This window comes from Mirounga angustirostris, unplaced genomic scaffold (assembly GCF_029215605.1).
Source record: "Mirounga angustirostris isolate CCGP_5_RB_7025 unplaced genomic scaffold, mMirAng1.0.hap1 SCAF_5, whole genome shotgun sequence".
Taxonomy (NCBI): Eukaryota; Metazoa; Chordata; class Mammalia; order Carnivora; family Phocidae; genus Mirounga; species Mirounga angustirostris.
Genome location: NW_026991713.1, coordinates 11,341,516 through 11,478,602, shown reverse-complemented (window position 1 = coordinate 11,478,602; position 137,087 = coordinate 11,341,516). Strand labels below are relative to the sequence as shown.

Sequence of the window (137,087 nt, the reverse complement as noted above, 5' to 3'; positions counted from 1 at the left end):
CCAACCACGGTTCTCAAGCTTTGTCGTACGACGACGATTTCTGGAGCGCTAATGTGTAGAATGGAGACTCCGGGTCTCACTTCCATTGACTGTTACTCAGCTACGCCTAAGCTGGAGGCCTGGAATCTGCGTGTTAGCGATTGTGATTCTGAAGTGGCGACTCGGGAACCACTTTGCTGCAAAGGACAACGGCGCTGTCCTTTCTGCAACTATTGGCCTCTGGGATTTGTCCTAGAATTATATTCGGGGATTTCAAAACATTGAAAGAGAATCTGAGGATGTGTTTTTATTCAAACTTCAGGTTCTTTTCTATCTGGTCTGCTAGGATTCCTTATCAGTCTCCCAGCGTGACTCCTTTATTGGAAAATAAATCTGTTAGATCTGATATCTGCTCGGCTCTGCCACTTGCTAACTGTGTAAGCTTCACATCTCTGGGCCTCAGTTTCCTAATCTGTAAATTGGAGACGATAAATAATTGAGCACTATGAGGGTAAAAATAAATTCATGTGAAAATAGTAATTCCACTTACAAGTTGTGTGAACTTGGACAGGTTTTTTGATCTCTCAAGCTGCTTACTCATCTGTGACATGAAAATATTAATGGGGGGGCACCCTAGGGGGTAGGGGGTGTTTCAGCGGTTAGGCGTCTGCCTTCAGCTCAGGGCATGATCTCGGGGGCCTGGGATGGAGCCTTGTGGGCTCCCTGATGCTCAGTGGGGAATCTGCTCACTCTCCCTCTGTAGCTGCCCCTGCTTGTGCTCTCTCTCTTTGTCAAATTCATAAATAAAATCTTTATTTAGAAAAAAAAAAAGTTAATAGGTGCATTTGTTTCCATAAATTTTCTCCCAACCTGTTCATGTTCCCAGTTTTCCTAATTTTTGCTGATGGCATCCAGTTAATGGTGCTTGGTGCAAAGCCTTGTAGTTAATCATCGATACTTCCTTTTCCCTTTCCCACCACATTCCCACATTCAATCATTTACCCAATGTTCCTTGCTCTACTTTCAAAATATGTCTTTTTTTTTAAAAAAAGATTTTATTTATCAGAGAGAGAGCCAAGCATGGGGAGCAGCAGGCAGAGCAAGAAGCAGATTCCATGAAAAGCACGGAGCCCGATGGGACTCGATCCCTCCGTGCTGGGATCATGACCTGAGCCGAAGGCAGGCGCTTAACCAACTGAGCCACCCAGGCATCCCAGCTTTCCAAAATACACCTTGAATGCTACCACTTTCCCCCACCATATCCAGCCTCTTGCTTGGACTCCCCAGTGTCCACTCTTGCTCCTCTATGGTTCCTTTTCCAATGGAACCCAAAGCAATCTGTTCACAGTCTTCTAGCAGCTTCCTATTACGTGCTTAGAGTGAAACATGAATGTCTTCCTGTGGCCTGTCTGGTCCCTGACTACCTTTCAACTTTATATCCTGCCTTTTTTTTTTTTTTTTAATTTGTTTCGAGAGAGAGTGAGCACAGCAGGGGTGGGGGTAGAGGGAGAGAGAATCTCAAGCAGACTCCCCACTGAGTGTGGAGCCCCACACGGGGCTAGATCTCACGACCACGAGATCACAACCTGAGCTGAAATCAAGAGTCAGATGCTTAACCATCTACACAACCCTGGCACCCCTGTATCCTGCCTTTCTCTACTCACTCTGCTGTAGCTACCATGATCTTTTTTCTATGCCTCAAGTACATCAACTTCATATCTAGCTCAGTAGGGCCTCTGCACTTGCTGTGCCTTCTGCATGGAACACTTTCCCAGATTTAACCATGGCTGGCTTGGTCTCATCATTTGCACCTCTGTTCCAAGAGTTATCTCCTCCATGAGATCTCTGACCACCATTCCTAAAAAGGCTGCTACTCCCTGCATCCCTCCTTGCCCCCTTACCCTGCTTCATATTCTTCATAGTTCTCATCATGCTCTGAAATATTTTTCTGTTTCCTTGTTTAGGTTCTGTCTCTGCCTCTAGAGTATAAACTCCATAAGAGTAGAGGCTTTGTCTGTCTCACCTAGAGCAGTGCCAGTAATACATATTTATTGAATTGTTGAATGAAGGCATAGGGGTTTTAAGAGAATTGAATGAGAAAATAAATTTAGCACATTACCCTGGGCACATAAATAAGCACTCGATTAACGTTAGTGTAATTAAGATCAATATCAATTGTAACGTGTTCCAAAATGTAAGGGGAGATGTATTTTTGCTCAATTGCTTAGATCATGTCTTTTTTCTTTTCTTCTTCTTCTTCTTCTTTTTTTTTTTTTTGCTGTGGGTTCACAGGCCATCTGCTGCTGTCTCTCCCTTGTGTCAGAGTTTAATCATCTTTCCCATATTTTGGCCCAGACATCTCCCCAGATGGAGAAGGATTTGGAGTGTCCTGTCTCATTCTCAGTAGTGAGTCTCTGGCCTTGGGTGGGAGATCTTGCCTTTGTTCCTCCCCTCAACCGACACCCCTGCTGCCTCTCTCTCTGTCTATCCCCCTGTCTACATGCAGCTGGGATGACCCTCCTTTACATTAAATCAGAGTGCGCCCGATCTCCCGTCCTCCCACCTCAAAACAGTTTAGCAGCTCACCTCCAGCCTGGGGATAAAATCCTGCACTCTGTTCTGTGGCCTGCAAATTTCGAAATGGCAGCTTCTCACTGGCAGGATTCTCTTTCTGGGTCCTACCCAGGTTCATTACTGCCCGGAGACCTCTTTACCCGCTGTCCTCTGGTGCCCCGAATGCATCTCCCCTAGATCTTCACGCACTCGTGTCTTCAGCAAACAAACATTTCCTGACCACCCCTCTGAAGAGCCTCACGCCCTTTACTTTCTCCCTACCAGGGGCCTGGCGCGCCTTTGGGGATTTACATGAACTCATTTAATTCTCACTACAGCTGTGTGAGGTCGAGCCTACTAGTCTTCCCATTTTCCAGATGGAGATATGGAGGAGTGCTCTAGGCTGAGCAGTGCAGAGAAGCTGGGGTCTCGAACTCAGGCTGCCACCCAGCTCCTGCTTCTTTTGCTTCTCTGTTGGTGTTTTACAGGATGACTAACATTTGTCTTGTAAAAAATGATTTGTTTGTTTTTTTTTATCTCCTTAGGGGAAATGGAAGCCTCAGGAGAGGTGGGATCTTACATAGCTTGTCCACTGTTGGATTGCCAGCACCTAGAATTAGCACACAGTTGGTGCTTGGAAAACGTTTGTTGGGCGCGTGAGGGTCTCTGCTGACAGGTCCTTTCTTCTGTGTGTCCGCAGCACTTGGTGGAGCCCTCCGTTGCTGTGTCTGTCTCTGGTACCAGTGTCCCCCACCTCTGGTACTCCAGACCCTGCGTTCCTCTACCATGTAGCTGCATTGTTTCATGAGGAGACCTCATGGCCCTGCACAGGACCTGGCGCCCAGAGCGTGCCCAGGAAATGCTTAATGAATCCAGGGCCTCTGGATCCTGCTTTCAGAGGCTGTAAAATAAAAACCTTAACATTCTTGCCAGAAAAATGCAGGTTTGAGGGCAGATCCCCATTTCTCAAAAGATTACACAGCATCTTCCCACTTGGGAGAGGCACAAACACTGCCTTTGGGTGATTGAGTGACTAATTTTTTCATTATTACCAACAATGGCTAACAGTAGCATCACAATTTAGAAGTGACAAGGTCCCTGATTTCATCTGAAGCTCATAGCGACCATATTTTAATACAAATTTTACAGTTGGCAGAATGAGGCTCAGAGAGGTACTGTCACTAACACGAGGTCACACAGCCAGTGAGAGGCAAAGCTGGGATTTTATTTCCTCATTCCACAGACACATTGTGGAGCACCTTCCATGTGCCTGGTATAGGCTAGGTGTGGGATGCAACAGGGAGCAGAGTGGGTGAGGGTCTTGCCCTCAAGGAGGGTACTTTTAAGTGGGGGAAGGTAGACACTGGGCAGGCGTATAGAGATGTGACAAGGAGGTAACGATGCTTCACCAGGGCTCTGTCTTAGAGAATGGTCTGGGTGCCGCACTTATAAGGGCAGGGTTCAAGGAGGCCCCTCTGGGGAGGTGACATTTGAGTAGAGACTGGAGGGTAAGAGGGAGCGAGCAGGGAAGAGCCTGGGAGCCGCTTACATCTGCTTGGATGTGCCCAGTCCTGGGGAGCTCATTCTCTGATGCCACTCTACCCTCTATGGATTTCTTTTTGGTCAACATTTCTGGTTCCTTTGTCTATTTCTTAGTGTCACCTCAAGTGCCACTTGGGCCTCATTTCCCCACGCCTTCCACTTTGTCAGAATTCTAACAAAATGGCCACTTCTGGAATTACTTTTCTCCCCTCCTCTGGGATCTCTGATTCCTGCTTAGTTTCTCCCCTCCTTTTTGGGGACTTCTTAACTTCCTTCTCTATACCCGCCCCTCCCCACATGAACACATTCTTTCTCCTCTAACCTCTCTGGCACCATCCAGGCACCATCATCTTCATGGAGCCTGCTCAGTGCCAGGGCGAATGAGCTCCTTTTCAGCTGCTGGCTTGGGCATCTTCATTGAGCTTGATTGGCCCACATTCTCTCCAGTGGCTGCATTCTGCCATTCCTTATTCCTCAGGGTCTCCCCAAAAGCTATTGTCTCTGCTTGGAAGGCACCTCTGTTCCTTGACGAGTTTTCAGCTCTTGGTCAAATGTCACTTCTTTGGGGACACCTTCCTTCCTGCTCCCTGTGCTTCCCCTTCTGAACGCTTGTGGCAATGGTAATTAAATGATTATGTGTGTACCTATTTGATCTGCGTGTCTGTTCCATCACATGGAGCACCCTGAGAGGGTGGGAATAGGGCTTGTATTCCCAGTTGCTAGAACAGTGCTTGACATAAAGTAGGTGCCCAATTAGTATTGGTTGACTAACTAAGTCAATGGATTAGAGGATCGAAATCATTCATTCAACGGGTGTCACTAAGAGCCACCCCTTTGCAGCAGGACCCTGTGTATATAATGATTGATAGTGAGATTCTTGTCTTCAAATAGCTCCCAGTCTAGCCGAGTCAGTGACTGCAAAGCAATTTCTAAACTGAAAAAGGGAGAGCCATAGGTGACTGCCGGGCCCTCCATATACATCCCCTCCTGTCGTGTCTAGAAATGAGAGGCACCATTATTCCTGTTTTCTGACCAGCCTCTTGTGCTATTCTGTCCTGGCCTGTCCCTGCCAGATAAGGCAAAGGCATTTTCTAATAGGAACCTCCAATACCTTCAACAGGGAAGTAGCATTTTTGAGTGCTTACTATATGCCAGACGATGTGTTCGTGCTTTATATCATTAATCATCTCTTTGATTCTTTCTGAGAGTTCTCTGAGACAGGCATCAACCCTCCCATTAAAGTGGGTGGGGAGAAGGCTCAGGCCAATTGGGTCCTTGGTCCAGTGAGTAACAGCTGAGCCAGGATTTGAGAGCAGTTTTGTGGAGTCAATATCTTCCATTCCTTACAGGGTGGTGGGGAAGGCCTTTCCTGAGACCTGGAAGGTTCTCTTTCTCACTCCCCTCCTCTGTCTCTTGCCTCTGCTGTCTCTAATTTACTCAGACCCTTCCTGTCCTGAATATCAGTGGCAGCTCCAGAATTTCCCCGTGGGAGGGGCTCAGTGACAGGAATCTGGTGAAAAGGGGAAGCCCTGGGCTTGTCTTGAAGCTGTGTTGCATGGCAGGTGCCCCGTTTTCCCTGAGGCCCATTCACTGGGGGAAGGCCCTCTGGACCTTTTGAGGGGGCTGCCCCTGAAGACATCCCTTGGTAAAACTGCTGAGCATCCAGACAGAACAACATGGGGAGACAGGGAAGGGACGAGAAGGCTGCCTACACATGAGGCATCTCGTGTATTTTGATTATTCTAGACTGTGAGGCAAAGAGTTGTCAGGATCTGTGGTGTCCTTGAAAACTTGACCATATAATTTGCCATCCACGTTGGGGCCCTTTTGGGAGACAAAGGGGTCACTATCCAAAATCATACCAGATGGAGCGCCTGGGTGGCTCAGTTGGTTAAGTGTCTGCCTTTGGCTCAGGTCATGATCCCAGGGTCCTGGCATCGTGCCCCGTTCTGGGCTCCCTGCTCAGTGGGGAGCCTGCTTCTCCCTCACCCTTTATTCCTGCTCCCCACCCACCCTCATGTTCTCTGTCTCTCAAATGAATAAATAAAATCTTTTAAAAAACGTGAAAAAAATCACACCAGACAAAAGGTATAAATTGGGATGGTTCCATGCAAACTGGGAGTTTGGTCACCCCAGGCAGGAGGGAAATAAAATTGCCCTCTGTTCTGGTTATCTACTGCTGTGTAACACATCCCTCCAAAATGTGGCAGCTAAAAACAATAATAATCCTTTTATCATCTCTGTTGGTTTCTGTGGGTCAGGAATTTGGGAAGGGTTGGCTGGTTCTAGCCTGGGGTCTCCCAGGCTATATTAGTTGGATGTGGGTGGAGCTGGAGTAGTTGGGGGCTGGCTAGCCCCTTCTCTTTCTCTCTGTCTCTGTGTAGTCTCGGAGTCTCACCATGTGGGGAGTCCACAGAGGGAGCTGGGCTTTCTCACAATGTGGCGGCCTCAGGGCAGTCAGACTACACACATGGGGGCTGAAGATTTCCAGAACAAGTATTCTGGCTAGGAAGCTGAAAGCTGTGTGGCCTTCTACAACCTAGTCTCAGAAGCCCACCCCTTCTGTTGGTTGCCAGCGAGCCACAGGCCTGCCTGTCAATAGGCACAGGTTCTGGAAGAGTCTGTGGAGTGAGAAGTGTTTTCATGACCATTTTAGGAACTTCAAATCTGCCACGGATGTAAACTGGCCTTTTTCTTTTTTCTTGTCTTGTCTTGTCTTTCCTTTCCTTTTCTTTCCTTTTCTTTTTGTGAGATTTATTTGTTTTGAGAGAGCGAGCGAGCAAGTGCTCAGTGAGGAGGGGCAGAGGGAGAGGGAGAGTCCCAAGCAGGCTTCACACTGAGCGCAGAGCCCAACATGGGGCACGACGATCCCATGACCCTGAGATCACAACCCAAGCCGAAACCAAGAGTCAGACCCTCAACCAACTGTACCACCCAGGCACCCCAAACTGGCCTTTTCTAAAAGTCATCAGTTGGTTGCCAGCAAACGTGTGACTTAAGAGTTTCCGAGGGAATCTGGCTGGGAGGAGGCCTGACGTGTGGTCATGGTTTATCAAGAGAAAGCTGCTCGGGGGGCGCCTGGGTGGCTCAGTTGGTTGAGCGACTGCCTTCGGCTCGGGTCATGATCCTGGAGTCCCGGGATCGAGTCCCACATCGGGCTCCCTGCTCGGCGGGGAGTCTGCTTCTCCCTCTGACCCTCCCCCCTCTCATGTGCTCTCTCTCTCTCTCTCTCTCATAATAAAGAAATAAAATGTTTAAAAAAAAAAAAAAAGAGAAAGCTGCTTGGAAGGAATGGAGGAGGGAGTGGAAACACAGAAAGGGAGAGTCACAGAGCCAGGGGCTGGCTTTGTCTGGGGAGCAGGTTCTTGACCACACTGACCGGAGTAGCACCCCCATTTCCTGGGCGAGGCTGTCCCCTCAAGCTACCTCTGCTGAGAAACGCTTCTTCAGAATAATGCCGTTCCTTGTTCTGTCTCCCTCCTACCCAGCGGCCCTGTGAGACCCTGAATCCTCACAGAGCTTTTACTGCAGGGCGGTAGATGCTGGTCAGGCTAACAAAAGTGTCCTGTCCTGCTGACGGTTGTATTTCTCGTGCTCTCCATTAATAGATGGATCATCTGTTTACACAGCTGCTTCATGACATTGGTTAAAGGGAGTTGTCTCCTACCTTGTGTGCAGATAGACCCCAAACTGTTCTGATGGATTCACCCAGGTCTCCTGGTGGTGATCCTTCAGCGTGGCTGGCGACCTGCACCTCCTTGTGTGCCCTCATGAACCTCCACAGGGATTATTGCCCCATTTTCTAGATGAGAAAATAGAGGTGCAGTGAGGAGACGTGTCTCGCCCAAGGTCAGCCAGTTGGGAGAGGTGCAATTGGAATGGTCATCCAGCTGTGCCTGAAACCAAAGCTGGCCCTCAGATACAATCCCCAAATCCAAAAAAGCTCTGAAAACCAAAAGCTTTCTCATGAGGTTGGGGCAAGAGCTTATTGGCCAACCTGATGTGAATTGGAGAGGATGTTATTTATAACCTTTATCTTATTCCATCTAGTATGACTATTTATACATTTTGTTGCATAAAAATTAAAGGGTTTATAGAATACCCTTAATACCCTTAATATGTCCCAGAGCTCACTGGGCATATTCCATAATATACAGCAGACTCTCCATATGCATTTTTGAATGAAAAGAGCTCTAGGTTAAACACATTGAGTCCCAAGGGTTTCAGATGAGGAACTGGGGATGTGCACTGACCCTTCTGTCTCAGTGACGACGCAGAGAGCACTGCCCCGTTTTACAGATGAGAAAGACTGAGGGTGGGGACCATGGTACCTCAGGCTGACTCCATAGAACCACAGCATTTTATCCTCTGTCGGAGGGGGTGCTGGGAGGAAGGGAAGCCTTTGAGTCACCAGCTCACCCCAGCCTCCGAAGAGCCTTGTTGCCCCAGCAAATTTTTAAAAATAGAAAACCTGGAGGGATTAAAGCCCCAAAGGACGCTTCAAGTCCTCTGGAAGAAAGGGAAGCTTGCTGTATGTTCTGATGGTCTGCATTCAAATTTATTTTTTTATCTCAGCTGGCTGTACACTCACCCATCACAGGATCCGCTCTCAGAATAGAGAGCTACCTGTTGAATCATCCACCCCACTTCCTGCCTCGTGCGGGCATCTCTCCAAGTGCTGAGCCATCCGCTTCTCTGCCGGGGCCTGAGATATATCAGGATTTGCAGCCCTGTTGACAGGAGACAAAATAGACTCCCATTTCCTTTGGAACCATTTAGCTGGTTTTGGGACTGCTTGATTGTTTCAATGGGATGAGCAATAACCAGGCCTCTCCTTGGCTCCTTCTCTCCGCCCCATACTTGCTCTTCTATTGGAAGCTGGGATGTGGGATCCTGGGGACAAAGGCAAACACTGATTTTGGCTCAGTCTGGCTGTTGAGCTAATAGGTGCCCCTCTCTGAACTGCAGGCCCACTTTCTGCAGCACAGATGTTGCTCTCTTTCTCTGTTCCTGCTACCCGCCCTGGCTCCCAGTGGCCTTAGGACTAGAAATTCAGACTGCCTGAATTTGAACCCAGGTTACCACTAGCTGCATGGTCTTGGGCAGGTCATGCAACCATCTGAGTCTCAGTTTCCTCATCTGTAAAGTGGGTGGAATTATAGTAAGTAGGTAGTGAGAATTAAGTCAGATAACAGGTAAAGTGCTTAAAGCAGTGTCTGGTGTGCAATAAACACTTAATCCACGCCAGTTGGATTAGCATGGGCACCAGAAGCCTGTGGGGGCTTTGACAGGGGCAAGATCTTGCAGCTTTCAAAAGCAATCGTTGGTCACTTATGGGGATCCAGGCCCCTAGTTGGCCACTCAGAGTTCAGAGAGAGAGAACCAGTTATGCTCTCGAGTAGCTCAAAGTCTAGTGGGAAAGCGGGTGTGGCTGATTCAGGGGCTGCAATACCTATAAAGTGCTTAATGAAAGATATTTTGAGTCTACATTTAAAAAGCAGATTTCACATAAACGTCCAGATTTTTGGCTTCTCTTATGATCTAGCAACACCAGCTTGGCTTTCGTGCATGATGGTAAGAAGCTGGAGCTGCATAGGTACTGCTGTCCAGGCCGGGGATCTCTCTACTTTGCCCCACTCTCCACTCTTCCCTATTGCATCCTATATGCCCATCTTTATGTTCATGTGTACCTGCTGCCTGGCCTTTTGGGAATTTGCAGGTAAATTACAGTGCAATGCTGTGAGTGCGCTGGAAGTACAACAAAGGGTAATAATTCAGCCGTGGGCAGCCAGGGAAAGCTTCCCAGGGGAGGACACGGCCCAGCTGCTTCTCTATAATACCTTCGAATGCTGCTGAACACCCTTGTCTTTATAGCTCAAGGATGTGCACAGAGGACACCAAGTCCTGTGAGCTGGCAGGGATCTCTGCCATAAAGCAACCAAGGCTCAGTGGCTTGTGTGATCACACAGCCAGCTGATGGCACACCCAGGCTAGAACCAGGACTGTCCACCAGAAACAGCCGTGGGCCTCGGGAGTCTGCAGTTTGTACTCTGGAATCTTGATCCTGTCTCTGCCACTTACCTGCATCATGACCATGGGTAACTCCTTTCATCTCCTTAAGCCTCGGTTTCCTTGCCTGTAGAGTAGGGCTAAGGATTCTGACCCCAAGGGAGTATTCTTGGGGACGAGATAATGAGAAAACGGATAGGGGGACACTCATAAGTTCAAAAGGACTCTAGACCGGTGAGGGGCATCATGACTATTGAGAAATAGCCACCTTCTTCCAACAGATTTGGCACATCTGTTTGGCAGACACCTTGAAGGGGACCTGTCCCCAGCCTGCCTTTGGCATTCCCACTCCTTTGCATGTGGGAGCATGCACGACCTTTTTCTGGGCATGGACCCGGGAAGGGAATGTTTTGGGATTCTCTGACCTTGACTGAACAGGACCCTGGGTGCAGAGCCCAAGGGCTCCCCTCTCTCAGGAGACTCCAAGGTCAAAGGAGATGCTGAGATTGGGATGAGAATGAAGCCAACTTCCCTGGAAAAAGAGGAGAAACATCAATAATTACTTTGTTTTCTTCAAGACATCTACCATAGCATATCAGGGGCTACCTTTAATTAATTAATTAATTAATTAATTAATTTGAGAGAGAGCAACCATGAGCTGGGGAGAGGGGCAGAGGGAGAGGGAGAGGGAGAGAATCTCAAGCAGACTCCCCGCTGAGCACGGAGCCTGACGTGGGGCTTGATCTCATGACCCTGAGATCATGACCTGAGCAGAAATCAAGAGTTGGACACTTAACTGACTGAGCCACTCAGGTGCCCCTCTTTATTTTTTTATCTTTTATTTTTTAAAGTAGGGTCAGTGCCCAATGTGGGGCTTGGACTCATGACCCTGAGATGGAGAGTCGCGTGCTCTACTGACTGAACCAGCCAGGCACCCCCCGGCACTATCTTTAAATCCCTGTTCAGTGACTTAAACTATTGAGACAACATAGCATTGTGGTTGACTACCTCGATCTGGGGGTTCCACTGTCCTGAGTTCGAATATTGTCTTTTCTCCTTATTCGTTGAGTGTGCCTTAGGGCACAATTTTAAACTTCTCCAAACCTCAATGCCTTCATCTGCAAAATGGGCTTCTTAAAAGTACCTATTTTGTAGGGCTTTGTGGGAATTAAGTGAAATTATATGGTGAAGGGCTTAGCATAGTGAGTAGCTCAATAAATACCAGCTATTACTGTTATTGGAAATAGTCATAAAAACCACACATCATGTTTGTACAGCATTTGACCATTTATAAACTGATCATGCTTTTCTTTTACCTTTTGACCTTCGCAACTGTTTGAGGTGACCAGTGCAGCGATTGTGACCTCATTACAGAGATGAGAGTACTGGAGCCCAGAGAGGGCAGCAGTCTGTTCAAGGTCACACAGCTCGTGAATGGTAGAGCCAGTTCAAGTCTTCTTGCACGAAGGATGCTCAGTGTCGTTCACAGGGCCAGGCCAGACCACCTGTGCATGTAGTTGGGCTGCTCCTTGGCCACTCTGGTTCTTCTAAAGACCCATTTGTGGAGAAATAATCCAGAGTGTTGCTTTAAACCCTTGTTGTACCCATTTATACTCTTGACACTATACCACCTCTGGGCGGGGCGGGGAAGAAATTTCTCCTTGTGCTGTGGTGTCAGTCTGACTTTTCCTCGCCTCTGTCCTAGAACCACCTCTGTGGGGTTCCCAGTAGCCCCCTCCCAGCCTGATCCGTTTACCAGAAGGTTCGTGTGTTCTGAGTTTCGGCCACAGGGTGGCGCTGCTCCCCAAGCCATGAAAAGTCCAGCCAGCCCCTCGCGAGGACTGCATTTCAATGGCTCAAATATCAATTAAACACCTACTATGTGCAAGTCACCATGGTCGCTGAGGAGAGGGCTTCAGTTAGTCACTATTGTTCTATTAAGATATATGAACAACAACAACAAAACCAATAACGCTGAAACATAGATTATCTGGTTCCATTTGCTAAATAATCCTGCTATATCAGATGAGGAGAACCTTTCCACCCACATCTGAGGAAACTGAGGCTCAGAGAGGTGCCAGGGCTTGCGTAAAGGCACAGAGTAGAGTGACACACGGTGGGCACTCAATGAATCATAGGTGGTAGATTGAATGGGGGCAACCAGGCACGTCCTCCATTGCCAGTGTCTGTGAGGACAGGGGCTGCCATGTTTGCCTTTCTGTCCCCTCCCCTCCCTGTCCCACTTGCCGAGGGCTTCGGCAGGCATCTGTAGCAGAGAGAGGAGAGGCAGGTGGGCTCCCTCAGGCCACTCGGCCTCCCCGAAGCTGCAGTGCCCAAGAGCACGCCAGCTGCAGCTTCCAGGCCAGGCCTGGAAGCTTCTCCGGACGCACTCAGGCTGAGAGGTGCAGCGTCTGGGTTGGAGCCTGTGAAGAGACTGCAAAGAGAGATCACTGCTTTCACCACGAGGCATGGGAAGCACGTGAGTGACTCACCATAATTTGGCCCCCGAAGGCTGCCAGGTGGCTGAGTGGTCGGGAATGATTCATTCATTCACTCATTTATTCATTCAACAAACCCTCCCTAAGAGCACGCTACGTGCTAAACACGGGGGACACAGAGATGAAAAACACAGCCCCTATCCTCCTGGGACTTTCAGAGCCGTGGGGAAGACAGAGGGCAAATAGTGAACAGTACAGCTTGGTAGGTGTTGCTTGGAGGTCTGTTCTAAGTTCATGGGGGTGAGTGAGTCTACCAGGGGCTAAGGAGCAAGCTACACAGAGGACGGAGCCTTTCTTGGGATCTTGAAGGATGAGACAAGTTTGCACATTAACCGGGCAAAAGGAGCCTGCAGGGGGAGGGAAGGGAGGGTCAGGGACGATGCTGTGTGTACAGAAGCAAAGCGCTGTCAAAGGTCATCGTGCATTTGGGGATGGGGAGGAGGCGCAGCGGGAAAGATAGCGGGGCAGCCACAGAGGGGCCTCAAAAGCCATGCCGAGGACAGTGAATTGTGTCTCATAGACGAAAGAAAGCATTTCAAGACTTTTCATCGTCATGCCAGGAGCGTGCTGAGCTCGAGATCCAGAGTTGAGCTCTGCGGTTCTTGCCATCAAAGAGCTCAGGAGAGCTGGAGAACATGGACAAAGAGGAGACCCTCACTCACCTTTACTGAGCGCTGCCGATTTGCCATGCGTGGTGCTAACCGCTTCCCGAGTCGGCTTGTTACCGACCTTACAAGGCGGGTGCTGTTAACAGCCCTATTTTTCAGATGAGCAACCTGAGGCTTGATGTGCTTCAGCAAGTTGTCCGAGGTCATAGAACTAGAAACGGTGGAGTCGGGACTTGCCTTTTTTGCTTTTTAACAGTCACCTTTACTAAAGCTAATTCATTAATTTTATATAGATTTTTCATGCATATGGTACAAAATTCAGAAGGTGCCCAGTGAAGGAGCTCTTGCTTACAACTCTGCTTCCAGCCCTCCCTCCCCAGAAGTGACCACTCTTAGTAGTTTCTGGTGCTTTCTTTTAGAGATGTTCTATCCAGACAGAAGCCCAAAAGGTAAGAAAAGACAAGTGGGTGCTAATCCCCCACCTGGGCTTTGGGAGCAGCCTGTCGGGGATTGAATCCTGACTTTTCCAGGTGATCTTGAAGGGTCTTACCACTAAATTATGGTTTGAGCAAGGGGCAGGAAGGCTTGGAGGGAGGGGGGACGTGGCAGGGGGTGTGTGTGTGAAGGCAGAGGGCTGGACTTGGGGCGGGGAGAGGACACGGTGACAGGAAGCAGGTGAGGGAATGAGGACCAGTGGGGCCCAGAGAGGGACTGGGTGGGGGCCAGGCTGCGCATGGGGGAGGGGAGGGGATTGTCACCATGACAGGCAGCTGGTTTTCAAGGATAGAGGTGCACTGAGAGGGAGACTGGTGGCCCATGGGGGGTTGGGACTGTCCCTCATGCTGACTCCTGGAGCAGTTCCAGCTCATCCAGTGTACATCAGAGCTGAGCCACGGGGCCTGGGCTGACGGCAAGGCCATGGACTCAGGGGTTCGGGAGGTCCAGCCTGAGTGACCAACAGGGAATTCTGGGTAAGCCGCCTCCCTCCCCGAGCTTCAGGGCCAGTTGGCGCTTCACGGAGGTTCATCACCCCGTCGCCCCAGGGTGGTGGGGAGCGGAAGGGCTCGAGAGAGGCCCGGGCTGGAATGGGCTGGGGGCATGGGCTCCTTCTCTGGACGTTTCCAGGCTGCATCTGAGCAAGCATTCACAGCTGCAGAACTCTCCTACGGAAGGTGGGAGCCTATACGTAGATACACTATTAGACGTTAGATCTAATATATGTATAACGCATGTAACAATATGTACTGTATACATTATTTTGTTTGACTGTCACATCTTTCTGTGTTGAAACCAGTTTTCAAAATAACAACACCAGGTCCTCTGGTGTCTTCCCCTTCTCCAGGCTGAGATGGTCTCATCTCTGGCCCCAGGGAGCCCCTTCATGTTGGACGCTGAGTCTTGTGACCCAGCCTGCGTCATTTTTGATAACTTCCTGGCTTTCCGGAAGAACAAAATGTTCTGGAGTCATCTTGTACTTTCCCTTCCCAAGTCCTGGAATCCGCCATTTCTCTGAGGAGCCCTGGGTCCCTTGCGTGAGAAACGCCATTCGGAGGCCACAGTCTGGGTTGGGGAGACAGAGAGAAGCAGCAAGCTCTGGGTGAGGAGCCCACAGTCTGGCAGCCCGCTCCACCTCCCTTGGTGGTGGGGGATTAGAGGTCTGGTTAAGTCCTTTCCAGACTCATCTGAGGCTGAGAACAAAGGCATGGGAAATATTCAGGCTATGTGCCCCTGGGCTGCAATGGACCCGGATTCAAGCCCCAGTTCTACTGCTGTGTGTCTGAGTGACTCTGGGCACGTGACCTACCCTCTCTGAGCCTCAGGATCCTCATCTGTGAGATGGGGGGTAACAGCACTCACCTCTTGTTAACATGAGGATGACGTGAGACAACATGCTTAGATTGCTGGCCTATCTCGCTCAGAGCAGGTGCTCAGTGAATGTGAATTTCCTTCTTATTCCTCCTTGACCGTGTGCTTTTAGCATCCCAGGAGGCCAGGATTGGATTACTGGATGGTTTGGGACAGGGGAAGGGAGGTGGCTAGGGAAGAGGAAGAAATTGGGAAATAGATGTTTGTGGACAAATACATGGAAGGCGGTGGGATTTAAAATAGAGAAGATGATTTTAATGGTCAGATCTGCCAACAAAAGAAGGTCCTGTTTGCTTGGGAAAGGTGGAGAGCCCCTTGTGGTTAGAAGTATGTAAGTAGAGGCAGAAGGACCATTGCCAAAGATAGGTTTTTGTGAGGACTCCTGCATTGGCCGGGTGGTTGATTCCTTCACTCAGCAAACTTTGGGAATCCTCCTGGTCCTTGCCTAGCCCTATGATGGGACAGGGGATGCCAAGGTGAATGGGATACCATTCCTGGCCCAGGGAGCACCCAGTCTGGGGAGTGAACTGATCTCCAAGGTCCCTTCCACTCTGCGGTTCTGTGCTTTAAAGTGTCCAAGCCTTGGAGGCAGTTGGCCGAGGATTTTCAGTGTGAGCTGTTTGGTATTGATCCACCGGAGCTGGAGCCGGCTGGGGAGTGGCAGGAGGAGGGCGCCGCAGCGTTATTAGTGCGGAGGACACGCTGTAATCTGTCAGTGTCACCCTGGTCGCAGCTGGTGGGGGAGCCATCCTGCTGTTAACTCCTCCCTTCCCAGTAGCCACTGAGCACATAACTCGTATCGCACCCTCCCCAGTATCTCCATCTGTCCCTATAGGAGGGAGAATTTCTTTGTCTATTTCTCCCTGGCATGAGCCCTCTCCCCTTGTCATACTGATTTATTCAGTGTTTCCCACCTCTGTACCTTTAGTTACCAGATTTCCCTACCAGCTACAGTCACTAAATCCACCCCCATCCATCCATCCATCCATCCATCCATCCATCCATCCATCATCCCAGCATCTAAAAATCCATCCATTTTTTCCATTTATCCAACCAACTATTCGTCTAAATATCCATCCAATCATCCATCTATCCACCCATCCGTCCAACTAACAACTGTCCACCTATCCGTTTATCCATCTGTCTGCCCCTTCACCCTCCATCCATTCAGCCTTACAATTCAGTTCAGGCCAATTCAGTTCAACCCAACTAAGTTCACTTCAATTGTGCTCACCTTTATTCACTTCGGAAGATTATGAGGCCTTGCCATGTGCCAAGCAGGTGATAAGTGAGCCATGTCTCTGTGGTCAAGGAGCCCATGAGAAGAATCCTCTTCATCTTTCACGGCCAGCTTTGAACCTTCCCTCTGTTAGCCCTTCGCCAGTCTGTTAGGCAGAAGCAATGGACCCTGAAGGACTGTCCTATGGAAAAAAAAGTTTAGCCTGGTTTTCAAAACCTCCATCGGGCAGAACTAAGACAAGGAGAGAGGCAGAGCATCTCTGGGAGACGAGAGGGAGGGAGGTGAGTGTGAGGTGAGCCAATGGGACAGGGATTTTGGTTCAATAGAGGGAGGCGCTTCTATTCAGGGGTGGGCAGTCTAGCAGGACTGAATGGGTATGCACTGGGGGATGAAGATAAAAAGGGGAACAAGTTAGAGACCACTGTTAGAGAAGCGGGGTAGAATGGGAGTTAGAATGGGAGAGCCAATACACTGCCTGGTTTACTGTCCCAGCTCCACCATATTCCTGTTGTGTGATTCTGGTCCTATAGCTCAACCTCTCCCATCCTCATTTCCTCATTTATAAAACAGGGCTAATAAATAGGATCTATCTCACAGTGCTGCTGTTAGCATTAAAATGTAAAGTGTTTAAATTAATGCCTGGCACAGAGGGAAAGCCGACTAGATTCTAGCCATGAATATTATGACTCTTCATTGAGCACCACATACTTCCAGGCACTGTGCTGGGAGCTTTCATGTTCAAGGTCTCCTGGGTGCATCCTGGCTGCTGATCCTATGTAGGGATTATCAAACCCGAATGCAGATGTGGATGTGAAGACTCTGGGAGGCTGTCTCTTGCTTGCATCACACAGCTGGTGAAGGCTGCAAATCCAGGCCTTTCTAACTCTCCTGCCCAAGCTCTCCCACCTGCCCTTTCCTGCTGTTTTCAGAGGATGGCTGCCTGGAGACGCAAGGATGCTGAGGCTTCCATCTTGGATGGTTCTGTCTGGGCTGCTCTTTTGGCCTTCTCTACTTTTAGCCTTGAGTTGTTAAATATCATTTCATGTGTGTTTTCTCTCTTCTTCAGAGAGCTTGAGGTCGAGAAACAATTTTTCTTCTCTGTAGCAACCGAAGTGTTGGCTTTGACAATGAAAGCTACAGAACTTGTGATGTTTCCCTTCTTGTCTTGCTTGCCAGGAAGCTTGTGCTTTTTGTCATATTGCTTCTTCTTCCTTTCCAGGGTGCCTGGATGTAGGAAAGGGACGTGCCTTACTCATATCTGTCCCCTTACAGTGTCTAGCCCTGGCTTGGTGAATTTTGCAGAGAAAGCTCAGTGGTGATTTTCCCTGTCATGTGTGGGTCAGGGGCTCTCCTTGCACTTAGAATAAAATCCAAAGTCCTGTCCCATGAGGACTGACCCCTGCCCACCTCTTCCTACTCATCCCATGTCACTTGTCCCTTGTTCATCAGGGGTAATCACCTCGGTCATCTTTTTTTTTTTTAATTATTTATTTATTTATTATTTTTTTAATTTTTTTTTAAAGATTTTATTTATTTATTTGAGAGAGAGAGAATGAGAGACAGAGAGCATGAGAGGGAGGAGGGTCAGAGGGAGAAGCAGACTCTCCGCCGAGCAGGGAGCCTGATGCGGGACTCAATCCCGGGACTCCAGGATCATGACCTGAGCCGAAGGCAGTCGCTTAACCAACTGAGCCACCCAGGCGCCCACCTCGGTCATCTTTTACGTCTACTCACAGGCCGAATTCTTTTCTGCCTCAGGAAAAGGAGCTTTGCATATGCTTTTCCCTCCTCCTAGAAACCTCCCTCCTCTCCCATCCCCTATTTTTGTCGGGCTCACCCTCCTTACCCTGAAAATTTCAGCTGAAATTATCAGTGAGAGCCTATACTGACAGCTCAATCTAAAGGGGTTGCAGTATCTAAGCTTCAAGGTGGTGTCTGATGTCTAGGCCCCTCTCGCTGCTCGCTGCTGATCCCAGCCGGAGGTGGACTTGGCTTCTACCCCCCCCCCCCCCCCGCCAACTGGCCTTGGGATTTGCTTTGACAGACAGAATGTAGCGGAGGGGACTTGTTGAGATTTCTGAGGCTAGGCCCTCGGATGATGAGCAGCCTCCAGTTTCTGCTGCTTGGAACCCAGCTGCCATGCTGTGATAGGCCCAAGACACATAGAGGGGCCGCAGGGGGCAGAAATGAGGGGTTCAGGTCTAGAACTTCCCTGAGCTCCCAGCCAACAGTCTGCATCGACTACAGCATGTGGGTGAGGCCCTGTGGTGGTTCCAGCCCAGTCAGGCCCTCGGATGACTGCAGCCCCCCCTCCGCCCCCATCATCATCCTGTGGCGCAGAAGAACCATGGGATTGTGAGGGATAAGAAAATGGTTATTGTGGTTTTAAGCCACGAAGTTTTAGATGACTGAAGGCGAGGTCAACCCCTGTTATTGTTTTTTTAAATCAGCACCCCAATGCATGTACTTTGTAGCACTCATGAAAATTTGTGATATGATTATTTGATTCTTTTTTTTTTATTTGACACAGAGTGAGTGAGGGAGCGAGTGAGAGAGAGCACGCAAGCACAAGCAGGGGGGAATGGCAGGCAGGGGAGAAGCAGGCCTCCTGCAGAGCAGGGAGCCCAATTCGGGACTCGATCCCAGGACCCCAGGATCATGACCTGAGCCGAAGGCAGACACTTAACCGACTGAGCCACCCAGGCGTCCCTGATTATTTGATTCTTTTTTTTTTTTTTTAAGATTTTATTTATTTATCTGAGACAGAGAGAATGAGAGAGACAGAGAGCACATGAGAGGGGGGAGGGTCAGAGGGAGAAGCAGACTCCCTGCCGAGCAGGGAGCCCGATGCGGGACTCGATCCAGGGACTCCAGGATCATGACCTGAGCCGAAGGCAGTCGCTTAACCAACTGAGCCACCCAGGCGCCCCTCTGATTATTTGATTCTTGCGAATTTTCCTGCTTCCCCTCTGGAACAGGACTTAGAGGAGGCTGGGACCGTGTTTGTCTTCATTGCCACTCCGCCCAGCACTGAGCACAGAACAGCACGTAATGGGAGCTGAATGAATGAATGAATGAATGAATGAATGAAAAGCATCAGAGTGGTCCTCTTCTGTCTCTGAGAATCAGGCAGGGGCAGCCCCAGGAAGCAGGTGCACAGATGAGCCTGTGGGTGCACAGATTATGTGTGCAGAGAAAGAGGCGCAGTGGGTGCGCACAGCCTTGCTGCTCTGGGCACCCCGCGCCCTGGATGAGTACCCACTCCTCTCCACGCCCTGGTGCGGCTTGATCCTATTTCTCAGCAATCCTCCGTTTCCCTGTTCATGGCCCTGCTTCCTGCAGGAAAGCTCATATGCTTGTCATGTCTGTACACTTGGGACCAGGATCAAGGACTGGGAAGAGGGGACGTGGTCAATGAAAGCTGACAGACTGAACGAGTATGTTTGTGTGAGTGGCTCTAACTCCAGAAGCGTGTGCGCGCGCACACGCATAACAATGTGTATGTGCACACACACCGTGGGGGGGGTAAGGATGTATCTTGAAGGTGTGCACAAGTGAACCTATATGCACACACCATATCTACGGATTTATGCACTGGTGTGCGGGTAAATGTTTGATAAGCAGCTCTTCATTTTTAAAAAAGTCCCTGGTTTATAGCATTTGCCCCTTTCTGTGGCGTAAACCCTCCCTCCGTGGCCGTTTTCGAGGTACCATGTGGCATCTTGGACACAGAGTTGGGGGGATGCGCAGGGTTGGCTCCCGCGGACCTACAGGAGGCGGCCCCAGCACCCCGCTGGATTGACGCCTGCGCCAGCCCGGGGCGGAGAAGGCAGCCGGTCAAGTTCCTCGGGCCTGGGAGAAGTCTCTCGGCAAGCTGGCCCAGAGACACTTCTTTCCAGAGCCTGTGCACCAGGGAAGCAGGCGGCTGTTGGCTACCGGCCAGCATTCTCAGCGATTGGCTTGGAAGCCAGTCCAAACTGATGCTCCTTGTTAGGCAGGTCTAGACACTCACCCAGACAGCCGCCTTCCCTCCCCGGGCCCCCACCCCTCCTGCAGATGCTCCCAGAGCCGTCGGAGTTTGGTGAGGTTAGCACTACTAAGAGGAAGGAACTCTAAGCCTAGAGCCTGAGTGGAGGAGGAAGGAGAAGGGATTCTTCAAACCTCTGTCCGAAGGGGTGGCTGGGGACTGCGGAGGTCGGGAGGCTGGGGCCTGGAGCCTGCTTGAAGCCGGTTCACTGTGCAGGTGTGGATGTGTTGCTTGTCTTCTCTGGACTCCAGCCGTGCATTTTTGCACGAAAGGATAGGTCTTCTGAGCTCAGTGGCCTCTTGCCCTCAGGGAGTCAGAACCCTTGGGCGGGAGAGGCTGTGCTAACCCCAGACTTGGACAAGAGGGACCCCTGCTTTGGGCACTGGGCTTTGGGGAACCTTGCTCGGGCCCTCCTTGGGCCACTGCCCCCCTCCATGGGGATGTGCTTACCCTGAGCTTCTCAGACTTCTCTCTGGTGCCTGCTACCCAAGAACTTCTGCCCAAAGGATCCTGAGCCAGCCTCCAGGGTTGGCTACGTTTCGTCTTGGGGTCGGGGTGGCCCGAGGTGTGGCCAAGGAGTTGTTTGGGTGGCTGGAGCTGGAATTGTGGATGTGCAGGCAGGGCTGGGCAGCCCCTTTGTGGGAGGGGCCCTGCTCGAGCTGAGTGGAGCTGGAGGTGGGAAGGGAAGGGGGCTGGGCTGGGGGCTAGGAGCCAGGGTGGGGTTGCCCCACGCTGCTTTTTGGGTACAGAATTCCGACGAGGTTGAGATTTCCAAATTCGCACCGAATCTTTTAGGTCATTATGAAGAAATGTTGGTCAGGAGAGAAGGATGGAACATATTTGAAAGTTTGTTCATTTGATTTGTAGCTGTTAAATATTCAGATTTATGCTATGTGGGCTTGATTTGTATCCCTACCCTGGGACCTGCAAATATTAGGGGTGAGCATGGAGGAAGAGATGCTCGAGACCGTAGCGGGGCTTGGCGGTGTGGCCCAAGGGGACTTGGGTGGAGCAGGGACTTCTGAATTGTTGGCCAATTCCAGAGTGGAGTTTTCTGGGGCCTCATGGTGTGCAGATGGTCTTCTCTCCGATCTGTGTCACTTGGGTCTCCTCCACATCTCTTGGGCCCCAAGGAGACGTGTACAATGACTAAGCTTCCTCCCCACATCATACACAGTGTCCCGCTTCCCCCAGAGGCCCCAATCTTCCAGAGCTCATGAAGAAGCCTGGGTCTGTGTCAGGACAGGGGTTGTGACATCTGGGATCCTCCCCCGTGCCCATCACTGTGTGTTATCATGGCTGTTTCTAAGCTCATGCGTGGGTCACTCTTCTGGCTTTCCAAATGAAAATATGAAAATAACCAGGCCAGTGAAGCCCAGCTATTGACATGAATGAGACCTTCATGGCGGTCTGTGATCATGGATGTCAGTAGATGGAATGAAGCTCTTTTCTCTTTTCAGAACAACGTGTTTTCGTTTTTAAACAAGCTTTGGTTAGCTTTCCATTTTCCTGTTTGTCATGCTTTCGTTCCGTTGCGAGTGCACCTGACCTTCCTAGTTAAGGATAATAAATTCAGGAAGGTGGTGATGGGAAGGTGGGCCCAGAGAAGCAATGGAAGAAGGAGGAAGGAAGCATTTTACAATTTGCCAACAGAGGAGTTCTTTTTTGTTTGCCTTTTAAATCTTGATTTGGTTTTGAAATACCTTCTTTCCTCCCCTCCTTTTCAGTGTGACGGGTTTTTTTTACAAGTTAAAAGGAACTGAATTAAATGTACTTAATGGATTTTGAGAGGTGTTTACAGCTCTCTTTCAAATCCCTGTTGCTGGCAGTTTGACCAGACCCGGGCTGCACATCGGCGGGCTGGCTCTTGAGCAGCCTGCAAGCGGGGCCTTTAGCCAATGTCAAGGGTCAAGTTCTCCTGTTGGCATCCTGTGATGGGCTGAAAGTTTGCGGCCCCCGGAAATACATATATTGAAGCCCTCGCCTCCAGTATGAGGATATTTGGAGGTGGGGGTCATTGGGAGATAATGGGTTAGATGAGGTCAGGAGGGCGGGGCTTCCACGAAGGGAGTAGTGACCTTAAATGAAGAGGAAGAGAGCCCAGAACTTCGTGCCCCGTGAGCACACGAGAGAAGGTGGCCATCTGCAAGCCAGGAAGAGAGTTCTTACCAGAAACCCAATCTGCTGGCACCTTAATCTTGGACCACCCAGCTTCCAGAACTGTGAGAAGTAAATGTCTGTCGTTTCAGCCGCCCAGACAAGGGCGTGTTTGTTGTTACAGCAGCCTGAGCCGATTAGGACACGTCCCATTTTGCCTTTCCTAGCTCTCCAAGTTAGGAGAGTCCCAGGGCTCCCTGCTAGCCCCTCTCCGTTTGTCTCCCAATCCACAGTCCCCTCCGAGGAGGGAGCCCTCCGAGTACCCCTGCAGGGTCACTTTCATTCTAGGCTGCACACTTGCATGGGAAAAACTGAAACCCTGGAGAGTCACTGGGATGTTGAGTGGAGCTGGTTTATTCTAAAACAGGAAACTCAAGGACATGTGTTGGAAAGGGAAGGCATTCATTCAGTGTTGCTGGATTCAAAGGAGGACATGGATTAAAATTCATCTTGTGGAGGAGACTCTGACCAATAAACACTGCTTATGGAGGGGGTGAGCTCCCTGTCACTGGAGGTGTGTGCAAGTATCCCTAAGGGATATTTAAGAGGAGACTTATGACCTCGGGAGTGGGGACACTCTCCTGCATGGCTTCTAAGCCTCCCATCCCCCAGCTCTGGGAATCTGCGGCTTTAGGATTGTGTTAAATGGGGATGCCGGGATGGGGAAAGCAATGAAAGAAATCCACTGACATGAGGACCAAGCTATAAAAAAAAATCTTTATTTCATGTACCAGGATTTTTTCTTTTTTTTTTTTTCTTTTTTAAGTTTTCTGCTTTTTAAAATTTTTTTTTTTTCTGTTAACAGTCTGAAAAAAAAAAAAGGACCCACCAAGAAAATAAAACAGAGGTTGGTTTCTTGAACTGGTTTGAGCTGGACATGAGCAACCGTCCACCCTGGAAGCAGCGCCCTTTGCAGTCCCGCTCCCCGCTCCTTCCCTCCAGGTCCCCTAGCCCTTTCTCAGCAGTGCTGGTTTCGCCCCCACCCAGATGGCCTTCTTCAAGCAGCCCCGGGACCCAGGCCTCAGCCTGGAAAGAGGCGCCGGTGCCATCCCAAACACTCTGCCACAACTGGGGCCAATTTTGTCCTTCGACCAGCACCTGCTTGTTTGCTCTGTTCTTGGGGCCTCTCCATCTCTCTAGTCCTTCATCTTTTCGGGTTTGGGTTTGGAAGCTGGTGGGGCGAGGGAGGGAGAGACTGTGATTTCTGCCCAGACCGAGAAGCGCTGGGTCGCCACGCACTGGCCTTGGCCGCCACGCACTGGCCTTGGCCGCCAAGCACTCTGTCCCTCTGTCCTGAGCCTGTGGCCTCTGTGCACTGGGGGGCTGGGCGGGCAGATGTTCTGCCTTGTGGCTCAGGCTGAGTTTAGGGTTCCCGCTGCAGCTGACTTGAAAACAGAGCTCTCCTTCCCCGGACAAAACACGGGAAGGGTGGCTGGGAGTGTGCAAGCACCCCCAAAGCCTCAAGAGCCACTCCCCACAACTCTCCAGAGCTCAGCTTTCGGAACTTCAGGCCAGGCTGGGGTCAAGAAAGAGGCAAAGCAAAACCTGCTGATGGGCCTAGCAGGGGCCCCCACCCTCAGCAGGGTGGCCAGCAGGCTGGGCTGAACTTCGCACTCGAGAAAGCTGTTGGGTCCCTCTCCGTCTGAACTGGGCCTTCTCCCCTCTGGGAAGAGCGGGGAGCAACACGGGACGCCCCAGGTTTTAGTCTGTGGCGTCAGCTTTATTTTGGGAGCTGGTCCTCAACCTGTGACCAAACTTTGTAAAGCCATCTCCTCCATCCCCTTGACCTGAACCCCTCCCAGCCAACCCCAGAGGATCCTCTTTTTCTCTGACCCCCAAAGATAGCGGGGAAGGCCTGGCAGCTGATCTCTTTTCTCAGAAGCCCCCTTCACTCTCTGTGACTGGGTTATGGCACTAAAGAAAGGGGACACGAAATGAAGAGTGACTTTGGGGACCTCTGGTGCCTTTCCCTCTCTCTGAATGGCAGGATACGTTTGTTCACATGTATGTATTTTTGCTCTGACATTGGATGTGGGGCCAGGGGTTGGGGAGCACAGTGAGGAGGCACGTGGGGTGTGTGTGTGTGTGTGTGTGTGTGTGTGTGTGTGTGGCTGAGAGGCTGACTGATGGTTTGGGAATGTTCTCAGTGTCTGGGGGCTGGATGGCTGCTATTTCGGTCATCCCTGGCATCTTCCTCTGGGCAGGTGGCAGATCTTAAAAGTCATCGACACCAAGAATAAGAATAGGCATTTGGAGCTGATCTAGGTCAATCCGTATGCTTACGTATGGGGGAAACTGAGGCCCAGAGAGGCAACCGCTGCAAGGGATTCCAGAATCCAGAGCTGGACTTTAGACTGGGGTCCTTTCCATGCATGCTAGTGGTGTGTGTGTGGGGGTGTGGGTGGGTGTGTGGGTGGTGGTGTTGTCAATGGCTTTGGAGGGCAGGAGTCAGTGTTCCCTGAACCCTGCCTCTGGCTGTGTATGGAGAGGGAAGGGTTTAGACCAAGTGTGTATCCCGGTGGATTGGAGCACGGGGCCTGGAGGACCGTGTCTGTGTGCATGTGAGTGTGTGGGAGTGGGTGTGCGATCTCCTTCGTGTAGACCTGGTTCTCCATCGTGATTCTCTCTCTTTTCTGCATTAGCAGCACCTTCCTGGTATAAGGAAGAGATCTCTGTCGTACAACCTCCCTGCCGCTCCCCTGCCCCGGGCCCTCCTCCTCTGCCTCCCCCTTGAGCCCAGCCCTGATCTCTCCCAGCAGGGTTTTTTTTTTTTAATGGATTTGTATTTTTGTTTTCTGTTTTCTCTTTACAAGTTCCCTGCTAAATTTTAAGTCCCCCACCCCACCCCATTGTTTTGTTTTCACAGTTTAAAGCTGGAAAAGAATTAAAAGAAAAATACTATCTGATTTTCTTGCAAGTAAATCCACTTATTATATATTTACATTTATTTATAGTCTGTGGTTTTTTTATTAAAAAAAAAATCACCACTTGTTTTTCCTTTTTCTTTTGTAAAAAGAAACCTTTTTGCAGTGTCGTTGTTGGACCCGCTGGGCCCCAGGGGGGCTTCAGTGAGTCCAAGGACCCCCAAAGGGTCAATAAGCCCCCTTCCCAGGGGGCTGGGGGGGGCCTATGAGTCTGGGGGTCCACCATCGCCCCAGGGTCATCAGGTGAGGTGGCCCTGAGGTGAGAGGTGAGGAGGGAGAACTGCTTTATATCCCCCCTGGGGGTGAGCCTCTCCTGCTCCCGAGGGCAGGAGCTTGGGGTGGTGACCCCAAGAAGCTCACCCTGAGGATTCCAGGGTTTTGGGCATCTCGCAAGCCAACGGCAGCCATCCCCTCTCCTTCCCCTCCCTCAAGGCCTAGGAAGTCATCACAGTGGGTTAAGGACCATTAAGGACTGGGAACTTGGGGGCTGGGCAAGCCCCAAGTGCACCCCCCTCCAGGCACCTTTCGGACAGGAGGGACCAAGGACTCTAGGGTCACCTGGAGGCCTACAATTGCCCCATCGATGCCGCGTGGAGCCGGCTCTCAAGCCTCGGAGCTTGCCCAGCGTTCCTGGGGCACCCATCCAGAGGCTCCAGGGACCTGGCAGTGACCGAGGGGCTCACCTGGCCCTGGGGCCCCTGAGTCTCCACCCCCCACTCGCCCAGGGAGGCAGAGCCCGCTTGGGGTTAAAAAGAACAGAAAAGTAACTCGCCCGCATTAAAACAAAAAGGAACATAAACCCCTGATAAATGCAGAGAACATTCCCCCTTCCTTTCTGCTCCTCATTTTTTGCTTTAATGTTATCTTGGTTCCCTTTTATTTTTTCATTTAGATTGGTTTTTATTAAATGTTAAAATAATGGTACATGGGAAATCATGCATTTTCTTTTAGATTTATTGTCTATTTTAAATTTTTTAACCTCGCTCGCTTTTTTTTTTTAAGTTTGTTTTTCTTTCCCTCGGTTAATATTTTTTTTGTCACATTTCCTGTCGTTTTGCTTCTTTGTTCCTCTTATATTTTGTTCTTTTTTTTTTAATTTGCTTGTTACGTTTTTCTCTTTTTTTGTTTTTTGTTTTGTTTTTTTGTTTTTTTTTTTTGCTTTTGGAAGGTCCCCCCCCCCAGTGGATGGTTGGGTTCCCGCCCCCTCCTCCCCCCCCACCTCGGGGGGGGGGCCCATGCGAGGGGGGGGCTGCGCGGCCCTCCTGCGGCGCCGCCAGGCCCCCCGCGGGCTTCATACGGGGGTGGTCCGGCGGTTGGCTGTGTTGGAGTGGAGAGAGTCTTTGTTCTCCTTCTGGATACAGTTGTGGACTTGGAGGAAGCTGTTATCCCTGTCGGAGTTGTAGGTGGCGGTGGGCGTGGTGGCGGCCTTCAGGGGGTCCCTGCTGAGGGTGTACATGGAGATCTCCGTGGACGGCAGGGTGTTGAAGCCCTTGATGCCCACGGGGGAGGCGTCCCTGGAGTGTGAGGGCTCGGTGGAGCGGGAGCTGGAGCGGCTGCGGCGCTGGTAACGGTAGCGATAGCTGGGGATGCGGGTGATGGCCGAGGCCTGGAGGTAGTCCGTGGCGCGGGCCGTGGCCCGCAGCTGTTTGTGCCGGTCGATAAACATGTGCACGGCCAGCACCCCGACCATCTCGGCGATGATGAAGGACAGGGCCCCGAAGTAGAAGGACCAGCCGTACGAGTAACTATTCTTTTTGGAGTCGCTCTTGGAGGGGTCTCCAGCATTGGCAGATATGTACACTATGATGCCAATGATGTTACTCAGACCTGCGGGGCACAGGGCGGGTGCGGGGTGGGGGTGGGGGGGATCAGAGAGAGGGGTGGTTAGTTCTCAGCGCCGTGTCAGGCCCTGGGCAGGACTAACGGACGGGGCAGCCGCGTGGGCCTTCGTGGCCGGTTCCGGAGAGGGCTAGTGGCAAGCATGGCCTAAATATTGGATCATGCCATTGGAGGGAGCGACAAAGGGGAGGGCTGATGGAAACAAAGCTAGGGGAGGAGAGGAGAGGAGAGGGAGGCATTCTACCACCATGCGTGGACTACTAATAAGAGGTACTGTTTATTGAGCGTTTGCTACCCGCCTTCGCTGTGCAGTGCTGTTCTGGGGGTTTGCAAAGGAGGAAATGGATTGCAGAGAGGTTAAGTAACTTGCTCAAGGCTGCACTGAGGTTTGAAGCTGGTATAGCAGGGGGTTGGCACTGGATCCTGGAGCCAGACTGCCTGGATTCAAAGCCTTTGGCAAGGTGACCTGAGTCAGAGTTTGCAGACCTGTAAAGTGTGTGTGTGTGTGTGTGTGTGTGTGTGTGTGGTCGGGCGGGGGGTGATAGGACTCCCTCTTGAGGGCTATGGAGAGGATTGAATGAATTAGCACATGTGGAGCTGTTGGGGGCCGGGGTGTGGTAAGTATGGCCATAGGTTTTTTCTGGCATCTGAAGCAATGTGACTTGTCCTGTAACAGGTTTTAAGTGCCTGTATGTGGTTTTAGGTGCCTGCCTGCTTGCTCCCCCCAGGGTGGGACAGTGAGGGGACAGGGCAGTGAGGATAGGCCCCGTATTCTGTGAGAGACCTGGGATTCGGACCCTTTTCTAAAAGGTGGGAGGGAGATGGGCCCTTGGGCTGAGAGACAGGGTTGGGGGATGTTCCTGGAGGACTCAGCCGGGGGCTTGGATATTACTATGGGGCAGGAGCCCCAGCACAACCTGCCCTCCCTATGACATGACCTGTTGCAAGTCCTGGAGATTTCCTCTTCTCCCTCCCTCCTGTCTTTGTCAGGTTCTCCCAGCCACTGAGCACCCAAATCTCGGCCTTCTCCCCACAGGCAGGCCCGGGTTCTGGCCTGCCCAGCTCAGAGGCCATTACCTGCAGACACGAAGAAGATGCCGGCACTCAGGATGATGTTGTGTCGAGTCTTGTAGAACTCGCTGGCTGCGATGCAGAGTCCACCCATGAAGAGCAGAATCACACTCAGGATCGGGAAAATGCTCGAGGCCCTCACGGCCCCTGAGGAACACGGTGGGGGGGGGGGGTCAGTGAGAGAGAAAATGGCACAGCTGTGAGCCAGAGGGACGCATGGGGGAGAGAGTGGCCCACGGGAGTGGGTGTTTCGTGGACATGGGGCCACAGTCAAGTTTGCTTAGCGGGGGAGAGAGGGGGAACAAGCCAGTGTCCACCTCGTAGCCCTCCAGGGGCTCCTGTCTGCCTACAGGACCAAACGCCAGTGCCTCATGAGGTCCACAGGGCCCCATGTGACTTGGTCTCAGCCCATCTCCAGCCTCATGCCTCCTGGTCCCCGCTCCTGGTCCCCATGTCCCCTCTGGTCTAGCCACAGCAAACTTCCCATGTCATGTCATTGCATGCTTCTGACTTTTGACATACTGACCTTTCTTACTAGAATGCTTTTCCTGCTCTTTCTGACTCAGCGAACTTCTATCCATCCATCAAAACTCAACTCAAACTCGCCTCCTCTGTCAAGCCTTCCCTGACTTGCTTAAGCAAAGCGATCCGTCCCTTCCTGTGTGCTGGGGCACCTGGGGCAGCGTGTTATCGTGGTGAAGGAGCCACTTGGCCTGGATCTGAATCTGGCTTTAGCATGTATTAGCTGCATAGGGTGGGGCGAATTGTCTCTCTGTGCCTCAATTTCCTCATCTGTAAAATGGGGATGGTCATAGTGCCTGCCTCCTCAGACTGCCATGAGGATGAAATGAGCTGATTCTGATAATGCACTTGGATAAGTCTCTGAGGACATGTAGTAAAGGCTGGATAAAGGATAGTTAGTATAGGAAAAACTTGTTTCTATATATGCTTCCACAAGCCGTGTGGTCCCATGAAGGCGAGAACTGTGGCTATTTGTTTTTTTTGGTTTTTGTTTTTGTTTTTTTTGTAGTTCTCTCTTTTTAATCTCTCTGTCCCCATCACCTCGGTGGGTGCTGGAGACACCGCAGGTCCCCAGTGCAGGCTCACTGAGTGAATAAACGTGGTGAGGCGGTCCAGACAGAGGAAGAAGCAGACATGTTGCCAAGAAAAGAACAAGTGAAAAACAAAAACCCAAAAAAATGCCTTCAGGATAAAGTGAGAAGGAAGGACCCACAAACAGGCACAAGAAAAGAACACCCTCAGGAACATTTTACTTCTGCATGTGGGAGGACGGGAGGGCAGAGGGACGCAGCTGGCCGGTGGTGGTGGTGCGGTGGGGGGGGCAGGCCAGACCAGCAGGGGGCGCATGTGGGGGGGGGCAGTGTCCGGATGGGGACCCAGAGGTGCCGGGTCCTCCACAAAGTGTCTCTGGAGAGTATAATAGTCTTTCTCTCCAGATTCAAATAAGGCGGTGGTGACCTCAGGGCTTGAGTCCCTGTCCTGGGAGCTGTGGGCCAGGCAGGAGGCAGAGCGTCTGGAGGCTCCTGGGAGGGAAAGGAGGATTTCTTTACATGTCTGGGTTGTTTAAGTGGCTTCTGAGGAAGTTTAGGGCCCCTTGGCTCAGCCAGGGGTGAGCCGGAGGGGTTGGTTGGCTGGGGATGTGCATTTTGGAGAGGAAGTCGCCAGGAGTAGAGTTTCCCCTCGCTCCCCATCCCTTCTAGTGGTAGTGTGGCCGCAGAAATCTGTGGAGAAGGGAGTTTTTCTGTATAGAACTTGAGGAATTTTTCCAAGAGGATTTTAGGCAGTTGGCTGTGATGTGTGATATAAAACTCCTCCTCTCTCTTCCCCCTGGATCTTCAGGAAGTCTACACGGCTTACTGAGGCTGTTGGGTGAATGGATTATTTTAGGGGGACTTGAAGAAGGGTGAACCTGAACTAGGAGCCAGAGGATGAGGCAAGCAGGGGGAGCAGCTGGGTTACTGGGCAATCGGGCTCTCCTCTCCCGTAAGCAGGGACAGACCGCCTCCCCCCAGATCTGAGTGGACATTCCCCCCGTGCAAGCCATTTTAAGATAACTGTTGTGTCCCCAGCCCAATCCCCCAGCCCCCATACCCCTACACATGCATACATGATGCCTGGACATGCACACTCAGTGCTGCCTGAATCCTCTTCTTTGTAAGCACCTGGGGATAGGAAAGCTTATTGAAGACTCAGGAGAGAAGAGAGAATCTTTGATAAGCACCTACTCTGTGTCGAGTCATGAATGAGTACCTAACATACATTCTCTAATGTAATCCTTATAACAGCCCAGGGGGCTGTGTTTTTTAGCTCCAGTTTATAGACAAGAAAACTGAAGTTCAGAGAGGCAAAGTAACTTGCCCAAGACAGCCCAGCTCATGAGTCAGGATTCAAGTTCAGATCAGCCCCACTTTTGGACCACCCTGTACTCTCCCTATGGGGCTTCCAAGGAGCCTGGAAGGGTGCTGCAGAGTACAGAGTTCTGGGTTTGGGGTCCCAGCTGTGCCACTCACGTGCTGTGTGGCTGAGACAGGTATCTCGCCCCCTCTGGTTTCCCCATGTGTAAAAGTCGGGGTGGACCGTTAGATGATTTCTCATGCTTCTGCCCTCTCCGTGTGGGGATGTGATGTCTGACCAGCTGGGAATGGAGGGTGACAGCAAAAAGGGGGAAAGACAGGTTGGTGTGACTTCCGAGAGGGGCAGCCGCTGTGGCTCAGAGGAGCAGAGCCAGGGAGGAAGCTCTGCAGTCTTTTCCCTCCAAGAAAGCGGTGCTTCCTGCCCACCGTATGCCCACATTTGGCAAACCCAGCCTGCACCCTCAGAGCAAATGCCTCCCAGGCAGCCGGGGCTTGATGGCGTCGGCTCAGCCTGCCGGCAGCGCCCGGATATCCCAACTTAGCCTTCCAGACAGCAGAGAGAGGGAGCACCAGCTGTGGAGGGAGCTGGGATGCTGTGTGCACAGTCGTGTGTGTGTGTGTGCGTGCGTGCGTGTGCACACGGACACGTGTGCAAAGACAAGATGGAAGGAGGCTGGAGAGAGAGGTCCGCTGTTGCAGCCCCAGAGAGTAATGGGACCACTTTAGACGGTCCCAAGCAGCTTATGATGTGCTCTAGAGCGGGGTAACCAGGGGCGGTACAAACAGTAGCCTCTCCGGCCCAGCAGAACCAACCCAAACACTAGCCTCTCTCAGAAGAGGTTTGCCCAGGACGGAGGTGACAGGGGCCAGCCAGTAAACAGCACCATGCCTAGGGAGGCTGAAGCAGGGGCTCCTACACTGGAGAAGTTTCTCGAAGGAGGTCGTTCTGGCTGGGTGGTGTCATAGGTAGAGTGGGGATTTGGGGGTGCCCCTGAGTTCTTACCCCGGCTTTGTCACTCCTTCACAGCATGGCCGAGGGCAAGGGTCTTTACCTCTCTGGGTCTGTTTCTGCATCCTGCAGAATGGGAAAAGGAACCCTACCATCCAGCTTACGGGAATGTAAGGCCCTGCTGCTCGGCAGGGGGGTGGGGGGGTGGGGGGGGCAGTCAGAGGGCCAGCAGCCCAGGAAGCATCATGGGAAGTTTGTTAGAACTGCAGGGTCTCAGGCCTCACTGCAGCTGTTAGAATCTACATTTTAAGAAAAGTGTGTAACCTAAGTCATATGCACACGAAAGTTTGAGAAGCGCTGTTGTCAAGATTAAATTGGATCCTATCTGTGCTGGTTCTACCCTGGAAAGTGTATAGTAAAAGGTACGATATTTATTACTTCTATTGTTTCCCCCCCTCCTTCATCCAGATACTACTCTTCCATGAATTGTCTTGATTCCCACCAAAGCTAGTGTGGTTTCAGTGCTAAAATCTGTCATGAGGAGCAGAAGGTATCTGATTTATTCAATGAATAAATATTTATTGATCTCCTACGAGTAAGCATATGGAACCACGCAGTACGTACCAACATTTATGGAGCTCTTCCTATGTGCCAGGCCCCATCCTGGCACATGGATAAACCCACTGAAACCTCAGACCAACACCACGAAGCCGTGGCCTTGGCTTCATGGAGATTACAGATACCTAAAGCTGGTTATTGGCAAACTTTTTCTGTCAAAAGACAGATAGTAGCTATTTCTGGCTTTGCGAGCCATATGTTCTCTTTTGCAACTACCCAACTTAGCTGTTGTAGCATGAAAACAGCCTTAGGCAATATGTAAACAAATGAGTGTGGTCCTTTTCCAATAAAACTTTATTTGCAAAAACAGTTGGTGGGCCAGATTTGGCCTATGAGCTGCAGTTTGGCCATTCCTGGCTGAGCATGTAATATGCTGTACCGGGGAAAGGCCGCAGGGTCCAGGGTGGGGAGATGCTTTGCTTTTGATTAGCTGTGAGTTCAGTGAGTAAATACGGACTGAGTGCCCGCCACGGTGACAGGTTCCAGGCTGGGCATGGGAGAGCTAGGGGTTCAAAAACAGGCCTGGTCCATGTTTTTATGGGGCTTAGGTTCTCATGAAGGAGATGTACGTCACCAGATAATAATACAGATAAACATATAATTATCAACGAGGATAAAGTGCTATGAGTTGGAAGGTATCCATATGGCACTATGAAGCCAAGTGACGGGCTAATGTCACATGTAGATGGCTAATGTTCATTGAGTGTTTAGTGTACGTTGGGACTGTTCTAAGCACTGTACGTATATTAACTCATCAGTTCTCCCTACAACTCTGCGAAGTAAGTATTGGAATTACCCCCTCAGACAGCAGCTAAAACTGAGGCACAGCTAAAAATGGTTGAGCCATTTCTCTGAGTCCACCCAGCAAGGAAGTGGAGAAGCTGGATTGTGAACCCAGGCGGTCTGCCTCTAGGGTCTGGGTGTCTGACCACTGCACTCCCTGGCTCTCAGGCCTGTGCCTCCTGCCCCCTGAGCTCATGTGGGGACCAAAGAGGGCTTCCCGGAGGGAATGATGTTGGAGCTAGCATCTGATGGATAAGGAGAAGCCAACAGGGCAGAAAAGAGACAGGGTGTGGAGTGTTCCAGGGAGAGGAAGCAGTGTGAGCTGGGCTGGAGAAAGAATCCTTGCTCAGGGAACTGGAAGACCTGTGCTGTCTGTCTCTGATGGTCCTGTGTGCCCCAGACCTCCCCTCAGGGGCCACTCAGCCAGGCCAGGGCACCGTCCTATCTATTCCCTGTGTCACTTGTGGCCTTCGATCAGAATGGTTGCTGTTACCAGGTGTATGGAGGATGGGCTCCCGATTTCCTGGGCGTGGTGCTCAACTCTTAATGTTTGCTATCCCACTTGGGATTTGGCCCATTCGTACAGGACAGGATCACCCAGGACAAGATCGCCCAGGAGTGGCTCAGGAGGAACTTCTAAGCTCTTGGGCATCTCTCCCTCGCTCCCTTCCACGCTGTGCTGGATGGGGTGGCCAGGACCACGGACGTCTGTGTGAGCATGCGTGTATGAGTGTGAGAGAGTGGGGGGAGAGGGGGAGGGAGCACAGAGGAAGGAGGAGGAGGGAGGAGGTGTTCCTGGAGGAGACCATCCTCAGGGAAGGAGGAAGAGGAATGGCAAGACGGTGGATGAGGGGAGAGAGAGGAGTCAAGAGTGGTGGTTAAGAGTCTGGGCTCCACACGTGGCCTCCTTGGGGCTCCAGCCCCCCCCCCACTGGAAGGGTAGCCTCTGTGCCTCCCCTTTCTCGTCTGTGTAATGGGGACACGGACAGGACCTACCTCCCAGGGTGTTGTGAAGGGGAACGCAGATAACACCTAAAGTAGTTAAGTGTGCTGTATAGAATGACGTAGGAAAAGATTTCTGGAAGCTCTGTGAGCTTCCTTGGGGAGTGCCATCTGCGCAGGCGCCAGAGGCTGTCCCATTCCCTGTTGTGCCCCGGGCTGCCGATCAGCGGCACCAAGTCGGGAGGGAGGTGGCCCTCCTGAGCCTCGGTTGTCCCCCTGCCATAGGGAGATCGTGAGCACACCCAGCTCACAGCCTGCGATGAGAGTCATGAGTCAAGACATTTTAAGCAATTACGACAGCGCCTGGTCTGCGCCGAGCGCCCGGAAATGTTAGTTCTCATCGTGGCCGAAGGGACTGGTGCAGTTTCTCAAGGGCCCGGGGTTCCCTAGGCTGGTGCTTATCCCAGGGCCGGTTGTGAGTCAGGACCAGGTGGTGAAGTCAGCCTGCTGGGTGCAACCAGCACTTAAAGAAATGAACCAGTTCCGAACTGGGAGTGTCACCGTGTGCAGCTTGCAGGGGGTTGGCCCTGTTTGCAGAAACGTTCGCTCTGGTTGCATGGATGTGAGTGAGAAAGGGCGGCAGCTTTGGATGTTTCCAAATCACACTGTGGCCCCTGGGAAATACCGACTCCCATCTCATGGACACACATACACACACACACACCCCCTGCAGGGACCCACAGACACAAGCAACCATGCACTTACATGTTCAGACAGACGCTCAGATGCATGGACACACAGGCACCAAACGACACAGAACACAGCAGACTCACCCCCTCGTGCATAAAGACAGACACACGGACGAACACTGGCAATCAAAGGAAGTCACACCCGGGTCACCACTGCCTCTGTCTTCACCTGCGCTCAAGCTTTGCTAAGGAGGGATAAGGATGGGGCAACACCAGAGCAGACACATCGGTGGCCCCCCAGAGCTTGCTGGGAAAACAGGTCTGGTCACCATTTGTTCCTGCGTAAGCTAGTGATGGGTGGGTGAGGGCCACACTGGCCACACCTTCGTGGGGCCGAGATGTCAGGAGGCCCAGGATTCTGTGGTTCCGGAGAAGCCGTGGAACTCCTCAAATACCTATGGGGGTGAGGGTGGGGTAAGAGCATTCATTCATTCAATCATTCATTCCATCAGATACTGATTGGGTGCCTGCCTTCTCCCCTCAAGAGGCTCTGGACGATGCCCAAAAATTGGCCTGATGGTATGAGAGCAAGTGAGTCCCACTTTCTTTGCCAGCCCAGGAGATGAGCTCTGCATTCCTGTCCAGCCATGTCCTTCTGGCATTCTCTCTCCTTCCTCTCAGCTCTAGATCCTCAGTCCAGCTGGTGGAATGAGGATGGTAGGGGTGACCTAGGCCACCTACTTGCCACCTTCCTCAGCCTCCTCTCCTGGACCCTTCTCATCTTCCTGGCCTCTAAGCCTTGGCATCCTGGGGCTCAGACCCTGCCCCTCTTCTCTGCACTGCTGCCTTGGTCCATTCATCAAGTCTCATGGCTTTAGATATCACCTGCCTGCTGACAACTGGCACACTCCTGTCTTGGGCCAGGACCTGTCCTGGGAGTCCCAGACTCCAGGGCATTTCCCCAGGGAGTCCCATAGGCCTCTCTGACTTAAGGTGGCTGAAACTGAGCTTCCCATTCTCCCTAACCCCTTTCTTCCCTGGGAAATCCACATGCAGACTTTCTGGAAATCCTATCTGCAGGTCCTTGGGAATATTTTCCAGCTCTGACCCCTTCCCATCTCCTTCACTGCTTCTACCTTGGTTCAGGACACCTTCTCTTGTCTAGATTATTGCCAGCAGACTCCTAACTGTTCTGCCTGCTTCTGCCCTTGCCCTATTTCAGTATCTTACGAATGTAGCAACCAGAGGGTCCTGTAGAATGTGAGACCCTCTGATGGCTTTCTGCAATACCCAAGCCCTTTCTATGACCCGCAGGGGCCTCTGGGCCTCTCTGCATTGGCTCTTCCTTGGCTGTCCCTTGCTCGCTCTACTCTTGTCTTTCTGGCCTCAGACCTGTTCCTCAAACATTCCAGGCATGCTCCCGTCTCAGGGCCTTTGTACTTGCTGTTCCCTCTGTCTGGAACATTCTCCTCTTGGCTTTCCACATGGCTCCCTCTCACCTCCTTCAGACCTTTACTCAAACTTCACAAGGAGGATTTTATTGACCCCCATCCCCACCCTGGAATTCCCTATCCCCCTTTCCTGCTGGATTTTTCTCCATATCACTCCTCATAGTTTAACAGACTATATAATTAACTTGTTCATTTCATTTATTGTAGATTGCAGGTGCTGGGAGGTCCAGGTCTTTATTTTGTCTGCAGCCAAAAAGGACCCATGGCCCCCGGGTGGCTCAGATCTTTTCTGGCCTCCTGAGTACCAGGACGCTCAGCCCCACAGAGCCGAGGAGAAGACACTCAGAGGGTTTTTTGAGAGCTATGGCTCCACCAGGTGAGGTCCACCGTCCCACACTTCCACATGGTCAGGCCTCTGTCCATTCCAGAACAGTGCTGTGTCAGGCTCTCAGCAGATCCTGCCCTTTGGTTGAGCAAGGTCTGGTAGACTATGTCCCTGACCTTGGTAAGAGCAGGAGCTCCAGCCGTCTTTCTGGGGCCCACCCTGCCTGTCCCACTGCCCCTCTGAGTCTGAGGCAGGCTGGGTGTGAACGGACAAAGCCAGAGTGTCTCTCTTTGCTGAGCCCCTTTCCACCCCCTTAGGTCACCTGCCCCCACCCTGTCCCTCCTCACAGTTCTCTGCTGTTCTTTGGAAACCCAGTAGGGTCCTGTCCGGGGGCCCACCCCCAATGGCCTGGCCACCCCACTCCTCTCAGCCCTGTCTCCCAAACAGCCCCTCACTTCTCGCCATCCCCACAGCTAACACTCTGGTCCAACGGCCATAGCCTTTCATCAGGATGTCCAGGATATCCGTGACAGCCCCGACTGGCCTCCCCGCCTCCCCAGCCAGCAGCCAGAACTGACCTTCCAAATCAGTGTCCCCTGCTCGTGGTTCCCATCACACTTAGAATGAGATCCGATTTCTTCCCGACGTGACTGGGCTCCTCAGCTACCTCTCTGACCTCATGCTGTGGGATGCCCTCCATTCGTGCCCTGTACTCAGCCAGTCCGGCCTCTCGGCTGACCCCCAAACACCCCTTCTCTGCCCTGCCTTCGTAAGGCCTTTGCCCTTGCCAGTCCCTTCTCAGGGATGTGTTCCCCCAAATCCTCTTAGCTCCTTCCTTTTCTTCATTTAGAGAAGCTGTCCTCCCTCATCTAGGTGACACCCCCCTGCCCTCCGCCCGCCCCCTCACAGCTCTGAAACCATCTGAGGGGCTTATTCCTGCTCCTGCTCCCCGCTTGCTCCCTTCCCTGGAATATCATGTTCACAGAGGGGCCAGCATGGTTTGTTCCACCCTTGGATCCCCGGTACTGAGACAACAGTGTCCTGCACGGAGTGAGAGCTTAGTGAATGTCTCGTTAGTAAATGAGTGAATGCTTCTAGAGGCCAAGTCTCATTCCTTCTGGAATGATCTCTGGTTTGGGTTAGGAGCCACGCACCCTGCACCACATGCTTTCTTCTAACCCTGCCTGTGTCATGGCATACGTGCTACGTTCCTGGGACTGTTTCTAGACAGTGATCCCCTCTCCTGCCCTCCCACGTGGCAGGCTCACAGTGAGGATGGGTGTAACAGACCCGAAATGGGAGCGGACTCAAGCCCCGCCCACCGGCGACAGCCCCGCCCACCTCTGGGAGAAGCTCCATCCACCTCCCTGGGCCTTAGCTCCACCCACTTTAGTGGGCCTCGGGATCCTTCTAGAAGAATGATCCTGGCCTTTCAGCTTCTCTAGCCAACCAGGTTAGGGCTTAATAAAAATGAGAGAATCTAATTAGGATTAGAATCTATTAGAGAATGATAGGAACTCACATCTTGCAACTTTCAAAAATTACCTTTGTTGTTTAGCCCAAGATTAGCATATTATAGATCAGGGGTCAGCAAACCATGCCAAATCCAGCCTGCTGCCTGTTTGTGTAAATGAAGTTAAGTTTTGGCCTTGGGTAGTTGGGAGAGAGGCTGTACGACCCACAAAGCCTAATATATTTACTGTCTGGCCCTTTATACAAAAAGTTTGCCAACTCTTGTTACAAATGATCAAAAAGATACTGCTGGATTAAGTAGGCTTAAATCAGAGCCTTGGAATCCTGCTCTGTTAACACCACCAGTTCGAGTCTTTTGTCCAGGGACACCAAAATAAACCAAACACTCTAAGCATTTCTCTCTTTAATAATGAGGAGATGGAGGTATAGAGTAGGTAGAAATAGCCACTGAAGAATCCTATATCTGTCCTTTAGTTAACAGACAACATTTATGGAGCACCTACTCTATTCCAGAAGCTGTTCGAGGCACAGCCATGAAGGAGACAAAGTTCCTACGCCCATCCCTTGGCGGCTAGCTGATTAAGTATTACATCCTCACTGTGCTCAACCAGTGGGGCTCCCGGTGTGAGGCTGAGCTTTGGTCCCCCACTTCTACCTCCACCAGCAGGCTGCATCTGTGCCATGCCCGTCTCCCAGGGCCAGCTGCCTGGGGCCACAGACAGCACGCCGTTCTTTCCCCTCGATTTTCTCAGCCTGCCCTTATGCCACCCCCACCCCCCGCTCCTTCAAGAGCCCCAACATGGTAAGTGGGGGAGGACGATCAAACTGTCTTTTAGGAATTCCATTTAAGAGCAGTGTCTTTCGGGAATTCATAAAAGGAAATGATGAGCATTGTAAGATACTTTTCTCCCTTTAAAAAGGAATCTGTAAATTACATCGTGTTCCCTTTCCCCTCCTCGCTGCCTGGCTGACTTCATGTTCCGTGCGCTTTTCAATGAAACCAGGTTGATTCCAGGCTGACCCGGGAGTTGGCTTTGATGTGAGGAGTAGTTATTGAAAGAGACAGGGTGATCCATGTGATGAAATGCCTCCTACACTTTCCATAAAAGTGAACGGAGGGTGATGCTAGCCATTCTGCTGTGGGGGATGGGAAGGGAGGCATTAGCGGCCTCTGAGCAGCTGGGAAGGGCACTGGGGGCAACAGGTGGGCATGCTCCTGGGAAGAGAGCAAACCTCTTCTGGAAGAGCCTCCTGAGAGCCCGGAGCAGAGCTTTCAACCACTTCTGCTCAGGTGGCTTTGCTGTCCCAGGCATCGAGGACCCTCAGCCCCTCTCCTGGAAATCCCTTTCTCAGGGAGCATTTTACCTTGTTAGTTTTTGCTGATTCTTGAGAAATTTTCTTTGGGACTCAAAATGCTTTCTCTGATAATATGCCTCAGGTGGATTTAAGGTCACAACTATTACTTCAGGATTTAACCTTGACTTGATCGTGGGGGAAGAAAAATAAATCTCACGTATTGTCTCAGGAGAAGTTCCAGTCTGACACTGCCTGATGAGTTTCTTCATTCAGTTATTCAAGAACTATTTACTGAGCACTTACTATGCGCAGGGCACTGGGCTGGGAAGTGGACAGGATAAGGGAGGGTCCCAAGACCGCCAGGGAGATGTTTACACAAATAGACAAGGACCCCACAGCATGATAAAGGTGCTGTGCCCTGGGAACCCATGCAGGGGCACAGAGGACTTCCTGTAGGAGGTGATGTTTCAGCCTGCGACCTGGAGGATGGGTAGTGGTTTATCAGACAAAGGGGAGGGAAGAGGGTTGTAGGCAGAGGGAACAGCATGCATGAAGGTTTGGCCTCCGGACAGGAGGGAAGGAGGGAGGCTCAGCTTCTTCCTGCCCTCTGCTGAGACAGGGATCTCTAGATAGTCCTGGCCTTTGGTGCTCCAGAGGTTGGATGGACAGGACCCACCCCCAGAAGGGAGAAAAAATTGCATGCACTCACGGAGGAAGTATTCTGCTGTGTCAGCTTCGTAATCTGCATCCTCTGGGAAGTGATCGATTTGCTTGCAGAGACCTTTGAAGTTCCCTGGAAAACAAGAGGAGAAAGGACACTTGAAACATCAGAGTTTCCAGGGGCTCAGCACCCACCGGCCTCTTGCTGATTTCTTGTTCTTCTGAAGCTGGCTCAGCCCTCTCCCTGGCCCCTGAAGGAAGGTATCGCTTTGTCTGTTTGGACATCTGCCTGGTGAATCAAAACACACACACCTGCGGTGCCGCCGAGAGGATCTAAGGCCTAAGACTTCAAAACCCAGCCTTCCATCCCTGCACTGAGGCTTCAGAAGATTAGCTGAAGCTTGGCGGGCAGCAGAGGTTTGGCTCGGGGCTGGGGACTGCCGCCCGAGGAGGAGGCTGATGAACGGGTCAGTCCGTCCGCCTCTGTGCCCCGGCTCGGCTGGGAGTCATCTCGCATTTTGCCTGGCAGAGAGCAGATGGCTCTGCAAAGAAGGCAGACCCCACGTGGATGCGGACAAACGTTCCCACGGCCCTTCAATGAGCTTGCAAAAGCGCCTACCCCTCTGCCGTGCCTGGAATGCACTGCGCCCAGCCCCCAGCTGTGCTGAAATGCTCCCGGGCTGGGGGCAGGGAAGAGGTTGAGCCCCCCCTGGGGCTTGGGCCCTCTGCCAGGCTCATGAATTTGGCTCTACCACAGGCCTGTGAGGGGGGTATTATCTCCTCCATTATACCGAGGAAGAAACTGGGGCTCAGGGAGGCTACTTGATCCGAGTAAGTACTCATGGCCAGGAAATGATGGAAGCAGGGCTTAAATGGAGGCCCGTTGACTCTAAATCTTTCCTGGGGCGATGGCTGAGAAGGTGAACAGCGGCTCAGGTGAAAACCCAACGTCACAGCCATCGCCCCCCCATCGCCCCCCCACCGCCCCCCACCGCCGCCCCGGCCAGCGACCACTAAGTGAATGAGCCAACTAGTGAATGTGATCTCCTTAAGGACCGATGCGTGGAATAGAGCTTGTGAGCGGCTCGGCTTCGTGACAGCAGAAACTTCCGTGTGTTTCACACACCGTTTACCCCCCGGCACCAGCCCAGCTATAGCCCATGTTGGTGAACTTTCTCTGAATGCGCAAATAACCCACCCCGAGCTGGGAGACGTGGCAGCTTCCGTGGCTGGGCTGCCCGTGGCTGGCACGTCGGGAAAAGTGCTTGGGGGCATCCTTGTGAGGGAGAATTAGACGCTGACTATATTCAGCCACTGACATTTGGGATTTTTCTGTGACAGGAGCTAATAACCTAATTAATACAGTCCTCAGTATGTGTTAGCAATTTATTTTCCTATAGAGTGTTGAGCCTCCAGTAGGTTTTCTTGTGTCCTATAGATATTATTTAGGAATTTTAAGGCATTCTTACATGTCGTATACACCTGGTTATATAGGATACAGGTGTACGTACATAAAGATAGGCGTTTTAGACATTTCTAGCTCTTACATGTTACAGAGAAGGTGGTTGACTCCCCATTCGCTGTCTCTGCACCAAATTCACCCCCTTTCCTGACTTCTGCAAGAAAAACCATTCTCCAGAGCTTGGTGGGGTCTCAGGAGCACAACGATTCACTGGAAATGCTCCCCTGGGGCTTGCTTCCTGTCTAAGTGTTCTGGGCGCTTCCTCTTCTTGCTCACCCACCCCACCTCTCCGCCCTGCCCTGGAGAATTCACAGGGGTCCCTCTAGGACTTCTCCCCTCGTCCCACCACATGCCCTTCTCTCCTGAGAAGTCTTCGTTTCCGCTGCTAAGAGGCTAAAATATCTTCCCTATTGTTCAAATGACAAATCAGTGTATTTGCGAAGCACTTTCATTTTCTCTCAATTCAATCTGACAAATACTTTGTCGGTGCCAACCCGGTGCTGGGCATCTTTATAAGGGCTCCGTGCGGGCGGTGAGGTGTAGAGCACGGTGTCGACGTGCCCCGAGGCTCCTCACAAATCCGGGACAGTGCGCAACCCCAGACCAAGGGCTCGTGAGTGGTGCCTCCACGTCTCTCTTCTAAGGGCCCCACGCTTCGTGCTGGCGGCCCGCACGCATACCTTGCAGCCTGACCTCTCCTCTGCACCAGCCGCGCCCAGTCCTTCTCAGACCCTGGGCTCCCAGTGCAGTGCCTGGCGCAGAGCAAGGGCTCAAGAGATGCTATGGGGAGGCTGTGTGAAGTCACCAGCGGCCCAGTCTCTCCTGTGAGGGCCAGACCTGGTATTCCCTGTCTATCTGGTATGTCCTGGTAGATGTGTTAAAGGCGCCGTATGTTCAGCAGGTCCAAACCTGAACTCGGGATCTTTCTCCCTCCAGCCTGTGGCCTTCTGGAGGCACTGACCAGCTCAGGGAATGTCTGTCCATCGCTGCCTGTGCAAGCCTGAGCCCACCTGTCACTGCCGACCTCTCCTCCTCCTCTCTGTAGGCTCCATCCCTCACGACATCCGTCCTGTCTGCACTAGCTCTTGGGAGCTCTCAAAACGGTCAGTTTCTCGCCATTGGCAGCAACACCCATGGCCAGGCAACCGTCCTGGCTTCCCTGCATGACTGCCGTGGCCTCCCCACTGGTCATTTTGCACCCCCCTTTATCCCTCCCTACAGAGTAATCATAGAGATCCTTTGAAAATGCCAATCTGGTCAAGCCGCCTCTAGCTGGAAACACTCAACAGCTTCCCAGGGCTCTAGGGAAAGCTCAGCATCTTTAAGAGGCCTGACCCTGACCTCTGCCTGGTCTTATTTCCCGTCTACCTCCCTATGTCCGCGCACAGGTCATCTCAGCCGTCCTTCATGCATGCTCCCTCCTACCACAGGACCTTTGCACGTGCTGGTCTGGCTGCCCGAGCCCCCACCACATCCTTCGTTGTCTCCTTCCCTCAGCCTCCCCCTGCCCCCCTGCACTGTAAGGCGAGTGATGGTGGTGCGACTGTTCCAGTAGAGAGGGAAGACGTGATGACCTGAGAGAGGAGGGAGCAGTGCAGGAGCAACGTGAGGGGGGATGAGGTCCAGGACACAAGTGCAAGCGTGGCTTCATATGGTGGTGTGTCTGCTGCAACAGGAGGGACGGTGTCCCTTGTGGGTGCAGGTGCAGGGGATGAGTAGACATGGTGGGAGCCCTGATACTTCTCTTCGGGTTGTTTCCATTGTTTTGATGAGATGGGAAGCAGGATCATGACCGGAGCATGAGGAAGGGGAAGCAGGGTTGGAGATTTGAGAATAGAGGAAGGGAGTGAGATTTTTCTCCATGAGATGGGGAGAGAGAATGGACCAGGCCGGAGACATGAAGCATGTGTGTCTGGGCCTTGAAGGTCCCTTTGAGATTCCGTGGTTTTCTCCGGCTACATTTAGGGTGTAGCTGAGTCTGGCTGGAGGGTTGCCTTTAACCAGGGTGGGGGTCTGTGTGATGAGCACGAGAGCAGGGGTAGGGGAGGCAGTGATTATGAAGATGGGTTAGACTCTAAGCTGGGGAAGGGGGCAGTGGAGAGGTGGTGGGGTCAATGCACTGGAAGCCTAGAGTGGGGAGTCAAGGAATGTCGGAGCGGGGGGCTCATGGGAGTGAGCTGGAAGGCTGGGGCATGGGAGTCAGAAAGCGGGTGCTAAGGATTGAGATTGTTGACGGGTGTGGTGATTGGTCATGTCAGGGTCAAGGATAAGACCATGAACTGGGTTGGCTCAGGTCGGATGGAGGTAGGGATGACATTCAAAGTATCTAGCAACCGGAAAGGTCGTCCCAATTAACACAGAAGACAAAAACTAAACGTTCACTTTTACTTTCTACATGCAATCAAGTATGTATTAGGAAGCCACTTACCAAGTTAAAGCTGATATGCAAAGGATTCGTCACATTATTCTGATAAACCCCAAATCATTGGTTGGTTTTTAGAAACTATTTGTGTGAGGCCCTTTCAAGCTGAATGATGGCCCTGTCTGGACCATGGTTTGACACAGGGAACCATACCAGAAGCTTGCAACACTTCTCTGTTAGAGTAAGACTTGTTTCATCTCAGTGAGTACAGAATTCTCTCCTACACTGTCTCGTGCCATACCCTTCTCCCAGAAGGTAGCCCTCCATCCTGGGCAACCCTGGAGGTGGGGAGGGATGCTCCTGGGGATGGTGGAGTGGGGGGTGGGGAGGAGAAAAGCGGGTACCTCAGAGGTAGTTCTGTCCTGGGTGGTGGTGTGCGCCCAGCCTGGCCCAGCCACTCTAGCTGTGTAAGGTTCTGTGCTTCTGGGGCCCTGGCCCACCCCCGCGGAGGCAGATGTGCCTGGGCTGGGCCCACAGCTCGGAGAGCTGCAGGGCCTGGGGCACAGAGGAGATGGGGCCTCAGTCCTGGCCCCTCCCTGCCCTGTCTGCCACAGCCAGGAGCCACCCCTGCCCAGCCCTCTTACTGCACTTTGTGTGGCTGATTGGTACGCGGGATTTCAGCAGTTAACACCGGCGAGGCAGGACTGATATGTGCTGGCTGAGCAAGGTGGGCAAGGCCAGGTACCGGAGGTGCTGTCTGCCCGATTGTGAAATCCAAGAGGGCTGCACGGTGGCCTTGGAGAATGAGGCAGGCCAATGCTTCTTCACTCCTCCAAGAATGAGGGGGATGCCCACGTTGAGAATGGGCAGGAAACAGTCAGGGAAGAGAAGGCTGGGTGAGTTTCAGAGAGGCAGGGCTTTAGGGAAGAGGCAGTGAGGAGCAGGGAGGGTCCTACTTCCTCAGGGGTGTGGGCGATAAAACACCCCCTGTGAAGGATCGCAAGGGGGTAGTGTCCTCAAGGGACAGCCAGGTTTCTATCAGAGCGAGCAGAAAAGAGGTTAGGAACATGGGGAGTTTGCTGACATCTGGACAAAATGCTGGGGAGCCCAGGCAAGGATTTGGAAGGCTGGGGGAGTTGGCGATTGGGTCAGATTGGGAGGTGAGCTGAGCCCTGAAGGACACATGACTGGTAGTGAGGTAAGCCAGGGTCATGATGGGATCGGTCCCATAGTCCCTGAGGCTGATGGTGGCAGTGAGGTGGTGAGGATGGGCTGGAGGCATAAGGGGTCTCCAGGAGCCCTTGGAGCTCTGTGGCCATGGACTCAGTCCGAATAAAGTGGTGCCAAGGTTCATGAAGGGGAGGTGGTACAGCAGCATTCAATCACTTTTGCCGGAGTTTAAATTTGGCAGAACATCTGTGGGACATCCCAACAGTCAGTGAAGAGTGTGTAATCTTGCTTTCCTGATGCCAGCCTAGAGTTCTGCTGTATTTCTTTCTGGTTGGTCGTCATCAAGCCCAGGGGCTGATATGGCTTCAGGCACAGGTGGATCTAGGTGCTCAAAAATCTGGTATCTCTCTCCATCTCTGGTTTTCCTCTCAGTTGGCTTCATCCTTAGGCAGGCTTTCTCTCCCCACGTAGGGACTAAGGGCTGCCCAAGTGCCTGGCATTGGGGTGGGTGGAGGGAAATCTAACCTGATCCCTGTCCTTCGAGGGCTCACAGTCCGGGGTGGAGGGGGGAAAGACAGACAGCACAGAATTTACTAGAATGTAATGATACTATCTTAGAGAATGCACAGGGCCTTATGGGAGCAGAGTTGTTCAGCTAACATTTGTGTGGCACTGACTATATGCCATGCTCTCTGCAACCTGCTGAGGACACAGGAAAAAATATACCTTCTGTCCCCAAGGAACTTGCAGTTTGTGGTGGGAGGTGGATGGCAGGTGCTGTGGTGTAGCGGGATATGTGCTGTGCCAAAGCAGAGCGTGTCGGGGAGCACACAGGAGGGGTGCATGTCCAGGTGTGTCCATGCGTGTCTCGGGGCATGATGAGGAAGTAGTTGGGGGTGAGAAGAGATTTCTAGGAAAGCGATCAGCAAAAGCGAAGGCAGGAAGTGCTGGGCACACAAGAGGGGACAAACTATCTCAGGGGCTCAGGGAAGGTCCCCCAGAGCAGAGTTGGGGTACAAGGAAGCCAGAAGGCCGAGGTGTGCTGGAGCAGGCTTGCACCAACTCCCGGGATCTGCTTGTGAGCGTCTCTTCCTAACTCACATAAGCAGCTGGACACCAGCCACGGTGGGAGGATGCACCGTGAGAATTGGCACATACTCTAAATCGAGGTCCCCTTTCCCTGCTCAGACAGCCAGTTGTTAAATATTTGCCAGCATACCAGGGCATGAAGGGCAACCCGCGTGAGGGGCTGGCTGGTGCAGATACGTGATTCCGAGTGGGACCGGAAATTTACAAGATGGGTCCCACGTAGAGGCTCCCTGGGCAAGGCTGAGGGTGGGAGATGGCTGGAGAGGGGCCAGGGGTCAGGTCCCCAGGGGCTTGTGGCCCAGGTTGAATGGAAGAGAGGGCTTCTCACCGCCCACTCCCCTGAAAGGCGTTGGCTTTGAGCTATTAGAGGATGAGGATGTAGGGGGGACTCTCCCACCATGAACTGTAAAGGATTATTCGGCCAAGGGGCCCAACAATCATGAAATCTCTACCGGACCCCCACCCCAAAGGGCAGCAGTGCCCCGCCGACCCCAAAGCCAAATGACTGCAGGGCAAGCCGAGACAGAAAGGCCAAGGGCTGTGCCTTGGGCTGCCGCAGGTCTGCCTCCAGGAATCTGCCCTCAGACTGGAAATTTCAGCTTGCAGGTATTAAGTAGTTTAAAGGAGGTTTCATCAGCTTTGTAAAAAGCACATTAATATCTCACAACACCAACTGCTGTCTCATTTCTTTGAGAAACAATAAGCTCTTCATAAACCTGGTCATTAGGGGCTGAACAGACGCTGTTTTATTTCCCACATATTCATGAGCTGAAGGAGCCGCGCGGAGCCGGGCGGGTGCACGGAGGGAGGGGACGGGGCAGCCGGAGGAGGCTGGCTAAGTAATTTTTTAAGTGAAGCAAATGAAGGGTTTGGTGGGAGCTGCTTTCTCTGTATTTTAAACCTTTTCTGCTCCTGGCTTTTTGCTTTGCTGGCAGGGCCCTCCCTGCCGGCGGGGATTCAGGAGACCTCAGGGCTGGTGGGCAGTGCGGGGCTCTTCCCTGGCTGGGACCCCAGGCCCCCAGCACAGCGCCGGCGACAGCTGGTGCTGGAGGGTTTGAAGCAGCCTGTGGGGTGGGCCGTGAGTTCATTCGTGCGTCCATGCATTTATTGGATTGTTTGGAAAGCCTACTGTGTGCTAGATCCCATGCAGGCACCAGGTGGGCTGAGAATGGGGTAAGGTGTCTGGCTGCCCGCCTTCCTTCCTCGACTCTGCCCTTTCTGTTTGGTCTTAGTGCTCACCTCCCAGAGGTGCTGAGCACAGCAGTGAGTACTTGCTCCTATAACCTCCAGGTGTTTCCTGTCCTGATGCTTGTCCCCACAGCTACTCTGTAAGTTCTTTCCATGTGATGCGGGAGAAGAGACTGGACTCCAGACTCAGAAGGATCTCCCTTCTAAGCCCGGTTCTGCTACTATTAGCTGTGTGGACTGGAGCTAATTATGTGACCTCTCTGTGCCTCTGTTTCCTTAGCTGCACAATAGAGCTATTCATCCCTGCCGCGTGGGGGTGATTCTAAGGACTCAATGAAATAGCAGAAGTGAAATTTCCTAGTGTGGTTCCTAACCCAGAGCAGGCACTCAATGAATGTAGGAGTTTTTGCTCTTCAAATGATGCGTCTTTCAGGAAGCCTTTCTTGATTGCCCTGGACTGGAAAGACTCATTCCCATCCAGATGGGCCTCTGCCTGCTTCTCAGATTTTAATGGGTATTGGAATCACCTGGGGTTCATGTTAAGCCAGATTCTAACTCAGTGGTTCTGGGGTGGGGCCTGAGACTCCTTTGCTCACAAGCTTCCAGGTGATGCTGAGGCTGCAGCATCCCCGTGGACCACACTTGGGGTTTGGTAGTGAGGCTTTCAAGCACTTTGTATCTGCTTTAATCACAGTTGGTGTTCTGGTATCATTGGGAACAAGTAGCTGCAAGTCTTGTAAGCTCCTAAGGGCAAAATTTCTTTCGAGAGCTCCCTGAATATACCCTATTTCCCTTGGTTCTAAGATGCTCACATGCACATTTGTGTTCGTGAAATTGGAATGTGTCTTATAATTGGTGGGTTCATTTACTGCAGAGTGTTTCCTTTCTCCTGAAGAATCATTATTACATTGATGGTGTGTCTTAGAACTAATGATAAGGGCTGCATGACAAATGTTTATTGAACAAATGGACACATAAATGAGTGTGTGTGTGTGTGTGTATGTGTGAACACACATGCCTGTGGGCAGGGAGTGTACTACACATTTCCATCCTGCTAAATGGGATGAACACTATCCCAACTATTAGAACCCCTGGGGCACCTGCATCTTTTGCACCTGTCTTATTAAAGGCCTATTTGAGGGCTCCTGGGTGGCTCAGTTGGTTAAGCGACTGCCTTTGGCTCAGGTCATGATCCTGGAGTCTCGGGATCGAGTCTCGGGATCGAGTCCTGCATCAGGCTCCCTGCTCGGTGGGGAGTCTGCTTCTCCCTCTGACCCTCCCCCCTCTCATGTGCTCTCTCTCTCTCTCTCACTCTAATAAATGAATAAAATCTTAAAAAAAAAAAGCCTATTTGACCACATGAAAATATGTGTATATCCCACGACCCAGCGATTTGTCTTAAAAATTTGCCTTGGAGAAACCCTTGCATGTAGGCACGGGGAGAGGGGTTATGAGAATGTTCCTAACGGCCCTGCTTTAACAGCAAAACGCCGACAACAACCCACATTTCTACTGTCGGAAGAATGATGACACCTCGGAGTATACTGATCAGACGGGGTATTATACAGCAGTGAAAACGAGTGGATCCGGCTATCCATGTCGACACCGGCGAATCCCACCCACCTAACACTTAACTGAAAATCAAGCTGCAGAAATGTATATAAAGGATGATTCTATTTTCACGAAGGCAAAAACTTCTACAAGCAGGCTGTAGATCGTTTAGGAATACACGTTCGGTAAAGCCTGGCCAGGCAAAGACAGACCCAATTCAAGAGGGTGTGGACCCGAGGTGGGGGTGTGGGGTGGCGGCAGGGAGGGCCCAGGATGCTCTAGCCCCTAACCTGGCGCTGAGTACACAGGGGCTCATTTTATAGTTATTCTCTACACCCGGCAGTGGCACAGCGGCCTGGCACCGCGTTTCCTATGTCTGGCCACGTTTCACCCGCGCAGAGGACTTCCGGGGACCGGCAGGGCTCGCACGCACCGCTACGGTGCCCACGTGACCGAGTTCTGACCAATGGGATGTGAGCGGAAGCGGTGGGCGGGACCTCCGGGAAAGGGCCTTGGGCGGGTAGGAAGCGCTCTTGGTGGGCGCGTGGCACCGGGAGACCACCTTGGGGACGCAGAGCTGCGCCACGGTAGAATGAGCGCAAGGCCCCTGGGCCACGCCGCCACGGAGCCGCACCAGCCCTGGGCACCGTACCTCCGGAGCTGAGTGACGAGGGAGAAGTAGTAGACCACCCTTTATACTTTTAGTTTAAAAAAGCCCTGGGAGCCAAGCCTACTCCTAATGAACATAATCATGCACGTTAAAATAGTCTTTTCTCAGTCTGAAAAATTCTTTAAAAAAAAAGTCTTTTCTATGGATTTGGTACTAGACACAGTTTTAGAAGGCAGCTCGCTGAACCCTCCGTGCTTGCATATAGCAAGTGCTCACTAAATATCTACAGAGTAATTGAACGAATGGATGAATGAAGAGGTGTCTCAGTGTTTCTCAGCACGTCCTTGTTCAGATGAACTTCGCTCCTGACGGGGCCAGCTGTGGCGGTGGGTGAGGGAAGGCAGGGCATTGCGGTAAGTCGGCCTTGGACAAAGGGAGCGGGGAAGGAGGGGCTAGTTGGTGGGTTTGACCTCAGGCAGGAAGAATGTAACAGATCCTGGTGAAGACCAGCAGGCCTTGTCCTTACAGACTGGGTTGGCGGGCGGGGTGCTGGAGGTGGTGGTCAGGGCCCTACACCGTGGACTGATTACGGGCCTGACTTCACTGAGACAGAGGATGGGGGAGGATCTGGGTCCTGAACTTCAAGCGCCCTCATCCCAACTTTGCCCCCCCCATCCATCTCTCCTTCCCCCAGGTTGACACTGGAGCAGGCCCCGGAGACAGGAAAACCTCCGAAATACTTCACAATGTGATGGAAAGCCTGCTCCAGAAGACGTTAAGGACCCTCCTCACAGGTAACGAAACAACCTAAAACGTACACCTGTGAAGTAGACCTGGGTGTTGTCATAGGCCATGAAGGAATCTTCCCGAAATACAGTTCAATTAGTTCATTTCCTACTATTAGGGAGGCAGGGAAGGTCAGTGGTTAGCCTCAGAGTCTGAAGACAGGCTGGGTATAACTATCCCAGTTATACCACTGGACCTCTCTGAACCTCAGTCTTATCTGTAAAATGGGGAGGCAGTGGGACCTGCCTGATAGCATTGTGAGAATTTCCTGAAGTACTGTGTTGAGAGGGCTTAGCGCAGTTGTGGTCCTAGTGGATGCTAGGTAAGTGGTAGGTCTATTGCCTTTGCTGGGCTCCATGCTGGGGGACACAGATGGATCACAGGACAGGCCCTGCTCTCAGGAAGCTCACAGACTAGTCACAGAGAGTGGTGATTACACTCCCAAGATGTCAAGAGAGCTCCGTGGTGGAGGCATGCCCAGGGAGTATGGGAACCTGATAGGCATAGATCCTATGAAACAGGATTGTTCAAATGATTCTATCAACCCCAGAGCCCCAGGAGCAGGTGGATAACGAATAAATACTGTCATGTGTCAACAGCTCTATGTTCATCTTCAGAGGCCTTGTGGTGTAGTGGAGAGGTGGTCTTGCCACTTAGAGCACTCGAGTTTGAGCTCCCTTTCTGTCATTTGTTAGCCATGTGAGCTTGGGCAAGCTGTACATTTTTTGACTCATTTGGTATGTCGGCTAGTCCTCGAACTTTTACTGAGTGCCTACTAGGTTTGGTGGTTGAACTGGGCACCATAACAGAGAGGGGATTGATATGGCAGGATTCCCTGTCCCCAAGAACTGAGTCCAGGAGGCACCGGGACAAATAAATAACTTGTATGACTTTGGGATGGTGATGGCTGGCCCCTTGGAGAAGCTGCAATGAACCGGGCACTGGGCTGAGCACTTTACATTTAATCCTCAAAAAACCCTTTTATTTCCAGTTTAAAGGTTATGTGCCAATTTAAAGGCACAGAGGTGAAGGAATGCATCTGAGGCTTCACTGCCAGTGTGAGTGAAGGAGCTGAGATTTGACTCCAGGCAGTGGGTTTCTAGGCGATTCCTGTGTGATATTGCTATAGCAGAGCATGGGACGCTGGAGGGTGGGCAGAAGGGTGCGTGGCTCAGTCAGGGTGGGTTGTCAGGAGGGCTTCCTGGAAGAAGCCCCATCTCAGATGAGCCGTGAGGGTAAGTAGAAATTGGCAGATGAAAGGCAGAGCAGGTAGATGCTAGGGAGAGGAGGAAGGGTTAACCAGAGACAGAGGACGGGATCCTGAGGCCAAGAGCCTTCGTCTGTCTGAAGGACAGATGGTTGTGCTGGATATAATCGTGTGTGTGCATGTGTGTGTGTGTGTGTGTGTAACCAGTTGGGAGAGAGAGTGGCTGCAGTCAGATTACTCAGGGCCTAATAAGCCATTCAAAGTATGAATTTAGGAGCCATGGGGAGCCACCAAAGGGTTTTAAGCAGGGGGTTCATGTGACCAGACTTGTGCGTTAGGATGTTGGTGCTGGTGGCCAAGTGGGGAACGGGCAGGAGGGGTGAGACTAGAAGCCACCAGCCCCGTCGGAGTCACCAGGGCCTCTTGCCTGGATCACTGTGGCAGGCGTCCAGGGGAAAGATGGAGGTGGCCCAGGCAGGGTGGGGGCAGTGGGGATGGGGAGAAGGGATGAAGTCAGCTGAGATCTGTGTATCTGTCAAATGGGGACATGGCCCAGTCCTGCTTCCCTGATGGTGTAAGTGAATAGATGAAGCGAGAACTAATAAACCCACTTGGTAAATTGCAAATCCCATGCAGAAGTGCAGCTGAACACAGGCATCCTGCAGTGAACGAGACTGGACTCAACACACGTCTCTCCCTCCTTACAGATGCTCCCACTCCCTGGACAAATCGCTGCTCTGAAGCTCACTAGTTGTGCGACCTTGGGCAACCCCCCCCCCCCCCCCCGCCGCAACCAAGCTTCTATCTCCTCCTATGAAACATGGGGTAAGGTTATTGTGAATATGAACAAGATCGGGCCAGAAAGTGCTGGACGTCATGCCTGCCACATAATAAATGCTAGAGAAATACAGATCCCCATAGGGATAGTGTCTCTTCCACTACCCCATGCACAGACTGGGGCCCTGCTGCCCGGACGAGTCCCACAGACATTTAGATAGCATTTCATGAAGGTCTCCAGTATGTTGCCCAGATTCCTCCATGGAGTGAGAAAATGCCAGAGTCCTTTCCTGCTTTGCTTAATCCACCTTAATTTTCTGACAACTGTTTTCCCCCAACCCCCTTTAGTTCATTTTCACTGCTTAGGCACATTCAGTTTCATGGCAGAGATCCAGGCCAAAGTGGTCAAACGCCATCTAAACCACTGACCCATGAGGATGGAAAAGTTTTATATGATGAGGATCCAAAGGACTGGGGATGCCCATCCAAGCACACTCTTATTTCTGAGCCAAAGACACTCCCCTGCTTGGAAATCTGTAAGACCTCAGGTGCCTGTTGCACAAAGGGCAGACATCTGTAGAACCAGACATTCCCTGCTATGTTCAGTGGGACCCAAAGCTTTTCACCTTCTTTGCTCTGACTCTCCTCTCCCAGCTACACCCATCTTGGAAACGCATTTGCCCTTGTCCCATTGTTCACCTTTGCTTACAACTTCCCTCCCAGGAGAATCAAGCTCTTTCCTCTTCAGCTAAAACAATACCTGCTTTACTGCAGAGGGACAGCTAGGAGCCGTGGGTGGGGATGCACAGGTGTCCAAATCTAAGAGGTGCTCACTTTTGGGGTTGTGGGGGTGCAGCAAGCACCTCCTTCAGTTTTGCACCTCAAGGTTGCCTGGTCCTGTGTAGGGCAGGAGATGTCAGGTCAGTACCTGGGTGAGTGTGGTGGTTTTCGAACTGCCTCCCAAGGTGGTGAGCTGCCTGTCACTGGAGGCATTCAAGCTGAAGGTGGTTGGCTGCCTCTTAGGGATGCTGAAGAGGGCATTTCTTTAATAGCTGGGAGGTGGAACAGATGATTCTGTGTGGGAGTCTTCCACCCCCTGGAAGCTAGGATTTAAGGAGCCTTCCCTGATGGCACATCTCAGAGCTGCCTCTTTCCTTCCAACTCTGCTTTTACCTCCAAGACTACTCCTCCGGCCGTCAGGCACAGGCTGCCTCGTGAGGCGCTTGTACAGCCGGCCTGTCTTGTTATTTCGGATTTCACGAGTTTATATGTCATTTTCCTAATAGCGCTCTGCATGCATCAAGCACGGGGATTGAACTTCACGCTTTTCGTTCTCCCGGTGGGTATGGGAGACTCTCCTATTCACTTAGAATCCTCTCTGTGCCCATACTGCACCTGATTCAGTGATATCAGCCGGTTGAGTAGGTTCTGTTAATGAGCCTATTCTACAGATGAGGAACTGGAGGCTCACAAAGCTTGATAAGTATGAGCTACTGGATAAATATTACCTAGTTTTATAGAAACTCAGGACTGATGCTGTCAGAATGGCTGGGTGTGTAGCCATGGGCAAGTTGCTTAACCACTTTGGGCCTCAGTCTCCTTTCTGGAAAATGGGATAATAAACATTACCTATTCCAGAGTTTCTTGCATGGGTTAAATACATTTGCTACACAGGTAAAGCTCTTAGAACAGTGCATGTTGTGAGCTGTAAGTACATATGATCTATTATTGTTGTTGTCAGAGGAGTGGGGGGTCTTGTCATGTCTAGAAAAGAGAATGATCAGAACTCAAACCTTAGTTTTGCAAGGTCACCCAGGTGGGAGCTTCTGATTCCTCAGAACTGTCTGCTCCCCGTGAGAGAGAATTCTGCCCAGGGGGCATTTGTAGAAAGGGAAAGGTGGGTCTCCCAGGAGTCTAACTGGCAGGGATCAGTCCCCTAGAACTTGATCGCCTTTGGGAAAAGTGCAAAGAGAGTTCTCAAAACTACAAAGCTGAGGACAAGACTTGGTCTTTAATTATTGAGCCATTCATCGATTAAACACATCGGCAGCCTTCTCTGTGCGAGGCAGGCACTCTGCTACGGGTGCAGGGTGGGATGAAAACACTAGAATCAGCTCCAAAGCCTTCAGAATCTGGGGGTGGGGGAGGACAGGGGGTGGACCCCGTGAGCCCCGGCCCCCCAAAGCCAGCCTGTGCTCAGAGCGGGGCAGCCGCGAGATGGTGGGGCCGCCTGCAGCCTGTCGACCGCAATCCCTGGGAGGAAAGCGTTCTGGGGAGGGTGAGGAAAATTACCGAGAGGAGTTGCAGCTGATCCAGACAGCTCAGTGAGGCCTCGGGAGATCAGGAGGAAGGCGGGTGTGTCCAAGAGCCCGGGGCAAGCTTGGGGCAGGGGACCACCGAGGGCCCCCCTCCCACCCCCTCCGGCCAAGGCAGAGGAAGAGCACATCGCTGGTTGGCTGCTAAGAGTAGGACTTTGGTTGCTGTGGGGGAGGCGCACACTGTTTGCATTTCTGTCACTTAAAACAATGTGGTGTTGTGACACTCCAGAATCTGAAGATAAATGTTTAATAAAAGGATTCAATTTGAGATGATGTCAAAACTTAATTAGATCCACAGCACGCAGAAGGCTATGCCGGCCCTTCAGGTAGGAGCTCCTTCAGGGCCTGGTGTGTGTGGCACGGGCGAGGGGCTGCGTGGGCCCCGTGGGCTGGTGCCTCCCAGCCTCCAGGCCTGCGCTCTGCAGGTCCCGGTGCAGAGGCACTGCTTTTGGCATCTCTGGGAGAGGTGCTGCAGGGGCCTGGCCCTTTTGGGCCAGGGAATCTGCATTTGCAGGATTGGGGCTGTGGCATGTGACTCTAGAAAGGGGCAAATGAACTTGACCTACCTCAGCCTCAAGGCCATGGCCCTAGGGCAGGGAAGGACCCCTCAGGGGAGGCCAGACTTGCACGGGGTATCTGTTCTTGGAGCGCACTTGGCCCTGAGTCCAGGGGCACCGAAGGTTAAGGCTGCTGGAAACTGGTAACCAGTCATGTCTTGGGTCCCAGGCAGCGCTCGCGGTCCGCAGGTATGGACTTACACCTCTGCACTGGCAGCCAGGTATCAGCTGGTCAAATGCTGTCCAGCCACCCCCAGATTCCCCTTCTCCCCTGTTCTGGCTATGCTGGCGCCTCCTGCAGGACCCCCTGGACACCCCCCCGCCCCAGCAAATCAAGGGCTGGAGTCTGATGCACGGGTGTCTCCAGGATGCTGTCCTCCCATCACAGCCAGTGTCCCTTCTGGCTGGTCAGGCTTCCAGGCCTCCGCAGATGCGAACCACGGGGACTAGCATCACCTCAACTCCAGCCTGCAAAAGTGACAGCAGTCTGGACAGCAAGACGTTATAGACCTAGGAGTGTGAGCTTTGGAATCAGACCCCGCTGAATTCAAGAGCCTCAGCGCTGCCTGCTAGGAGCTGGGTTAATACTCCAAGCCTCCTCTGTAAATGGAGTTTATCACACGTACGTCAAAGTGTTGTGAAGATCAAAGAACATAAACAATGTGGGTGGTTCCAGGGAGTAACGGTTGGCACTTCAGATTCAGGCTCCAGCGATCCAAGTTCAAGCATCAGTGGGATGTTTTTAAAGGGTGTAGAATGTAGAATTGAAAGAGTGAAGTATCTGGAGCGGACTACCTAGGTTCACATCTCTGCTCTAACACTGTTGGCCATGGACTTGGGCGAGGAGTGTCACCTCTGACCGTCTCCGTTGCTGTGTGGCACATGAGATAATAAATACCTCCTGGATTGTTGGGAGGATAAATAAGCCAGTAGACTTAGGAGAGTATCTGGTGCAGAGTAGGAATTCAATCAGTGGTAGCCGTTATTATGTCGTCATTATGTAGAGTGGCTGGTACATAGTAGGTGCTTAATAAATGGCAGCAGGTGCAACCACTTGGAGTCTAGACCTTATCAGGGTTCTTCCTGGCCTTTACCACCATGTTTTCCTGTCTTTAGTTCCCCAACGTCACAACTTCTTGGAGGAGAGAAAACCACCTCATGGTGGTGTTTCTTCCCTCATCCTGCTACACTGGTTGACATTTGCCTGGTTATTTGGCTGGCCGTATCCTCTACCAGGAACATGCATGTCCAAAGAACACCCTCCTCGTCCCTCCTCAATTTTCGTCTCCCCAAATGCGCCACATCTGCCACCCTCCAGGCTATGCCACCACCTAGTAGGCACCCAATACATTTTAAATCAATGCATGAATTGGGGGGGGACACACCCAGCCCAAGGACGCCTTCTGTCCCAAACTTGGGACAGGATGCTTTTCACCAGTGGTTTACCAGCTGCAGAAATTTCATCCGTTAGATGTGCCTTTTTCCATTAACGCTGCAGTTTTCAAAGTGCGTTTTGCAGATGCCCACCTAAGAGATGCTGGTAGGGGATACACCATACTGGGGTTCCATTGCCACATAAGTTTGGGAATTGCTGGATGAAACGAGGTTAAACAGGTTTCTTTACCGCTGGGCTTTTCAGAGCCTTCGCTCTGCTAATTGCATCCTTAAACCCTGATGTGAGAATACAGTGCGCGACCCCTCTAAACATGCGTTCACTACAGACTGCGAATGTGCGTGTGCGGCTTTCTGCTGGGTCCCTCCGACCGTCCTTTGGGAAACCCTGCACTAAATGAATCTTGGATTTTCTACCTGTTCTTTCATGGAGAACAGAGGGTCATGAAAAAGTAAGGTACAGACATTTCCAACACCTTTTTTCCGTTTGTGTGCTCGCATGGGAGATTTTGTACACGTTTTTGTGCCTCTGCCGCGCCCTGTGGACATCATTTGACCCAGCCCAGCACTCCGGCCTCCTGATCTGCCCTTTTCGCGCCCCCCCCCCCCCCCCCCGCACCTGGGACAGCCCTGTTGCTGTTCCCACCCCCACCCCCCGCCCCCCTCACGTCCAGACTCTTTGCAAACTCCGCTTCTTGTGATTATCTTGTAAATTGGTTTCCTTGGGACTCTCCCCTTGGCCTCTTCACAGTTCACTCTATAAAAAGTTCCTTAGAGCACCTCATCTTGTGGCTTCAGTTTCCCTCTGTGCAGTTGGACCCAAGAATCTTTCTCTCTCTCCCAGACCTGTCTCTTAGCCCTGACTTCATGGTGCACTGGTGTCCCCCCAACAAATACCCCACAGTTACATGAACCTCAGCCTGAACTAACAGTCTGCTTTTCCCACAGACCCTCTTCCCAGAGGCTCTCTCTTCATCCAGCTGGTTGCCCAAGCTGCAAACCTGGGAGTCGTCCTTGATATTGACCTCTCCATCCCCACTCTGGTATAATCGCCAATTTTTTTTTTTTAAGATTTTATTTATTTATTTGAGAGAGAGAATGAGATAGAGCACATGAGAGAGGGGAGGGTCAGAGGGAGAAGCAGACTCCTCGCTGATCAGGGAGCCCGATGCGGGACTCGATCCCGGGACTCCAGGATCATGACCCGAGCCGAAGGCAGTCGCCTAACCAACTGAGCCACCCAGGCGCCCCTATAATTGCCAATTCTTTCACGGGTTCCAGAATCACCCACGCCTTAGTCGAGCCCACTACTGACTTTCCCCGCATTACTAGAACAGCTCCAAGCCCCAGCTGACTTCCCTGCCTCCCTTTTGCCCACTTCCCACTCTAGAGCCACTGTGATTCGCAAGAGGCAAAAGCTAGGCTTCCTCTTCTCTGCTCGAGGACCCTCAATGCCTCCCCAGTCCTCCAGGATAGGATACGGACTCTAGCAAGGCCGGTGGGATCCAGTGCAATTTGCTACCGCTTAGCTCATGGCTCTTCAGAATCTACTCGCCAGCCATCCTGAGCGGCCCTGACCCCCACCACCCACCACCCACTCCTATCGCAGACTCCCTCATTAGCCTTCTGCCTGGACTCCCTTCCCCACTTCCCTATCTTTCCCTCCTCTCCATGCCTCCTATTCATGCTTCAGCTCTCAGGTGACACATCATTTCTTCTAGGAAGGCTTCCTTCAAGTCTGCTCTTCCCCTCATGTCCCCAAAGAGCTGCCGGCCCCTCTTCTGTTTCACCCAGCCCTGCGCTCCACGCTGGCCCATTCTTTAAAAGCCACACGTTGGCCTGTGTCCTCGCCAGTCCCTTCCACAGGAGTGCAGCCTCTTAAAGAGCTGTTGTGTTTTACCATCACATCCGGAGACAAAAGGTAGCCTGTCCACGTCCTGTGTCTCCAGACGCACATGCGCACCATGTCACCCTTGCCAGAGAGCGGGCAGGGTGGGAACAATGGGTGGTGGGGATGGATGTGCCACAGTCGGTTTTGCTGGGCAAGAGTAGCTCCTGAAAGCTGGCGGAGGGAAGAGATTGCAACTATTGACTCAGCGAGGTTTGGGGCTTTTCTGTGGTTTGCCCCTCACCAGGTGTGCTGGGAAGTGGGCACACTGACATATGGCCTCTGGACCTACGGCACAGGAGGGAGGGAGCTTTGGAGCCTGGAGGCAGAGCCTGTTTCTCCTTCTCCTGCTTCTCTTGTGCCCCCCCCCACCCCCCCGTGAGCAGTGCCAGACTGGCGGCAAGGGCTTTTGTCACCACCAGGCACCGTGATTCGGTTTGCTTCCCATCTCCCTCCCTAGAGGATGCCTGTTGTCGGTGCATCCCCGAGGTTTCCCTGCTGCCCAGCAAGGGCGTTGGCCTACACCAGGTGTTCAGTGACTGTCTGGGGAATGAATGAACAGAACGAATATGCTCACAACCCTGTGCCCACGACAGCACGTAAGTCCCCACCTGACTGTTTCGGAGGGAAAGCGTGTGTGCGAGGCTGGCCGTGATTGGCTGGAGTCTCACACAGAGAAGACCTGGTGAGCAAACTGCATAGATTGCTGCCCGGTGTATACGTTTTGTGCGTCCCGTCGGTACCATGCCCACAGGGCCCCAGCTGGCTAGGTGGGGATGGACTGCTGCCTTCCCATTCACTCGGCTCCAGCCACACTTTGCCTCCAGCCAGACTCCAGCCAGTTTATCCTTAAGCATACCAAGCAGGCTTCCGGCACAGGGCCTTTGCACTTGGGGCTCTCTGCCTGCAGTGCCCTTGCCGTGTGTCCACATGGCTGCCTCTCTTGCTTCATTCCGGTCTCTGAACAAAAACTGTCTGACCGTCATCCTCTACTCCTTTAGCGGGATTTCTTTCTTTCTTTTTTTTTTTTTTTAAAGATTTTATTTATTTATTTGCGAGAGAGAATGAGAGACAGAGAGCACGAGAGGGAGGAGGGTCAGAGGGAGAAGCAGACTCCTGGCTGAGCAGGGAGCCTGATGCGGGACTCGATCCTGGGACTCCAGGATCATGGCCTGAGCCGAAGGCAGTCGCTTAACCGACCGAGCCACCCAGGCGCCCCTTTAGCGGGATTTCTTTTGCTTCCTATTTAATCACTAGTTGATGTCTGATCGCATTTTTATTGCTTATGTGTTGGTTCTTTGTCTCCCTCTTTAGAATGGAAGATCCACGAGGGTAGGGCTTTACTTGGTTCATTTTGTAAAAGCTCCAGTATTTAAAACAGTGCCTGGCACATCGCAGGCACTCAGTAAATACTTGTGGATTATGTGAATAAATCGTTTGTGTGCTCTGATTTAGTCTTCTACTTTCTTTTTTTTTTTTAAGTTTTTTTTATTTACTTGAGAGAGAATGAGAGAGAAAGCATGAGAGTGGGGGAGGGTCAGAGGGAGAAGCAGACTCCCTGCTGAGCAGTGAGCCCGATGCGGGACTCGATCCAGGGACTCCAGGATCATGACCTGAGCCGAAGGCAGTTGCTTAACCAACTGAGCCACCCAGGCGCCCCTAGCCTTCTACTTTCTAAAGAAGTAATGCCACTGGAGAAATCAGTTAAAAAAAAAAAAAAGGCTTTCTTGGCGTACTGCATTTAAAGTAAGAAAATGTGTTTATGTTCATCCTCCCCCATTTATTCCTCACCACCACCTAGGTGGCTGGTAGACTTTTCATGTCCCATTGTCCTAACCCTGGGCTCAGAAAAATAGTCATCTGCCCAAAGACTCCAAATCTGCTATCTCTTGAATGACAATATCCTTGAATCACTTAAATTCTCGTTGCCTCCGTTTCCCCACCTCTGATACAGAGATAAGAAAAGTATGTGCCTCACAGTTTGCTGTGAAGGAGTTAATTTGGTCGAGTGCTCAGAGAAGAGCCTGACACATACTCAGAACTCTTTAAATGCAATTATTGTTGGGTTATTCTCCTACTGAGTTTTTATTGAAATTTCCCCATATTAGAATTCCATCCTTGAATTTCTGATGTATTTTTCATGCAGTTGCATTGGAAATTTATATTAAAATAGTTGTTTTTGTTCTTGAGCTTTATCCTGGTAAGGCTGTGCCATAGAAAGTAGGGCCTTATGATTCACTAGATTTTATTGTCTCCAGTTCGTGTTACTCTGTCTTCCCAGTGAATAATAAATCCCAGAAGGTGAGAGAGAGTATCGCTGCTAGAGGTCTGGATGAAGCATTATGCCTTCCTTTTCTCATTTAGAGCTGCAATCCATCAGAGATTGATTTTTTTCTGTATGGTGTGAGGTAGGGGTTACCATTCACGTTGTCCCTAAGTGGATATCCAGTTGGCACAGCGCCATGTGTCCTGGTAGTTTGGCTCATAAGGTTCTCCCTCTTTGGATGGTCACCTCCCCTCTCATGACCCATTTGAGTCTCCCATGTTCTTCAGGTCACAACTAAAATCCCTCCTCCTTCATGAAGTCTTTCCTGACTAATTCATTATTCAATTATTGCAGCACAACTTAATATATTTTCTATTTTTTATATATTTATTTGATACTCTTTTCAGGCATTGTGCCAGGCATTGGGGATGCTAAGCACTGGGGAGAGAGTGAATGAATCAGGGGCCATCCCTGCACTCAAGACATACATAGGCTGATGGGGGACACAGACATTGGGCAAGTTATGGTGCATGTGGAGGGTACTGGGAAGGAGAAGTTCTGAGAATCCTGGAGATTGGTAACTAGGACCTGAACCGAGGTGGGCTATCAGTGAATTCCTCCCTGAGGAAGCCACATTGAGGCGGGGAGCTGAAGGATGACCAGGAACTAGCTAGGCAGAGGACAGGGAAGTGGGGAGACTGATGTTTCCCCATTGTCTAGTCCTGTAGAACACCAGGATATTTACTATTCTCTCTTCGTGTTTCATGTCTTATCTAGCTGTCTGGAGGGGTGTTCCTTGGGGGCTAGGAGCAGAACCTGTTTTGTTTTGTTTTGTTTTGTTTTTAGTTATTACAGAGCCTAGCATAGGGCTGGAAGCAACATAGGTACTCAGTGTAAGTTCTTTGATGGTAGGTAGAGTTACTATACGAATCTAGTCACATTGAGAGTGCTGTAATCTGGACAGTTGCTCACAGGAAGGACTTGAGGGAGGGGCAGTGCAGGGGCTTTGGAAAGTAGACCGCATGTGAACCTTGGCTTTGTCAACCAGCTAGTTCATGTTGAGCTGCTTACCCCATCCATTTGAGTCTTGGTTTCCTCCTCCAAAAAAGATGTCTAATCATATCTACCTCATAGGCTTATTATGGAGATAAAAGGAAGAAATCTATGTAAAATCCCAACCCCTGGCACCAAGTAGGTGTTCAATAAAACACCAGTCTCTTTTCCCCTCTTAAATGCAAGTGGTAATATGGTGTGGTGGGAGGGATATGGGCTTGGGAATCGGGATGGTCCAAGGACTGAGCTGTGCCTTCATCACCCTTCTGCTCAACCTCTCTGAGCCTATTTGTTCACCTGTAGTTGGGATAATAGCTCCTGCTTTTGAGGATTTCTAAGGGGATGAGTTGAGATAATTTATGTTGAACACCTGCTGCATTCTAGGGTCTGGTAGCTCTGTTAACCATCAATCTAAATTTTAGAAGCCTATGTATTTCAGCAGCTTGCCGAGAGTATAAGCATGAGAGCCTCGCAGTGTGTCTCTGGCCACAGTAGCTGACCAATACATATGTGCTGAATGACAGTCCCTGATTTTTAGGTGGCTAGAAGCCATCCTCCAAGGAGGTGGAGGGCAGAGGGGAGGGACAGGTAGTGAATTCTGAGCTGTGTGCTGGTGACACCTGGTGGGCTTTGGATGGGTTCCAGGACTCTGGGCCCCAGGCCGCTGCTGGCCTCTCCTCTGTGACTTTGTTCCCTTGGGTTTTTGAAGGGCTGACCTCCCCTTTCTTCCCGAAGAAGAACCTGCTGCCATATGGCTGTGTCTTCAGCCGGGCTGGAACCTGGGTAGAACCCAGAGGAGAGCAGCCAAGTGGGCCTGCAGGGGCCCCTCCGAGGCAGCTGCTCTCCTCTGACACATCCCAGGCTGCAGAGGCTGCCCCGATTTGCTGCCAGGTCTGCTCCCTGCCCTCTTGCCAGTGACCGGCTTTCCCCTTCCTGGGGAGACAGGTGGCAGCTATCTGGGCTCCGTCTCCCTCCTCCTCTCTGCCTTCCTGATGGCCACCAGGGCTTGCCTGCCCCCCGTTCTGACCCACATTAAACAAGCGTGGTCACAGACAGTGGATGTGGTTGCTATCCCTGGCCTAGCCTCCAATTTTGAAAGAAGGAGAGGAACAACAGAATGGCATGCAGATGGGGAGAAAACTTAGAGAAAAGGGCCGGAAATTCACTCTTGGTATCTACTGCATGCCTGGCACTTTCCACCAAAGATCTTTTAAAATTCTCATGGCCAGCTTGGGTGGCCAATGTTATTATTCCCATTTGGATGGGGAAACTGAGTCCCAGAAAGGTTAATCAGGGATTGGCCAAGATCATGCAGTGGCTACGTGGCGCAGCCAGGATTTAAACTCCGTTTGGTGAGGCCCCCAGTTCTATGCTCATTCCACACTGCATTAGGGTTTCTCAAACTCGACTAGAGTAGGGGTGTATTAAATGCACAGAATTCTCATGGCTCTGCAGGATGACAGATTTTTTAAAAAGTCTGATGTTTAAAATGTAAAAGCATATTATTGCCAGGTTGCAAATTTCTTATGCTCACAGCCTAAGAGTTTACAGGTCTTTTTTTATTTTTTATTTTTTATTTTTTTAAGATTTTATTTATTTATTTGTCAGAGAGAGAGACAAAGAAAAAGAGCACAAGCTGGGGGAGCGGTAGGCAGTGGGAGAAGCAGGCTCCCCCTGAGCAGGGAGCCCGATGTGGAACTCGATCCCAGGACCCTGGGATCATGACCTGAGCTGAAGGCAGACACTTCACCGACTGAGCCACCCAGGTGTCCCGAGTTTACAGGTCTTACACAATTGTAAAATATAAAAAAAAAATTGCCAGGGAAACACAGATTTGCAGTGCTAATCGAATTCAAATCAAAAGCACTGATTTAATGTGATGGGATGATGTTGTTTTGCTGGAGCCTCTTTTGAGTTCATTATGCCTTGGCCAGGATGCACTGAGTGATTACTCTGGTTGTCGACCAATGTTTTTACAGTGAATTATCTCAAGACCCTCGTCCATAAAGGCCACCAGTTCATAGGTGCTCGTCATCCATGTTTTCTTCCGTTCCTTTCTCATTAGACTGTGACGATTAAGGCAGTACATTTCCTGCCCAACGATACTATTTTTGTGAGAGCAAAGTCTCAATTTATCAAATAATTTAAGTGAAAGCCATATTCTGTAAACAGAATATTTCCATTGAACAGAAGGCAAGAGAGAAGTTTTTAATGGAGAAGATTTCAAGCTGAGAGCCGATCGTGGCCACTTGAAAGTTGGACACACCTGCCACTGTAGGGCTGGACATGTTTGTCAGCGTGTTGCACGTTAAATGGTATCACTCGGGGTCCTTGCTCTACACAAAGGCAAGCTCCGGCACTGCAATGGTGTTCGGAGGGGCCTCTGCAGATCCACATAAGCCAGTTATGCATAAGTGGCTTTTAAAAGATTATCGTCAGCTAGAGAACACATACATGTGCCTGGACCGTGAGTCTAGGAAGGGAAATCCTCCCCTGCCTTCTGTGACTTTGCTCAGATTAGAGCAGCAAAAACAAGTAATTGGACACTCAGCTTTCAGCACAAACCTTTCAAATCTGTTTGCAGAGGGCAAGCAGCTCAGAGAAGCATTCTCTTACTGGCTTGATAACTTAAGGCAGGTGGTCCTCTGGGAGGCAATTGAATGACTCTCAACCAAGTGATAGCAAACCCTTGGTCCGGAGCGAGGCTGACAGTGTGGGGAGAAATGTGTTCCCATGGATACACTTGAAGAAAAAGGATTCTGTGTTTTCCCCCCTTTTCCTTGAATCAAACACTCCCACCTAGAAAACCTCTCTCGTCCCTTCTGCCAGTTCATTTGTTCTATAGTGTAGGATATTTAAGAGCAGAGACATATAAGTGAGGCTCCCAGGATCTGAGCGCCAGCCACACCACTTACTGGCTGTGTGACCTTGGGCAGGTTACTTAACCTCTGCGATATTGTGATTGATGAAAATTATCAATTTGTCACTCAAATGACCAAAATATAGTTCTCCTAGGTATTTGGTCTAGTCCAGGGTTCCAGGCTCACTCGTAAAACCCTTGGAATTGCCAGTGATAAGGGCCACGAAAGCATCTTGTGTTATGTTAATGAGGTGACCTTTGGAAAGCCCTTAGGAGAGGGTGGTGGCCTGGGGAACCAACTGTGTGATTACAGGGTTAGAACTTTCAGTCCCACCCGCTGACTACAGGGGAGGCAAGTAGGGCTGGAGGTTGAATCAGGGACTTAAGTCAATCTTGACTGTACAATGAAGCCTCCATAAAACCCAGAAGGACTAGGCGTAGGGGTTCCCTGGTTGGAGAACACGTGGAGAAGGCATGGAAGCTCCTCACCCTTTCCCCAGACCTCATCCTAGGCATCTCTTAATCTGGCTGTAGACCCATATCCTTTATCATATCTCTTAATAAACTAGTAAACCTAAGGGAGTGTTTCCCTGAGTTCTGTGAGCTGCCCTAGCAAATTAAAAGAACCCAAGGAGGAGGTGGTCGGAAACCCCAGTCTGTAGCGGGTGGGTCAGAAGCACAGGTCCCCGTGAGGGGCTTGGGATTGGCTCTGAGGTGGGGGGGGGGGGTGGGGGGGCGCTCCCCCGTGGGATCTGGGGCTGTCTCTGGGTAGACAGTGTGAGAATTGACTTGAAATCCTTAACACCCGGCTGGTGTCAGAGAGTTGCTGGGTGTTGTGGGTGTTCGGGGGGTGGGGACCCCCACCCCATGTTGGAAGTGGGTCTGGGAACCTAAAGAACTTCTCTGCCTTTTTTTTTTTTTTTTTTGGCAAATCTGTAAAATGGTGCTGGTGGTAATGTGTGGCCACCTACTGGGTTTGTTGGGAGAGGGAACTCACAAGAGGCATGCATATTAAATACTCTGCATGGGTCTTGCATCACTGAGAGCCAGTGCAAGATCACATTTGCATTATTCACCGGCTTCTCTAGCATCTGGCCAGAGGCCAGTAGGAGCTCCAAAAGGAAGGGATATTTAATGATTCAAGTCCTTATCGTTCAAGAAAGCCCACTCGGGTTGCACCTCTGGGAAGCCTCAGAGTGAGAGCTGCCTTCCCCAAGCCTGCTCCTGGCTGCTGGATTTGCCTCCCAGTCCAAGCCTGTCTGTTCTGGTCACATATTTTGTCTTTAAGAATTTTACATCTAGGGCGCCTGGGTGGCTCAGATGGTTAAGCGTCTGCCTTCGGCTCAGGTCATGATCCCAGGTCCTGGGATCGAGTCCCGCATCGGGCTCCCTGCTCCTTGGGAGCCTGCTTCTCCCTCTGCCTCTCTCTCTCTCTCTCTGTCTCTCATGAATAAATAAATAAAATCTTTAAAAAAAAAAAAGAATTTTACATCTAATGAGATGGGAGTAAATTGAGGACAAAGATGACTTTTGTTTTTGGATTACACTTGGTGCCTGGATGAATGACTAATAATGATATCGCATAGGTATTGAGCTCATCCCTGAAACTGATAAAGGAGAAGCCAGGAGAACAGAATGCATTCCATCCCTAATGCCCGTATGTGCTTTATATTAAAAAAAAAAAATCAGTGATTAAGTAGAGTCTGTGTGTGTGTGCGCACACATACACATTCTCCAGGAGCCTCCCCTTTCTACTCCGTGAACCCCTGGGTACTGTGATGCCTGCCTGTCCCCTGCCCCTCCCCACAGCGTCGTTGCACTTGGCTCCTGGGACAGTGTCTTACTCCTCCTGGCATCACATTGCAGTGGCAAGTAACAGACCCTCAGTGAATATTTCTTGAATAGCTGAGTTAAAAAGACAACTGGAGCTCCATCCATTTAAGGCAAACGTGGGTTTGCCACTGTGTTAAGTATGCACGTTGGTTCACGTACTTGCCTATGACAACAACAATTAAACAGCAGGTGACATTTACTGAGTATTCCCTATCTGCTGTTCACTCTGCTCAGCGCTTTACATCTGTGATCTCATTTAATCCTCCAGACATAATTACAAAGGGGCACTATTGTCGTTCTGTTTAGAAACCAGGAAACTGAGTCACAGAGAAGGTAAGTGACTTGCCCAGGGTTGCTTAGCTAGTCGGTGGAGGGGCAGGACTCAGATCTGGCCAGCTGGCTCAGCCTACTTTTCCTGAGTCCCCATTAGGCACTGAGCACCAACTAGGTGTGGCACAAAATCACTACGTCTATACTTCTCACTTGTCAGCATACCCCCAGAAAGTCTTGGAGGGCTTGTTGAAATACAGACTGTTGGACCCCAACCCCAGGATTTCTGATTAAGAAGAGTGTCGAGTGCAGATGAATGGATAAAGAAGATGTGGTATATATATACAATGGAATATTATGCAGCCATCAAAAGGAATGAGATCTTGCCATTTGCAACAACGTGGATGGAACTGGAGGGTATTATGTTGAGCGAAATAAGTCAAACAGAGAAGGACATGTATCATATGACCTCACTGATATGAGGAATTCTTAATCGCAGGAAACAAACTGAGGGTTGCTGGAGTGGGGGGTGGGGTGGGAGGGAGGGGGTGACTGGGTAATAGACACTGGGGAGGGTATGTGCTCTGGTAAGTGCTGTGAATTGTGCAAGACTGTTGAATCTCAGATCTGTACCTCTGAAACAAATAATGCAATATATGTTAAGAAAAAAAAAGAAGACGAAGAAGGTAGCAGGAGGGGAAGAATGAAGGGGGGGAAATTGGAGGGGTAGACGAACCATGAGAGACGATGGACTCTGAAAAACAAACTGAGGGTTCTAGAGGGGAGGGGGGTGGGAGGATGGGTTAGCCTGGTGATGGGTATTGAGGAGGGCACATTCTGCATGGAGCACTGGGTGTTATGCACAAACAATGAATCATGGAACACTACATCTAAAACTAATGATGTAATTTATGGGGATTAACATAAGAATAAAAAAAATTAAAAAAAAAAGTGTTGAGTGGAGCTAGAGTTCCTAGGTGCCAATGGGCTGGGGACACACCCTGAGAGCCGTTGGTCTAGGAAAAGCAAGTTCAGCAAGGTATGTAGACACAAGCCATCTGTGAGTGGGGCTGGGTGCCCAGGGAAAGCAGAAAATCAGCTCTGAAACTCCAGAGGGAAGAATGAACAGGTTTTAGGCTCCTACTCTCTGCCAGCCCTGCCCCGACACTAAATTACTTCAAAGGCAAGACATCTCCCTCAGTCTTTGGAATTTGGAGAAGGAACAGAGGCACACTCTGGAGAAGGTTTCTAAGTGGTGGGAGTATAGCATTTGGCATTCACATGCTGGGGCCAGATTGTCGGTAAAAGCCATAGCCTTACCCCTTCCTGGGGGTGTCATCTTTTTTATTCAGACATGTGACTTCGTTGTCTTGGGCTTAGTTTCCCAATTTGGGGATTGGGGTAACAGGAGTACCTACCTTATAATGCTCACCATGAGTGAGGGTCAAGTGAGTTAGAATAGCAGGGCCTGGCCCAGAGTTTGTCAGTGACTTCGTTAACAACACAGAAAGACTGAGTCCGAAAGAGTAAGGTTCAAGCCTTACTGGGCTGAGAGTCTGGGGAATTGCTTATAAACTGATGTTAATAATAATATTAATGATGATGATGGTCATAATAATAATAACTGCTATTAGTATTATTCATCGAGACATTTGTGGGCCAGTCATTGTGCAAAATTCTACCGAGTTCTCTTAGTAATCCCAACTGTTACCTCTGCTGTCGGGATGAAGAAACCGAGGGCCTATGGGGTTAATCCCTGTAAAGCTGTGTGACCTTGGGCAAGTTGCCTAACCTCTCTGGGCCTCCAAGATGGGATTGACGTTGATGTTCTCTAAGGGTTGTGCTGCTCCTGTGACTGCTCACCCTAGTCCTTAGGACATGTCAGTTCATAAAACCCTTGGCGAGCCCCAGGGTGGGGAGCTCCTTTCCCTCGAGTTGCAGGTGTCAAAGGACCAGGTTCCCTGGAATCTGTGATTTGGAATTCTAGACACCTCACGAGTCCTATCTGCCATACAGTACCTTCTCACACTGGGCGTCTGTGTGGGAGGGGGCGGGGTGGCCCAAAGCGAAGCTGTGAACTGGGAGGAGGCTTCTGGGCACCTTCCTGGCCCACCCTGTAGTGGGGGCAGCCACTGTCTTTGCAGCACTGCCTGCCTGCCAGGCACCACATGGCATCCCCCTGAGCTCCCTGAGCCCTGTAGCAAGCCATCCCTTTCACAGATGAGAAAACAGGCCCAGAGAGGCCAGGCTGCTCACCCAAGTCACCCAGCTCGGGCTTCAGAGCCAGGATTGGAATCTGGGCCTGTCTGCCTCCCAAGCTCATGCCTGTGACCACCACTCTAAACTGTTCCTCTGGTTTCTTTCTTCCTCTTTCCCCTGATTCCGAGTCACCCCTTCATCCTGCAGGTCTCCCTCTGAACCTGCGCCTTGTGTCCCAGTAGGGGTCTGATAAGCTCCTTCGAGGTACTAAGAAGCAGTAAAGACACCAACCCCCAGACCCTGATTTGGTAGCTCTGGGGTGATGTGCCCTCTTGATTATGAACCACAGGCCCAGATGATCCATGGGGTCCCTTCTGGATCCAACATTCTTTGAGGCTAGGATCCTGAATGTGTTCAGAATGGACCGCTAAAGCTCCAATAGCTTGGAGAAATCCCGGGCGTGGGACTACAGTGCATTTCACACCTTCAACTCAAATCTGTTCTTTATATAGAAGAAAGAGCATTGGATATGGGATCTGCAAACACATTCTGGCTCTCCCAAAAACTCACTGTGTGACCTTGGGCAAGTCCCTTCCTCTCTCTGGACCTCATGGATGAGAGGATCTTTCCGGGCTCTGCAATTCGGAGGTCACATTCTGCCTTCACACTGCCTGGAGGCAGGGTCCTTCAAGGAAGGGCACTGGCACCCCTCATTTGCCTTGGTCAGTGTCCCCAAGGTCTAGACAGCAAAAACTCGGTGTTCAGTAAATACTGTAGAGTGAATGAATGGTATCTAGTAGGCTGCTGCAGTCTGCAGACTGTCACATATTAGATCCAGATAATCACCAACAATAGTAGCTAATATGGGCTCCTAAAAGAAACCCTATTATGTTTTGTCTGATTTGATAGAATAGCTCAGCTTTGGAGAAATCTTGTTTATCTTTAACTATGGTTTAGAAAAAAATTTTTTTAGCACAACCTCATGAAGAAGATTTCACTATATGGGTTTTTCTACCTCTAGTCATATTCTTGGAGAAGAGCAAAAAATGAAAACAAGTGATAGGCAATGCTGTTCGGGAATGTAAAGGCACAGACATGAAAAATTTAGCAGAGTGAGGTAGCTGCCCCTGAAAACCTGGTTATAAATTGGCATTGACATCTTTACAATTGGTGTCAATTGCAGACCAACTGAGAGCTCCAAATTCTAATCCTCTTTCTAATCCTGACTTGTTTTAGTCTCTGAAATGAGTCACTTAAATGTCAGACCTAAGCTTGCTCCTCTGGCAAAGGATGACAGCGTTGACCTACTTCATTCTTGCCTCTTGTTTGTTTCTTTTTTATTTGTCTTTTTAAAGAATCATCTGATCCGTATCACTCTTGCCCATTTTTATCCTCTTGTTCCTTCCTCCTTCTGCATCTTTATCCCCTTTCCCTCTTTCTTCTTATTTTTTAATTAGATGAGATGTGGGATTAGACGATAGAAACTATCAGGATTTTGTTGGTCTGTTTCCCTTTTTATCAATGAGGACAATGTTTACAGAAGATCTTGTGGATTTCACTGCAAAGGCAAGCTAAGAATTGTAACCAATCAGGAGAGAGCTTTCTCAAGAGTCCAGTAATATTTTGGTTTTCGTCTACTCACTGTTTTGCTTTTGAAACCAGATTCCCAGCCCTTTGTGAGAGTCCCCGGCTTCAATTTTAAAAGGTACCTCTTTGTGCAAGCAGAAAAGTCCCTTTTCTGATTAAGAGTCTGCAGCTACAGCCAAGACATCTCGGCCTTGGCCTTGGCCAGAGAGAGGACTGGCATTTCTGGGGAAGACTAAGGCCCCAAAGATGGTCAGTGAGCACATGGGGAAGGCATTTATTTGGTGCAAGCTTTTGTCAGAGATGATGTCATTTGATCATGGTATCATCCTGCAGGCTGGTATCCTTATCTTCCTTTTACAGAAGGGGACACTGAAGTTTAGAGAGGTTAGGTGACTTGGCCAGGGCCACACAGACAGAAAATGATCCAGGCCTTCTGACGTCATAAGTCTATTGCCATCAGAGTTTGTCTCCTTTCTGCTGAACAGTGCTGCCTCTTGGCATCAGGCTTGAGAGGAGTGGATTGTAGCCCGACAGGAAGGGACTGGGGATCAGGTGAAAGCCCCTTCCTCCCACAGCTGCCTCCCCAGGACTGGGGTGGGAATGGAGGCTCCGTACCTGGAAAAGTGGGAGGGGCAATGGACTCAGGGTGGGGCTCCCTTGGCGGGGCGGGGGGGGGGTTGAGGGGCTGGGGGGGGATGTATAGACAGAAGGAGAGAGACAGAAACAGAGTGAGGGAGAATGATAGAACCACGGTAATATGTAATTAGGTGTTTGCTTCCAAAATGAAAATAGCATTATGATTTATTTCTGATTTTAAAAGCAAGGCATGCTCGTGGTAACAAATTTAGTCTGTACAGAAAAGAATAATAAAGGAAGTGAAAACAGCCCATAATTCCACAAACTAGAAAGAACCGTGACCCACAGCTGAGTTTTGAGTTCCATATTCTTGGGCTTAGCTACCTTAAATTCACCCCAGCCTTGCCTGTTGGCATGTTGCCATGGAGACCACCAAAAAGCAGTTAACATGAATAACTGATTTTCAAATTTTGGACTCACTTTGGGGTAGCTGGGTTGTTGTCACCTGGTAACTTCTTTAGGGTTTATTTTGTCTAAGATGGATTTTAAAGCTAGCAAAATATTAGCCCATTAAAAGTCATGCTTTCCAAAATTTAACAATATGAGAAAAATTTTGATACGATGTTTAGACAGAAGAGAACATAAAATTGTGTATCCAATATGATCTGAGCCTGGATTAAGATGTATATCTGTATTCACAGAAAAAAACACAAAGAACTTGCGGTAGTTCTTCTAAAACGTTATCAATGCATATTTCTGGGTGAATTATTTTAATTGTCTTCTTTATATTTTTCTGTATTATCAAAGTTTTTATAATGTGTGTGTTTTGCTTATACAGTCAAAGAATAATTGCTATTTTTAAAAAAGGATAGATGTTTGGGGACGAGATGTTTTTGCAATACACAGTGACTAGTATGTGCAGAGACAAAATAAAGCAGGGTATTAAGCAATTTCCTGTTGACCTTAATCAACATTCTAGCCTGGATGGATGTTGGAGAGAGAGGTGGGAGTACGAGTAAACTGAGGGAATGTGCATTTGAGTTTCTGAAATATTCATTTCTGGCACATCCTCTACTCTGTACCATCTCCTATGGAAACGCCAGTTAAAATGAGCAAGAGAAAGATTCTCTCTGTAGGAGCCCCAGAAGTTCTCATTTATAGTTAGGTTTCTGCTTTCCCAGCGGAAACTGGTGGTTTTACCCATGGACATCTGCCAGAAATCAAACAAAAGGGACAGGTAGGAGAAAATGGTCTGTAATTTTGGCTCTGTGGATATATGTCATATAGTAAATTTCCTCAGCTTGGTGTGTGTTTCTGGTATGAAACTGTCAGGCACTCCCGGGAAGCTCCCACTGTTTGGGGCACCGGCAAGGAGAGTATAATCCCTCCTGGGTGGACCTAATAAGCCTCTCCAACCTCCCATTGCTCTGTCCTTTCCAAATGAGTGGTAAAGACAGCAATAAAAACCAAGAATCCTTAAATCTCAGGGGAGAATGGAGAGGTGAAGGAAGGTCTGTTTTATGGCACACCTTCAATAAAAAAGATTTACAGGTAAGTCATTTTCTCTTCTTTCTAGGTGTTAGATTGAGAGGATCCAGTAAACTAAACCCCAGAGAGAGCTTGGTATAAATAAAAGAATCCGACAACTGTCAAAACAAATAGCAACCAATCAGAAATACAACGTGGAGGGAAGCTCCAGTTCCCAAATAATTTAGAGAAGTGTTAGCCTGTTACAGCAAGAGTAAAGACTTAAAGGGACCTTGGGAGGCAATTTAGGATGCCCCCAAGTCTCAAACTTGGAGATTTGATTGAGAGATATGGGTAATACAGCTCTAGTTTTATCTCTAAGGAATAATCAAAGCCCTAACTATTAGTGAAGAATACATTCCTTCATTCATTCACCAGGCAGTCACCGAGTGCCTTCTCTGGGCAGGCTGTGAGCTGGGTGATGGAGATGCAGAGTAGAAGGACGCAGACCTGTTCCCACAGAGCCTAGAACATGGGGGGAGGAGCCATAGCTATAGTGCAGGGTGTTCTAAACAGTGACAGAGCTAAATGCTGGCTGTTATTGTGGGAGATAGAGGAGAGGCAACTGTGTGTGTGTGTGTGTGTGTGTGTGTGTCGATCATCAGGTGCTGATGATCGGCAGAGCTGAATTTGAACTACAGGAAAAGTTAGGCAGGTAAAGGGGGCCAGGTGATAAGAAGCATATAAGCCAGAAGTGTGGAATGGTCATTTGTTCATTCATTCATTTGACACATATATTGAGCTCCTGCTGTGTTCCAGGCACTATCCCAAGAATCAAGTGAATAAGATAGACAATATCCTTGCCTTCAGAGAGCTTATATTTCTAGGGGACCTGGCAATGAACAAGTAAGCAAACAAATCCACAAAGAAGAGGCCAAATAGTGATGTGTTGTGGAGAATATAAGTGACCTGAGGATGTGGTGGGCCTGAAGGTGGCCAGGGACCAACTCAGAGAGATGACTTTCCACACTGTGCCCTGAGTCAGCATTCCAAAGCCCTAGGGAAGAACATTCAAGGAGGTGGGAACAGCAAGTGTAAGGGCTTTTAGGTGGGAATGAGCTTGGTGTCTTCAAGGATTAGAAGAGAAGGCAGTGAGTGAGGGGGACTGTGGAAGGGATTTGGTCAGAGAAGTAAGCAGGGGCCAGATCTTGTAGGGCTTGTGGGCCCTGGTGAGGACTTTGAGTTGTTTGTAAGGGGCAGGAGGGGGTAGGTAGACCAGTTAGTCAGCTATCGTGATAGACCTGGTAGGAAGCTGGGGTGGCCTGGGTGGAGGTGGTAGTTGTGAACATGGTCAGAAGATGACAGTTTGGGATCATGTTCTGGAGGGAGAAGCAGCAGCATCCATGGAAGGATTAGAAGTGATGGGAGAAGGAAAGAGGAATAAAGGATACATTCTGGGATGCTTTTGCCTGAGGAGCAGGTAGATGATGGCCTTTTATAGAGGTGGGAGAAAGAGGTTTTGTTTTGTCTTGAAGTGGGGGATAGCAAGCATGGCATAAACCCAAGTTTATAGACAGGGATAAGAGATGGCAGGAGGGGCGGTCAGAGGTCAGGAAGGACCCCATTGGCCCCATGAGAGTGCCAGACACAACACAGGCCTCAGATAGCCAATGACGACTTTTACAAAGGGGAGTAACACTGCCAGGTTTCATCTTTTGAGAGATGGACTTCCGGGGTAGGCATTTGCTTGGAAGGATGTGGCAGGAAGCAGAGAGATTAGTCAAGATGCTGTTGTAATAGCTCAGAGTTGGTAGTAGCTGAAGTAAGGGGGAATGGAGAGAAGTGGACAGGTTCTTGAGCTATTCAGTGGGTAGAAGATGCAGGACACAGTGCCTCACTAGACGTGCGAGATGAGGGAGATAGTGAACTCTCATTTTCTGGGTTCCATGAAGTTCAGGGGTGGCGTTTCCATTCACTGCAGCGCAGCGTAAAGCATGGGGAGGGTTGAGGAGGTCAGGAGTTAAGTTATAGACTCCAGTGTAGCAGATATGATGTGTCTCTTCCCTAGTAGCCATTGGCTCTTTCTTCCCTACAGAACACAGGTTTGTTCAACAGTCGCCTCCCTGCCTCTCCTTCCACGCAGTCCAGTCCTTCAAGGGAAGCTGACCCCACCCCCTGTTGCAGAGATGGTCCTCCGGTCTAGGCAGGTACCCCACCCCAGCCAATGATTAGTATGAGAATGGTCATGTGACTCGCTTGGGCCAATGGGATGGGAGGAGAGGTTTCCCACGGGCTTCTGGGAAAGCAGCTACGTTGCTTTACCCGAGAGTACGTGGGAGTGGCCGTCTCCGGGCCCCTGGGTGCTGTCGTGTGCGGATATGCAGCCCCAAGTCACTGCAGCTGTCTCGGCACCATCTGGGGTTAATGAGCCCCAGGCTCAGACTGGGGCTGCCCAGTTATGTGAGGAACCCGTTTCCATGTTGTGAAGCCAGTTTGCGTTTCTCTGACTCCCAGCTCAGAGCATCTGAACAGTTACAAGGGCCAGTGGGGAGTGGGGCATCAGGTGGAGATTTCCCTCGGATACACGGGCTTTCTGTGGGGGCCTGGAGCTCAGGTTAGAGTGCGAGGTGCAAAAAGAACTCTAGCTCACGCTCCTCAGAGGAGGAGGGTTGGTATTAATAGGATTGTTTTCCTGTTCAAATAAGACTTAAAAAAATTTTTTTTTTAAAGAGGAGAGAAGTGGAGTGGTGGAAGGAAGAACTTCCTTGAAGAGGATTCCGCGGTGTGGTAGTGTAGGGGTGGATTATGGAACCTCTTTAATTAAAAATCTAAAGGAGAGATGCTCATCATTGGAATGATTCAGACTCTGTTCAAAGGGAAGCTGAATGACCTATTTTCTGAGATTTTTTTAAAGTGGGAATTCATTTTGTGTTGGTTGCCCCAGACGACCTCTAAGAAAACGGGACTAGCCCAGAGGAAAGAAGATGGGAGCTTTGGGGTCTGGCACCCATGAAGGCCAAGTCCAGCTTTCATTCTTTTAGGAGCTGCCTTATCTCCCTGAGCCTCTTTGTGAAGTGCCCCCCCCCCCGCCCCCACTCCCTAAGGTGGTCTGTGAATTAAATTGGGAAACTTCTGTACTGTGCCTGGAAAATAATAGCGGGGCGGGGGGAGGGGGGCGGGGTATGGAGGGAGGGAGGGGGTAAGGGAGAGAGGGAAGAGGGGAGATCCCCCTTTACTCCCATTCTCTCTCCCATGAGACTTTGAACTCCAGCATCCTCCACTGACAGACATGGTTACCAGTGAGCTCTCCTTGTCAGATCTGATGGTTAGTTCTCTGTCCTCATCTTGCTTGACCAGTAAAAGTGGCATTTGAACTGGCCCATCACTCTCCTTGAATTTCCTCGTTTGCTTTTGGCATCCTCCACCCCAAGCATAGTTCTCTTCCCGCCCCTCTGGCTACTCCTTTCTGCTGTCTCCTCCTTATCTTGTAGACCCCAAGAGATGGGGTGCCCTGAGACTCGATCCTCAAGCCCCCTCCTCTAGCTACACTCACCCCTCAAGTGCCCCTCCTCTCAGCCCAAGCAGAAAGCCCAATGCCCTTACCATGGGCTGTCAGGGTCTGCCCAATCTGCTCCTCCCAGTCTCCTCTGTGGCCTCCTACCACCATCCCTGGGCTCACCTCATCTCCTTGCTGTTTCTGGAAAATGCCATGCATACTCTCCGTTCAAGCCTCTTCACTTGCTATCCCCTCTACCTAGCATCTCACTACCTCTCTTCTCTCAGGTCTTTGTTCCAATGTCACCATTTCAGAGAAACCCTCCCCAGCACTCTGGATAATCTACCATCAGGCTACATCCTCTCTCCTGAACCTGCTGTCACGGCGCTCTGCACCGCTCAATGCATTATGTATTTATTCATGCATTTTCCCCATTAGAATGTCACCTCCATGAGGTCAGGGATCTTGTTTTATGCACAGAATCTCCAGCTTCTATAACCGTGTTTGGCACAACATGGACTGTCAGTAAATTTTTGTTGAATGAATACATTTATTGAAGGTCATTGCTATTGTTATTACTGATGTCATTATTTTTCTCAACTTTAAGATTCTATGGTATATGTGTGCAAAGAGGGAGTGCCAATGACCTCCCGAGGTCCCTCTTGGTTTTCCAAGTCCAGTGGATGCTCTGTAAATTGCTTACATGGGAACAGATCCAAACAGAATTACTGATGTTCAGGGGCCTCAGGTCTACGCACTGCTGAGTGTCCTGCACTTCCTAAAAAGCCACCCTGAGCGATATGGTTAGACAACCATTTAGACATGTCTGTTTTGGAGGCAGTTTGACCTATGGTGAGAATGTCAAGTGAGACAGAAACATTCTGACATTTTAAGAGCTTTAATTTACTCATGATAAAAGCCATAGCATCTGAATATGTCAAGTTTATAAGGCCTAGACTTTAGAACAGGAATATGCCTACCTAATGTGAGGACATGTCAGCAAATTGATTGACTTCTTGAGGGAGGACACTGGGAGCATATTTGAAAGAAACAAGCTGCATCTGCAAAATACATCTCAAACTTGGTTTTAGGGTGAATCTGCCACTCTCAGCGCAGTTTGAAGTTAGGTCGTAAGTGAAATTAAACAATTGCCAAGGTGATTCAAGTAGGTGCATCTCAGAGGCCCCAGAAGGATAGCACCTCGATGACGGCTCTGTCAGTAGGGTGTAGTGGAAAAAGCACAGACTTGGGAGTTCTACAGAGTATGAATCCTAGCTCTGCTGTGTAACGTCAGGGAAGTTCCTTAACACCTCTGGGCTTTGGTTTCTCCTGTCACGGGGCCGAGACAACTATGGACCACCCAGTCTATTTTCTCTGCAGTCCGGTCAGCCCGAATGTCATTCTCAGCCTTCCTTGCACTTGGGTATGGCCACGTGACTGAGTTCTGGCCTGAGGAATGTGATGAATGTGATGTGGGCCACTTGCAAGTGAAGCCCACAGGCAGAGGACCCTGGTGCCTTCAGAAGCCACGTGCCAGGGACGGTGAAGCCACAAGATCAGAGGGCATAGGTCCCTGAATCAGTGCTTCTAGGAGAGCTGCCTGTTTGGGACTTCGAGTGTGTGAGAAACAAATGTCAGCAAGAAAGTTCTGGGTATTAAGCCCCTGGGACTTTGGGGTTCAGTTGTGATATCAGATATTACTACCCTCATACCTTTGTAAAAGGAGGATAAACCTTTTTTTGGAGAGCTGAAATATATTTTGCGTTTGAAGCTCCCAGAACAGGTCTCGGTGTGCAGCAAGGGATTAATAGATACTAGTTCTTACGATCCTCTTGCCTAGCTAGCTAATCTAGAATAGTCATTACATGTCAAGGGCGATCAAGAAGTATAAAACATTGTCCCAGCTCTCGAGTTCTTGGTACGGACAATGGGGAAAACTATGACCCTTCGTGTATATCTGTAATAGTCTCCCCTTAGACACGGTTTTGCCTTCTGTGGCTTCAGTGACCCTCCAGCAACTTTGGGCTGGAAGCACATGGTCCTCCTGACATACCGTCTGGAGGTCACGGATAGCCTCACATGGTGTCAAAACGCCTACATCCTTCACCGTACTGCATCTCATCATGTAGACTCTTTTTTTTTTTTTTTTTTAAGAGAGAGCATGTGAGTGAGCTAGGGGGAGGGGCAGAGGGAGGAGAGAGAGAGAATCTCAAGCAGACTCTGCGCTGAGCACAGAGCCTGATGCGGGGCTCTGCCTAACTTACTTATTTAATTCTTTAAAAAAAAAGATTTTATTTACTTATTTATTTTAAGCAATCTCTGTGCCCAATGTGGGGCTTGAACTCATGACCTCGAGATTGAGAGTTACATGCTCTTCTGACAGAGCCATCCAGGCACCCCTTACTGTTTATCATAGGTATGTAGGTCTAGGAAAAAACATAGTATATAGAGGGTTTGGTACTGTCTGTGGTTTTGGGGATACCCTGGGGGTCTTGGAATGTGTCTCCGCAGATAAGGGGGACTTCCGTAGATCCTAAAATATCAGACCTCTGAAGGACAAGAATGGAGTGTCTCTAGGATTAGCCATTAGAATTCAGAGGAAGAAGTTCCCTTTGGTTGGGCTAGTTAGGGAAGATTTAATAAATCAGCAGGTACCAGCAGAGATTATAATGTTACACAGGCCACCACAGATAGTGTTCAACTAGAAGATTTCTGTTTCATTTTGGACACATGATATATTTATACTCTTAATAGTTATGCATTGCCAACCACGTTAGCAAGATAGGCTATTAGAGAAGTAACCTAGAATATGGAAAAGCTGTAAATTAGGACAAGGATGCTCATTACTGGGACACTTAAAATGTCAAATGATCAGAAACGACCCAAATGTCCAATAGTGGGAGAAGGCTTAGGTAGATCAGGTACATCCTTTTGATGTACTCTGTCCTTGTGAGACTCCATCAGAGTACACGGTGTACGTTACCGCCTGCACGGATGGCCTCCTTCATCTGTGACTTTGGCCCTGACTACTCCAAACTCCACTCCCGAATCTCCAGCTCCCTACGGGGTGTCTCCAAGACATCGCAGGCTTGGTGTCCCCAACCAAAGCTTGAGTCACACCCTGTCCCCACCCCTCCACCAGACCCCTCCTTCGGCATCTCCTGCCTTGCAGCTCCAATTGTGAGAGTCAGTATTCTAGAAATCTCTTTTAAAGCCATCACCTTCTCTATCTCTGCCCCTGCCTCCTTGGGCTAAGCTCTCCTTCCCTTGTACCTGGACCATGGCTCAGTGTCCCACCCTGCCCCCCTGCAGGCAGTCTAGGCTCCTCTTCAGTCTGTTCCACATCATGTCTGAGCATTTCGCCCCTGCTGTTCCTCACCCTGCAACTCCTCAATGACTTCCCGATGCTTCTAGAACAAAGACCCAAATCCTTCCCCTGGCCTGCTGGTACCAACTTGTCTGAGCCTTGCCCATCTCTCCCCGCTCTTGTCCTGCTATTTCTTTTCTTTCTTTTTTTTTTTTTTAAAGATTTTATTTATTTATTTGAGAGAGGGGTGCCTGGGTGGCTCAGTTGTTAAGTGTCTGCCTTCGACTCAGGTCATGATCCCAGGGCCCTGGGATCGAGCCCCACATCCGGCTCCCTGCTCAGTGGGGAGCCTGCTTCTCCGTCTCCCACTCCCCCTGCTTGTGTTCCCTCTCTTGCTGTGTCTCTCTCTGTCAAATAAGTAAATAAAATCTTTATTTGAGAGAGAGAGAGAGAGAGCATGAGAGAAGAGAGGGTCAGAGGGAGAAGCAGACTCCCTGCTGAGCAGGGAGCCAGATGTGGGACTTGATCCAGGGACTCCGGGATCATGACCTGAGCCGAAGGCAGTCACTTAACCAACTGAGCCACGCAGGTGCCCCCTGCTATTCCTATCCACCTCCTTCTCCACCATCCAGCCACAGGTCACTGCTCAGCTGTTCTCCCTGCTCCAGATGCACTTTCCAAACCCGCTCCCCCACCTCCAAACACACCATTGCGAGGCTCACGTCTGCACAGCCTCCAGATCCCCTGGACTCAGTCACCTCAAGGAAGCCCTCCATGGTTCTAGGTCAGGTTCCTTTGGCACCTGCTTTGTAGCTTACACACAGACTGGACAAAAGCAAAGATGGCACAGGGGCCTTCTGGATGGTGAGGAGTCAGGTGTTAAAAAACATTTGTCCCTGCTAATGCAGAGTAGATATCCTACACAAATGAGGGTGAAACCTGGAGCATAGTTCTGATACTGAATTTGAATCTGGGTTAGTCATTCGTGCCCCAAATCTTTACCATGTGCCAGACACTGGGCTCTTTCCCCTGCTCTCTGGGAGCTTACCATTTATTTAACACATTCCAGAAATCTGGGGATCAGGAGAGCAAATCTGTGTTCAGGGAACTCCCGCGAATGTGTTTTATTTCCTTGAGGAAAACGTTTAATTTTCTGGGTCTCAGTTGCAATAACAGTCCTTGCTGACTGCCTTGTGGTGACTGGGGCTGGCATTCCCGCTGCTAAAATACTTGGGCATCTTCAGGCCTTGGATGTGACGCAGAGGAGAAGTCGGGCTTTGAATCTGAGCAGTTGAAAGTGCGACTTTCCCAAGACTCTTCCTTGATCCCCCCAGAGGACTTGTGCATTAAGCCAGAGAGCAGAGCAGGTCCTGGCTGGCAGGGGCCCAGGGATTAATGTCCGGGGCGTTAACATCATAATTGGCCCGGCTTTGAAGGCTCACATCTGCTGTGTGAGCCCCCAGTGCCAGAGCCCGCGTTGCACCTGCCGGCTGGCCAGGACCCCTGGCTAGGGAGGCAGCCTGGGTGGCCTTACGGCTGCACTTAGCACATACTCAGTGGCTACTGTCAGGTGTTGAAAAGCTCTCATTAGGGCCAAGGCATTGACTTGTATCCTGGCATCGCGGGAAAACAGTGGGGACCCACGGGAGCGGCTTTGTGCCGGAAGGTGCCCAGGGACTGGTAATTGAGTTACTGCTAAAGTGAGGAGCCACTGGGGCCATGACAACTGTTAGTGGCACGAGGTTGGCGGGCTGTTGCAAGGCCGTTCTGCACTTTCCCTTTAGCATGGAGTATATGGGGGATTCATTCTGTCTTTAAAACTGTTTCCCAAGACTAGTAGAGCCCAGTATCCAGGGGGGCAGTTGGGAAGTCAGGCCACGGGTCCCTGGAGGTGGCAAAGGGGGAAGGTCACCATGTTCCACACAGTTGCATGCATTGTCTCAGTGACAACTTTCCTGGGAGGCTGGAGGCTCTGGCAGGCTTCATGGCCCTCCTGAAACCACATAGCCATCGGACATTGAGTGTGGGTTAGAATCTTGTCTGTTTTCAAGCCCACTCTGCCCTTCCTCCATCCTGGGCGCATTTGTGGACATGGCCGAGTTAGGTTAGCCTTGTTTTCTTGGCTTCATTTCCTGTCTCCAAACGAGATCTAAAACGCATCCACTTCCCTACCACCCCTGGCCTGCGTGGCTCTTCTGTGCATGACTTCAGCCTCCCAGCCAGACTCTCTGCCCCTTTGCTCGATGCTCCCCATTGCCCCCAGAGCAGGAACGGATTTCAGGAGGGCACTTCTGTGCTTTGCACCCCTCACAGGGTTGCCTTTGCCACGAGGCTAGAATCCAAAATACTTAACGAGGCCTGCAAGGGCCTCCTGTGTCTTTTGCTCTGTCTCCTTCCATCTTCCAACTCTTGGCTCTACCTGCGTAGTCTTCCTGTACTTTCTGGAAGGCTCTACGCTCTTAGTCCTGCCTTGGGGCCCTCACATATGTCATTCCTTCTGCTGGAAATGCTTCCCCGACTTTTTCCTGGGTGACTTCTACTCAACCTTGAACGTTTCTTCCCCAGAAAACGTTCCTGTGACCAAAGCCCTCTCCTTAGTGTTCCTGCTCTCCCTTCACTGCTTGTTAATTATTTGCAACTGTTTTTTCTTCTGTAACATTGCTGGCTGTTTGCTTTGGTCTTGGTCTTTCTCGCCTCTATTTTATGAGCTTTTCGAGGTTAGGGACCAGGACTGTTGCCCACAACCTCCCTGCATCAAACACACAGCCTGGCACTCAGTGCATTTCCAGTGAGCATGTGTTTTATTTGTTGAATGAATAAACGGTTCTCTCCCCGCATCGGACTCCCTGTTCAGGGGGGAGCCTGCTTCTCCCTCTCCCTCTCCTGCTCCCCCTGCTTGTGCTCTCTCACTATTGCTTCCTCTCAAATAAATAAATAATATCTTAAAAAAACATGGTTCTCAAAAACTGTTGGCATTGTCTCTGACAACATGAATGCACGTGAGCATGTTTACAGAAGCCAGTTCATTCTAAGGCACTTCTCATCCGTTTATTCAGCCGTGTGTCCTTTCTATTAATTTTTACAAAGTACCAACTGGATGCTGAGGATGCAAAACTGAATGAGAAAAGTTGCCAGACCTCCAGTAACTCAGTAACTCGGGGGCAGGGTCGGGTGAAGGGGGAGACAAGGCCTGAGCTTCTGAGTCAGGTTTGGGTCACTGATCTTCCAGCTACTCAGTGTGTGACCTTGGGCAAGTCACTTCACTTCTCTGAGCCACTCCTCTGTGAAATGGAGATAAGCAGACTCATCTTGCAGGGCTATTCTGATGCTAAAATGAATGAGATGAAGTGTATAAAAGCAAAGCTCAACAAAGAGAAGATGTTATGTTTATTATTAGCTGGGTGGGGCATAAAAGGAGAGGTAGGTCCTCTACCTGGGTGGGGGAAGGGAAGTAGAGAGGCGTGAATACAGGATTAAGTGCCTTTGAGGCAGGGTGGATGGAGGGGGTGCTTTTTATGCGCTAGCAAAGAGGGACTTCTGGGGGGATCTGGATTACGGCGTTTTGAGAATCAGCATTTCCCCATTTCTCTCTCCTTGGGGGGCACACACCCCTTCTCAGAATAGTTCAGTTTGTCTTTGGAAACCCCACATGCACCCGCCTCCTCCACTCTCATCCCTGTTCCCATCCTGTTCCCCGCCCCCTGCTCTAAGCTTGTACCTCTCTTTCCCCTTTCCTCTCAAAACTGGGAAGAATGGAGGATTGGAGGCATCTTTGTCATCCATCAAATGGAATTAGGAGCTGGCAGCTGTGGTTCTATTAATCACTGCTCTCTTCTCCCAACATCTGGGAGACTTGTGCCCAGGATGGACAAGCCAGGGATATGAGGCTTAGCAACCACTTGGAGATGGGTGGGGACCCCGAGGCCACCTCATCTGCCTTCCATCCTGGGTGGGAAGCCCCTGGCAGCACCCTTGAGGAGGGGCCCTGCTGGAAACTCTCCACTATATCCAAGGTCATGTCATTGGGGGTCAGTTTCAACATGTATCAGTCGTGTGAACTTCGGTCTCCAAGCCCAAAATTCAGTAGAAAAGTACTAAAAAGTAAACATCTCTTCAAGGAAGAAATAGTGTGGTGCTGAAGGGTGGGGGCTCCGGGAACCCAGCTCTGTCACCTTGGACTGGTTAACACAGCTGAGCCTCTGTTTCCCGATCTGTCAAATGGGAACGATAATGGTAGCCCCTTTGTGGCAGCTGTTGTGGGGAATGGTTGCACCAACAAGTGGGAAGCCCTTAGAACGCTGCCATGTGCATAGTAACGGCTCAAGGCGTGTTGTCCCTTATCATTAGACCTTGGTGGAACCCTGACCAAGTAAGGGCCCAGAAAAATCCCCAGCCCCCCCCCCCAAGTCCCTCTTTCTGCTCTCTGAGGACTGCAATTCCTTCACCACTGCCTTTCATCGTGTGGCAACCGAGAAGCTCATGGCGGAGTGGAGAGAGCCAGGCCTCTGCGCTGGGCAGCCTTCAGGACTCCGTTTGGCTGTTACCTACCCACCTGGCCATGGGGGATTATCTACCCCTTCTCCTTCCTCACTTGCTGGATGGGGCATCCTCTCCACGGGAGAGGGCGGGGTCTGACCTTTCAGCATCACCCCCCTGGTTCACTCCTGTCCAGGTGGCCTCGGGCACTGGTTACGCAGCCGCCTCAGTGTTTATGTTGGTTCCCATATACGCTGCGCTCCACCCACCAACCAGAGCAAGCTTCTGAGAACCCAAGTCAAGGAATGTGGCCTGTTGCTCCTTTCCTTAGATCCTCTGATGGCTTCCAGTATCCCTGAGTCCCTAGAGTCCTGGCCTAGGAGCACTTCCTGTCTCCTCGTTGTCTCCCCTATTCACTCCGCTCCCTCCCATGTGCCTCTTTCTTGGAACACACAGGGCCTTTGCTCTTGCGGTTCCCCTGGCCCCTCAGCCTGGAATGCGTTTCCCCCAGATAGCGACATGGCTCATTCTCATTTGTTCTGCCCAACTGTCACCTGCTCTGAGGAGGAGTCCCTGCACACTGGCCAGACATGGCTCATTCTCATTTGTTCTGCCCAACTGTCACCTGCTCTGAGGAGGAGTCCCTGCACACTGGCCACCGTCTCTCTCACAGCATTCCCTTTGGGGTGCTCCCTCTCCCCTTACCCTGCTGGATCTTTCTGCACAGCACTTATCAGGGCCTGACAAACGTTTATGCATCTGTTCCTTTACTGCTTCCTTCCTCTCATCAGGCTGCCCAGAGGGGAGGATCTGACTCTTTGATCTCTGCTGGATCTCGGGCACCCCAACAGTGCCTGGCTCAGTGTAGATAGTCCTTTTTTTAAGTGAATAAGTGCAGAGTGTGCCCAAGGATTAACATTGTGAAAATGGGCCTGGCCCATTGTAGGCGTTTGATAAATGTGAGTTTTTAATCCCTTCATTATCAAACTAGAAAGGACATTTAAAAAGCAAATACCCTTGTGAGGGGCAACACATTGATTTCAATTCACAGGGGGTTCCCGCAAAGGGGAGGACTGGGCTGGGGAGGGACGTGAAGGAAGGCAAGCCAAGGGCCCTGTAGACATACTCCACTAAGCAGTTTTGCCTCTGGCCAGTTCTGTTTATGCCTGTGTTCCACGATTCTCCAGGCAATTGAATTGAATTACCCTTTTCATTCTAATAATATGAACAGAATTCAGATGTGGTATTTGATGATGTCTTGTCTATTGAACGACTTCAGGACTGCCTGGCACGTTGCCGCAAATTACTGTCAACTTGAGGGCCGCCGTGCCTCCACCAAAGTGCCAATATTTCCGTGGAAAATCCCGGTCATTTACAGTTTATGTCTCAGAAATGAATTTTTATTTCATTGGCTTAATCTTTAGAGTTATCAGAAACGTGTGTTTATTCCCAGGGAGACTTCAAATCCGTGATTCTTATAACAAGACCAGAGCTGGAAGATTTCCTGAAGTGGGAGAAAGAAAAGCGCTCCCTGCCTGCTTGGAATTGCTGTGTGCACGATGCCCTGCAGAGAGAGAGAAGAGAGCAGGCTGGATACCTTCCAAAAACCAGAAGGGAAGCTGATTCCTACTAGGGAGGGTGTTAAAATCTGAAGAGCAAGGCCGACAGACCGAGGGGAGAAAGTGGAGGAGAGAGGTAGACGTGCAAGCATCTTTTCCAATTTTTGCTGTTTTCTTACAGCCAAATGCCTGGAAATCTGCAGCATCCAGCAATTCCCTGGCCCTGGCACATAGTAAGCACTCAGGAAATGTACATTGAATTGGAGTTGAATTTGGCTGATGAGGGAGGTTGTGTTGGCTGCTGTGATCTGATTTGACCAAGTCGCGCCCCCCACTCCCACCCTCCCTGGTGCACTCATATCGCCTAATAATCTGTCACAAATGGCAGTAGCACGGAAGACTTTGGCTGTGTCACAGGGAAGAATCCAGCCCTTCCCAGGGGATCTCCCCAGCACAGGAGACGGCCCCACTCCGCCCACACTCTAGGTCTCTGAGTCAGAAGGGCATGTTTTTGCAACTAATTTTACTACTCTTGTTTCTATCCCATCGGTAAAACCTTGCTAGCGTTTTAGGGAAGGGCTCTGCACCAGCTGAGATCCCAAGAGTAGTTTATCCTGATAAAGAGGAATTTCCCTGACCAGCCTCCCATCCTGCTTCCTCATTATCTGTCCTTAGACAACTCAGGAAAGACAGACTGTGCTGTAAACAGCATCGTCACTGAAACAGCTCCTGCAGCTCGTCTGCCTGGCAAGGACTCTTGGAATTATAGATAATTAGTGAAGTTGTAGCAGCCAGCTAACTCAGCACCAGGGCAAAGCTACTGGGTTAGTGATTGTAGTATCTCCACGGAAAGGGATTATTCTAAGTGTCAGTTATGGGCAGATGTGATTGCCGTATACTGTCCCAGGCTTTTGTGGGTATAGCAACAAACAAACCAGACAAAACTCTTTGCTCACTTGGGGCTTATATTCTAATGATCCATCTGTCTATCCATCTTATGCAGTGACTTGAAATAACACAGACAATAAAATTACGTACACGTAAAAATCAGGATCAGAGAATATGTCAATGAGAAGGGAAGGTCAACACCAGAGGAGAAGAAAAGAAATACCACGAGGCAATCCATAGGGTCCTATAGAGCTGCCAATGCTGAGTGAGAACTTTGGCCCGGGGCTCCCTGACGGCCAAGGTAGGGAGGGAAAGTATATCAGTCACATGAGTCTCATTGTTCAGAAAGGGATATTACTGCTTTCCCTATTTCCTGTCATAACAAAATCTGTTATCTAATCATACAACCTTATTTAATAAGCCTTAGAACAATCTTATGACTCAGTGACCATTGTTAACCTACAGATGGAAAAACTGGGTCTTTAAAAAGGTTGTGTGCGTTTTCCAAGGTCACATCTGGGAAGTGGCAGAGCTGAAGTGAATTTTCAGGCAGTCTAAATACAAAGCCAGTGTTCTTACCCAGATACAGTTGACCCTTGAACTGCACAGTCAGAAATCCGAATATAACTTTTGACTCCCCCAAAACTCAATTACTAATAGTCTACTGTTTACTGGAAGCCTTACTGATAACATAAACAGCTGATTAACACAATTTGTAGGCTATATGTATTCTATACTGTATTCTTACAATAATGTAAGCTAGAGAAAAGAAAATGTTAAGAAAGTCCTAAGGAAGAGAAAATACATTTACAGTACTGTACTGTGTTGATATAAAAAAATCTTACATGTAAGTGGACACACACAGTTCAAACCGTGTTATTCAAGGGTCAGCTGCTTCAGTGTCTCTCCCCCAGGGCAAACTGAAAAAGTACATGAATAGTCCTCGGGCAAAAGCCTAATTGCCCTGGGAGATGGTCTCCTGCCAGAGATCTGGGAGGAAAATGGAGAGGCACATCTGCATGAAGTGGGAAAATGATATTAAGTACTTAATTCATCAGCTTCCAGACCCAAGACATCCCAAGAATGGGAAAACCAGAGCTGTTAGGTCTCAGGCTTCAGATGGCCCCGGGCTAAACTAGCCTGATAATCTTGTACCCATTTCTTGTTGTCATAAAGGCAGAAATAAGTAACCCCCCCCCCCCCAGGGGCGCCTGGGTGGATCAGTCGTTAAACGTCTGCCTTCGGCTCAGGTCATGATCCCATTGGGCTCCTTGCTCAGCGGGGAGTCTGCTTCTCCCTCTACCACTCCGCCCTGTTTGTGTTCCCTGTCTCTCTGTCTCTCTGTCAAATAAATAAAATCTTAAAAACAAAAACCGATCCCCCCTGTCGGCTTGGCTTTGCCTATTCTCAGGCTCCCTCCTTATAATGGAGCCTCGTAGTTCTGGAAGGGGTGCTGCAGTGCTGGAGAAAGCAGGTGGGAGGCGCCCTCCATGGTGCTGAAGCAAGTGGCTCTTTTCAGATTTTCAGATTGGCTGCTTGCCTTTGAGTCACTACTCCTGGTAACCACGTTGAGTGGAAAAAAAAAAAACCCACAACACAACCACTCCTCGAAATAGGAGACAAACTGCATGACCAAGTTGAGAAAATGTACCAGTCTGTACCCGTTCAAGTTTATTTAGAGGTGATACCAACCCTGAGAGGTAGCATAGGGTAAATAAAGCTTGTAGCATGGACTCTGGAGTCGGACTGTGTTGGCTCAGTAGCTCAGTAGCTGAGGGACCTTGGGCAAATTTCTTAATGCCTTCTATGCCTCATTTCCTCACCTGTAAAATGGTGGTAGTAGTAAAAATGAAAATAATATTAATAATAATAATCCCCAAAAGTTGCTGTGAGAGCCAAATGAGTTATAAGTTACTAAGCATATTCAAAAGTGCCTGGCAAATAAGTCCTATACATGTGTGTGTTAAGAAAGTCCGTTTCATCTCTTAAGAGCAAAATGGTTTGGTAATGGGGTCATTTCTGGGATGATGAAACCAGCAGAGTAACTTCGTGCCATGGGATAAATCCAGCCCCAGGGGATGCAGTGACGGCGGGTGATGTAGAAAATAATGTCTCACTCTCATCTCTATCACATTTACATGACAAGGCAAAAAGCCTGCACCAGACACAATTTTCTTTTGCATCTTGGACTTCTGAGTCCAGCAATTTTCTGAAATGTTGAATTCTGTTTGCTCTACAGTTTTTAAACAACAGCTGTTCATCCACCCCAGAGGTGGCAGCGAGTCTGTGTTGGGGACGTTCAGCACGTACCCACATCCCTGGGCTCCTCACGGGGATATTAGGGGGTCTAATTAATTACTGTTCGCAAAGCACTGAGAAATTCTCTAGCGAAAGTTGCTATAGAAATGCAAGTTGCTGTATTATTATTACATGTGCTTGTAATTGTTTTCAAAGTTTACTTATTGGGCCGGGAGAGAGGGAGAATATGGTTTTCTTTTCCTTGATGGCAGTGGAAAGTGCCTTGTAAATTGGCATTTATGGATGTCAAATCACTTTAGGGAGACTTATCTCTAGAGCTATAGGAATCTCATAATGGGAAACGTACATGGAACATTTCTTCTTTTGCCTTTGTACCTCCCCCCTCATTCAGTTCCTATCTCCACAGTGAAACTAATGTGAAAAGAAACATTGTAAAAAGCAGCCATGTGTATCCAAACTCAAAGAGCCCCAGTACATATTTCTACATAAAATTTCCCACATTGTCAGTTTTTTCTGTATAGAACACTCCTCCCATTAATTTATGCTAAAGGTTGAGCAACATGAGGTTGAAATAAAATTTTGAAGCAGAAACAAAGGAAGTTAGGGATAGATGTAAACTCCAACAATTGAAATTTTGTATGGGGCTCCTCCAAGTCTTGGCTTGGTTTGATTTTGCGTAAAAAAAAAAAAAAAAAATTGTGTGACATGACTAATAGCAAGCTCCCATCTGAGAAATATCTTTCCATGGTTATGAGTGCATTTGTTTTTTCTTCATTATCTACTTTCCCCTATTTTATGGGGAAATACCTATTTTCTGGGTATGGTTGACCAATGAAGCCTACTGTATGTATCTTTTAACTAACTCAAGTTTGAGATAGTGATACCGATCTTGGTGTACTAAAAAAAAAAAAGTTGACTAGAATGAAAATTTAGCAGGACACAGAGGAAGCACGCAAGACCTTGTTTGTGAGCCGTGTAAATGGTGATGAAGTCTGAATCAGATAAGAAGGCTATCATTGCTGCCATTAAGCTGCTCCTTTGCCAGGTTTTATCTGCAGCCTCACGAAATTGATTTGCAATCAGTTATATTGGTTTTTAAAAATCCCATAAAATCTAAGAAGCCTATGTTAGTGTGTAAAATGGAGCAAGTAATTACCTCTTTTATATGAATAAAGTGTAAAACCCATACCCGGACTAATGTCCATTTTCTTAATTCCTGAAGCAGGCACTTTGAGCTCCAGCCCCACCACACACCTTCCAGATGTTCTACTTTTATGCTCTTTTATTCGGTTTGGAATTCTCATCAGCTCTCCCCTCCCCTTTCTTCCCCCTGCCCCCACCCTTATCAGCAGCAGGCATTGATGGTCGCTGCTCTGGGGTCCCCGAATATTTTGTATGTCATGAGATTTCTCACACACTAATCAATAAAGAAAAGAATGAATAAATGAGCTGGGGCTTACTTCATGAGGGTGGGGACCCTTATTTTATAGTTGCTGATAGCCCTTGGTATGGTGGTTGGACAGCAGGAGGCAGGTAATGATACTACTTTATTCAAACCATCCAGTGCCTGTCAGCTCACAACAGCTCTGGATGGCTTTTGTTCCTAGTGGATTAGCCATATTGTAAATGATCAATAAGTCAGATAATCCTGGCAGCTCTTCATTTAAAATTCTTAGGGATGCTGTCACTTACTTAACTGCATTCAGTCCCATTGATTTTCTTCTCACATCCTTCCACTTTTCTCTCTCTCTACTGACCATCCTAGTCCTGACCACCACCATTGCTCACTTGGGACAGCTGCAGAGGCCTCACAGGTCTGCCCTCAATCATTCCTGCTCCTTCTTATCTCTTCATCTGCATTGTCGCCAGCGGGCTCATTTAAATGCGAATCTTATCACCTTGATTATGAGTTTCTTAAGACCCTTCAGTGGCTCTCCTGGCTTTAAGGATAAAAATAAACATCTGCCTTTGTTTCTCCTTCCACAAGTCTTGCTTCACTGTCTCTGCTGCAGCCACTCTGCCTTCCTTCCTGGTTCTTAACTATCTCAATTTGCTTCCGTGCCTCCGGACCTTTGCACATGCTGTTGCCTCTGCCTGGAACACTTTTCTTCCTCACCTTCCACCTAATTACCATGTCATCCCTTAAAGCCCAGCCTCCCCAGGCAGGTTAAACCTTTGCTGGCACACTCTTCTGACTCCCAGTGCTTTTTCCTTCACAACACTTAGGATAGTTTGTAGGTGTGTGTGTTGTGGGGGTGGGGGGGTAGGGGGGGTGTATGTCTAAGCTCCATGGGAGCAGGACCTGGCTCTGCTGTTTGCTCCCCACTCTATTCTGAAAGCTTAGAATCCCCTGGGACAAAGTAAGGATTTAGAAAAAAAATTGTTGAATGAATAACTCTGGGATAAATTTAAGATCTTTGTCTAATAAAGCAGGAGCCAGAGGAGAAGTTTATATGCTCTAACATCTGTTTTCCAACTGCCGAGAAGGTGTGCATCATCCAGGTAACAGCATCACCCCCCGCTCTACTATCAGCAAGTCCTCGGTATCAACCTGAGAAATGATGCTATTTTTTTCCCAGTGTAAGTTCAGCCCTTTATAAAAGAATTCCAGCACAACATGGCAAGTGTCTGAGAGGCCCATAATCAAATGCAAGTAAACAATTAAAAAAGAGCATATGATTTCCAAATCAAGCAACAGAAAAAAAATAATACCACACAATTGTACAAAGATGATCCTTTACCAGTGAAATAAATAGCCCAGAAGCCATCGATTTGGAAACTTCCCGGAGACCCAGGCCTCTGGGTAACCTGAAATAAGCATCCCCCCTTCATGAGGTTCCCACTGGCATGTCTAGCTTGTTTTGCCGTCCGCCGTTTACACCCGCTCCAGCACGGAGTGTCCCAAATGAGTCCACACCAGGAACGTGGTTCCTTCTGTCTCAAACTGCCATCACCTTCCTCGCTCTTCCATTTCTAGGCTTCCGGGGCAAACATCCATTCACTTCCCTGCGCAAGTAACACCTTATCCAACAATGTTTCCTTATCCAGTGGAAATTTTAATGTTCCCTTCCCATCTCATCTGGGTAAATGGCCTGTCCACACCCTCCATCGGCTCACGGCAGAACCCGGGGGATCATCCTTGCTTCTTTCTTCTCCCTCCAATCCCAGGTGCATCGCATCCATCCGCAAGTCCTGCCCCAAATCTGGCCCTTTCCAGCAACCCCATCCTCCCTACAAAGATGTTCGAGGGGCCCTCCCCTCCCTTCTTCCGCAGCAGTCAGCACTGCCTTTCGAACGTAAATTAGTAAGTTAGATCGTACTTAAGACTCTTCTGTGATTTCCCATTTTGCCAAGGAAAACATTCCAACCCATGACCTACGAAGCTCCATGCAAGTTGGTTCTTGCCTTTCCTATTCTTGCCGTCCTCAGCTGGGGGCCTTCCAAATCAACATCTCCCCCTCCGGTGTCTCCAACTTGGCATGTCCTCGGCTGAGCTCCCGACCCCCTCCGGCCCCCGCTCTGTTCTTCCCCATCTCCCTGCCTCTCAGGTGCTCAGGCCGGAAAGCTCAGAGTCCCCCTTGCCTCTTCTGTCTAATGAACACCCTGTTTGTGATCAGCCGGCAAACCCTGTCAGCTCTGCTTTCAGAATGTGCCCCAGATCCGGCCACCCTTCATGGATTCTCCCGTGACCACCCTGGTCCAGGCCACTGCCGACTCCTGCCAGGATCTTGGTGACAGCCTCCTGGCCTTTCTTTCCGTTTCTGTACTTGTCCTCTACCCCATCACCACCCATCTCCCTTCGTTAAAACCTCATCCCAGCATCTGGAGTCCTGACGCTAAAACAGATCAGGTTAGGTTACTCTTCTGCTCAAAACCCTCCAATGGCTCCCACCTCACTCAGAGTTAAAGCTAACCTCCTCACAGTGGCCTCTAAGGCCTGACTGGATCTGCCCCCCATTCACCTCAATACCTATTTGTCTTATTGTCCACTCTCTTCTGCTTTGCTTGCTTCATTTCAGCCACACTGGCCTCCCTGCTGTTCCCCCAACACAGCAGGCACACTCCTGCCCCAGGACCTTTGCACTAGCTGTTTCATCTACCGAAGACACCTTTCCCTAGATAGTTATTATTTATTATTCCCTAGATATATTCCCTCATCTCCTTCAGGTAGCTTCTCAAACATTACCTTCCCATTAAGGCCTTCCCTGTCCACTCTATAAAAAATTGCAACTTCCTTGCCCCAGAAACACTCTAGTCTATGTCCCTGATGTATTTTTCTCCTTAGAACTTGGCTCTGCGTTATGTAGGGCTTACTCCATGGGTGTGCATGACCCTGTGCAGTCACACAGACCCTGTGCCTAGGAGGGGTCTGCAATTGGCTTAGTGCTCTGTGTTGCTGACTATAAATTCATAAGATATCTTGTTTCAACAAGGGACCCTGTAAACTCATTTTGGCCTCGATCCCACAAATTACGTAGCTGGTCCTAGCAGCATGCTATATATTTGACTTATTTTGTTGCTGAATCTCTCTCCATCAGAGAGAGAGCCACAAGGGCAGGGCTCCTTACCCCTTCCGTACATCATTGTAACCCTAGACAGAGCTGCATATAGGGTAGATGCTCAAGAAAGATCTGTGAATAAGAAACGACAGGTGTTGTCGAGGATGCAAGAAAAAAGGGAAACTTCTTGCACTGTTAATGGGAATGCAAGCTGGTGCAGCCACTTTGGAGAACAGTATAGAGGTGCCTTAAAAAGTTAAAAATAGAACTACCCTATGATCCAGCAATTACACTACTAGGTATTTACCCAAAGGACAGAAAATTACAGATTCAAAGGGGCACATGCACCCCAATGTTTATAGCAGCATTATCAACAATAGCCAAATTATGGAAAGAGCCCAAATGTCCATCAACTGATGAATAGATAAAGAAGATTTGGTGTGTACTCACACACACACACACACACACACACACTGGAATATTACTCAGCCATTAAAGGAATGAAATCTTGCCCTTTGCAATGACGTGGGTGGAGCTAGAGAGTATTATGCTAAGTGAAATAAGTCAGAGAAAAGACAAATACCATATGATTTCACTCATGTGGAATTTAAGAAACAAAACAGATGAACATATGAGAGGGGGAAGAAGAGAAGGAAACAAACCATAAGAGACTCTTAATGATAGAGAAAAATTGAGGGTTGATGGAGGGAGGTGGGTGGGAGATGGGCTAGATGGGTGATGGGTACTACAGAGGGCACTTGTGATGAGCACTGGGTGTTGAATGGAAGTGATGAATCACTGAATTCTACTTCTGAAACCAATATTGCATTGTATGTTAACTAACTAGAATTTAAAGAAAAATATTTGTGAATAAATGAGTCTTCCCAGTTAAACTCGCCAGAAATCTGGGAGTCACCCTTGACATGGAGTTCCATCCATTCTGTTCCTTAAATATATTTGGATCTGTCCACTCCTCTCCACTTCCTCTGTACCACCCTCAGCCAAGCTACCTGGACGCCTCCTTGTAATGTGCTTCTTAACTGGTCTCCACCATCCCCATATGTCCTCTCCAACCATTCCCCATAGTTACTGCCTTCTGCCCAGAGACCCCAGGATGAAGGTCAAAGTCTTCACCCGAGCCAGCCCTGTCCACCTCTTTTGCCCCATCCTGCCCTCCCTCTCGCCAACGCTGCCTCTCAGACCTCCTTTGGACCCTGCAAATATGCTTTTTGTTTTTTGCATGCAAACCCTTCTGTCCCCTGTTTCCAGAACACCCTTCACTCCCTCTAATTCTTGCTCACCCCCATCCCTTTTCCTGAACCCCTGACCAGGGACCACACCTCTGAGATCTTTGCCCAGCAGGCAGTCATCGAGCACACAACAGGTGCTCAGTGATGCTGCTCAAGTGAGTGCACCTGGGCAGGATGCCGTCCCCAGCAGTTAATTTAGGTTGGGTCTTCAGTGGCTAGTTAGCTTTCAAGCCTGGGGGCATGTTAATGGCGGTAGGTAAGCCGCAGGGCCAGGATGCAAAGTTGCCCCCGTGTTGGAGGGGCTGGGCTGTATGCAGAAATGTTTTGTTTGGCCAGCACAGAGTTGGTCCACATGGTATTTCTTGTCTTTTTAAAATTTGGTTGAGTTGCTAACATTGAAAAATTGGGAGATTTCACATAAAAATTGGAATATTTGGCTTCTTTGGAAAAGTTGAAGGATCCAGCAGCCTTGGGCCTGCGGTGCGGCAGTTGGTGGCAGCTGACCAGGGCTGCCTTGGCTGGGACCCGTGGGTGGCACCTGCCCACTGTCCTCACCTGGCGAGGTGGGGGAGGGTTCCTCCGTTAGGCTATCTGCCTGGCTTCTCTGTGGTGTCAGCCTTGGCTCACAGAGACAACAGAGCTGGATTATCTGAAATTAGAAGGACTCCAAGCATTGCCAGAGGTCAAGGAGAGCGAACCTGGAGAGGCCAGAGGTGTTTGCAGACTCTAAAGGCTCCAGGCTCTGTGGGGGACCCAGGCAATAGGCTCCCAGCCTGGGCAGGTCCCCTGAGTCCAAGCTTGTAGGAGTGATGGAGCCGCCCACCTTCAGAACGAGATGGGCACGGACAAAGAGATGGCCTGGAAACGACAGGCCCTTTCTTACAGGTTCTTGATGGTGTCAGGCCTAAAGGATTCTTACAAGATAATAGGGAGAGAAAGAGGCATCTCAAAAACACAACTGATGTCAGATTTGTGTGTGTGTGTGTGTGTGTGTGTCGTGGCAGGTGGGGAGTGGGGGGACTTTCAGAGTCAGATTTAAGTAGTTTAAGAACAAAGTAACGCAGCTTTCTCACATATAAAGGCCGTGGTCCAAACTCATGCATGCCTCATATAAGTGATATGTCCTATATTCTCAAAAGAGAGTCAACCTTTCTCTTTGAGCAACGCTTTTCATTCCCTCCTCGATTTGTTTGTACTAATAAGTGAATCTGGGCTTTCTCCCACACGTTTCCCTTTCTTCTTGTAGTTTTAAAACCTGTACTTACAAGAAGTCCGTGATAACACCACTCATTACATATATTTGGAGAGCCTCCGGAAAAAGCCATGTCCTTCAAAAACCTTGGGCCCAAACCAGCTATAACGGTCCATCAAGAAGGGCTGTCTTTACTTCAACCTGACAAAAACGTTCCAACCTAATTTAGCCTTGTTATGGTATCAGAGTGATCTTCATCTACAAGAATTTCAAAAGGATCTCTTAGAACTTGAGGGGATTGTGTTTTTTCTTCTCGTTGGGCAGTCTAGTTGTCAAGGGCAGGATCTCAGATCTCTTCCATGAATGTGGTTGGGACACATGCTCCATCCCAACTTAGCCTCTGCCAAACTGGCCACCAGATCTTTGTTGTGCAGGATCAGGAAAAGTTGAGAGAAGCAGGGAGGCAGGCAGAAAGGGGATGGAGGAGGAGTGAGGAGCGAGGAGGCCTGAATTCATCCAGACTACAGGCAGGGAGGGGAGGGGCGAGAACAGAATGCTGGAGCCTGGGCCAGAGAATTCTGGGGGTTTGGTGTAGGAGGCTCTAGATGTGAGAGCTATTTCTGTGGGTTGGGAATTGGGTCCTCTTTCATGTTCTTTAGGGATCAGGAGCAGACATTGGATTAGAATTCTTTTAATTACTCTTTGGCTCATATGTGACTTTTTGCAGAGCTGAGCCTCTTGGAGCTCTATTACTTTTTAGGGTTCCACACGTTTAGGCTCTACTGGATTTATGACAGAATAGTTCCTGTAAGGAGAGTGTCAACTTTTCTACCCGAGGTCTTAGTTAAGCAATTCGAGTCTGGATTCAGGGAAGCCTTCCTCCATCCTTCAGCAATTAGCTAGCCTTGACGTCCTGCCACCTGTTCAGTTATGACTCTGTTTTAGTGCTCATCCTCATCCCAGCCCCCTCAATACAGTAATTTGTCCGTCTGTGTTTGTCTCCCTTCCTTGGCTAGAAGGCTCTGGAGAGTAGGTACCAACTATGTTTTATTGCTCTTTACAGATTCAGCCCAATGCTAAGTCCATACCTACTTGCTGGCACATACTAGGTCATCAGTAAATGTGTTTTGAGCAAATGTTTGAGGCTACCAATGGCTGTGATTTACTTAAGACTTCCAAATCGCTCTTTAATTAAGCCCATACCAAGGGCTTCTGGAGACATTCAAGCAGTATAGGATGGAACAGTCTAATAAATAGACTCTAACTTGTTGCTTCTGGGAACTGATCTAACTTAGGAAATGCACATATCCAGGAAATGGTGTTGGGCTCTTGTAGTCGACTTTCTTATAAGTGATTCAGGGACCGGAAAGACAGTGCATTGGTGAGTTTGCAGATGATTCTAAGCTGGCCCCCAAATTTAGACTCATCCTCAACTCCTGTTGTTCTCTTGTAACCCACATTCAATCCATAGCAAATCCTGTTGGCTTTATCTTCAACACATAGCCCCAGTCCCCTCACTTCTTACCACCATCCCTGTCCCCAGTCCACCAATCGAAGCCACGACCTTGCTCACCAGGACTGTTGTAATGGCCTCCCGACTGGTCTTCCTACTTCCACTCTGGCCCCTGTGGTCTGTTCCCCACCTGCCAACCAGATCATGACCCTCTTCTCCTCAAAGCCCTCCAATGGTTTCCACTGTGCTCAGAGCAAAAGCCAAAGAAAGTTCTTTCAATCTGGCCCCTGCTGCCTCCCTAGCCTCCCCTAGCTCCAGGAACACCGGCCTCCTTGCACTTCCTCAAATGCACTGAGCACATTCCTAGTTCTCCTGCCGCACAAGGCTCCGCCCCAGATATCTGTGTGGCTTTTTCCCTCACTTCCTTTATGTCCTTCCCACTGAGGCCGCCCTTCTCCGGCCTCCCCAGTGCAGACTGCAGTTTCTGTGCCTGGCCCGCCCCGGCCTCCTACCCTATTGAATTCTCCAGAGCACTTACCTCCATCTGACCTATATTTTGCTTTTTTATTTGTTTTTTGTCTATCTCCTGGAGCATAAAGGTGCATCATGAGGGGGAGGACTTTTGTTTGCTCTGCGCACCATTGCATCCCAGTGCCTGGCACAGGGAAGTGCTTGACAGCGATCGGGGAATAAATATCGAGAGCTCTCACAGGCAGGCAATAGGCAATGGGTGGGTCGTTGCATGTGGCACGAGCCTTGGTTTCTGAGGTTCACAATGATCGTGGCAAGATGATCGTGTATACGTGTGGGATGTCTGTGGCCTAAGTGTTGAGGATTAATGTGGAATTCTTGCCTTGTTGCCTTCTTTAAGGGAGATCAAGTAGCTTTGGGCATATGGAAGGGCAGCTGAGCAAAAGAGAACCCAGGCATCCATGTCTGGAGTTCCAACAGTAGATGGAAATCAAAGGAGGTTATCCTTTGTGGTTAGACCTTGGGATACACAGAACCTCAGAGGAGAGGTCCTGGTCCCAGAGGACACATTTGGCTCATGTGTCAAGGACAGACGAGCTCGGCCGGGGCTTGGGAAGCCTCTGCCTGGGAGGAGACGGGTGTGGAGGCTGCTCCAGAAGTCAGGCGGGGGGACACTGGGCTGGAATTGCCTGCACTTGAATGAGGTTCCCTGGATTCAGGAGCTTATCTTTGTAAGATGTTGTTTCCTAAATTGGATGGGACTGGACACTGGATTATTCTCTGTGCCTATAATTTTTTTTTCAACTTGTACAGAGTTTTCATTTTAATACATCTTAAACTTTTTTTTTTTTTTTAACTGGATGGGCTTCCACCCACACAAGATTGGCCTGGGGATGGGCAGTGCCGTGACAAGGAAGGATGTCTTGAGGTTTGTGGGTTTCTTCTGCCATGACCCAGGGAGTAGAAGCTTAGGGTTCCAGAATATCAAGCTGCCACAGACATCTCTGGGACCCTAGTGAACCAGGCAGATGGCAAAATCCTGGTATGGTTCTGGTGTTTGGGGACAGAAAACAGTTCTCAAATTCTTGTCCTCTTCCAACTGCTCTGAGTGCCCAAGGCCCTACAGAGGTTCATTGAGACCGAGGTTTGGCATAGACTTTGTGTCTGGGGGGATGAGCCTATAGACTTGTCATTTCTAGGGGCCACCCCGATATCCCTCTCGGGTTGTTGTCTATAAGTGTATTCTGCTGGAGTCTTACAGCATGTCCTGGTTTGCAGTAGGGTGCCAGCACGGTCCCTGGGAATCCTGATAGAACAAGGGCAACAAATAAGAACAAAGGCTTCACAAAGCCACAGGAGTGAACAAAAAAATGGCCCGTGAACTTGAGTGCGGGCAGGTGTAAAGGGAAAATACTCTGACCTTTGTTGGGAGGAAGATGGGCCCTGGACTGTGAATTTCAAACCAGGACAAGAACCAAGGTCAGGGCAGATTCTTCCCTTAACGTTAGAGGACCTGGTGCCCTTGCCAGAAAGCAGGGGAGGGATGGGTACCCTGATGGGCAGACTGTTGTTGGAGACTGTGATGTCTCTTGCGGGGAGGGAAGCCACGCAGAAAGGAGCACCCAACACGTCCTGGGCCTTTCATGTCTGAGAGCACCAGAAAAACACCTGGAATGGTTGCTGTTCCCACTTTATAGATGAGGACAATGAAGCTCAGAAGTAGATCGTTTACTGACTATCTCGCAGCTTCCAAGTGTTGCAATGGAGCTCGGACCGAAGGTCATCCTCCTCACCCATCCCCTACTCAGTCCATTGCTTCCTTCAGCACACTCGTACCTGGGGCCCACCGTGTGCCAGGCCCTGCTCAGGGGCCGGGTACCCAGCCGTGGCCAAAGTAGGAATGTTCCTGCCCTCATGGGGCTTCCGATCTTCGAGCCGATCATCACAGCTGTGATAGCGCACAGAGGGGGCCACCAAGGTGCAATCATGGGGAGAGAATGGGGTGGGCTGTCCTCAGGTTTTGGGATCAGGGACAGAGATAAGATGGAGTCCTGCGCGGTAAGGGCTGGGTGTGGGATGCACCTGGGCTGGGGGAGCAGCAGCGATGTCAGGGAGGGAAGGGGTCTGCATGTAATAGGAGTGAGCACAGGGGAGGGGGAGGCAGAAGGTGTATGCCCAAGTGTATGCCCTTTCCTCCCTCGCGCGCGGGCTTCACCAGAGGGGAGCTCCGTTCAGAAGAGGAATACAGCCCTGCCCAGTGGGTAGGAAACTTCTGGCCTTTGGGAGTCAGAAATGATGGGGGCTGGAAAATACCAGCAGCTTCCTGACAGGTGTGGACACAGTTCCACTGAGAGCTTCCGAACTCGTCATTAAGGCAAACGGAAGGCGGGGCTCCATCCTCTCTATGGGAAAGTCCTGGACAACAACCTGTCTTCCCCAGAGCACGAGCTCTGATCCCAGATCAGAAAAGAGGCTGGGGTGGAGCCCTGTGGGAGTGCGAGTGGGTGGGGTCCAGTGTGGGTGGACGCCCGTCTACCATGGAGATCCCGATGGCATTTCTCACCGCCGAGGAAAGGAACGGAGGAAGGGGGGTAACCCTGGTCAGATGCCTTCTCTGCCGAGAACTGCGTGTTAACCATTCCCCATGCCTCACTCCATGGAGGCCTCCAAGGTCTCCATCTCACAAGGGGGAAACTGAAGCGCAGAGAGGTTAAAGTAACTTGCCCAAGGTCAGTCTGCTAGTAAGGGTGTGCTTTGCCTTCCTGACTCCAAAACCCATGTTTTTTCCTGCGAACCAGGCTGAGTGGCAGCAGATGAGCCAGGCGAAGGAGGGGGCGGGACCAAAGGAGCAGGATCTAGGGGTCGTTCTGGGGGAGGGGAGTGATGACGGGTAAGGGGGGGATGGTGAGGACAAGGGTCCACAGGTGGAACTCTGGCGTACTGGGCTGGGCTTTGCTTTCTGGACAGACTGACTTGGGTTCAAATCCCCCCTGTGCCAGTTGCTAAAATCCAGCAGATAGAGGGAACATCTTGAATATCCCAGTTCTCCCCACTGCCCCTCCCCCAGCCTGCTCCCCCAAGAGGAGGCCCCCATGGCTCCTCTGGCCTCTGGCTGCCTGAGTAAGCAGTCCCCCAGAAGAGCCTGACTCATTCGCCTTGGCTCCCTGCCACCTGAGCTGCAGGGAGGACAGTGGCCCAGTGGCCCCGTACCTTCTAGCTTGGTCCGACTGCCCAGCCCCCTCAGGGGGCCAGAGCGGGACAATCCCACCAGGACTCTGCAGCGGCTCCCTGCAGAAGCCTCAGCCTGCCTTTCATCACCAGGCACACACCTGTGCTGCCTTATTGTACGTGGTTGCGTGTCAATGTGTCACCGTCCCTCACTAGACTGTGAGCTCTTGCAGGGCAGGGATGAGCCTGAGTCATCTCCTGTCCCCGGTGCCCACGACAGGATCTGGCACAACACAGGGGCTGCTCAGCAAATATTTGTTGAATTCCCTTTCTAATCAAACGGGAAATTTCCCCACCCTTGCCTGGGGACGATCCCTGGTGGAGACAGAGCCCCATGTCTGTACTTGCGAGGCTCACGCAGCAGCCCTGGGATGCAAGGCGTGCAAGGCACCTGCCACATTTCGGCATTGTTTCTTCCTGATGCTTTCGTTCCAGCCCATTCTCACTTTCTGTCTTGGAAAATCACAAGGAAACTCCACGCTGCTCCTGGAATTCTTGCCAACGGGATTCAAGCGGAATTGAGCACATGGCACTGGGTTCCCACACAAACAAAGACGTTGCCACTTTCAGCTCAGTGGCTTCCTTCCTTCTGCCAGCTTGGGCCCCCCGCCTTGCCCAGGCAAGAGGGGCAGCGTGCATGCGTGTCTGGCCGCATTGTCACCCACGAGGCGCCCCATGGCGGGTGCACCTAGGGTTGGGTAGGGGGTTGTGAAACAGACACAGAGGCCAGCTCCCCAGGGAGCAACCTGGACACTCACCACATCCCCATTCCGACTCACTCGCCACTCACCCAGGGTTTCCAGCATCAGGCCTTTTTCCAGTTTCTCACTTAGCTGAGCCCCTTGGAGTAAACTACCTACTTTCTCTGTGTCTCGGTGTCTTCCTCTGGGGCATGGGGATGGTCACAGCACCAGAAAGCTTGGGGATTCAATGGGATGCGATGAAAGTACCATGCGTGCTTGGTATACAGAGAGCACTCAGTAACTGTTGGTCATGATGCTGATGTCCTGTGTTCTCAGAGCTCAGGTCTTCACAGGGCAGGACGTTCCTCGCCTATAAGCCCCTGGACTGTGAAAGCAGTCACTTCCATGCTCGGACCCTCCCAGGTGCACCATGTGAGAGCAGGTTTGGATGAAGTCTCCCATCCAAATCCAGTGTCGAGAAACGGAAAGAGGAGCTGGGCTGACATGTTGATTAGGCACGTAACTGGCCCAACTGTGGTTCTCTCCAGTCCCTCCCTGCAGGCTGGCGAGCAAAATTTAAATGCTGGGTTCCTGGGAACACATTTTAGGCTGAACCATATCTACTCTGTCGTTGGGAGATTGTCGAGTCTCCAGGGAGGAAAAAGTGTGGCATTCGCCACTTGTGAGCTGAGGGACTTGGGATAGATGACTCACCTCTTCCCATGCCTGTGCCCTCGTCTGTGAATGGAGTTGATAACTGCACTCCACCAAGGGTGTCAGGGAGACTTGGGTCAGTCTGGGGTGTCAGGGGCTTAGCCGTGGTATGTTCCCAAGAGTGGCTGCCTTAACCAGTGATGTTTTATCCTGAAGCCTCTGAGGTTTAACTGGAGCTCCCCTTTGCTAAGGGCTGTGTTATCCCCACTGGAAGGCAGAGCTGTTTTGGGAACTAGCCCCACTGCATGTCGCCAAATGAAAGGGACACCAAAACTGATGGTCCCCTAGGTGGGGGGACTTGGCCCAGAACTTGTCACAGGACGAAACTTCTGGGATTAGAAGCAAAGTGGCCTAAAGGGCTGGGGACTCGGAGTGGCTGGATTTGAACAGTTTTTCCACGCCCACTCCCAGGAGGGCCTTTGCAAGTGTCTTAATTTTTCTAAGCCTCAGTTTCTTCACCTGAAAAATGGGCGTGATAATATGCCTCTTTGTGAGACTAGAGAATTAATAACAGCTTATTAATTATATTCTAAGACACTATTCTAGGCCACCCTGTGATGTACTTAACAACTATTATAGCCTCACTTGACAGTTGGGGAAACTGAGGCACAGAGAGGTCAGTAACTTGCTCAGGGTCACTTGTTCATCCCATTTCCTGACCTGTTCCCTGCTCCCTCTGCTCTCATCTCCGGCTCCCCTGTACCTGGGAATCATGACTGAATTGCTCACATTTCCCCAAACTCTCCAGGCTAAGCCACGCCTCTCTGCCTTTGTATTCCTTCTGCCTGCATTGGCTGTCTCCTCATCTCCTGCTGACTCAGTCTTGCCTGTCCTTCAAGGCTCACCTCAGGTGTCTCCTCCTCCAGGAAGCCCTCCCGCCTAGGCACTAGAGGTAGGCGCTCCTTTAGCCTGGCCTCCCGTAGACGCAGGCTCACACCACCTGCACAGAAATAACGGATTCGATTTCCTTAGCACTTTCTTTCTCCTGGGCGTGTGTGAGGCCGTTTGTACCCCTCCTCAATGGGGTTGCCCTTTTTCTCCATTTCATGGTTGAGGAGACAGGACTTGAACTCAGGTTAGTTCTCCCGGAGGCAGCTGGGTACATGTTCCCTTTAACTAATCTCTTTTGCTGGACCCTGGCTTATTTATGTCTCTGTCCCCCCGGGGCCCCATACCACATAGGTATTCGAACAATAGTTGTTGAATGAATCCTGAGTGCTATTTCTAGAATAATAATAGTTAAAAAAAAGGACAGACCTCAGTCAAGTGCCCCAGGTTCCCATCCTCCGGGCTGGCTGTAGACAAGGCCTCATCAGGACAGAAGCCCCCTGAGCGCAGACCCCTCCCTGCACCGGTCCTCACGGGCCCACTCCAGGGCCTGGCCGTAGCAAGTGCTCAGAATATACGGAGTGGGCGCCTGGGTGGCTCAGTTGGTTAAGCGACTGCCTTCGGCTCAGGTCATGATCCTGGAGTCCCGGCATCGAGTCCCGCATCGGGCTCCCTGCTCAGCAGGGGGTCTGCTTCTCCCTCTGCCCTCTTCCCTCTCATGCTCTCTGTCTCTCATTCTCTCTCTCTCAAATAAATAAATAAAATCTTAAAAAAAAAAAAGAATATACGGAGTGACGGGTAGGTGCGTCTCCCCCTTGCGGGTGACATCTTGGACAGCTCTGCTCTCTGTGAACCCAGTCTGCATGGAGCCCCCCCGAATCTGTAGGTCTTTGGTTTAAGCCAAGGGGTACTTAGAGGAATGAGTGATCTCCGCTCTCCCCCGAATCAGAGAAATTGGAGGTCCAATGAGTACCGCACGCACCAGTGAGAAATGACAAAGCCATATAGAAGCGAAAGCCCTCAGAATACCCATCTTTTCCAGCATCCTGAGTTTTTTTCTTTTTAGAGCAAAGCCCTGTAATATTAATAAACGGCAGTGAGAAGGGTAGAAAGTGACTCTTTCCCTTTGACATGGTGAAGATCACAGGGACTGGAGGGACCTTTAATCTTTATTAATGCGTCTCAGGGGGGCCTCTCCCACAAGCTGTGGGAAGCAGACATGCAAAGAGTTTGCTTGCTCGCGGTCCTCAGCCTCCCCGGGCGCCTCAGATGACTGCCTGATACCGTTCAGAGTCCAGCAAAGCCACGTCACGGGGACCTGCTGTGTCCCGGGCAAGAACAAGGCAGCCCTAACCCAGCTCCCATCTGTGGGGGGCTGGATGACAAGGGAAATTCAGGACACGGGCCTCGGTCACATGGGCCCGCTTCTAACCAAGGGCACCGATGCCCTGAAGAGGCTCAGGAGGAACCAGGCTGTCAGGTGCAGGGACGAGCACAAATCATGCCTAGGAGGGGCCACACCTGAGTTCATTAAGGAGCACAGCCAATAATCAACACCTTCGTTTCCAAGGGCTCTCCTCTGCACTGCCTGGCTGACCGCTTCTTCCCACCCCTCCTTCCCTATAGCTGCACCCGCCCGGGCAGGAGGGGGCCAGACAGGTCTGTAACTTGATACCGTGCAGACCTAATTTCACAGACTGAATGAGTCAGGAATCGCAAGACAGGTTCAGGCGTGCGCAAGAGAATTGAAAAGTTTTATAGTAAGGATATGAGAGCCGAGAAAGTTGCAGGATCACACACACACACATACACACACACACACACGTGAGTGCATGTGCATGCTGAGAAATGAAGAGGCATATTTTGACATTCATTCTTTCAAAAATACTAAAAACCCCGCAGTGGTAAGCACTGTTCTGGGCACGGGGGATGCAGTGGTGGACAGGACCGCTGAAGCTCCTATTTCCCCAGAGCCTATGTTCATCCCAGTGTTCTTGGGGGAGTTTCTCCAGGAGCCAGGACGGAGCAGGTTAATCTCACTAAAGCCACATTATAATGCAAAGTGGGCAGCCACCACCAGCACCGCCCTTTCTGCACCAGGGATCTAAGCTCAGGGAGGTCAACCTGTCCGAGGCTGCACGCTAGGTTGGGGACCAGGATCAGAGCCTGGTTTCCAGGCCTCTTCCCTTTCTACTCCCCGCTCAGAGGCGACAAAGAAACCTGAGCTGGGAGGGCTGGTGCAATCCGGGAGGAAGAACCCGGGTGAAGTGTGCTCAAATAAAGCATCACCTAATTCGATTATATTTGCTAGACTGCAGTGTAATAAAACGGAGTTCCTCATAAGCATCATCTTCTAATGTTTATAGAACAGGAAAACAGTTAAGATAGGAATTTCCAGGGAGAAAAGCATGTGTTTTAGGCTAAAACGTAAAGAGAATAGACCCAGAAGAAATCGATTCCTGATTTTACAACTCAACTCTGATGATGGGATGCCTGGTGCACCGGGTGGCTGGCTCCTTGGGGAGGGCTGGGCGACTGCCCTGGGGGGCACTCCTGGGGAGGGGAGGTCCTAGTGGAAGGACCCCAGGATGGGGCAGCGGGGCCTGTGGGAGACTCATTAGATGGCAGGAATGCTGGCAAAGCAAAGGCTTGGGGGACCTGCCGGATTTATTCCAAACACCTCTCTCCTTGCTCCTCTCCAGCCTTTGGCTTGTCCTCCCAGTGTCCACCCTCCCATGCAGACAGAGTGATTTTTCTAGCAAGAGTCGAGCCTGGTGATTAGCATGTGGATCCTGGGGCCAGGCTGCCTCGGTTTGAAGCCTGGTATGCTGCTTCCCAAGCTGTATGACCCTGGGCAGCTTACTTGCCCGTTCTGGACATGCATTTCCTCGCCTCGAAATGAAGGTTGAAGTTGTGCCAGACTCGAGGTTGTCATGAGGCTAGAATGAGCCGGTGTGCCTGAAGCACTTAGAGTGGGGCCTGGCACATAGTAGATGCTCAGTTAGCACGAGCTGCTCTCATTATTTTAAATCTGCATATAGCACTCCCCTTTCTAAAACCCATGAGTGGGAGCTGTTTGTTGCCCTCAGAGGAAAGCCACACCTACCAGCCTGGTGTTCAAGGCTTTTTGTGATCTGGCCTCTGCTGGCCCTTCTAGAAGCTTTCTGTAGTGTGCGTGGCTCCATCCCTGTGTTCTCACTGGCCCCAGGGCCCAGCAGCCCCTACCAGTACCTTGCTCTTTCCCTCCGCTGGGCTTTGCTGGTACTTCTTCCTCCGCAAGGATCCCCTGCCCCTGCCCATATGCAACGTGGAATTAGCTTTCAGACTCAGCTCCTGTCCTGGAGAGAACTTGAACCTGTCCACCCTGGAACTCACCACTCTCTCTTCTGAGTGCTGCTGTGGAGCCTGCTGCGGAGTCTGGCCCCCGGTCCCCTTGTGATTTCATTGTTCTGACCCGTTCACACGGCCGTTGCCCCCACTCGACAGTTAGGGCCTGGCCCTGTTTCTGAGCTCCCAGTCCTGTCCAGTCCAGTGCCTCAGTCAGTGGCTGCTGAATCAATTTGCCCATTTAACAGGAAGGAAGTGTAGGTCAGAAGGGGCACTTGCAAGCCAGTTATTATTATAAAGTAAGCACATGCCTAGTGATGGGGAAATGTTAAGTCCATGCAGAACCTTGAGAAGCTGTTCAGATGATTTCCCTGGTTAAAAACCCTCTGAGACCAAGAGCCTGGGGAGGGAATGCTGCATTTTGCCATCGCATCGCCTCTGGATCAGGGAGGAATAAAGTGAGGGTTCATGTTTCTCCTTCGAGAAATTAGGTCACTGGGTGTTGTTAAGTGTGCCTTACAGAGCTATGCTAATCAGTTCTCTTCTGGCCTAACTATCTGGTAATTATCTTGGATTTTTTGCTTTGCCAGACTTGGCTTCCTAAAGCAGTTTATCCATGCTGTTACTTCTCAAGATCTTCACGGGTAATGGTAACCACCAGCACCAAACGGCAAGCACGTCCGGCTCCTGCCTGGTGCCTGGCTCTGTTCTAAGTGGTTCACGCACTTGGACGGCTCAGATTTCCGCACAATCAGGAGGCAGGTGATACTATTGCTCACTGCTTCCAGGGCCTTTGCCACCTTTGCTGAGCTCCTGGCCCTCTCTTCCTCCTCACCGCTGTTTCCTACTCCTGCTCCACTCTTCATCCTGGCCACACAGAGCATGGGGCTTCCCAGGCACAAGCCAGAGCTCCAGGGTCTGGGCTCCCTGCCTCCCAGGTGCTCTCGCCCGCCCACCCTGGGATGTCCGCCTGCCTCGGGTCTGGATCCCCCCATGCATCCTCTGAGGTCTGGCTTGAGTCAAGACTCTGCCAGAAAGTTCTGTCTGAACTGTCATTGCACTCAGAGTCCACACCACCTGCTTTGATGTTTGGCAGTCCACTGGTTGTGTGTGCATGAGTGTGCATGTGCATGTACGAACATGTGTGCACGAGTGTGCATGCATGAACACAGGGGCACATGCATGGATGAACATGCGTGTAATGCATGAATATGCGTGCACCTTCATGTGCGAACCTATGTGTACACAAGCATGTATGTGCACGTATGACCATGTGTGCACGAGTGTGCATGTGTGAACATGTGTGTGCATGTGTATGCATGCTCCTGTGATCACCCTCTTTCCATATTTAGATTATACACTGTTTGAATACAGGGATCAAGTCTCCCTGCGTCTCTTAGCTCCCGTAGAATACCTATCTAAATATAAGATTCCCCTTATGGGGACAAACTTTGTCCATTCAAAAAAAATCAATGACAAGCCTGTATTAAACATCCATTGTGTACCAGATACTGTGACCAGCACTGGGGTGTTGGGCTGGACCATGACTGACTGTTGATGGGAGGGCAAACATGAAGAAAGAATTGAGGAAAAACCCAATAGATTTGCGGGCAGTTCATCTTTTGAAGCTCAGAACTCCACAACCCAACTTTTGACCTAACATATCAAATTGTGTCACTCACAAATAACATTCAACATGAAATGTAAATACAGATTCTATAGCTTAGCATCTTCTGACTAGTTGGCTTGTTTGGAGGGATCTATTTTTTAAGTTTGTATATTTATAACCTGAGGATCTTGCTGGGCTGTTACGGAAAGAATGATTATCATAGTAGCCAAATAACTGAGCTTTAAAATAGGCTCTACCCACAATGTGATCAGTGTCCAGAACACTCTCAGGGCAGGCCTCCTCATACCTATTTCTCTGAAGGAGAAACTGAGGCTCAGTGTTTATTTGTCCAAAGGGCAGGCAGGGCTGCTGGGATTGCCAGCCGGGTCCAAAGTGTCTGTTCTTTACTGGTTTCTGTGCCTACGCTTCTGAAGTTCTAAAATTACAGAGAAAGAAAGAAATGTTTTGACCTTGTGCTAATACATTTTCTATAAGGTCAGAAATAAATAAGTGAAAATTAATCTGGCGAATCTGCAAGCAGGCTGAAAAATACCACTCTACTTTCCCCTTGGATTCGACCCCCATAATTGGGCTACTCATTGACAGCTGATTGGTTTAAATAATTCATACCCTTTCGCGATGCCTATTGCTTGGAATTGGCATTTGCTTGATGAGGTCTGTGACTGATGGGCAATTACAGGCTGACATGTTCCAGAGACGGGCTCAGAGCCGCCACCTCCCCCAGCGTCTCTGTGTCAGGACCTCACCGTTCTGTAAAGCACGGACTGGTCAACAGACAGCACTTTGGATATTCGGACCACATGGGCATTCCCAGCCTTCCTCTCGACCGAAGGAAGAGGGCTGGCTGTGTTTCCTGGGACCCCTGAGGTGTTTGTGCTCAAAGTTACAGATGTGACTGGAGCCATGTGCTCCGAGGGTCTGCCTGGAGCCCCTACCTCCACGTCCTGCAGGACAAAGCCCCCACCTCCTTCCCAGGCCATCAGGAACCCAGAACTTCTGCTACGGAGGTGGGACTCCAGTTTCTCCCAGGCCTTCACACAGGAAAGATGCTTCCACTAGTGGGGGCAAGGGCAAGCCTTTTTGAAGAGAAGAGAGGTGTATCCAGAGAAAAGAGGGCAGGGATGGGAGAGGGGCTCAGAGGGGCAGAACAGTGGTAACCCCAACAAAAGGCAAGAAAGAAGGGCGCTAAGGAGTGATGGGAAGAAGGAGACAGATGAAATTTATAGAAAGGCTAAAAATCTTTTCTCGGACCCAAGGTATGAGAGATGAGAGGAACACAGACCTTACTTAGAGCCACAGCTGCTGGGCCTGTGTGGAGGGGAGGTGAGGAAGTGGCCCAGGGAGGGGCGACCTTTTGGACAGATGGGAAGGGGACGGGGAGCAGGAGGAAGCTGAGAAACCCCAAGTACAGAGGCGTCCTCCACCAGGCTGGGTTCAGTGCAGCTCTGCGCAGATAGATAGCAGCGACGCTGATTAGCTGGGTCTTAGGATGTCAGATTCCCCCAGCTTGTTGGGGTGACCTTGAACCTGGGAGCAGTTTCTGTTCCCTTCCAGCTCTCACTCACATGGTCAGTCTGCCTGCCCCACACTCCCAGCAGACATGCTACCTCCCACATCATCGCCACCGTCAGACTTCACCGGACCCCCCCCTTTACACATGGGTTCCCTATAGCGGTGGCCTGCCCTGACCCTCTGAATCTGAATCTGTGTTTTAAGCAGACCCTGGGGGGGCTTGTGCACATTGAAGTCTGACAAGCAAACCCAAGGACCATAGGCTCTGTGCGCAGAGGATGGCATCTCCCTTGCTGACTGCTTTGATCCCTAAGCATAGGGCTGGACACATCCTGGGACCTTAACAGATCCATGTTGAAGGAGTGAGGTAATGAATCTCTGCAGAGGCAAAGACAGTGGAGTGGGGACGGGGCCCAGTGATGGGAAAGAAGGCGATCCATCAAACTGAGTAGGCAGCAAGGATTAGGAGAAGGTAGAAAAGACTGGAAGTCGAATTCTCTGAACTCCAATAATGGCAGGACTATTGGTAAACCTTTTATGTGGACAGTAGCCTGTCTATGAAGAAAACATCTTGCAGAACACACACTGATCTCTTTTACAAATTCTTAAATGCCGTAGAAACAGCATCTGCATGGAGGGGTCATTCCAGTGGAAAGAAGAGGCAAGAGCACTGTGGGCAGGGGGGCGGGGGGTGTGAGGGGAGACGTGAAGAAGGAGGTGTGACCCCAGGAGCTGGGAGAAAGCAGAGAGGGCAGGCACCCTGCTGCCACACTGTTGCTGGAGGAAGCGGAGTCAGTGAGCTCGGGCAGGGGAAGAAGGGCTTTGGACTCTGCCCAGAGGTTCCAGCCTCCATGCCAAGCCCCCACCTGAGCAGCGCGCTTTACAGTTGACGAAGTACTAGAGTTCTAAGGTGACAGGTAGTCACTAAGATGACAGGTAGTCATCTCTACCTGTCACTTCCAGGAACTGACAATGCTTAGAGGAGTGGGAAAGGTGGCCTTGTGCGTCCGGAGGAGATAGTGCGGTGAGTGAGGGGACAGGGTGATCTGGTAACAGGCCATGTGACTCTCTCGCAACTGCACTTGATTGCTGGTGGGCCATGGGACTTGGGCAGCTGGTGGCCCATCCCTCCCTCAGGATCAAGAAAGGCCTGGTGGTGCCCATGCTTGGACCAAGTCAGCCCTGGGGACTGAGGAGATCGGCTGGCTGGGCCCCCACCCTGCGGCAGACAGCTGCGGGCTGACGTTGGTCTGTGGATGATGGTGCCACGGGGCCAGGCCGCCATCTTGGCTCTACCGCCTCTGAGCAGGGGGAGGGGCGACCACGGGAAAGCGACTTCGCCTCTTCCCCAGCGTGGACCCAGGGTAAACTCATTTCATTCTCATTAAATGCTTAAACCCCACCTGTGACAGGGACCCTGTTAATCCCCGTTTGACAGGTGAGGAAGCCAAGGCCTAGGGCAGGCCACCGGAAGAGTTGGATTGAACACAGGCAGTTTGAGACCCTAGGCCTTGCTCTGACTCACGGTGCCCTGTGCTGCAGGGGCTCAAGGTGGGTACCCAAGAGCCAGGCTTGCAACCCGCTCTCTGCTGATTGGCTGTGTGAATCTCCCTCAGCCTCCTTCCTCATCTGCACAAGTCTAACCATAAGAGCATCTCCAAGGGTTGCTGTTAATCAGGATTAAAATGGAATCATACAAGCCAGTCATTTTGAACAGCGCCCGGCACATAGTAAGTGCTCAGTGAATTCTGGCTCTTAGTATTCAGACGCCTGGGGGAGCATGGATTATGGTAGCTTAACGAGGCGAGCGATTGAAAAGTATCCCTCCTTTCCCCTCTTCTCCTTCTCTGACCCAACAGGTAAGCCTCGGAGAGTTTCTGAAGCCAGGTGGGAGTGAATTCTGTCCTGTGACACGGCGCTTTTGGATGCTGACTTTTTCCAGAGAGCTGGGAGTACATCCAAGATGGCAAGTCTCATTTGTATGGATAACGGTTCTAGGAATTATGTCCCATCAAACAACCACGGGCCTGCTGGGCTACATTAAGCTTCTGATGTCACCCTGCCAGCCGAAGACATGGCTGTCATTGTGGTGTCAGGGGCTCCGAAGGGCCCAGCTCCCCGCTCCCTCCCTTTCCATAGGGAGATATTTGAGAAAGAGAGGGAGGGAGGGAAAGAAAGGCCAATCTGAATACTCTGAGCGGCCACTGACGACAGAGCCAATCAACAGGCATGACAAGACGGTAGTGGCAGTCGCTGTCCTCAGGGAGGCGCTCTCTGTGCTAGCGGGCTGGGTCCTCACAGCGACCCCAGGAGGCGGGCGTAGCCCCCATCCCTCATTTTTAGGAGGCACCGAGAGGGAAGCCGATTTGGAGGCCGTGGCTGCTTACCAGTCACGCCGGACGTGTGGGGTACCAAGGCCCCTTTGTGGCCCCGCCCCAGCCCTCGCGGAGGAGGCCAGCCATGGGATTTGTGCGGCCACACATGGATTTTCACAGATGCAGTAGATCTTGCCCTCCCTGTCGCTGTAACCCCACACCAGCCGTCTGCACTTGGACCTTGCTTTAATTACTATGGTCTTGGAAGGGCCTCCAAACCTGACTCTTCGGTGGCAGCAGCAGATCCTTCTCTGGTTGGGACCACGGCCCTCTCTTGAGGAGAAGAGTATTTGCCACCTGTAACTAAGGCAAATTGCTACCACTCACGGTGTACCTGCCGTGTATCACGCACGTATCCCCGGTCAGGAGCTCACTCCATAGCAGTATCGCTCGTCTTGCCAGTGAGAACCGCGAGGCTCAGAGAGGCGAAGTCACTGGCCTCAGGTCACCAGCTGACTCCTATTTTAAGTCACTGGAGTCTCAGATCCACCCTGCGAAGTGCAGGCCTTGTCCACACCCCTTTCCAGGGAGCCTGCTCGGAGGAGGCGCTCTGTGAGAGGGTCCTTTGTACCCTGTGGCTCCCGGCGGGGCTGTTAGGAATTAGCTGCCCTGTCTGTTTTCCGGAGGGACAGACAGCCTCGGAGGGTGAAGAAAGGGCCTCCGTCAAGGTCACACCACCCAGAAGTGGAAAAGCAGACCGCCTCTAGCCCAGATCTTCTGCCTCCACATCTGGTGCCCTTTCCCCTACCCCGCTGCTTGGGAACATCTCCGGCCAGCCTCGGCGAGTGCCCTGCAAAACTGGTAGGGACCTCATTTCCCTCAGCTGCCGATTGGAAGACTTGTCTCTCTTTCTGCCTCTTGTAATGTGAAGTGTGTGTGTGTGTGTGTGTGTGTGCGCGCGCGCATGCGTGTGTATTTTAAAAATCTTTTGTCAGCACCAAATTCATCTGAAATTGCAGCAGGAATAATACTTCACTGTCCTCTTTATGCTCTTTGGTTCTAACAATCTTGCGGTATCAAACGGCCTCCGCTTCAGAGGAAAAATAATAATGAATGACTTAAAATAACTCTGCGGAGGAAAATGAAGGTTTGATTTGAATTGCAGAGGGAATGGCTCTCTTTCAGTCCCTCTCTCTCCACTTCCTGGCAAAGGCTTTCAGACTCTGCGAGATCCTTCTACGTTCAAAGATTCCAAGAGCCCAGGAAAACCAGAGTCAATGTATTTGATCTAAAAGTGTATTTGTTAGGCATCCATCCCCGTAATTCCAAAATACCCCCAGTATCCCCTTAAGAATAGGAAACGTTGGTGCTTTGGTCTCTCCTTTCTTAAGCATCGTACAGGGCACAGAGAATGATACGGTTTCCCTACCACTGTACCGTCTACACGAGCATCTTTCTCTGGGATGTGTCGGAGTGGTCCATATGCCACCGAAGCCTATCTCATTAATCACTGTGATCTGTCTCAATAGAAGGGAATTCTCAGAAGGAGCTGAAATGCAGATTTAACCAATGAGGTCCTATCTGGGCAGATTCATTATAACTCCTTATATAGGTCCCAAGAGGACCTGGCAGGTCAGGGGTGTACCATCCACTTTAATAGAAACCCTACTTAACCCACATGGGCATATGAAGCTGAGATTACTGGAGAAGTTTATACTGGCATGTGCTGGCCCCATGGCTCTGTTCAATCGTAATAAAGTTCTGCGGATTTAATACATTTTCTCCGTAGAGTGTCCACGGCGGACAGAGTTGTGAACAGCACATTCTGTTTCTGCCATGAGAATAGTTCTATTCAACCAAGTGGCCAATAGGAACTCAGTTAATTAATAAAAGTACATTCCTTTTAAGTACGGTTTTGAGTACTGTTGTGGCTCGGCTGCCCCTGATTGCATGGACTTGAACAAAGCCAGTTGGGAGGTCGCTAATATGAACTTACTACTCAGCTGTTATTTACAAAATGTACTTTGAGGCTCTGAGTCACGAGGTCAGGCAACAAGGGCAGCGGGTGGGAAGAAGAGAGAATTGGTGTTGAATTTGTTGATATGCTGAAGCTCAAAGGGAGGGTGGCTGCTCACCAGGCTCACACCCCAGGTAAAATGAGGCCACACCAAGTTATGGAATTGTTACCTCTCCAAATGCCAATTGGGGTTGGCTTTCAAAGCACTGCAGAATGAATCACACCCTGTCCTGGCTGAGGTTTTTGGGGTAGGAGGAGGAAAGCCTGGCTTTGTCCAACGTTACATGAGGGGGAGCCAGCAAGTCTGCAGAACTGGGAGAAAATGACCATCAGTCAGAAGCTCAATTTTTAACCCTTGTGTGAATCAAAGGATGCTTCCTCATCCCCTTCCCCTCTGATCTTAGAGAATCAGCCCACTCTCTCTATCACCTTCTACTACCCTCTTTCCACACACATTCACATTTGACCCAATTCCCCCTTCTATCCAAAGACGCGACCCAATTCTCGAGCGTTCTCCCCCACAGTTCTGACCCAATTCTCTCATCATTTCCACAAAGACATGACCCAGTTTGGCTCCATCCTTCCCCATGTACATGCGATAACATTCCCCCTACGCCTCCCCACGCTACAGATCTGACCTAATTTCCACCTCCATGCTAGTCATTCACACCTGTTCCCCTCCCCTGCCCCAGTGGACCAGAGCCAGACGCTTACCTTCCCTTTCTACAGGTGACACTGGCCCCTTCTTTTAATGCTGAAGACACGGCTCTACCTCTGGCGGCAAACGTTTCTCTCCCCAGGTACATTTACAGGGATTTGACCTGATTCTCCCACTCCTCAAACCCTACTCGGGTCATTGATGTCATCACACCCCCTCTCCCCAAAGACACGTGGTTTGTGTTATTGCTGGAATGTCCAGCCCTCCGACAGAGCCAACGTTCCCAAACACAACCCAGGGCAGACAGTTATTTTGGCCCTTGGCATGACCGGAGGAAACTGCACAGCTGCCCATGCCTTAATCTGATGTTCAGTTATTAGGTTATTTTTGAAGAAATCATTTTGTTGGCAGCATATCCGTCAGCATTTTGAATTTTCTTTTTTTAAAAAAATATGATGTGTGAACAGTCCTGGTGAAGTGTTGTGGATAGCCCGGGGCTAAAGGTCTTTACAGGAAAATGTGGAGAAGAGCAAAGACACCAGCCACCAAACACCCCCCTCGCTATGTCAGTGGGACTCCTTAAGAGGGTAGAGGAGATTGCTCTCCATGGACTCCTCATTCTCGGCTGCTACCTAATTAAAAAGTAAATATGTTTCAATTATCACAAATGATTTTTATTTAGCCACTAGGAACCAGACCACAATCATTTTTGCATTTCATAAAAGCTCCTAAGCAGCTATTGGGTGACAAGGACATTATGTACTATCAATTTTGGGGACTGATTCGGGTGAATGACCTTGGGCTGGGGGCAGGTGGTTGAGGGAGGGTGCGAGAGGGCTTTTGGAGCCTCGTCCTCCTTTCTGTAACCGTTTACTCGTCCCTGTCCAGCGGTCCACTTGTGTTTGATGCAGGAAGAGCCTGCTGCTCTCCTCGCTTTTCTCTGAACTTGGCTGGGCTGGGGCCACACTCGGGGTGGAACTAGAATTAGAAATAGTTGTTGTTTTGATAAATCCAGCATATTGCTATGAACAGAGTTTCTCTTCTAAAATGAAGTTACATGAGTTAAAAGGCTTTGGATACTGTGAAGAATATTCCAGATGTTCTTATTATGATGACAATCCCTATGATCATCACTGCCATCACAATCTTGATCATCACCACCTTCATTACTACCTCTTCATCACCATCACCATCACCATCACCACCACCATCACCATGTGGCATCACTACCAACACCACCATCACCATCTCCACCATCATCACCACCACCATCACCACCATCACTACCACCACGACCATCACCACCACCACTACCACCATCATCACCACCATCACTACCGCTGTCATGACCATCACCACCATTAACACCACCATCACCATCTCCACCATCATCACCACCACCATCACCATCACCACCACTACCAACACCACCATCACCACCATCACTACCACCGTCATGACCACCACCACCATTAACACCACCATCACCACCAGCACCACTACCACCACCGTCACCATCACCACCACCATCACCCCCACCACCACCACTAACACCATCATCACCACCACGACCATCACCACCACCACTACCACCATCATCACCACCATCACTACCACTGTCATGACCACCACCACCACTAACACCACCAGCACCACCAGCACCACTACCACCACCGTCACCATCTCCACCACCATTAACACCACCATCACCCCCACCACCACCACTACACCATCATCACCACCACTACCATTATCACCATCACCACCACAACCATCACCTCCTTCATTGCTACCTTCATTGTTACCAGCACACCACATCTAACAACTCTGATTCTGTCCTGCACTCTTTCATTCTTTTTCTCCTGTCAGCCTTTTTATAAATTTATTTTTAAAAAATTTTAAGATTTATTTGAGAGGGGGAGAAAGAGAGAGAGATAGCAGAGGCAGGGGCAGGGGCAAAGGACCCCAAGCAGACTCCTCACTGAGCACGGAGCCCAATGTGGAGCTCAGTCTCATGACCCTGAGATCATGACCTGAGCCGAAACCAAGAGTTGGATGCTCAAATGACTGAGCCACCCAGGCGCCCCATAAACTTATTTTTTAAATAAAGAATAGGAAAGAAAAATAGAAAAATCATGTCCTATGTTTTATTTTATTTAAAAATTTTTATCTGCTTTCTTCATAAGTTAGAAGCTCAAGGTCTGCCTATCTTTATTGATCGGTCAATCTATCTATCCATCCATTCATCTATCTATCATTTATCTACCTATCATCTTTTTCTTTCTCTTTGGTTGTATTTCTGTGACTTTTCCCTTTTTCTTTTTCTTCAGACCTTCACCCTCACTTGCAGTTGGTTTAGAGCTCAAAGCCTAAAGGTAACCGATGCAGCAACTTAGCACGTAGAGAATGCTTCCAAACGCTCTAGTACAGAGACCAGAACTTTCTTATTTGGAACCAGCACAGTGAAGAGCAACTAAGTTATTTTATCTTTCCTGAGGAAAAATAGTACATCTCTTTATTCAGCATCAAAAGTTTCTAAAATGGAAGACGGCAGTAAATCCAAACCTTTGGTTGGCACCTGGTGCTTTAGGGCCATGATGCGCATATTGTTGACAACCAGTGAGTGCTTGCTGAATTGGATTTGAGTGTCAGCTTTGGGACAGGAAAGGACTCAAATCCATCATCCCTTGGGCAACCACCTTTATTCTCAGTCTCTTTTTAGGTCACATCCTTAATCTCTCCCACTCCTTCCTTTTGTCCTTTATCGAAATTCATGATCCTGATGCTGAAGTAAAATTGATTACTAATGTTTGGAATCCACTGGGTTTCCAGGATTTAAATCCAAATTCTACCAACAACTAACCTGAAAAGGTCATTTTTCTTTTGGCCTCAGTTCTCTCATCTGTGCAACGGGAATCACTGCCATGCAGGAAACACTGTAGGGATTGAATGAAAGAAGGTCTGTACAGTTGTAACTCCCAAAGTATCCAGCCCACGGTAGACATGCACTTGGTACATGTACATTTCTTATGGAATGTCCCTTCCTCCTCTCCCTATGGTGTCCATTTTTGGTACAGCCAAAGGATGCCTGGGCTGCATGCTTTTGGGGACCAGCATCAGCTTATCTTTACAATGTTCAGCCATTAGGAGAATCGGATCACTGAATTAGGGAAGTGTAATATAGGCAGACCAGGAGGCAGGATTCCCCTGTGGATTTGCTACCTTTTAGCCTCTGGATAGTCCATCTCCAGGGACAGGGATGATTCTCACAGTGTGGTAATACCTGGAGAAGGAGCTACAGGGCAGGAAGCCCCCTGCTGGAGTGAATAGGGTGAAGAGGGAGCCCTGAACCCGACTCCCGCCTCTGCACCTGTTAGCTGTGCCACTTTGGGCCATTTACTTAATCTCTGAGCTCCTTAGTCTCCTCCCTGCTACATGAGACCCTAACACAGATGCTGCGTGTTGTTCTGAGGAGACAATAAAAGCCCTTAGTACCTGGGGCGGGGGTGGGGGTGGTGCTCAGTAGATGTTTTCTTCTCTTCCTTCCCTCTCTAACCTCTCTTTCTTTTTGAAGACCTCCTTTTCTTTGCATTTCCTCCTCTTCCTAGGCTTTGTGACACAAGATTTTGAGAAATGCTGGCTGCTCACTGGTGGCTTGTGTGGAACCTGCAGTTGCTAGGAGCATGGCCACTAAAAAATCCAATAAGTAATAAATGTTTGATTGTATAAATAAGAAGAGCAACAACACAATTATTTGGGATCATTATTAAATTGTGAAATCCAATGAAGCCAAAGTGATAATAATTGCATTGAAAGTCAGTGGACAGCTACACCCTCTAATTTGTTGGAAAATACTACCCTACTTTATTATTGATGCTTAATCGTGCAATTATTAAAAAGAAGACCTCCAAACTGACAATACTAATAATGGTGATAAATCTTCCCGACATGGAGGGCTCTCACTTTGTTTTAATTGAAGGGAAGCTATGGAAGTGTTTTCCCTCATTTGAAAAAAAAATCTTCCTTTTTTTCTCAGGCCATCTGTCTGGCTATTAAAATCCCATCAGCTTCATTGTGAGAACGCTTACTTCCCCCACGCCTGCCATCCCAAAGGGGGCTCTTAGAGCCAACTAGTTCATGACAGCTCAGGCCCCTCCAAAGGGAAAGCACACTGCTCTCAATTCTTTCTTTGAGGTATCCTGTCTTTCCCAGCCTCTCTGTTCATGGCTGCATAGATGGTGATTTATTTCCAACCCCCCACGTTAATACCCAGCAATTAGTTTATACCTTTATTTATTTTTAAAGATTTTATTTATTTATTTGAGAGAGAGAGAGAGAGAGAGAGAGAGTGAGCATGAGAGGGGGGAGCGGGAGAGGGAGAAGCAGACCCCCTGCCGAGCAGGGAGCCCGATGCGGGACTCGATCCCGGGACTCCAGGATCATGACCTGAGCTGAAGGCAGTTGCCCAACCAACTGAGCCACCCAGGCGCCCTAGTTTATACCTTTAATAGTGTTGATTTGTTCAACTGTTTAAGAAATAACTGTCTCTTTTCAGCAGTCTAGGCTGTAATGAGACAGTGCTGGATCTTCAGGATAAACATGCTCGGGGTGAAGTTCAACACTACAATTTCAAGAGCATGCTCTATAGATGAACCTGTGAAACCAAGTGGTTGAGTCAGGACCAAAGGTAGGGAAGGACACACCTGTGTTCCTCTGCTCTGACCCAACACCTGGAGTCCTAACCCACATAATTGCAAACCTGTCCTAGATCCCTCCAAATCCTTTCTGCCGTTACTGTCATGCAAGACAGTCATTACTATTACTACAAGGCTGGGGCCTCACCCCCCCACCCCCAGGACAGTCATTACTGAGAAATCTCATAGCATTTCTTCACACTAGGGGCAAATCCCTCAATGTTTGAGAGACTCTAGGGTGGAGAAAGAAATCCCTTCACTTCTAGTAGATGCAGAGGAAAGAGCTAATTCCTCTTCCTTAGGTGGTCTTGGGAGGGGGCATCTCCTGACCCTTTTCAGGAAAGGAAGAGGGGAGAGATTCTCTCCCGTCTCTCATCTGCCACAGAACACAGGAATAATAAGGCCTACCACGCAGTGGGTTATAAAATTTAAAATAATCTCTATAAAGGACTTGTACACAGAGTAGGGGCTCAAAAGATCATCAATGTTGCAAATCAAGATTTCCCAGCCTTCAGTCATTTGGGTGAAGACCTACAGGAAGACAGAGGGCAAGTCCTTCAGCTCAGGCTCATCTGTCAGCAAAAGAGATAGGCTCATGACCTCTCTCTGGGCTGTAGTCCACACCATTGTCCTTCCAGAGATGTAAGCATGGGTCAAATTTTAACGAAGAGCTGAGTGTTCCCTATGCCACAGAAAGGCTCTTGGAGTCCAAGCAATTTCTGTGGATTGGCCTCTGACCTTCTCTTTGCTTTCCACCCCAGTGGCCCTCTATCACTAAAGAAGAAAGCCTATGAGTAATGGGGATGAGGAGACACCAGTCTCTCCATATTTTCCAAACCTGGTGGATGGTTTATAAGTCAGAATGGTGCTTTTGCGAAGTGAATGATGGGCTGTTGTGGTATCTGAGATGAATTTAGTTGGTAGAGGGATGACCATTTCAACAGATTTAAGTGGAGTATTTTTAACGTGTGTTAAAATTTTCACTAGCGCATTAAGCGAGTGATTCCTTGGCTATTATTGCTTAGGATGAGGCTAAAACAGGATCAGTTAGAGAAGTATTCAATTAATAACAACATAGGTGGTACCTGGATACGGCAAACGTAATGAAGGCAGTACCCAAATGACTGAAGGCTGGGAAATCTTGATTTGCAACATCGATGATCTTTTGAGCCCCTACTCTGTGTACAAGTCCTTTATAGAGATTATTTTAAATTTTGTAACCCACTGCATGGTAGGAATTATTATTCCTGTGTTCTGTGGCAGATGAGAAATGGCAGAGAATCACCCCCCTCCCCGGGGTTGTGGAGCTGGTCGGGATTCAAACCCACGCCCGTCTGATGCCCTAACAGAGCTCTTTCTGCTGGATCGCGCTGCTTAATCAATCAGGGAAGAAACTAGGGCAGGATGTGGTTGGATTCTAGGGAAAATCTATGGTCCCAGGCTGCTCTGGTGTGCGGTCCTGTCGCCTGGCCTGTAATTTTAGCCTCAGTCCTGACCACAGGCTTTGCAGCTTCATCCCTCAGTCCAGGAATATTCCTCCCCTGCCTGGTTATTCTCTGAACTCTCTGGGTCTGGGTGAATTCTCCTCCTGCAGTGTTTTCGGGGCTGGAAGCGGGGTGTCTGTCACTGCCTGGAGTGAGGCAGGCCCCTCTCCTCACTCTGCTCCTGTTTCTCTTCCCTCCCACCAACTGTCATGGACCCTCTGGCTCCGCTGTTCCATCTGCTCTGAGAGGGGATGGCCCCCATGCCCGGCCGTCTTCCCTCCCTCCCAGCGGCCTCTGCCCATCCTTTGCATGTTCTCCCCCCAACACCAACCTCGTTTTGCTGCGCTTCTGCTTCCCGTTTGTTCCTTGGTCCCACCTCCTGCTCTCCCAGTCTCTCCCTTTTTAAGCCACTGTCTTAGACATGGGGTGGGGGTGGCTTCTTTTCCCCTGTGGTACTCTTCCCTCACAGGCATCAGCCACCCCGCCTATTCTGCCCCTGGCCATGTCCTTGGAACCCTGGTGCCAGGCACTATGGCCACCGAGGCCCCCTGGGAAGGCCGAAAGGCACAGTGTTCTCAAGCTAGAGGGGAGGCCCTTTGAAACAGACCTTACCGGGCCAGGTTCTTCTGTTCTCCTGTGAACTCGGTCCTGGGGGAGGGACTCCGCTCTTGCTGGGCTGAGGCCGGGAGAGCAGCCTGTTCTCCGAGCCACTACTTCCATGGCGAGCCAAGACTCAGACCAATGGATCCCTCCCTTCCTGCATCTGTCTTTTCATCCTTCCTTCCTTTCTTCCTTTTATCCCTTCTTTCCTTAAAACAGTTTGCTGAGAGCCTACTATGTGCCAGACACTGGCTATTGCATTCTGACTGATCAGACAATCCCCCGTTTATGGACCAAGTGCCCATCATGTGCCAGGCACCCCACGGGGCAAGGGGGCACATAGGCAGGTCTGACAGCCCCCTGTCTCAAGGGCCTTACTACCTGCTTGAGGAGATAGAGACTCGAACACAGAGAAGCCTGAGAAAGTACACGATCTTTGTGCACTTCTGAACTGGCAGGGCAGCAGATGCCCGACCTTTGGCTTTTGCAGCCCGTGGGGAGATGGGTTGCCGCCTGGCTTCGGGCTTTGATCAGCTTCCATCCCCCACTGCACTGTGTCGGCACGAACACTGCCACTAAGGAATGCCAGACCGTTTCCGGCCACCCCTCCCCCCACCCCAGACATAAAGCCCCATCTCCAAGCAGATGCCCCCGTTCCTCTGTTTCTCAGTGCTATCTGAGGGCTCCCTTTTGTCAGATCCTACTGCCCTTCCATGTGACTTTGTGGGACAGGTAGAGAAGCCCGGAGCTCACCCGAGGGTGCACAGAGGCATAAGCAGGAGCAATGGGATAGAGACCCAGGAGAGCAGGCGGCCCTGCCCACAGAGAGGCAGAGTATGTGGTCCACAGGGAATTTTTTGGTGTTGCAGGATGGCAAAATCCCGTTGGTTCCACAAGCATTACTGAGCTCCTACTATGTGCTAAGTGCCCAGCCGGGTGCTGGAGGCTCTGCACTAAACGCTGGGAGGGAGCAGGGCATCCGGCTCCTGGTCTGTGGCTGGCTAGCTCCATGGCACTGGCAGAATCCCCTATCTCTCTGGGCCTCAGATTCTTTGGTCACAAGGTGAGGGTCTAGACTAGATGAGCTCCCTGGATATACTGCTAGATACTTTCCCTCAACCTGGAATAAAGAGGATCTTTTCCAGACTTCCTTATAGTGAATGTATGGTCAGGTGACACACTTCTGGCCAGTGACCGAAGCAAAAATATTGTGTGATATCTTTTAGGAAATTTCCTTAAGAACCATGTGACAGGTGCCCTCTGCCTGTGTCTCTTTGTGCCATTCTCCACCTTGATGCCTGGAATGTGAAGACAGTGGCTGGAGCTCTGGCAGCCATTCTAGACTGTGAGGTTGAAGGCCACACCATAGGGATGGTGGAGCAGGGAGCTGGTAGGCGCCTGCATTGCTAACCTATTTGTGGCACCTGTAGACCAAACTTATACTACGTGTCTCCAGATTGGTTTACTTAAGAGAGGATAAACTTTTGTCTTATTTAAGCCTCTGTTAATTTTATGTTTCTGTTACTTGTCAAGTCTAATCCTTCCTGATACAAGCTCTAAAATCCCTTCCAGGAGTACCATTCTGAGGTTGTGACATTAGGGGATCTTTAAACACTCACTCCCTGTACTGGCAGAATAATGGCCTGCTGAAGATGCCCACACCCCAGTTCCTATAACCCGTGAATATGTTACATTGCATGGCAAGGGGGAATTAAGGTTGCTAATCAACTGATCTTAAAGAGAGGGAGATTATCCTGGATTATCCAGGCGGGCCCAATGTAATCATGAGGGTCCTTAAATGTGGAGGAGGGACGCAGGAGAGTCAGAGTCAGAGGGATGCAACATGGGAGGGACTCTGTCTGGCACCTGCCAGCTTTGAAGATGGAGGAAGCCTTTCTGCCCCAATAGAATGTGGGCAGTCTCTAGAAGCTGGAAAAGGCCAGGAAACAGATTCACCCCTAGAGCCTCTAGAAGGAACACAGGCCCGTTGACACCTTGATTGCAATCCAGGGAGACCAATTTCAGACTCCTGACCTCCAGAACTGCAAGGTGATTAGTTGGTGTTATTTTAAGCCATTAAGCTTTGTGGTGATTTGTTACGGCAGCAATAGGAGACTAATACACTCCCTCCATTTCCTATAGGGAAGATAAGAATCATAACACCCACATCATAGAGTGCTGTGTAGCCTAAGCAAGGTGACATATGTGTGGTCCTTAGGACTTGGCCCAACACACAGGAGACCCTCAAACACCATCAGCTCTCAGGGGAAACCATCCATTCCTGTCATACCTGTGGGCACCACCATTGACCCTAAATAACAACATTAGCTGAAACATACTGACGGGAAGTGCCTGGGACTAAACTAATGGCTTTACCAAGTTCAGGTGCTCTGAACTTATTCAGTGCTTCGGAGGAAGATTGCGATCTTCCTTTCAGAGGTGAGCAAACAGGCCCAGGTGGCTGGTGGCAGAGGTAGGATTTAGATCCACGTCCTCTGGCCATGCTCCAAAACCTTGCTTCTCAAAGTGTGGCCTGCAGACCTGTGACATCAGCCTCACCTGGGAGCTAGAAACAGCATCTCAGCCCCCTGCCTGGACCCCACCGCATCGGCACCTGTGGGTCAGTAAGACCCCCAGGGGGTTAGTGTTTCCATCACAGTTTGAAAATGCTGCTCTAGAAGAGGTCCTCTGCTCTGTCCTTGGCATCATCCTCACGGGGGCGGCCTCAGGTGGTGTCATGTTCTTCTTTGAGCCGTTCTCTTTGGATCTCCTTGGCAAACTCCTATTCATGCTCCAAAACCCACTGTGAAGGGCATTTCCCGAGAACGCCTTCCCTGACCTCCCCAAATACAGTTGTTGTCTCATCCCGCCCATGCACACACCTTTATCAGTGCCTGAGCTCACTGGCCCCCATGCTTTTGTATGGCTCTGTCTCTTCTGCTAGGCCTCCATCCCTTTCAGAGCAGGGCCCTGCCTTCTGTCATCCAACGAACATTTCCTAAGTACCTACTATGTGCCAGACGCTGATCTCAGTCCTGGGGCTATGGCAGTAAATAGGACAGACCAAGGACCCTGGTCTCCCAGAGTTTCTATTCTGGTTGGGAGAGAAATAATATACACTCTAGACAAATTCAGAGAGCAGAAAGCATGATGAAGACAATGAGGTAGGCAGGAGAGGCTGGGAAGAGGATGGGTGATGTCAGCAGCGGGGATCAGCGCAGACCCCCTTCCGCAGGAGCTGACTGGTGTCTGAGCTCCACGAATCAGCACAGAGCCTTGCCTACCAAACATCCAACATGTGTCAAGCGGGATCCAATTTGGCCATTCCCACAGATCAAACGGCATGGCTTTACTTTCATATCCTATCCATTCTGAGCAATTGCAGGGCGCCTCCCTCCTCCCTCCCCCGAAGACTGGAAATTTTCCTCTTCTCTATGAAGCTTTGTGAGGCAACCACCAAAAGTAGAGAATCCCCTGTGCCCCCCGTGCCCCAGCAACACCCCCGCTCTCTCTCCGCTGGCCCCATAATGTGGGCTGACTCCCTGGCGCCTGCCATTTAGTTATTGAATAAAGCACACCACGTGGCCTGCACGACAGGGTGCACTTTCCCCCCGAACTGGGGGGTCAAGGTCAGAAAATGTCAAACTCTGAAAGAGAAACTATGGGGGTGGCATAAAGTGGGCGACAGCCTCTCTTTAAAAGCAGCAAGTTCCTGTAGAGATGCTTTATGAACGGGGGCCGGTGAGGCTAGTCTTCCCCCTGAATCAACCCCGTCAGCAGCCACTGCCAGGGGACCTCTGGCTCTCCATGCATTTATTTCCAGAGGCACGGCTTGGTTCACTCCGTTGGTGGCTCTGCCCTGCCTGGGCTGCTCTTGGTTTGCTTACATTTCCAGCACTTGGGGGCCATCGGGAGACACAGCCTCCGCCTACAATTTGCCATTGGCATCAGAAGAGCTGGGCATTCGAGGCAGGGCAGCCAGGGAAGACGCTTGGGAGCAGAGGGGACTTTGGGGGACTGCAGAGCCCCTGCAACCCCTGGAGGGACATCTGTCTGCTGCCTGCCCCGCCCCTGCCAACTGGGGCCAAACAGGAAGGGGACCCCGCGCTTACAAAAACCTGACTGTTTTTCTCAAGAGAAGCCGAAAATAAGGGATTTTTATAGGGAAGTTCATGTGTGGAAGATTTGAGGGCTACACACAACTCCCGGGCAGGTCACTGTTTGCAACTGCTATAGGTCAGGAAGTGTGATCCGTAACAGGCAGGATACAACTTTTCCCATTTACACAAGAGAAGATCGAGCCAGAGAGGTGCCGTTCCTTGTCCAAGGTTACCTAGCTGGTAAGGGGTAACGCTGGGATTTGAACCCAGGCCTGGCTGGAATATCCTCTGATTATGAAGGTGCTGGAGAAAATCTGAGATTAAATATGTATCCTAATCTCTAGATGCAAAGCTATGTTCTATGTCTTTCTCTTCACTCATTCATTCATTCAACAAACACTCACTGAGCTCCTACTACATGCCTGGCACTGGCGAGGCCTGGGGGGCACAGATCTGGAATCCCTCTATCCAAGATGAAAGGTACCATCTTCTCCCTGCAGATTTCTCCTCTTTGCCCCATTTCAGACAAGGTCACTCACTGTCACACCTTCCTCAACAACAGTCCCCAGGTCCTGTGGATCCTCTGGGGTCAGTCCCCTTCCCTGGGTCAGCTGCTTCATCACTTGTCAGACTGTGCAATCCTCTCCTTCCAGGAGTCCCTGCTCTGTCCTCCTCCTCCTCTTCCCATCCCCACTTCCTGAACCATCCTCCCAAAGCGCGAGTTTGACCGTGTCGTTCCCTTCTTGACAATCTCCTCTCTGGTCTCCTTGCACAGCATAGCCGTCCCTCCACGATGTGGGCTCTGTCCAATCTTGTCCCTCGGTACTAATACCTTCCCTTACCTCCCCTCCGAGCCATACCAGAAACCTTGTGTGGTCCCCTGAACAATCCGTGCTCTCTCACACTTCTTCCTGGAGCAAGGTCCCCACCCTGAGTGTGCTTGCTTGTGTCCCTATATCCCCCACTAGAGCATAAGCTCCTGGAGGGCAGGGCCACATCTTCTCACCTTTTTTAAATAGGATGGTACTTGGCACGTAGTAACCCAGTGAATTTTATTGATGAAGTGGCTAAGGGAACTCATGGTCTAGAAGTAGAGACAGAACCAGAAACAAGCAACGGGAAGATGGAAGATGTGTTAGAGGCATATGTGGACGCCGGGGGAGGAAAGAAGAAGGGGATGTCACCTAGGTGGGAGGCAGCTGAGGTGTTGGGAAAGTGGTAATTTAGCCGAATCCTGGAGACAAGCAGAATGTGGTTGGGAACAGGCCCTCTTGGCAGAGGGTGGGGGAGAGGGTATATGCACCCTCTCCCCCTCCACGAACTGCAGAGAGAGGGATGTCCATGCATTTTGAGGCATTCTTCTGTTCTCAAAGCAATGAGAAAAAACTGGCAGCCCGGCCACTTTTCCCCACTCTGTCCTGGGTAGGGAGCCTATCCAAACTGACGCTCCGAAGTTTTGAAGACTTCATCATGCATGGAGTACAAATGGCAATTTCTGCTCAGCCTTGCCTTCAACTTCTCTGAGATATTTATTTATAAATTTGGGGGCTAGGGGAAAATTGCAAATATAATTAGTGTAACAGGAGGCTGTGCACAGGTTTTGGGGATGGACGGCTTGGGCTCTGCTGTATGACCTCGGGTGAATTACTTAAGATGGAGATAATGGGCATCGCCGTATATACCTTCAGAATCATAAAGGTTAAATAAGAGCTAACCTCTGAAAAGCATCTAAATAGTGCTTAGCACAAAGGAAGCACTCAATGGGTGATTAGCTGTTATTATTCTAGTTATTTTGAGTTTCAAAGTGATGTCAGGGTTACCTCCTTTGCAAAATATATCGGAGGAAAACTGGGGGGAAAGGTTTCCAACCTTAGGGACAATTCAAGAAGGATGAAGGATCAGAGGTGTGGGGACGGAAGTGACAGAAAAGAATGCATGATCCTTTATGCAGAGAAAGCGAGAGAGGAGAGCAGTGGGTCAAGACCGGAATAAAGGTCTCGGGGTCAGCAGCAGCCAGTCACCAGTGAATTTTGCCCCACAGCCAGGCCAGAGAGAGGCTGGCGCTGGGGGATTTAAATGGCATGTTGATGGGGTAGCAAAGCAAGTTGCTGATTCCCCGTCCAACGAGGCCCCAGCAACCGTGCACCTGGGATCTCATACCTAATCCTCGGCATTCTTGTTAGCAGCCGGAAGACTAACCAAGGTCAAGGAAGTTCAGGGAAGAGTGAATGAAGACTGTCAGCAAGGGAAAGGAGCGGTGGCTCCTCAGAGCCGACCCAGGGCTGCTACGCAGTGCCTCTGGGCCAGGTGATAAGGAACAAGGATTTAGATTGAGAGAAAAGGTGACTGCTGCCTGGGAGGGAGCAGGCGTGCTGTGGCTTATCAGCTTCCTGCAGCTTTATGCCGAAGCTGTGGCCCCGAGCCACCCCCGCCCCCAGAGAGCCTCCCAGGGTGCAGGGCGCAAGGGGGATCACCTGCCTATTCTGAGTCTTTCACAAAGGGGTTCCGGCCAAGCCTAGGAGAAAAGACTGGTCAAGAGGATGCTGGGCGATTTTGTTTAGGAGCCTGTCCCCTCTCTCGATGGGAGCTCCTTGAGGGCAGGCGCTGTTTCTTTAGTCATTGATCCAACGTGTGGCTCCTCAGCACTCTCTCTGTCTGCCAAGACAGATGCGGCACCCGCCTTCATGGAGCATTCAATCTTTTTTTTTTTTTTTAAGATTTTATTTATTTATTTGAGAGAGAGAGAATGAGAGAGAGAGAGCACATGAGAGGGGGGAGGGTCAGAGGGAGAAGCAGGCTCCCTGCCAAGCAGGGAGCCCGATGTGGGACTCGATCCTGGGACCCCAGGATCATGACCTGAGCCGAAGGCAGTTGCTTAACCAACTGAGCCACCCAGGCGCCCCTGGAGCATTCAGTCTTATAGGGGGACACGGATCACAGACAAGTAAATGCTAGGAAGGGAAAAGTCAATGTTAAAGGTTGAAGAGGGAACGGAAAGAGGGTAACAGGACTGGGGGCTTCTTTAGAATAGGGTAGTCAAGAAGGCTCCTTGAGAAGGTGACATTTGAGCAGAGACTTCCTGCATCTTTGTAACCGCGGGGGCTGGGAGGGGGGGCGGTTATACCGGGAAGTCAGAAGAGAAGGGAAGACCTCGATGCACCTGTTTTGTGCATCCCTTATAATCTTCTCTCTTCTCTCTGTTTACTACAACCAACTCTGTGCAGGTCACCTGCTCACTGCAACAACCTCCACGTTGTGCCTCTCCCCTTCCCAGTAAAGCTCACCAGCTCCGGCCGACCCCTGGTGCCCTCCGGGAAAGCCTCAACATCCAGTGAGCTTGCTAATGGGTAAAGCCACTGGCTGTCCTTGCTTGAGCCTTCCTGGGCCTCCTTTTCTCCCATGCTGAAACACATACTGCCCTGTGAGCCATTTCTGTTCCTTTGGGAGCACATCCCCACTGCCTCCCAGGCTCACTCCTCCCTGCCTTCTCCCTTCCAGCCGCGCGGGACCCTTGGCATGGCAGCTTGGGCATCTGTTTCTGCACCTGGCCCTTCCTTCAGTCTGAGGTGCTCTTCCTCTCCCTAGCTTGCTCACCCCTACGCATCCTTCAGAACCCGGTCTCCCACGGCACCCGCCTCCCCGCCCCCCGCCGCCGTCTCTGTGCTCCCAGAATCCCCTGTGCTTGTGTTTTGTGCTGTGCTGTCGTCATAGTCTGTTTACTGCTGTGTCTTCAGTGCTAGACAAGAAGTCCTTCTTGCCCGAGGTCAGGGACTGAGCCTTTGACTCTGTCCTAGACTCTCACACAGTACCTGCCATTGCTCAGGGAACGGCTGTTGGATAGAGATCCACTGTCACCCTTTTCCTTGTCAAGAAAGATGCTGTAGGACCACACTCTTCTGCCTTCTGCTGCTCCCCGAGTCACGGGAAGGCCCTCGCTGTGTACTGGTGAAATCCCTCAGGCTCTCTGAGCACCCTGCCTGCATTTCCCACTGCCAGCAAGATAGCTTAGCATCTTCATATGCTTCTAAGGCACATATTTTAGCTTTCAAGGTTTCTGAACCTCGAGTGTGTTTTACAATTGATGTGTCCATTAAGTTCGTTCTCTCCTCCCCCAAAAGCTGTTTCAGTAGATGGTTCACTTTATAACTGATCGTGCCTGGGAACCGAGGGGAGACGGAAGTGGGAGAAGAAGGCCCTCTCGTAGCCAGGAGAGAGGACCAGAATGCTGCGAGGCCCACGCAGCTCACCAACGATCCCAAAACGGTTGACATGCATTTCTTGGCATTGGGGATGAAGAGCTCTCCTCTCTCATTCCTATTTTCAAAAAGTCTGCTGGATATAACTGAGCCGCATTCAAATTCCAGCTCAAATCCTCGATGATCCTAACCGTTTGGAAGAGATGCCAGGAATCTCTCTGAACTTGTGGGAGGGGGAGGAGAGGCGGCAACAGGCTCTGTCAAATGTCTGGTATGGAGTGGAGCCGTTTGGCGAGATGCCTGTTCTTTGGGATCCCCTGTGGGGACTCACCTGGATGGTCCTCAGGATGGGGGGCCTGCTCACCACTGCCTTCCTGTGTTAGCACAGGGCTGGCACCTGCCGTCAACACCTCCACTGAGTGGATTTTGAATTTTGTTGATTGGAGTTGAGTCGATCTATTCCCTCCCTTCTCTGTACTCTCAGGGGGAGTTTGGAGGCCAAAGAGACCAGCACGATCAGATTGGGATGGAAGCAGGAGGAGCAGGGAGCGGGGCTCGAATCCTCACAATGACCCTAGGGGCGGTCACTAAACGGATGGCACAAAGGAGGCACAGAGATGAAATTAACTAGTCCAAGGTCACACAGCTTATAAGCAAGAAGCCAAAAGTCAAAGAACAAAACTCTTTAACAAGACTAACAAGGCCACACACCTCTGGGACTTAAACTACTTCTGCACCCCTGTCCCCATACCATCCAGCACTGTCACCCCACTACAGACCCACCTCCAGCTCTGTTTTCCAGCCACCAGCCTTCACCCAGGCCTCGCCTCGCTCTTCCTCACTGATCTCTGCACTTGCTGCCCTCTGACCTGGAATGGCCTTTCTTCCTCTCTTCACCCAATTAACTCCTACTCCTCCTTCAGATATTCATTCTCCTGTCCCCTCCTCAGGGAAGCCTTCTCTGATTAGATACCATCTCGATATTCTGAACTCACAGTCCCATGCGACCTCCCTTGAGAACGCTTATCATGGTTGTAATTTACATATATGTGTGTATACATATTCTTTGAATTAGGGCCTCTCTCTCCCAGTAGGCTCTAAGGACTGAGGGCTGTGACCCTGAAAGGAGCCACTTCCCATCCTGACTTCAACCTGGCGCTTTGCAGAACTTCATCAAAGATTTAACAAATAAATGAGTGAAGGAATGGCCTGATCTGTACCTATAAACTAACCCAGAAACTGAAAATGCATATATCATTTGAATATGGGTCTTTCGGCCACAATACTTATATCTGAGGCTAAAAGGAACCATCGAATTTTGAACAGGTTAAAAATCTTTTGCATCATTCGTCCGGTATCTTCTCCTCCCGCCTGACCTGAAAGTGAACGCTCAGGGGAAGCTCTCCCGCAGGATCTCTGTGACAGCCGCTCTGGACGATGTGGAGGCAGGAAAGCTCCGCCAGGATCTATTTAGAGGACGCTCACCCCCCAGCACTTCCTTCTCAGGCATTTATTTTTTCTCCAAACACTTTTCCTTTTTGTTATCTTTCCTTATTCTTATCCCTTGTGTGTTGAACACTGCTCTCCCTTCTCTCTCTCCCTCTCTCTCCCACCCTCTGGCCCTCCTCTGTGTCAAGCTCACTAGTTTCTGGAATGTCAAAAAAAAAAAAGGATGCTTTTGCCACCACTGATCACCGTGTACCACTGAAAGAACAATCCTCTGACGGTGTGAAGGGACCGCCATGTCTGAATCCCCACCGCGTCCTACGTCCTGCGTTCACGCCCCAACAAAGGCTGACGGCTTGCAACGTCCTAGTTGCCATGGTTACAGCAAAGCGCAAAACAGACCGCAATCCCTGCCCTCTTGGGGCGCGCAGTCCAGGGGTGGCGACAGACAACAAATACCACGAGGAGACTATGTACTGTGCTAGAAGGTGGTAAGTACTCTGTAAAGAAAAAGAAGACAGAGTAAGGAGGACTGTAGGAGGGGTACAGGTTGGGGTTGTTGATTGCAACCGCAGACAAGTCAGTCAGAGAAACCACCCTGTGAGAAAGCTATTTGGCTTTCTTTTCACAGAGAAGGAAACAGGCTTGAAGAGGTGAGAGAACCTACCCCGGATCTCCCAGGCTGCAGTGCTTGGAATGAACCCAGGTCCGTGTGGCTGTAAAATTGTTTCAACTACACCCCACGCCACAAAGCTTCCCCTGGAAACTTCCATGACTACAGGGGACCTAAATTTGCTGTTTTCTGAAAAATGCTTGCGGACATAAAACCAATGGATAGTTTACGTTAAGGACACTTCCGAAAATGAAAGGGCAAGCCCAAAGAGGCACGTGGTGGGTCTGGCCTGAAGTTCAGTGTCGCATTCCTTCCGCCTCGTGGGAGTGAGGGGGTTCTGGCAGAACTGTCTCTCTTCAAAGCACAGGGCCGCTGGAGTGAGTGGCGTTTGGAGAGTCAGGTGGGTCAGAACCCAGATTTCCTGACAGGCTCAGGCTGGGCCCTCGATGGGGGACGCTTAATGGGACACAGAATAAAATCCAGTGCTAGCAGTGAATTTGAGCACAAGGCCACACAGTAGGCCAGGGTATGTGCATAGAGCCCTCTGGAGGCTTGCAGGGTGGAAGCGAGGGGCCTGGATTCAAGTTCTGGCTCTGCCCATATGGCCTTGGTGTGTGATGTCACTCCTGTGTGCCTAGTTCTGCTCAGCTGTGAAGGGCAGTGGGGGCGGGAAGGGCAGTGTGAGTGGGCAAGGACTCGCAGAGTTTGTTCTTCAGTAAAGGGTTCAAGTTTGCCTTCCCAGGTGAGGATGCTTAGGAATGTGGGGCTTGGCTCTATGGAAAACTGCTGGTCAGAACCTAAGACCTTGGGGACTATTTATTCTCAGGGTCCTGGGAACTGGGTGGAGAGGTTTGCTAGAGAATAGAAGATTCTGAGGCACCTAAATGGGGATGGTCCATAATGTCTGCTCTCTACCCAAAGTGTCTATTCCAGGGACTATTACAATCCAAGTGGACTTTGGTGTACTTTAAAAGCGGAAAAGGGGAGAAAATCAATTGGTTATTTTTTCCTCACTTGCAGAGACTGAGTCTACTGATAATTTTCCACTAGCCCATTAGGAGCCACACAACCCTAATGACAGACTCCTTCTGAATTGAATTAATGAATTTTGTGATTTGTTATTATTCTTTTAAACAAGATGCACCAGGAAGAACAAACCAACATTCCTGACTTCCTCACCCCCTTCTTCCTTTCTTCATTACTCGCTTGTCACATGTCCTTATGATGTTTGAATTCATTTAAATAATTTGAAGAATTTTGAAATCAATCCATTGATAAATATTTTTATGTACCTACTGTGTGCAAAGTGCCTACAAAGGGTCAAATAATCTTGGGAATTCTGGAGTGATTAGGTATATCATGCGATGGCCCATTAAGAACTTCCATAATCAGCTCATCCACACTTAAAGGTAGATTATCTGGGAAAGGCTGTTGGCATCCCTAAAATAGGGAGAACTTTCCTTCTGGAGAACAAGAGAGGCACGGCTGAACCCAGCGTGGAGCCCTCGCCACCTCGCAAAGGGTATGCAACTATCAACTTGACAGAGACAGTTCAGGAAAATTGAGACACTTCTTGCTCAAAGAGAGTCGGGAGGTAGCAAGGGTTGCAGAGCCACCGTGAGCAAGCAGCACGTGGAAGCAAAGATGGGAGAAGCCGTGGATGGAAGAGGAAATCGGAAATTCAGTGGAGAGAATGTAACAGTGGAGACAGAGAAGACGATTTCTGCGCTGCTTCACAGCAAGGAAAGGGGCGAGAGAGGGAGGGCGGGTTCTGCTACCGACGGCGCGTTGTACTGCTCCTGACTCCTCCTCTGCAGGGCTGGAAATCCTCTGGGGGAGCCGTGGAGCCGGACAGAGGGGAGGGAGGCGCAGGAGAGAACAAACACAGAGTGAATTTCTTGCTGCCCCTGGAGACAATGATTCCTTTAGGTGACAACTGAGGTTAATATCCTGAGCAGCAAGGCACAGCACGGCCCAGAGATGCCTCGCTCAGAAGCGATGCTTTCGGGTCCTGTTGTGGATTTTATTGAACTGTTCCCTGAAAGGGCCAACTCATCTCTCCATTCGGAGGCTCTTAGCGCAGCTTTCCTGAAAAGTTCAAGGACTTCTCCTATCGGGCTCCACATACCTGGATCCACATGCAGCCCATCCCACCCCGTCAGTCCCACTAAGGACCCCCAGTCTGCTAGGGAGTTCAGGTTCACATACAGAGACTCGGCTGTTCACTCTGCAGAGGGAAAAATAATAAAGGTTGTGGCTTCTTCTTGGTTCCTCTCCTCTGCTGCTGGGTGTCAACCCCTAACAGGTGGTCCTGTCCCTCCTCCTTCTTCAGCAGACTGGTACACTTCAAAAGCAGCAACAGAGGCAGGGAAATATTTTCTGATTTTTATTTTCATCAAGAAGTGAATGGAAGAAAAAGCGTCTCAGGCGACAAAAAGCCCGAGTGAAAACCAGAAAGCGGAAGAGATCAGAAGCAGACAGGGTTGTTTTTTATCTGGAGTTATCAGCAGCATCTTGGGGAGATTTGAAGTCTGTTCACAACTTTTTTGGGGGGTGTGGGCAGGAAATACAATACAGAGGTGATGGTGGAATCTTTTTTGAAAGTCCCATTTCTCACAACAAAACATAGACTGGGGGACAGGTGAAGCACTGACAACATGATCTCCATAAAGGCTGACCCTATTTTGAATGCTCCAGAAAGCGAGTATAGGAACACTCCACGAGAACCATCTGTGCCAACCTTCAGAAATAAGTGCTCTTACAGTCTTCGGAAATCAGTGCAGTCTTTGAAAATAAGTGGCTTAAAGTCTTTAAACCACTTCCTAAGTGGCCAAAGCCCAACTTCCTAAGGCAGTCCCAGGCCCACAAAGCCCCACAGGGACAGATGCTTTAGAAATTGAAGGCCAGGTTGAACTAGGGTCCCGAGCACCCACCCTTCCTGCCTGTGCTTTGGCCACAAGTGGAAAAGGAATAGCATCCTGAAGGGAGCTTGCCCCAGCCCTCCCCTCACTGCCCGGAGGCCCCAGGCCTGGGAGAGGGGCCAAACCCACAGCTCCGGTGCACATCACACAACCCTTGGGAAAGTGTTGTAATCCTAACCCTTTTAGGGATGGTTGTGGGGGGGTTGGAGGGTGGCAGAGGGTGCAGCGTGGAGAGAAAGTTAAAGGGGGTGGGCAGCACATTTGGGGATGTAGGCACCAAACAGATGGAATTTAAATGAAAATACTTCAGCCTTTTAATATACAAGTGATCCAAAGCCACCTCTAGTCCTCTTGCCTTCTGGGAATTATAAAATGTTTCAGAGATCACAGAATGAAGAATTTGCAAGTAAAACCCTGATAACAAGTATATTTATACCAACTTAGCAATTTCTGAGTATATTTCTCCTAAAATCATATTCCATCTTTCCTCTAATTTCTTGGCTGCATATCTCCACCCATCTAACTAAAACCCAAGGAAGGCAAATTGCTACTATGATCATTTCCCTAAAGCAACTCTCATTCACTTTGCTTTTCTTCTCTTTTGGAATAGAAGTCTGCCATAAATGTTTAATTAAATGGAAGCCTTTCCACTGTTAATGACAAGCTGCTTGAAAGGCTTTTCATTTTTTAAGGACGGGTGTGTTTAAAACAGTCCCTATTAATTTCCTGATATTGATTCTCTGGCTGGGGAAGAGCATAGAGTATTCAGCATACAGCTCCTCTGCAGACTATGTTCAAGGCAGCGGTTTGGATTGAGAAAGGGCACCAAATGCAGTATGCGTCAAATAGACCATCGCTCAATGAAGTCACTTAGCTATTCAAAACATGTTCAGCCATCACTCAACCGTTTGCACCAAGAATGTTGGGAGGGGGGCACGAAACTGGTGCTCTTTCCCAGACATAACCATTTCCCAAAGAGCGGCTTTTGCTCAGTTTGGGTTAGACCCTGGGGCCACATCAGTTTCTCCCTCTCCCGTCCGTTTCCCTCTCTTCTCCCCCATCTCCTGGCTTCAAGTCCCTGCATCGCTATCCCATGTTGAGCTTAACAAACAATCCTGCGGTCCCCGCTTGCCAGCGCTGCCTCAAACGGCCTCCGGCATTGGTTCATGTCAGAAGCAAAGCACATAACCCTTTCTCTCTGCACAGAAACATGTATCTCTCTGTTCACGTTTTTCTATGGGTAGCTGTAGCCTGTACATACAGATATGGATACATATATATATATAGCCATTCAAATGCAGTCCCTCATATTCAAGTCTGTTGCTAAATGCAGGTTGTATGACCTGCAGGAGTTTTTTGCTTTTTGGGTTTTTTTTTCTGGGCTTATTAATGTATCTCAGAAACACATGCCTTCATCTGTACCCTGATCTCCCAGGCTTTACACTGTGGGGACCCCTTGGCCCACAGCACATGCACAGACACACATGTCTCAGTGACCCTGCAAGATCAAGGCAAACAGCTGATACCCCTGGTCCACTGCCCCCCCTTCCCCCCCTCAAGCTCCCCAAGCCCTTGCCTCCCTCCCGGCCTCCCTGCACAATGTCTGATGCTCAAGTTGGCTTCAATGCTGACTGTATTGCTTCTGGATAGCAGGCATGTCACTCTGCGTGGATGTGAACTGGTTCTCAGCCTAACCTGCAAGTCAATTGCTGTTTATTAGAACTTGGGCTTGTTTCCTGTGAGAGACGTATGTATTTTTAGACTTTGTAAACGTTAAAGCACACACATACACGCAGCCAGTTGCCCCGAAAGATATGTGTGGCTCATAGACATTACGAAATGCTCTTGAACTCAGCTTGAGATCTTGGAATAATTAGGATTTACCAAATAAGGATTCTTAGAAACAACAGATTTTTTTTTTTAAAAGGAGATTTGCAGATGATGATGTGTCTGGGACTTTTGGGGAGTAAGGGGAGGAGGAGGGGGAAAGGAAGAGCATTTTCGAATTCTTCATTACGAAAAGAGGAACAGCATTGAGAGAAGCAATTATTTTCGCCCCTTGTAGACGGCAATGCTACACCAAATGGCAAATCCTAATGATTCCAAAGCAGGCAGAGCTCATTCGACTTTTAAAGACAATTTCTTGTTGTTTTCATCATATCATAGATTATTCCAATGAAGAGGTTTAGGGGAAGGGGGGGTGGTGGAGGCTTGAGAGTTGAGTATGGTTTCTGCTTATTGATTTTCTTTCCTCTGAAACTAACCCAACCAACCTTGATCTGTGGTGGAAGCAGTGAAGTAAGAAAATGGTGGAATGTAAAGGGGACTTATTTGGAGGAGGGTGGGGAGGGGGAGTGAGAAGGGGAGGGGTGAAGTGGAGAGGGGGAGGAGATGGGAAATCAAATACCTTCTAGGCAGCAGGTTCTCCATAATCCAGAATGGGTCATAACTTCCTCGTTCTTTTTGCTGGTTTCATTCTCACTGACACTTTTGGTCTTGCAAACCCCTCTGGAGTAGAGCCAATAGTCGGTTCCCACAGCTATGGTCATCAGACTGAAGGCAGCGAAAGCACCAACGGTGGTTAAAAGCATTTGAACACCTCGATCAAACAGCCCCATAATTCTTCATTATATAAACACCCAACCGACTTCTGGTTCTCGGGAGAGTGTGTGTGAGGGTGCGAGTACTAAAGCAAAAAATAAATAAATAAAAATAATTCCACTACTAATATAATGGATATATGTGTGACTAGAGACTATGGAGAGATATAAAAACAGGGAGGTAAGAAAGCTCACGGAAAAGAGTGTAAATTATAAAGATCACACGGGAAGAGAGGCTTGCCTTTTGAGATCAGAAACTGTTCCAGTTGCAGTAATTTTTTTTTTAAAAAAGGAAAAAAATAAAAAGACACCCCCCCACCCCCCCAAGT

At 50.2% G+C, this 137,087-nt stretch overlaps 1 protein-coding gene across 1 annotated transcript; it reads right to left on the bottom strand.

The window, feature by feature from the left end:
* Positions 1-26,694: 26,694 nt before the first annotated feature.
* Positions 26,695-136,861, bottom strand: CACNG2 (calcium voltage-gated channel auxiliary subunit gamma 2). Its single transcript, XM_045866989.1, has 4 exons — positions 136,566-136,861; positions 39,924-40,007; positions 28,320-28,460; positions 26,695-27,230 (listed from the first exon to the last, which is right to left on the bottom strand). The coding sequence occupies exons 1-4, from the start codon at positions 136,774-136,776 to the stop codon at positions 26,695-26,697; spliced, it is 972 nt and encodes a 323-aa protein (XP_045722945.1). The 5' UTR covers positions 136,777-136,861.
* Between the last annotated feature and the right edge of the window lie 226 nt (positions 136,862-137,087).

Bases quoted from the DNA above. Each gene is read 5' to 3' on its own strand.
- CACNG2 (XM_045866989.1), bottom strand. From the start codon at position 136,776: ATGGGGCTGTTTGATCGAGGTGTTCAAATGCTTTTAACCACCGTTGGT. The intron at 40,008-136,565 runs GTATTTGATTTC...CTTGTTTTCCAG, and splicing joins GAGAACCTGCTGCCTAGAAG to GGAACTTCAAAGGTCTCTGC. The intron at 28,461-39,923 runs GTGAGTGCATGC...CGTGTTCCTCAG, and splicing joins CACAGCAGAATACTTCCTCC to GGGCCGTGAGGGCCTCGAGC.